Below are 144,179 nucleotides of genomic sequence, written 5' to 3'. Positions count from 1 at the left end.
AGCAGAGGAAATTTTCTGAAAGGGAGGCAGGCACTAGTGAATAATTGAAAGTTTTCACTTAAAATTAGATCCAGGCACCAGAGCTGGGTGGGTAAGGATTTCTAACAGAACATCATCTGAAACATCAGGAATTCCCTCCCAGAATGCAGAAGATAATGTTGCTTTGATGGCAAGTGCTACTGAGGTTGAAGATATTGAGGGGAACTGAGATGATTTGATAAAAAATACTAACACATAGAAAACTCAATAGCTATTCAGCAGGGAGCACAGAGATCTCCTTAGAACAAAGGCATAGAGAATCTGTTGGTACCTGTTTCAGAGGGGAAGACAGGCACCTCATTCTACCATAGCTGTCTACTTCTCAGAACTCAGCATATTTCACATATTCTCATTTAACTAACCCATGTCTCTATATACTAGCAAAAAAACACAGAAAAACAATCTGCCACCCTTACTTTTTTTCAAAATACCCTCAGCTTTTTCAGCATCACTGAGAGCTCTGGCTGCCTCAGAGAACCTAGCTAAGGACTCAAAATTCAGGAACTGGAGCACATTGCCGTGGCATTTGACCTTGTTCTCCTCGCCTGGAGATTGCTTAAAGGAATTCCCCAACCATTTGTCTTACATGCACAGTAATGTTGTTAGAACGGTATTCATAGACTTTGAAGATGATAACTAAATCTAGGTTCCATATGCCAAATATAGCCTGGCACCAGCTGGTTATAAATCTGTTCTCATCTCTCTGAGGAAAATCTTTTTAAAATTCATGACTTAAAAGAATTCCTTGTACAGTGTGCATGTATGTGTATTCATATACAGTTTCAGTGGGGGGGAAAACAGTATTTATCTCCTTCCTCTAAATTACATTCTTTTAAAAACAAATTTTAAGAAAAGTATAAAGATTTACATGCTACACTTGATATCATTAACTTCCATTCTTGAGCTGTCATCGTATTGTTTAAACTCAGATGAAGCTCCAGGAAGAGTTGGACAGGTGGATTATAGAATAAAGTACACTGTGCCTTTTTCTGGAACTGTCCCTCTGCTCTGGTCTAAGCTTGTTTGAGCAATCTTCTTCTAGTTGACCTTCCTTCTAGGAGATTGATTGGGTTATGGACAAAATATGAAGAAAACATTACACCGAAATAAAATCTCTGTTAAATATTCAGACATAACCAAGGCTGCTTTGAAAACCAACCCAGAAGGGAGGAGACATCATTCTGTTTCTCCTTTCAAGACCTTTGAGACTCTGAGACTCCCTCCTATTTTTCTTCTTCTTTTTTTCTTTTTAATCAGAAAGAAAAGGACTACAGAGCATCAGTGATGTGCCCTTAGGATGATGGCACACCCAGTCGCAGCAGCAATTGCATCTGCCTGGAGTGACCGAACACTTACTAGTGGAAAAGAGATCCCAGAGAGTGCAGCTGTCCTGGAAATCAGAGGCAGAGCTTGAAAGAACAGAAACCAAATTCCCCAACATGCGGTTACAGATTTTTGTGAGACAAATATATTTAATGGAAAAAGAAAAGAGAAAATTGCAATGTCCAGGGGTCTTGAATTAATAGGTGGAAGCATAAGTGACAAAACTTTTGGAAAAATAAATTAATCTTCAAAATTCATGAAAAAGCCAAACCTACCTATTAAAATAAGACATAATAAGTAGAGCATAATAATTTATGAATAATTGAAAGTTTTCACTGAAAATTAGATCCAGTTAAGAGTTATTTTACATAGAAGGATCATCTATATCAATTTATATCATATTTTTAAATGTCTTACAAATAAAATTCTTAGTTTAGGTCTCTATGGAAGTCTAATAGAAATAAATACTCATATTTGTAGACTTTTTTTAAAAAAATGCCAATTCTTAAATATAAAAAGGCTTATGGTTTCTGATCTTAACTATACCCTAACCTAGAACAAGTTTTTTCATATATACAGGATTAAATTGCCTTGTTTTGAAATTAGTAGGATATATTTTCTTTTGTCCTAGACACTATCCCACAATATGTAATTCTTAATTATCATTTTTATGTGTTATTAGAGCATTATAGTTATTTACACAGTAATAAGATTCATTTGGAAATCATCATACAAGCATAGAATTTATTTTCTACACTAGTCCCTAGTACTTTGCTCTTCCTCCCAAACCCTATTCTCCTTCTCTACTCTGTCTTCATTCTATTTATATATAGTTTTATATTATAATTAGTACTTTATAGTAATTCCATTTATATATAGTTCTATATTATAATTAGTGCTTTATAGATACATATAAAGGTAAAATTCACTATTGTATGTTCATAAATGTTGATAGCATAATTTGTTCAATTTAATTCCACCATTCTTCTCTTTTCTTATCCCTCCTCATTTCCCCTCAATCCTCTTTTTCTGCTCCACGGATCTCAAGTCCATTTCTATAGGTTTACCTCTCCCCCCTTTCTCCCTTATTTTTCTCTGGCTTCCACATATGAAAGAACAACATTTAATCCTTGACTTTCTGAGTTTAGTTTTTTTCACTTAGCATGATGTTCTCCATTTCCATCCATTTACCAACAAATGCCATAATTTCACTATTTTTTTATGGCTGAGTAAAAGGTCATTGTGTACATACACCATATTTTCCTTATTCATTTATCAGTTTATGGACATCTGGGCCAGTTCTGTTACTTGGCTACTGTGAGTTGTGCTGATGTTTCACTATAATATTCTGATTTTGCTTATTATGAATAAATACTGATAAGGAGGATAGTTGGGTATAGTTGGGTAATTTTTGAGGCATATTCATACTGCTTTCCAGAATGTTTATATTAAATTAAAGTCCCACCAGCAATGTAAAAGTTTACTTTTCACCTACTTCCTTTCTAGCATTTATTTATTGTTCATATTCTTGATGATTGACATTGTGTGTGAAGTGCAATGAAATCCCAATATAGTTTTAATTTGAATTTCCCTGATTACTTGGGATGTTTTAAATTCTTTTAATATATTTTTTGACCATGTATATTTCTTATTTGGAGAAGTGTCTATTTCTTTTGCCCATTTATTAAGTGTATTACTTGGTTTTTTGGCATGTGTATGTGATTATATCTATAGTTTTTATATATGAGGAGCTGCTGGCAAAGATCTTCTCCCATTCTGTAGACTCTCTCTTCATGCTTTTATTTACTTTGCTATGCAGAAGATTTCTAATTTGATGCAATCAAAAGACTTCTAGAGCTAATAAACAAATTTAGCACAGTAACTGAATACAAGATCAACATACATCAATCATTTCATTTCCTATACTGCAGTAATGAATCACTGAGAAATAAATCAGAAAAACTATCTCATTCACAATAGCCTAAAAAATAAGATTAAATACCTGGGAATAAATATACATAAGAGGTAAAAGACCAGTATAATGATAATTATAGAACACAAGAAAGAAATTGACAAAATCTTGAGAAGATGGAAAGACCTCCTCCCATGCTCTTGGATAATAGAATTAATATTGTCAAAATGGTCAAACTATCAAAAGTATTATGCAGATTCAATGAAACACATATGAAAATATCAATGACATTCTTCAAAGAACTGGAAAAAAACAGTTTTAAAATTAATTCAAAGAAGAGACCCAGAATAGTCAAAGCAATCCTAAGCAAGAAGAGTAATGCAGGGGGTTCACGATATGAGACGTCAAATTATACTACAGAACGTTAGTAACAAACAAATCATGGTAATTGCAGTGAAACAGACATGAAAGACTAATTGAATACAATGGAAGATACAGAGACAAATCCACATAGATGAAGCTATCATATACTCAACAAAGGAGCCAAAAAACATACATTAGAGAAAAGATGCCCTTTAAACCAAGTGGAGCTTGGAAAGCTGGATATTCATATACAGAAAAATGAAACTTGATACCTATATTTCACCCTGCATTAAAAACCTAGGAATTAGACCAGAAACAGTGCGATTGCTAGAAGAAAATAGTGTCTACACTCCAACATATTGGTGCCAGGCATAGACATTCATAAGACTCTTAAAGGACAAGAAATAAAACCAAGAATCAATAAATGGGATGGCATTGAATTGAAAGAGTTTTTTTATATTTCATCAGCATGGGACTGCATAAGTCAGTCAGTAAATTGGGTAAAATGACACTAATGAAAACAGTGAAACTTTCAGTAAAATTAAACACTTAAAAGTTTAGAGATGATTTTTTGAACAATAGATGAATTATCAAATTTATAAATACTTTTTAGATTAATAAAATTGGATAATTTATTTCAAATATGATTCTAATCACTTAATTTACTTTAAAACCTCAGCTAAAAATTAGATTTAGTCATGCTATATTTGTACTAATTGTAAAATGAATTTTAACCTATGATTATAGGAGCATAACCACTCCCACATCCCAAGTAAATCCCATAGTGATTTTGAACATGCAGAATCATAACCTTCCTTTTAAAAGATAAAGTCCATGAAAATTTTATAAAGCAAATAAAAATGGATATGTTCTGAAGATGCTAGAAGTATACATTTGTCTAAGCAAAGTCTTGCTCTGTTTCTTCTCTATGCTAAGGAGTGCTGGTTAACTCACATTTATTCTAAAAAAGTTTAAGTACAAACAGTTTTCTTTTTTCCAAAGGTGGGTTATTGATCATGATAACTACATTTTGAAAGGCTGTATCTTATCAGAAACATTCCATGTATAATTTTAAGTCTACAAGGTCATTGTCTGATATTCTTACTACATAGGAGAGTATAATTCAGAGATTCAGAATAAAACTAAAAACATACTAATAATAAAGAAAACAGAACAGTTGTGAAACATGTTTTGCTGGCTATATAAGATATTTCAAAGTCAACACACCCTGAGAACTCTTCCCAAAATGTTCCTTCTGAAAAGAATAAGAGAAACGTTTATTTGTTCCCAAGGAGTTACTTAAGTTTAAGAACTAATATTTACTTATAAGTAATCTCAGACAAACTTTTAATCTGTGTATTGTTTTTCTTCTTTTCCAGCTCATTTCCCTATAGTTGTGAAAATAATGTAACACTAACACATTTAATACATGTTCATTGCTATAGACATGCTAATTTGTTAATGTAAAGCTTATTGGATGAAACCCAAATAAGCCAAAAAAGGATGTCTACAAAGCAAGGAAGAATGGATACAGAGACTGTAAATGTCAACCTCTGGTTTGGGGACTTTCCATTCGTCATCCATTTTCCTTTTCACTCTAGTGTTTTTGATGCCTAATTTATTTTATACTAAATGTTATGCTAGTTTTCTGAGCCTCAATAATTAAAATAACTTGTCCTAAAAAATGTAATTTTTCCATTATAGTCTTAAAAGATGGAAAGGCATTCATGGTTTTTCTTAGAATGTACTTAATAGCAAATATACCATAAATAATCATGTTTTGAATCTGGGGTTATAAGGAGCCATGATACATTATAGTTAAACCATAGGTTTTGAAATAAGTAGAAACAATAGAAACTCTAGCTGTGCTACCTAATGACAGCATGGCTTTCAATAAATTACTTAATCTGCATTTTTATGGGTACATTATATGTGATAAGTCCTGTAAACATTAAATAGATAGAATACATATCAGTACAGAGCTTGGTTATTGTGTGGAAAGGACTAAATAAGTGTTTTTGAAATCATAATTTTTATTTTAAGTTTCTATATAATTAAAATAATATTGAAATATCAATAAGCAATATCCTTGGTGTCTGAGGAAAAAAAAGTCACCTACCATCCTTTATCTCCATTCTTTTTCAAAGATATTTCAAAATTTATCTAAAAGACAGAGAAAGCTTTCAAAGGTTATACATTACTAAAAGCATTTTTTTATAACATCTATTTCTTTTTTGGACTAAACTTCATAATAAATCTTAACTTTCAACTCAGAGCTAAATGGTGTTGGAAAATGCTCACAAAAATTCTAATACAGTAAATGAGCCAGTAGCATAAGACTTATTAATGTAAATGGTGATTGTTTTTGCTAAATTCTTGTATTTGTACTTTAGTACCTAAATTCATTTACTTTTATGAGGAAAATGTCTTAAAACAGCAACTCTTACTTGTGTAAGGCAAATAACATTTAATTTCTTAGAAATTTGTGACTTTACTAAGCAGTGCTTCCTAATCTTGAATATGTTTTGAGGATTGAGAATGACCTCACTCACATGTCCAGCTGTAAACAGACTGCATGCCATTCAGGGCTCTAGGTGGGATGACTCAGGTCTGTATATTTGTATCTCTATATATCTATATACTCAGATCAGTATATCTATAGTATTAATGTGATTTTTATGATTATATATGTAGTCTTCTAAGCTCTAATAAACTAAAATACTTTTTTCCTTATAAGAACAATGCCAGAATTCCAAGTAGCAGAAAGAAAGTAAGTACCAATGCACAAGTGCTTTTCAAGACTGTTTATGTCACAATTACTAAAGTCTCATTGAATGAAGCACCACAAATTGTCCAGATGCAAGGAGTTGAGAAATAGGCTTTTTTGTTGAAGTGATGAATGGCAAAGTGATATTAAAGAGTTGTGCATTCAAGGATGGGAGGATGGTGGTCATTTTTGTTCTGTAGTATGCTGCTTGAGCTTGCTCAAGTTATTTAACAAAATTATGCTTCACAAATTATCTGTTATGAGGTTTGTATTTAAGGACAAATACAGACTTATGCATACCTGAACACAGACTGAAAGGCATATCACAAATAATGGCAAGGTAATTAGAATCTAAGAACAGAAAAAAATGAAGTGTATACTGATGGAAGATAGAATTTGGAAAAACATTAAACGTGATCATTTGATCTCCATTATATCACTGCATCTGTTCCTCAGGCCCACATATGTTGACTCCTTCCTTCACATATTTTTACAGGAATAAATTTGAATAGAAAACTCTTGGTATACTATGGTATTGTGATAAATATTATAGAAATCAGATAATTCCTAATGTGATATACTTCTCCCATGAAAATCTATAATGCACAAAGACTTTCTTTCAGATGGCTTTTTAGATTATAGCCTTGGTAATGAAAAGAGGAAAAAAAAGCATGGCCCATAGACTCAAGGAGCTAAGAGTCATAGGAAAAACAGTTAAGAAATCAAGTAATAGTAATAAAGCCAGGCATGTGTATTCATCTCAATTAAGATTATTTGGTCAACAGGAATGCAGTGCATGTTTGTAGAATTAATGGATGTGGTGTAGATGGAGGGGTATCACTAAGAGAAAATTCATAGACTCTGTATAGCTACTGCAGTGAGAGCACATATAGAGGGTCCCCCATCTGGAGAAGTACCGTTTCTACCAACTATTTCAATAGAAAGGAGCTATGCTTCTAACAAGAGTGCTTTTTGTATCTCAAGGAAGTTATAAAATAAAATAATTACAAAGGAAAAATTATAATGGTAAACACTGACCTGAAATTAAGTGGACTTAATGAAATTTAAGAAAATATGTAAGAATGGACATATTATCAAACTTAGAATCACAAAAAAAACAAGAAATGGAATTACTTGAAAAAAAGATACAGAAGATAGAAAAAGGAGCATAACCAAAGGGAATGATAATCAAGAGCTAAATAATATTTCAATATTTTTGAATGTAAAGTATTAATGTGAATAAGCTATGTTGAGAGCCATAGCTAAGTAAGAATGACACATGGCAATTTCCTTGTCAGCCTACCCCATGTTGCTTAGAGGGAGGACTCTCCATTGTGGAAATGGGCTTGCCTTGCACCCAGGTCATTTGCAGTGACATTGCATAAAAGTTGACCTTGCTCAAGGACCAGGGCGGATCAGGATCAGGGTTTAGGGCGCTCCTTGGGTTTAGGGCGGTTCCAGGTTTAAGGTGGACCCTGCTGGGAATAGGGCGTATCCTGCTTCCTCAGGCGCCCAGCCTCTCCTTGAGTTCTCAATGAGTTCTCGCGGGATTCAGAGAGTATTTTGGGATGCAGAGCCCAGTGGAAGTGTGGATTCTCCCAGAACGTGCGTATAGAGTGCTGGTGGATTTTCCCCAGAACATGCGTGTAGAGTGCCGGTGACAGTTCGAGAATAAAGAATTGCTGTTTGACTCTACAAGGCTGTGAGTGGCTCGTGTTTTTGTGCCCAGCCAGACTGCCGCAAAGCTATAATATAGTCAGTTACATTTCATAATTTCTTCATGATATAGTTAAATGTTTTGTTCACCTGAATTCATTTTTTGTGTTAAATTATATGAATTAACTTTGAAGAAAAGACATTAAGCAGAAGAAGGAATAATATTACAAGTTTGGAAGGAGAAATGTCCCCATCTACCATCTTTACATAATTGTTTGTTTTCTCCCAGTGCTAAGGACAGAACTCAGGGCCTCACACAGGCTAGATACACATTCTACTACTAAGCTAATCCCCAGCCCCAGAGAATTTAATTTCAATGTGAGCAATAAATTAAGATACCCGGTTGTTTGTCATATACCTTTCTTGGTAGTTTCCTGATTTGACGCAATGGAGAGATATTTTTGTTTGGTTTAAATAGACTGCATTATACTGAAAAGGGCATGCAGTGTGGTCAAAGGGGATTGAAAATATATGCAAATTTTTCTAAGCAAATGTTATTCCTTATAGTTGGTGATATATTTGACAACTTTGAAGAGTTTGAGAGCTAATGCTTTTTGTTTTCCTCACAAAATATTGTATAAAATTGCAATTCTCAGTGATCCACAATTTGGTTCTTTGATATATTTGCTCTGTAACTTAGAAAAATACCCTGATATTTGTATTCTGTTTACTGCTGTAGAACTACTGACAAAATTGTTTCCTATGGAATAATTCTGTTTTATTGGTATATTAAACATCTGATGCAGGCCAATGTGGAGAATTTAGTCTGCCACTTTAAATCAGTAGTGATCTACAGAAGTCTGCGAGGTCAAGCACTGCTCAAGCTACCTTCAAAACAAATCAAAATGCCACATTAAGTGCTTGCAAGGTATATTAACCAAAGAAAATCTTACAGAGAAAGGAAAAAATTATTGAAGCAGCCTAAGCTCTACAGACAGATATTCAAAAATATTACACTAGAACCTAGAGGTAATGCAGCAAGAGATGGAATAATAAATGATACTAGGTGGCATTAAATTTCACATTTTTAGAAGACTTTTATTTTTGTAAAGAAAGATGAAAAAATATCCACTTCCTTAACTAGAGAAATTTGAGAATAGATGTGTCTTTTGTTCCTCAGTTAACCATCATAAACACCTCTAGCATTTTATCCTTTCATATTTTTTAAATGTGTGTTTGAAAAAAAAAGAGAGGGTGAGTGTGTGTGTGTGTGCGCATGTGTAGTACAAAATAAGACTGGATTAATTGATAATTCATCAAAATACTCCTTAGAGTTAATGTAATTTGCTGTGTCAGTTATGTATTTAAAGTTATTCATTTATTCATGTATTTCAGCCTGCTGTGAGCCAAGTTCTGTGCTATAAACTTGGGATACAGCCAGATAGAGCTTTTGTCTCTGTCCAGATGAAACATAGTAACAGCTTATACTCTTCTTATGAGGACTTTGAGAGTATACGTGGATGTGAGGAAGCAAGAGTATCTGTTTTGGTGGCAACACAAAGATGGATCCTTAGCAAGAGGATAAAATTAAAACAGCTGTGGTAGTTATAGGAGCTCCTGTGGTCCAATCTTCTTGGTTATGTACTAGAAATTTGTATCCTCTTTTCTCTACTAATGTTCTACCTCCACTACCTCCACTTAGCTCCGTTTCTATTCTCACTAATTCTCCAATTTTTCTTCTGATACCAGAATTCCATCTCTATGTCATATTTTCACATCTATAAAAGATAAGTCTGGGTTAGTTATATTCTATCTGTATCAATCAAGATTCTTTTTAATGATCAACTTTATCTACTTTAATAAATTTAGTTTTAAAAATTATTAGGTTACTCACAGGTTATTCACGAGAGAGCAGAGAATTGGGTGTATTTTGATGGACAAACAATACTCATTTTTTTTTTTCTAAAAAAGAACTACTTAGCATAAGATACCAGTGCCTTATGGATCACTGCACCATCTGGATGATTGAGGATGCTCTTACACAGCCACCTTCATAAGCAAATCTCGATAGAACGGAGTGTCTGCCACACATTCTTGATAATGGAATTCCCTAAGCATAGAAAGATTTTTCAAATAGAATCAGAAGATAAAAATCTACTATAGCATCCACTACAATTTTACATATTGCAGACTCATACTGGGGAGACTTTTGGTGTCAGATAACTTTCAATGTCCCTGGATTCCATAAAATCTGTTTTTTTTTTTTTTGTTAGGTACTGTTGTTTGGAAGAATTATCAATGATAAAAGTAACAGATTCAAAGGAGTCAAGTAAACTTATACATACATTTATCTATGATTATTTTGTAAGAAAAAAATATGCTCTGGATGGTAGAGCATTTGGATTTATACAAAATAAAATGAGCTTAATAATTTCTAGCATTACAATTTGATGTGCCACAATAAGTATAATGCTTATTTTAAACTATACCCTATTATATTCCAAAAGGATTTGTATCTAGTAATAAAATATTCATGTGATAAAATGATAGCAAATTGTGAAAATAAGATAAGCCCCAAGGTGAGATTAATGTAGAAAACAATTATATTGATATCTTGTATATATACTATGCATATCACCAAAATTCTAAAAAGCAGATTATGAGCTTTTGAGAAGACAGTGCAAACAATAAAACTGGCAAAATACATTCCCTGTAATTTTCATTAGATGATGATGATGATGATGATAATAATAATAATATCACTCATTTAAAGTGCCATGGTTACTTTTTAAATCCCAGAGAAATAGTTCAGTAATTGCTCATAAAAGAATTAGTACAGAATAAACAATAGTAAGAACAAATATATGTGTAATTCATGAGTTTCCTACAGGCAATTCTTACAGTATCTTTTTTAGTAAGTTGAAAGGATGTACCAAAGAAAAATTTCATTAAAAAATAAAATCTACCAGACATTTATCATAATCTCCAGAGGATGTGTTGTTTTGGGAAAATATATATTCAATAATTAGATTATTGTAAAAAAAATCTACTAAGTAAATATCGACATATCTTAACTGGTGCAAATTGAAGAATGAATTAGTGCTGTGGCATCCAAGAAGCACTGCTACAGAGGAAGAGACAAACTGCCTCCCATTCAGGTCAGTCTGTAAATCTGAATCCTCACAAACATTTGTAAGTTGTCAATCACAAGTGAATTCTGGATTACATATTTGTACTTGGAGTATAAACTTTTGATGTGGCTAAACACTTTAAACATTCAACTGAGCTTAATACAGGTTTGCAAGTGTAAGTAAAATAGGGCTTCTGAAAGTGCTTTTGTATTTAATACCTCATAACAAAAGAAACTATTTTACCTTATCTAACTCAAAGTTAAGAGTGAATGTCTCTTATCTCAGTTTTAGCTGAAGGATGAACATAGTGTTTCATTATATTTATCATAAAGATGTTTCAAACAGATAACTGAGAAGAAGCTAATTGACTCTTATGTCAACCATGTGGAATGTATAAAATGATCAAGAAAGTGAAGAATCTAGAGGGAAAATTGCTCATAACTGTCCAAGGAAGAGGGAAAGTGGCCCATGTTTATCTTAGCCTCCAGATTAGAACTTAAATCCACTGGAGGAGTTAGGTGAAAGGGTGGATTTGTTTCTCCAATGTGAAAAATTTAAAAAAAAAATTATAATCTAGGTGAGTCAGAGGCAGGCAAACATACAGAAAAATATTTGGGAGATAAATGATATACTAGCACTTCTTGTAAGCTGTATGTGTCCAAAAGTGTGGATCATTCATTTGTAGGGGCACCTTGGTCTTTGACTTGGGTCACCAATGGTCAAATCAGGCTAAAGAGTGAAGCACTGGTACCTCTGGATTTCTGCATTCAGCAAAGGGAGTTGAAAAACAGTAAGGGGAGCAAGGCATACAATATCATCAAGAGTATTTCTGGTGAAAATCCCTGGCAGCAGAATTCAACCATTCTTAAGATACAAAAAAATCAAGAATAGGAGCAATCCCAAAACTAGTTATTAAGAGAATGGTTTCATGCTGTGGGTGCATTGAGTTCTGACTATGGAATGTCTGTAAAAAGAAAGGGAAGAGAAGTTGTAACTGAATTTTTTTCAATTAAGTATTTATTAGATGGGTCTGTATATTTCTAATTTTCAAGTTGGATAGTTTTTTGTGACTTAAAGAATTATCAGTTTTTCAAAGTCATGAGGATGAACAACAAAATCATGTGATCTATAAGAAGTTTCATCTAAGATCAGGGGAAGAAGCAGCCACTGAATAAATACCAAGTGGTAGCTGGAATTAAAATATAGTTTCATGGGCTGGGGATGTGGCTCAAGCGGTAGCACGCTCGCCTGGCATGCGTGCGGCCCGGGTTCGATTCTCAGCACCACATACCAACAAAGATGTTGTGTCCGCCGAGAACTAAAAAATAAATATTAAAAAAAAATTCTCTCTCTCTCTCTCTCTCTCTCTCTCTCTCTCTCTCTCTCTCTCCTCTCTCACTCTCTCTTTAAAAAAAATAAAATAAAAAAAAATAAAATATAGTTTCATTTTGACCATATCCTGCCAATCACACATGTGCACATATGTGGTATGTGTGTATAAGAGACAGCATATAGGGCTTTCTTTAAATCTTAGAATGAAAAAAAATATCTATAGTAACAAAATCATTCAGATATAAAATTATCTCCTCAAGAAATTCTGGAAATTTTCAAATTTATTTATTTTTAAAATAAATTGGCAATTGCTAAGGAATGAGCCCTCTCAGAGGGCACATATTATAACCTGACCAACAGTTAATGCACACAAAGCTGGTGAATTAGACAGGAAGATGCTTTAGGATCTGCTCACCTCCTTACAGTATGACAACAGTTGGCTCTCATGAAATCATGAACATCTGCACTTGTTTTAAAATATCATTCATACAACACACAGATAAGTGTGCTTATATTTTTTAAAGTAGCAAAACTGTTGGTATCACAACTAGGGCCAAATAAGGTATTTCAAAGGTTAAATTCAGAGAGACTAGATATTAAATGATGAAAACATTTTTTCATCTAACACATGTCCCTACACAGCTCTTTTTCTAGATATCATGCCTAAATCCAACATAATATTCATAAATATCTACCTTATCTAAATAGGGCACAATTTACAAACAAAACAGATTTTGTTTTTTCATTCTCTGTCTACATTACTAATAATTTTTTATTACTTATGATGCCTACAGTTCCAATGAAACAAGCTCAGGAATGAAGCTTGTTACAGAGGTAGATTTTGGGGTGCATTAAAAATGATTATGTGTAGACAACATCACATTAAAGTAGGTTTTCTTAGAAACGGATGCCAGCTGGCAGGGAAGAACACTTTATTGAGTTTTGTAACCAAGACAGCTCCTCAAATATGGTGTTACATACAGGACATTTTATTGCCACTATTGCAATGGAAACAATTTAATCTGGCTTATGTAGACATATTTTTCTTTTTGTATTTCAAATTCACGTGTTGAAGGAGTCTGTTTCAGACTTGAAAGTTGCTTATAATAAAATAGCAATAATTAGCTGAACCCAAAATAGATTTTCTTATATTGAAGGAAAGAAGAAGAGAAAATCCAACACTGACTATACAAAAACAGATTTGGATAATACACTCTTAGAGGTGACCAACATCAAAATTGAGATGAATCTCATGTTCAATAATGATTAAGTGCAATTTATTTTCTATATGCTTTAGAAGACTTACATATTGTTAAATAATTTTGTGTTTTGTAAATCCTAGTCCTATTGATAGTCTAAATGACATATTAGGAAAGACATGTAAAAGCAGATGTAGGACAAGATAGCTTTTTATACAACACCTTTCAGAAAGTTTAAAAATGATAGGGCCATTTTAGCTACCCTTTGGAGTTGGTGTTTTACATTCTAACTCTGTCTAATTTCCTTAAGAAACAAAAGTCTAACTTTATTACAGAATGCTGCACAAATCTGTCTGCTTTCCTAGAACAGGGCTTAATTTGTGTGTTGTAGAACACTGGGTTCTTCCTTTTCCTCCTAATCTGTAGTACACAGTCATTAAGATTTTATCAGCAGACATCCATTCTCTCAATAGGGTGCACTAAGTATTCTAAAATGCCTTTCTAACTAAAAAAGAAAAGTAACTACAAGAAAGAAAATTTGCTACCTGAAAATATTGAATAAAATATGTTAAAAGGCATTATAAAGAGGTATCTGTAATTTGCAAGCAAGTAAGTAAAGTCAGCAGGGACCACAATTAAGCAGAAACAGGGCTGCACACAGAAAGTATTGCTAAATTGTGGATGCCCTGAGATACTGGCCAGTATTTGCAACCTTCAATTTCCAACTTTCCATGACTGCAGAGTTGGTACAATAACAGGGATACAGAGTTTCCAACTTGTGGTCCTTGGAAAGCAAGTCCTGAAATTTCTCCACCTCCTCACCAAGCGCTATCCACTCTATAGATGTACTACATCTGTCCTCATATTTCAAAACTGTCTGTTATTACAGGAATTGGAGTTCCACTTGGTTAAGGAATTAATGATCACAGATGTATTCTCAAACACATTAATTTCAGAATCCTGCATTGTATGCCTTCTTTATAAACTTTTAAGGTTCTTTTGGTGGTTGGTCACATCAATGACATTTAAATAGATGAAAGACAAGACTTTTTGTTACTTATATCTCCAAAAGAGAGAGTGCCGTATGGCAGGAGTGCATGGGAAGCTATGACTGGGTACAGAGATATAAGTTAGAATGTTACAGTGGGGTGGAGGGGTGAGCATGATCAGCAGGGTGAGGTTGGTTAGGTTTTATAGTCATGTAGATTGGCTAATTTGAACAGTTTCTTGCCTCTAGTTGTGTGATGTCTGGCCCTTGATTGATCAGGGTAGGTGCATACACACCTGAGGTGTGTGAGCATCTAATAAGTATAATGGATGAAGTCTAGATTTAATCAGCTGGTCAAGGAAGATAATTTGCCAGCTTTTAATCATCCCTCAATCCTATCTTAGGAGAGCATGAAAGAAAAAACACTATTATATTACCTACCATATAATAAACACAAACAGATACAAAAAAAAGTTAGAGGGCATCATGATGAAGTATAAAATAAGGATTGTAACTATTTTTAATCTTTAAAGAAATTGGTTGGGAAAGCATTCTAAAATATTAAAGCCTATATTAAAAACACCATAATATGATGACACAGTTGTTCTTACTTCCACACATTTGAGAGCAGTGGAAGCCACAAGGTTCATTCACAGACATGTAAGTAGACTATTTTGCAGTCACATCTCTGAACTAGCAATTTTGTATGTCTGTCACCCTGCCAGCACCTGATCTTTAACTCTTCCTTTGACTTTTCTTATTATTATTTCTCAAAATCAGTTATAGCAAGTTGGTCTTAGTTTTCACCTGAATCAGCTTTTCTTCTTGTAAATCATAGCATATGTGATCTTTAATTTATGTAATCCCAGGCCTCCATAGAAGTTTTGAATAAATCCTATAATGTACTCAGTAAAAGTTTTAACAGATAGTGCTCAATAACGACAGTGGCATGGTCTGCATTTTTATTATTATTAACTCTTCAATGTTTATTAATATGAAAATTTAGGAACCACAATTTATTGGGCCTGTTCTCAACATGATAATCTATGTTTCTGTTTGGTGATAAGCATATAATCTGATGGAGGCATTAAAAATGATTCAGCAGTATATTACCAAAAGTCTCATTTGAGCTTTGGAAATCTGCTGGATTTGCCCAACTTACACCACTTGTATTATTTTTGAGAAATTATCAACTTATCTCCAAAATCTCAGCTTCAAAGAAAGATAGTGATGTAGATCCTTTGAAAATTGTGTCAACAAAAAATACTTTGCGTCGCTCTTTGTCTTCACATATCTCTTTTAATTCCTGATAGTTTATTCAGACACCTCTCTGCAGAGCATTCTAGCCACCTCAGATCTTAGCATAGCCTTGTTAATGTTTTGAACTTAAAAATATGTTTTCAAAAATGATTGTCTTTATCATATAATGTAGCCTTAATTTTTCTTTTAATAAACTTGATTTTATTTATTTATTTATTTTTTATTTATTTTATGTGGTGCTGAGGATCAAACCCAGGGCTTTGCACTTACGAGGTGAGCGCTCTACTGCTGAGCCATAACCCTAGCTGCTAGCATTAATTTTTCACTGGCTTCTTCTTTGGTCAACTTTCCCAGTCATTTCTTTTGTCCCTGTATATATACTTGTACTTGCATATATTCATGTATGACATTGAAATATATCACACAGATAGCACTGTGTTGTCAAGGGTGTGATCAGGAATGGTGTGTGGTACAACAGGAAGGAATTGAGTTAAATAATCTGGCAGAAAAGATACCACAGGGACTTCAAGTCCCCTTAAGGATATTCAGTTATAGCAAAAGGAAATGTGATGGAACTCATTTTCTCTACCTGCAAGGTAGAGGGCCTAGGTTGTGAGCCCTATGCTCTTAGGTGCTGATCCAGTGTCAAGAGAAGAGCTTCAATACCTGCCTGAAAAGAGAATTTATGCTCTACATTTGTTCCTTAGACTATTCATGGTTTCTACTAACATTTAAATATATATCCTAGCTGTTATGTTTGGCAGTGGACATATTGCAGTAAAGACAAAGTCCCTGAACTCTTATTTTAGTAAGAAATTCAGAAAAAAAGAAAAATGTACATATGTCAGATACAAAGTAAAAATCATGATGGATGAAAAGAAGAGATTAAATATGGTAATATGATCAGGGTGAAGTAAGATGCAAAGTAATTCTTGATATGGTTCAACATAAGCTGATGTCAGAAGAATAAGTAGGAGTCAACAGCATAAATGGCCTAAGAAACAAGACGGGGGCCTTTAGGAAAAGATAGAATCCTGTTCAAATTAAGAATAGGATCCCTATGTAATTTGATGAGAACAAATGAGACGATATTGAATATGTGAATTTGTGTTTATGATAAAATGGAAAGTTTGTAAGTGAGGGACTGACATAACCTCAGTTATGATTTTAAACTACTGCTTTCTTGCTGAATGGAGAGGAACACGAAGGCAGGAGAGAATTACACATGATTCTTGTAGCTGATGCAAGAAGAGATGCAAACCTAGACTTGGAACCTGGTGTATCAGAGTTAGCTAAGAAAAGGGATTTGCTAAATATTTTGGAGAATTTCTTGATAAAACAAGTTATGGTTTATGTGTCAGACAATTCACAGCTCTTTGAAAACTGAGACCATCTATTGATTTGGAAAGATAAAGGAGGAACTGATTTGTGGGGTGTGAAAGAATGGGAATCAAAAGTTGAATTTTGTATATGTTGAAATTGTAATTGTCATGAAAAATTTTAGAATGGTATCAAATAGACAGATATATATATATATATATATATATATATATATATATATATATATATATATATATAAATTCAGGGACAAGGAATTTAAATAGTTACATGAAATTAAAGGCACAATATAAGAGGCAGTTAACATTACAAGGTTGGCATTATCAACTATTGTGAGGATATGAATAAAACCAGGAAAGCAGACCCACACACAAGCAAGTCTGAAAAATTCTAAAATTAAATAAAATGAGGACTTTACCAATACATGCTAAGAATATAGAGCTAAAGATGTAGAAGGAAAACTGTGGTGCTGGGAAACACAAAATGGGCAGACAGTTTTAAGAAAGAGGGATTTGACAACTGCTAATGGTTCTTCAAATCTTATAAAGGTGGGAGCAATAAGGGGCTACTATATTTAACAACATGGAAGTTGTTAGTGGCTGTGGAAGTGACATCAAAACAGAGGAGGCATTAAAGTCAGATTGAATATGATTTAAAAGGGAGTTGGGTGAGTCAGGGAAGTAGTAATGTCAACTCCCTTCCATAGCAACTCCAGCTAGCCATTTCCACAAAACTTTAACTGTGTATGGGCTAAGGGTGATCATTCAGATTTAGAGAAATGACAAGAGAGCCAAGTATTCTAGGAAGCATCATGACAATGACTCATTTTTTAGAAATTTATAACATCATGTGTTAAAAATGGCGTCTTCAAAGAGATTAAAAATAGGAAAAATAAAATTTTTCAACTATTATTAGTAAACCTAGGATTTGCTTTGTGGAAATGAGATGAAAGCAAAAAACAAAGAACCTTCTCAAAAAGTGAAAATTAGCAGCATAAATTCTGTGATCAAAGCCTGTGGCTGGGCATGGTGTTGTATACCTGTAATCCCAGCAGCTTGGGAGGCTGAGGAAGGAGGATCATGATTTCAAATAAGCCTCAGCAATTGAGTGAGGACCTAAGCAACTTAGAAAGATTCTGTCTCAAAGATTAAAAAAAAAGGGGGGGGAGGGGCTGGGAATGTGGCATAGTGGTTAAGTGCCACTGGGTTCAATCTCTGGTACAAAAGGAAAAAGCCTGTAGAGTTCAGTCTAGGCTCTTCTAGTTGTTGTCAGTGGAATAAGATAAATTGCATAACCACTCTTCCATATCATTCCCCTCATCTAATTGTTAATACATTTATTACGCATGTTTCTTGAATCCTTACTGTGTTTCATTCACTGTTTTATAATTTGGGAATATTCATGAATGAAAAAGCAGAAAATAAATTGATTACTTGAAATTTTCATTTTAGAGTATATAATAAAAGAGTTCATCTCATAGGGTATGATAATAATTAAATGTGTTAATATATTTAAAGTACATCTAACAGTGCTTGGCCTACATACAACAAGCATTCCATAATGTCAGTTATTGTTATTACCTAAGGCTACAGTAGAAGGCTTTGGAGGCCTAGAAGTGTCCAAAAGTCTTAATTTACTTGGTGAGGGGAGTGGCAAGAGAACCACTATGTTCTCATACATTAGGAGAAAAATATTTTATTTTACTTATATGCCCTGGGAAAATGCATCATTAATGTTAACTATTGATGGAATGGCAAAGTTAAAAAAATTGGAAAATAGAAGAAAAAGAAATGCATACCAATGTAATCAAATAATCATAGCACTAATAAGAAAATGAAGAAAATATAGCAAAATGAATTATAAACATAAAATTGGATTAAATTGTGTTCATCAGTTGGTTTCATTAACCATAAGTAATCAAATTAAGCCATGTTTACAGGAATGGGAGAGTTGTATACAAACACCTGCACTTTACACTTTCATTTGGGGACTGCTCACAGGGTTGGGCTTTTAATAAGTAAATTTGGATTTTACCTATATGCTAGGCTTATGAAGTTTACCTATATGCTAGGCTTATGAAGTTTCTATATATCCAAGAGGCCTAACTGATGCTTCAACCAAATTGTAAAACAAAATAGTTTTTAAAATACTACAGATCATATGTCTCTATAAAGGTATTATAGATTAGGTTGGGCCCCTAAAATAGGTATATTTAAAATATTCATCTCCAGTAGCACAGAATGTGATCTACTTGAAAATGGTCTTTGAAAATGCAATCAGTTAAGGTAAAATGATGTCATACTGGAGCAGAGTGACACCTTAACCCTATATGACAGATGTCCTTAGAAGAAAGAAGATCATCATGTAACCACACAGAAATAACAAAGAAATGCCAAGCAAAGACAGAGGAATATATAAGATTCAAGTAGTGCTTCCACAAGCCAAGAAATAACCAAGGCTCCCAGAAGCTGTACCAGGAAAGGAAGAACCCTCCTCTGGAGTCCTCAGGAGAAGCAAGTCCTGGTGATGCCATGATTCAGACTTTTGGCCTTCAGATTTGTGATACAATACATTTGTTGTTTTAAGCCATTTGGTGTGTGGTAATTTATTATGAAAGGTTGAGGAGACTCATATGAACAGATTACAGATTTAGGGATATTTGGAAAGTCATGCCCTCCCCATTAGTCATATAGATTTTTCACAGTTCCCTTTGGTCTAAGACCAATCCCTGAATACAAATCTCCAAATGATAGGACGGTCAACACCTGGCCAAGAAGCCTCAGGTATGGGTAGAGAAAAATCAGCATTTTCTGGACTACAGAGCCTGGGGTTTTCCTTTGAAATTCTTTTAAAGAAATCTTCTGAAATCCAATCTGCCAGATGGATAGAAATCCACCTAAAAAACAATCCCCCCTACCCCCAATCTTCCTACCACATTCTTTTGTTCTACCATCTGTTCTAATTTGTGTATCAGAAGTATATACATTTTTGACCTAGCTCTAACCATTCACAACACAATGAGCGTTCTGAAATCTTTCAATGAAAGTGTCAGAAAGGACAGTAGCCTTAAACAAATGTTTTGCTGTTATATCACTGGCCTTTGTATCTAGAAGAAGAAACTTCATGGAGAATGTTATCAGTATAACCTCAGGAGACCCTGTAGTATACAATAATTATGTTTAACAAAAGAAAGAAACATGAAGCACCTGAAATTCAAAAGATTTTTAAATCACTTTATGAAAGCTAGCTGAATTTCCTTGAGCATTGGCTACATATCCGAGAGTTCTAAACATCACACCATATCTGCCAACAGCAACAAATGAGGCTTTTATAGTTTATATCAAAATCATTTTGCAGGTTAGAAAAATGATAATAATGGTAAAACAATTTTCCAAGGTCATGTATCTATGAAAAGCAGAGGTAAAATTTCTCTAGCGTATCATTACAAAGTAAACTCTTAATCTCTGCACATAGAGCTTCCTGTTACATTGTCATATTTTTCAAATTACAGGATGTTTTACTTTTTGTGAAATAAACTATTATCCAATGCTTTTTATCCCATATTTATTGTCAAAGGCATCTTCATTTCAGAGATATGAAAATCTGAAGAAAATAAAACATATGACTTGGAATTAATAAAATATGATAATTGGAACCAAATCCTGTATGTTAAATAATATAAATTTATGGGCTTGGGAGCTGAGGGATTTATTAGATTGCTTTGTTGACAAGGTTAGTGACATACCTGCAGTTGAAACTCTATCTTTTCAACACCAAGACCTATTCACTTGAATGCTCTGCTATTGAGTCTGCAATGATACACCTAAAAATAAGATTTCTAGATATTTAAAAACATTGAGCATAGACCGGACCTTGGAGGATATGATACTGAATCTCCTGTCTCTATTGGCCTGTTGTGGTTTAGATGTGGTGTCCCCTAAAGCTCACTTCTCCTCCACACCAAAGAAGGTTTGGAGGAGAAATGATCACATCCAGCCTTGAATCATTGAAGTTATCAATCCTTAATGGGATTAATTGAGTGGTAACTGGAGGCAGGTGGGAGGTGGCTGGAAGAAGTAAGTGGTTCATTGGAGGAGTGGCTATGGTGTATATATTTTGTATCTGGAGAGTGGAGTCTTGCCCTCTGCTTTCTGGTCACCACGTGAGGTGCTTCTCTGTGCCATAGTCTTCCGCCATGATGTCCTGCCTCACCTTGAGCCTGGAGGAATGGAGCCAGCATCTTATGGACTGAGACCTCTATCTAAAACTGTGAGTCCCTAAATAAACCTTTTTTCTCCTTTACCATTGCTCTGGTCTAGTCCTTTAGTCATAGCAGTAAGAAAAGCTGACTAAAACAGGGACCTAAGCATTCCGTGTGATTTTTAACTTGATTTAGAAAAAAGAGTGATGTGAGCATGACAGCATTGGGAGGAGTATAGAAAAATAACAAAATAACAGTCTAGTTAACTTTGTTTCACAGGCAGAATGAAAAGCTGTGGGAGAAGATAGAGAGAAAGCTCTGTTTAACACAGCCGGTCCTGGCCAGTGTACACAGTTGAATGTGACAGTCATAAAGAAGAGGACAGAAGTAAAGAGGAAAGGAGCAAAGTGAATCCCAGGGAATCTGAATAAGACAAGGAACAACACAATTCAGCCGGGGTCAAAGAATTTAACCCAGCCACTTAATCATAGGAGGTTCATCTGGGTCCTCAGAGAGAATAACTGAGGAAACCAGTTTGGGGCTGTTTTACAGTAAATATGTAAATTCAAAATATAGAACCACATTGTCTACGCATTTCATTTCCTTCCTTTTCTTATTTTATTTATTTGCATCTAAAACAGAGCATACTTGAAAGATGTGAGTCTTTAACTGTTGAAAGGGACTGTCTCTTTATATTACAGACTGTGTATTAGTCTTTGTATTTGTAAAACAAGTCTGTTACACATTACTTAAATAAACAAATATTTATGGATTTAACTAGTAGTCAAAACTATAAAGAAACTAATGGTTCTATGCCTTGTCAAGTGTTAAAATAATGGTTGAAAATATTGTACACTAAATGAAAATATTTTTTTTTAAAATGTGGAATTAAATCCTAAGTTGAAATCAATTAAAAATTTTAGAAACAAATGTATAGCATAAAAAATAAAATGATCCAACATTTAGTTCATTGCAATAACATATGACAGGCACCCAGTTAAATATGATTTAATCTCTGTTTGTATAAAAGATGTATATGAGCTCTTGGGGATGATTTCCCCTATTTTATGATGATCATATGGAAACATCTGGGTATCTGTAGAGTGAGCAGGTTCTGAAGTCAAAATAGAATCTATGATAGCACACAGATGAGGAAATAATAATGATATGAATGTAAAAAAAAATCATAGTTCCAAATAATTCACTCAATTTATTTTGCAATATGTTATGACTGGAAAAAATGTAAATAAATAAGAAATTTGTGACTTGTAAGAAATATTGGTTTATGGACTTGGGAGGTCAACTATATGGAATACCTTTGGTAATCCAGAAAGAAAGTTAATCAAGGGAGTAGAAACCTAATCTAATGCACTCTATGCTTAAAAAAAGTGATCTTTAAGGCTCATTGTTTGCAAATGTATTGTGTTGGGTATGGTAAAATTACAGTTTTCAAGCAACTTTATGATTTAACTGAACTATGTACTTTCAGTTGAAATGACTAGATAAATTATAAGAATCAGTATGTTTTATAAAAGTATTTCAATATTCCTGAAACTTTCATGCATTATTCAAAAAGACATTATTTAAAAATAATATCTATCCAATTACTGTTGGTTCATAGATTAACCAGAAATTTTTAAATCTGTACTTGGAAAATTGATGATGATGATGGAGATGCTAAAATGGCATCCAAAATGATGAAGATGATGGCAGCTAATGTTTATGGTGCTTACTTTGTTCCTCAGCAAGTCTGTGACTTGATGCCAGGATTTTCATACATTTTCAAAGAAGAAAGGAATCTGAAATAAGGTAAATAAAGTACTCAAATTTACAAATGAATTTGTTGATTAGAACTGGTTATATCCATGCAGCTCTTAAACACTCATGGTTATCTAAACTAAGCACAATATCTCTAATAATAATTATGCCCTTTTATTTTCTTGTGATCTTTGAGGAAACTTAAGTCTAACTTTTCTGGTCTGTTTTTCAACATGAACCCAATAGCATTGGAATGCCATGGCGTCTAAGGGTACAGCAAGTTATGTATGAAAACAAAGACTAGATGGACAGCAAAGAAATCTTTAAAAAATATTTTTAGATTAAATATGAGACTTATTATTTAGCTATGGGACAAAATTTGTTTTTATATGAACATTAGTTCAATCTTATTTTACAAATTTTAATTCAGTACACATTTTACATAGGTAATGTGACCCTATATTTTCTATCTACCTATATGACCTGGAACTCCATTAAAGACTATAAAATAATTACCAATAAAATTCAACACATCCATTTTTTTCTAGAAGAGAAAATTGAGACTTTTCAAAAATAATTGTACAAGATCTCCAAACTAGAAAATTTACAGAGGTAGGACTCAAAAATATTTAAGTACTATGTCAATGTTTTTTAACATACATATACTTTTATCATTACCTTCTTTTAACTGTATAATAAGAATCTTGAAAGAAAAAATAATTTCTGATACATCATGCAAAACAATGCCTATCTTAGAAAGTTCAGTACCGGGGATGGGAGTGTGGCTCAATGGTAGAGCGCCCCCCTAGCACAGGTGGGACCCGGGTTTGATCCTCAGCACCACATTAAATAAATAAATAAATAGTGTTGTGTCTATCTACACCTAATAAATAAATAAACATATTTAAAAAAAGAAAGTTTCGTACCACCATAAGACAGAAAAACACAAGCAGATGAGTAGCAGTAAATCCTAAAAGGATACATCAAAATTGGAATAGGTTTTGAGTCTTGCAAAAGTTGTTAACAAATTAACACATTTCTATTCTTTTGAATCAGGATTAGAATAATCATCAAAGAAATATGAAGACAAAGTATGCACATTTCTGTAGAGCTAAAATATACATGTAGAGAATAAAGCTTTAAAATATGAGCTGTGTGACCTGACATATAGTTGTATGACCTTTAGCTGCAGACCCAGACTTCTCATTTTGAGAATGAGGGAGATGATGTTTTCAGATGCTCTCTTAGGTGATGTAGGATAATCATCTAGTTTCTGTATCAGTTCATGGGGTTAGTAAGGGTCAAAAAATGTTCAATCCCAATGTGACAATGAATTCCTTATGATAGGCATCATATCCTTGTCATGTGTTAGAGAGAGTTAACTGCAATAGATAAAAGCCTGAGTTTCCAATCTCAACTTTGTCCTAAATGGTTCCGTGATTTGGAGCAAAGCTGTTAGTATTTCAGAGTTGCAGCTTTCTCAATTGTAAAAATGGAGAGCATAATAACACTAACCTCATAATATGCTCTTCAAACCTTAGTACTCTCTCTGGACAACTGTAGGTACTTGAAAATTTTAGCAACAGTAATGATAATGGTGATAATATGGACAACAGAATTTTCAGCATATATTTCACCAACCAGTATTTTTTCTCTATGGGATAAATATCTTTCTAAAGATTATTATTATTTCAAAGAATACCCCTCACATTCTATTTTCCTCTTGATAGCTCCTTTAATCCTAAACAATATTCCATTTTATCTTTATCCACTCATTATGTTTATGAATTACCATCCTCCAGTGATTGACAAACTTTATGAATTATAACATTTATAGAAACGTCCATAATTATTTAAAATATAATGATTTTTTAAAACATTTAATTTCAAGGAAATCTTTCTTTTTAATTATGATGCTCATTATTTGTAGATACTCTTTCACATAATGTGTAAATTGTGATCCATCTCTCATGATATCACTGTTCATATTCTAGTAGTGCCAATGTTAATGAACATTCACTGAATAATGTCTCATTTATGTTGTTTTAATACAAAATGATAGAGTAGACTTAACACCGAAAGGAAGAATGAGATTTTTGAGTGAGAAGTTGAGAAACAGAATGGTAAAAGTTGCAGAACCTCATGAAATCTGACAGAATAAATCATGTTGGTTAATGGAGTCTATCCTGTCTTACTCCAATGAAAACAAGAGTTTATTTGCTCAGGAAAATCATGAGCAAATCAATTTGAACTAAGTGATATTCACTTCTAACAAGACACACAAAGAGTATCTTTAGTTACATGAAAGTAATTGAGATATTTAAAAACTGAAAATTTGTATTTAAATGACTTTAATGTTTTTAAAAATTGCAAAACATAATTTAATTTTACTTTTAATTCTCATTTGATTTTACCTTCATGAAAGAAAACTTATTTTCAAAAGTGGCATCTTCTTTTCTTGCCATAGTATTTAAAAAAGGGAAATAATATTAAATGTGCTTATAGGAGTATATATATATATATATATATATATATATATATATATATATATATTTTTTTTTTTTTTCCATTTTTTGCACCGGGCTATATTATAAGTCTGTATTTCACTGTTCTACCTACTTGACATAAAACTTTTTGATTTTGTTAATTATGGATTTTTTGGCATTAATTTCAAATTGTATTAAACTGCACATAAAACTACTATATTTCATGATTACTGAATTTTGTGGATACCTACCTAATTTGGGGCCTGAGAGGAGAACCTCATTTATTTAAACCAAATCTTAGACCTCATTCCTGGCCATGCATTTTTAGGAAACCAAGCAGAAATCCAACCTAACAAAGTGGCTGTTGATCAGAGAGCTAACCCTATAGGTATATTGACCAGGATGTTGTCCTTCCAGACAGTGTTCAGTAGTGAACTTTGATATCTAATAGAGAGCTTTGCACATAGTCTACCTACTGGCTTATGTGTTTTTATCTTTATATCTGCTTTACCTAGAACAGTGATTCCAGAATTGTAAGTGATAATCACCTCTGAATCACTTAATGTATTACATGATTGTCACAGCTAGGAGCAGTGCCACATACCTGTAATCCCAGCAGCTAGGGAGGCTGAGTCTGGAGAATTATAAATTCAAAGCCAGCCTCAGCAACTTAATGAGGTAATAAGCAATCTAGTGAGATCCTCTCTCTAATAAAATAGATAAAGAGCTGAGGATGTTACTCCGTGGTCAAATGCCCCTGGGTCCAATCCCCAGTACCAAAAAAAATAAAAAAGACTAACAATTATTGGTAATAATCACTCATTCGGAGCAAAGTTCAAGTAATCTGAAATGGAGAATAGTTTTGATATGTCAAGAACTTTGTAAGGTTTTGAAAACCAATAAAAAGAATAGTTCTGTTTCATAATCCACTTGAATCTAATGTATGAATAGTTTTGATATGTCAAGAGCTTTGTAATGTTTTGAACCACAAATGAAAAAAAAAAAAACAAATAGGAAAAATAAAAAAAAAAGAACTGTATAAATAAATGAACAAGAAATTATACCATTTCTAGATTTAAACATTCAATTTATTGTACGGAGTCTCCTATTTAAACAGCAAAAATATAATCTAACTTGAAGGGGAAAATATGCCTTCTTGAAGAAATCTGATGATTGCTCTTAGTTAATCTCATTTTCTCCTGTTTTTCTATTATTACCCTTGAAATTTAAACAGTAAAAATGTAGTTTTCTAATAATTTATGTAGGATTTTTGTATCTATGTTCAAGAGGGATATTGATCTATAGTTTTATTTCCTTCATATGTCTTTGTCTTGTTTTAGTAACAGAGTGATACCAGCTTCATGGAATGAATTTGGGAGTCTTTCTTCCCTTTCTATTTCATGGAACAATTGGAAAAAAATTAGCTTCTGTTCTTATCATATTGATAGAACTCAGTAGAGTCTCCAACTGGTCTCAGAATTTTCTTTATTGGGAAGCGTTTTATTACTGCTTTTATATCATCTCCTGATGTTGTTATGTTTAGATTTTCTATATCCTCATGATTTAATTATTGTAGATCATATGTGTTTAGAAATTTGACAATAATCTAGATTTTTCTGTTTACTGGAGTAAAAAATTTTAAATAGTTTATAAGGATCCCCTGGATTTCAGAAGTACCTGTGGTGATATCTTCTATTTTTCACTTCTAATTTGTTGATTTGGGTCTTCTCTTCTTTTGGTTAGTTTGGCTACAGGTTTGTTAATCTTTTTTAAAAAATCTTTTCAAAGAACCAATATTTTGATGCAATAGTCCTTTACATAATTTTTTATTCTCAATTTTATCTCTGATCTTAATTATTTCCTGTCTTCTACTGATATTAGAATTAGTTTATTCTTTCTTTTTCTGAGTCTTGAGATAACCTCAGATTATTTATTTGAGATTTTTTTAAAATGTAGGCACTCAATGTTATAAGCTCTTCCTTAGATCTGCCTTCATACTATTCCAGATATTTTTATATATTGTCCATTTGTTCTCATTATTTTCTAAAAAAGTCTGGTTTCTTCTATGATGCATTTCTAAGTCACAAGTGTATTAATCACCAAGAGTTAATGTCATTTCTTTTTTTTAATCTTGCTATTGATTTCCAATTTTATTCTTTTATGATCTGATGGACAACAAGTTTTCTTTTACGTTTTAAGAATTTTTTTTCTGTTTGCTAATACTTGCTTTGTGTCCTAAAATATGGTCTATTTTAGAGAATTTCTATGTGCTGCTGAGAAGGAAATAAATTCAGCTATTGATTGATGGGCTATTGTATAGAAGTCTGTTAGGTGAATTTGATTAACAATATTTTTTAGTTTTGAAGGGTATTTATGTTGGATTACCTATCTATCAGTGACAGAGATGTGTTGAAATTTCCAATATTATTGTATTGGGGTCTATTTTATTCTTTATATTGAATATGGTTTGATTCATGTAAGTTATTTGACATTAATTAGGGGCATAAAAATTATTATATCTTGTTTGATAAGTCCCCTAACAGGTATAAAATAATCTTTGTTTCTTCTGATTAAATTTGGTTTGAAGTACTCTTTTTGTGAAATATTAGAGTATTTACTCCTTTTTGATTTCAGTTTCCAATTGCATTTCTATTTCCATACTTTCACCTTCAGCCTTTTGATGTCTTTGCCTATAAGTTTAGTCTCATGTAAACAACATATTATTAGGTCGTTTTTTTTTTTTTTAAATTCATTCTTCCAGTCTATTTCTTTTTATTGGCTAGTTTGCACCATTTATATTCAGTGTTACTATAAAAAGATGATTTTTATTTCCTGCCATTTTAATTTATTTCTAATATTTAATTCACACTTGATTCTCATTTACTTGGCTATTCTTTTAGTGAAATTTATTCAGAAATTTGTTTTGATTTTTTATTTCTTCTTTATATAATATTTCATTCAATATATTTCATAGTGCTGACTTAGTGTTTGTAAATTCTTATAGTATATGCTTATCATGGAAAGTTTTTATTTCATCTCCAATTCTGAAGAATAGTTTTGCTGGATATAGCAATCTTGCTTGACACCCATTTTCTTTCAGGACTTGGAATATATTATTCTAAGACCTCTGGGCTTTTAGAGTCTGGGTTGAATAATCAATAGAAATTGTGATTGGTTCATGTCTAAATGTGTCCTGCCATTTTTCTCTTGTAACTTTTAGAATTCTATACTTTTTTCTGTATATTAGCATTTCAATTAAAATGTGACTTGGAGAGGATATTTTTTTTATCTAGTTTATTTGGAATTCTAAAGGACTCTTATGTTTAGATTTCCATCTCATTTTTAGATGTTTTTTAGATATTATTTCATTGAAAAGTTTGTACATTACTTTAATGCCTTTGTATATCTCAATGATTATTTATTACTTTACTGCTTTTGTCTATCCCAATGATTATTTATTTTGTCTCTTAAAGCTATCCCAAATTTCTTGGATATTCTTGTAATTGTCTCAACATCTTTATTGTCAACTTTATTTTCAAGATTGTATACTATGTATTTGAGGCCTGAAAATGTGTCTTCATTGTGGCCAAATCTATTAGTGATACTTTCAGCTGAATTTTTAATTTGATTTATTTCTAGGATTTCTGTTTGGTTCTTTTTCAAAATCTTATACTGAAATATTCTTTTGTATTCTGTATATCTCCTTAATTCATTCTTTAGATTTTCTTTTAGTTCATGGAACATTTCAATCATCAAAAATTTATTTATTTATTTTTTTGGCAATTCTTTCACTGTGGTGTCAATGTGATCATCTGTGTTATAAGTGATTTGGGGTGGTTTGTTCCCTTGCTTTTATACTGTTAGTATTTCTATCCATTCTCCTGTGATGATTATCTCTTCCACTTTTATATAAGAGACATTTTATTTAAGGCAGCTTTTCCTTTTACTATGTATCTTGGGTTGAACAGATGTCTTGGTGTGAACATTTTCACTCAATTTGAACACTCTTCTGTGTCTAGTCCCTAAAACCATAACAAGAGGAGATACTAATCCCTAGTAATTATAGTAACTTAAGCAGTTCACTCATCTGAGAGGTAAATTGGATAGATTTTCTTGAATTGGTTGAGAAATTAGATAATAAGAAAATAATAATAAAAAAAGAAAAGTAAAAAATGGTTTTAAACTATATTTGGCTGTTTGATCCACTGTTCTCCCACTGCTTCAGTTCTGTGCTATGGAGGAATTAAGACTTGCTATTTTTCCTTCATCACTTGCTGGGATTCAGTTTATTTATTTACTTTTCTTGGCTAGGTTTTTGAAATGGAGTATTTTCCTTCTGGGGTTTCAGATATTTTGCAGTTTGTTTATTGTCAGCTCTGATCCACAGTGGCCAAATTTTTAGAGGAGTCTCTATACAGAGTTTCTTTCACTACAGGGTTTCATTCTCCTCTTGGCTGGACAGCTCCAATCAACCTCTCTTTGTGAAAGTCTCAGACCAAGTGAAGGGGGTAGGAGAAAAATTCACAGTCTATCGTGCAACCCTTTCTAGACTCGAAAGAGATAACTCAGAGATCACCGGATTGGCTCTAAATTTTTTGTTCTTGATTCCTCAACCCACCCCGGTATCAGCCAGGCTCCTGATCCCAGAACTCAGATAGTGTTTCAAGTGAGTGTTCTTCATTATTCTCAGCATTGGAGACTCAATTTGCTAGGGCTGGATTGCTGTTTTGATTTACCATTGAGGTTGTGCTATGATAGTGTGGCTTCTTCTGAACTACCTTACTCCATTCTCCAAAGGGATCAACTGCATGGATTAAAATAATGTTAAAAATAGTTTATTAAAAGTAAAGTAGTTGGGTGTGAAGAGATAGTAAATGTTGCAAAATTCAAAAGTTGAGAAGGAGAGAAAGTAAGAGTAATATAGTACATGAAGGCCTTAAAGAAGCAAGAAGCAAAGAAGTAGAAGCGAGAAAACATGATAATTTGCTATTAGAGGGAGAGTAAGGAATTACTTGTTAGAGTAATAAAACAACCAAACAAGTCAACAAAAACACCAGCAATGTCTCTAACACCAAACAGAAATTCAAAAAGAAAAATAAACAACAACAACAAAAAGAAAAAAAAAACAAGCAAACAAAAAGCATTACCTCTTAAAAATACAGAATGAAATGTAAGAGATTAATAAAAGGAAAAATGCTAAAATATAAAAAACAGTAACATATGTATATTTATATACATGAACCAATCAACAAATATAGCCAGAAAACTAAGAAATATTAACAATAAAATATAGAAAAATTAAAAGTGAAAAACTCTTAATTAAAAAATACTTGAATTTTTCCATTAAGATAGCTGAGGTTGAGTATTTATATCTAGATTGTCCTTATGTCCCTTACATATTGGGATATGTGCCTTTTAGAGGGAGTCAGAGCTGGGAGATATCAAATCCACATTTTGCCTTCTGAGGTGGTTGGAAGTGCAGCTGGTTGAAGTGGCTCTCAGCTTCTCTGATAGTAAAGGGGAGATGGAATTAGAAGTATCTTCTATTGGGTTGTTGTCTAAAAATCTGAGATCAATGCTTTTCCTGGTTGAGAGTGTTATAGAGATCTATTTGGGAAGTCCTAGCAGATGAAAACATTTTCTCTAGCAGATGGGACCTTTGTTTGAGGTATCCCCTGAAACACTTAAATACTTTCACCCCTAGATTTTAGTGGATGGTGGTCTCAGCTGGGAATCTGACTTTCCAGTATCTCTCCAGAATTTTACCCATAGGACAAGGGGACAGACATCTATGGGTGGGTGATACATGTCAGGATTTCTCTATCCCATCCACCACCAAATATGAATTTCTAAGTCTCCATTCCCAAAAGCAATGATGTCCATCTGATCAATTTCCCCTGATTCCTTTCAGCTGATTGTTCGTACCATGGAGTTGGGGTTGTATTCTGTATCCACCAGGTCTATTTTCCCAATCCTTGTCCACTGGACATTTGTGCCACAGAGCTCAAAGGGAGAGCAGTTAGTACTCTCCTTTGTATCTCTGTATTGAATTCCTCTGGATCCACTCTTATCTATTAATATTTTATGATTGTGATTTGCCAAGTGCACTGTAGGTCATGCAGTAAGCACTAGCTAAGACAGAATGGAAATATTTGCCAAAGTTCCCATAGGAATAACATTCAGCATAAACTCCTCCAGGTGGATCTCCACCTCATTTCTTCATTTAGTAGTCGAAAAACACTGAGCACATTTTGAACCACAGTTTGCTACACAGTCTTAATATCAGCTAGGTACATGTGCCTCTTCACAGGTGTTTGTGTGCTAAATTTTCTGCTGTGTTTCTCTTTCCCTTTGTCCTGCCCTTCCCTTTGCAATGATGCAGCACCTCTGTTGCCAGATTTAGGTGTATTTCCTTAATTTCTCCATTCACTACACCAAAATCTCTTACCTTTTCTGAATCACTGACAGACAAATAGTAATTTGTAATGGTTTCAATCAGGCAACCACCTCATTATGAAACCACATACTTATCTTTTCAATTACAAACAGCAGGGCAAGGGGGATGAACCACCTTCTTCTACTCTGCCATCTTCCGGCACACTTCTTGCTTTTACTCACCCTATTTTAAAGACCCCCCAAATGATCAGTTCTGTTAGTTCTGGTTAAACTATTTATAACTGATTCAATAAATACAATATTATTTATCAGATTTAATTTTCAAATTGTTTCTTTAGAAATCTCTCTCTCTCTCTCCCTCTCCCTCTCCCTCTTCCCCCCCTCTCTCGTCCTCTTCCTCTTCCTCTTTCTCTCTCTCCAATATTAAAATGATTTTTTGAATTATGGTTGAAATTCTTCACCTGTCCACACAATTTCTAATGGACCTATGAAGATTATTTGACACAATCTCTCTTCTTCCACCATCCACAGACTGTCATTTTTGAGGGATCATTTAGTGAGGTTAGATGTAACTCCACAATAGAGAACTGCAACAACATTTGCTAGCACCATAACAAGATTATATTTCAAAACAGAGTTCACTTATTACCTGCAATGGGAGCATTTTATCAACCAAGTATAAGTCTAGACAACATATCTTTTGGTCACTTGCTACACTGTTGTGCTGTGTACATATTGAGAACTGTTCAGAGTAGTACTATGATAAAAACAGAGAAGCTTCCCTAAAATTAAAATTTTGCCCTTTCTTTGTCTATGATTACTCTCATTTGTACTAAATAAGTCTATTTACATATAATATGTGGTGCATGTAGGAATTATCTTTATGCTGAATGAAAACAGCAGTTAAGTTAGTCATCTTTTCATTGCTGTGACAAAATATCTGAGACAATCAGCTTAAAGGACTCAAGATTTATTTTGGCTTATAGTTTTAGATATTTCAGTGCAACTTTTGTTGGACTCATTGTTTTTGGGCATGTGGTGAGGCAGTGTATTATGGAAGAAGTGCACAGCAGAAGAAATCTGTTCACCTTATGATGGTTGAAGCAAATAGAGAGAGAGAGGAGAGAAAAAGGGGCTGTACATCCGAATAAGTATTCAAGGACTTGTCCCCAGTGACCTAACTTGTTTCTTTGAAGCCCCAGTTTCTTAAGGATCCACCATCTCTCAACAGTACCACTGACTGTTGACCATTCAGTATATGAGTCTTTGGGGAACATTTAAGATCCAAACCATAATAGCAGTAAATTAAACCTGGCTATGTTAAATCAATTAAAAATCTTAATTAAACTTTTATATATATATATATATATATATATATATATATATATATATATATATAAATTTATATAAGTTTACCTTTTTCTTTTTAACCAGGTGTTCAACCCAAATGTGCTTAACAACTGAGCAACAATCCCATCCCCTTTTATTTTTATTTTGCAACAGGATCTTGCTAAGTTGCCTAGGGCCTTGCTAGTTGCTGAGTCTAGCTTTGAAGTTGCAATCCTTCTGCATTAGCTTCTGAAACTGCTGGGACTGCAGGCATATGCCAGCACATCTGGCAAATTTTGTTTATTTTTTAACAGACAGAATATCCTGAGTTATAAGACAGATCTGTATATGCATTTAGACTTGGATTCTTAGAGTGTGATTAATCTGTTTATGTGCTTGTGGGGGGAAGTCATTCTTTTATTTATTATTTATTCTTCTATAACCTTTATTTAACTGAACATGTATATTTTATACTATGCTTTTTATATTATGCATAGTATAAAATATTATTGACCTATTTATGAAATCATCCATATCTCCATAGCTAGAATTCATATTCCATTTATCCAAATTGTAATAGCTGAAGTACCAACACAAATACCTTCAATGTTCAACAGAGGATAACATGACTATGAATCCAGAGAGCATCTGTTAGGTGGAATTTCCACCCATGCATCTAAATATGAAAAGTCATGGATGATGGCATTGCTGTTTACATTGGTTTAGTATTAGGACAATTCGTTGAACCATTTATAATAAATAGGCTCTGCTAAATAATTATGTTTGTGTGATTAGGTATTAAATAGAACATTATACTGATGAACTTATAAGGTTACTGAAATTCAGAATTAACTTTCAGGCTTTTATGTTTTACCAAAGCTTGGTGTAGTATAAATATATTAATTGACTAAAACATTAACATAATTATAGTAAGGGGCTCTTCAAATGTTTAAAATAAACTTGTTATATTCAGGTATAATAATAGGAAAAATATGCCTCCTACATTACATGAGGGTAATTCTTTGCATTATTCAAAAAATTTAGCAAAAATGGTTTTAATCAAAGGGCAGAATAAAGACACACACACACACACACACACACACACACATACACACACGGAGAGAGAGAGATTTGAATTTAGACCCAACAAATGAACAGCAAAATAATCCTCGATTATTTCTATTACACCTTATATAGCCTATAATTTTGCTTTCCAGATACAATAAATTGAGTTAAAATACTACTTTGAAAATTGTATCAAAATAAAACTTTGATGGGAAAGGTAATATATTCCGTGTAGCTTTAAAATTCCTTACAGTCTCTATTGTTCATCTTTGCATTGCTCAACAGAGCATGGGACAACCCAGTATGAACCATTAAGTTAAAAATAGCTAAAAATGCACAAGAGAGCACTGTTTGGGAAAAAAAAAAGATTTAGAAGTAGTTAATCATTTCTTTAGATTTATTTGATTTTGGAAATTTCATCTGATTTTCCTAAACCTTAGATTTTAATTTGTAAAAACAGCCATCATAATGTGAGGCTCATGCCTTTGTTCCAAATATGGAGGGAAAAGTGGCACAGAACTATTAATTGAGGCAATATTCTGTCATTAATTTTGCAACATGAATGGAACATCATTAGTAGTATGCCAAGTGACTGGTAACAGAGATAAAATGCATGAGATAAAGCTACACTGAGAGACACCATCCAAACAAAATTTGCCTGCCACATAATAATTCCTAAGTTAATGTAAACTAAGGTGGCATTTAGTACTGTCCCATTCAGTCAAAATTAATATTTAGATGCAGTTTAACCCTTATAAGAACTGGATGAGTTTATCCAGGGTAAGCAGGCAAGGATTTTTTCCAGAGGAATTTACATATTAGTTTACTGATTAAGAAGCAATGAAGAAGCTTCAGCCTAGAATCTCACAATGGTCTTCCTCAGCGTGAAACTGATACATTAGAACAATTACCCTCAATTTTATTGGCCATTGTTCAGGAACCACCTGTCTCTAGAGACTTCCATCTCACATGTGTCAGTTATTTTTTCTTGGTCACTACCAGAATTTTTTGAATTTGAAGACCACCATTAAATTAATCACATTAAGAATGGCTAGTATTTAAAATATCTTATAATTGCAATATGCACATAAAGCTTTATTTGAAGTTTGTTTCTGTCAGGGAAATAAGGTATTTCAAATAAAAATATTTACATTTCAAATAGATGCTCATAATGCTTGAACTACATTTAGTCATTTATAATTTAAACATTTTGATATGAAATGCTGATGATGAAATGCAGAAGGAGAAATTTATCATTCTCTCAGCTTCAAAAATATCTAAATTAAATCTAGCCCTGGTGAGTTATGGATGTACCAACACTCAGAATTCTGCCCGGAATTAAAGAAAAGTTTTTAAAAATGGTTTGAAGCTTAAAACAAAACTCCTTTCCACTAAAACAAAAGGAAACAACCTCACTTCTGAAATATCATGTAGTGGGTTTACAATTAATTCACAGTGAAGATAATGAAGGGTAGGGAGAAAGAGAATGTAAATAATCTGGCCACCATAATGTGTATAGCATAGCATATGAAGAGTGAGGTGGCAGCCACTGTTTGTGCCCTGCAATTAAATACTAAGTTCATTTAGAAGTGTATGCATTATATGTGATGTTCCCATCTTTATATATCATGATATTTAATAGCTCTGTGCTATTTAGTGCTATAATATATGCATATATAAATACATATATATTATATATTATACACACATATAGACACAAGTTTTTTTTTGAAAAAAAAACAGGATTAAATCTTTCTTCTGAACTGAATTAACTCTTTCACTTCTAAGAGTGATTTTTTTCTATTCTCTTCAATTCCTATAATTCATTTGTTTAATAATCACTGTGTATTTCATAAGTATTTATTGAATAAATGCTCCTTACTGTTTTAAGTGGTTCTAAAATAATAGGGCAATTATCTTTTCCGATAGGTGGTGTGGTATTCCTATTCACTGATACTTGTAATTTGGAGTAGATGATAAAAGAAAGAGAAATGGAATGGTGCACAGAGGTAAAAATAACTTGACTGCATTTAAAAAATAAACCAAAAGAACAAATGTAACACTTAGATAATGAACAGCATCTTAAGGCCTTTTTTCTTCATGTTAATCATAAGAAAATAAATAAACAAAAATTTTAAAAAAAAAGAAGAATAAGAAAGTGATATATTTGGGAGAAATCAGGCAGTACAAATTCTGTGAGAAATGTCATCAGTTCTGCAAGATAAAACGAGCCAATAAAACTAATATATGAGGGGCTTTTAGATTTTGATTAGATTGTAGATTGCAAGCATTTTGTGAAGTTTTTGTAAAAAATAGCAATTGATTTCCCCTCTAACCAAGCAATTTAATCTACGATACAAGTCGCAAAGCCAGCTGTGGGATAGTGGGTTTCCCTGTAGGATCAGTGAGCTAGAAGCAGTACAACTGCCTCTAGGCTTCTAAAATAATCATTTGGCAAAGATAATTTTATTGGGCAGAAATAAAGGTTAACAACCTTTGTAAAACTCTTTAGAGCCAGAATGATTCAAGTGGTACATTCATCTCCACATTCCTTCTTCTTTCAGTCTTGTTCCTTTCTGTAGTAAGCAGAAATTGAGACTCGTAGGTTTCAGTTATGCAGTTCAGCATACTGGCAGAAATGGATATATTCATACGAAATATATTAAATGTATGGCATGCTCTGAGCACTATGCAAAATAATGGAAGGTAAATGTGAAAGGAAAGAATTTCTTACTAGAGGCTATGCAAGAATTGAGGGGCAGAAAAACCACACTGAATTTGATTACATGGCTAGACTACCTGAAGGAGCATTGATTTACAGATTTTCCCTTTTCCCTGGGAAAGTGAAAATATTGAATGCTTAGGAAGTACACTGAGCTAGTCTTCAAAGATGTTAATTTTAGTGAGAAATTTTCCTAATCATTACTATGAAGATATTTCCTTCCTAGTACTAGATTCTTGGCAGAGGGACATTTAGTAATAGGTCCTAGAGACTGTTCAGGAGGGAGGAAAAATGGAGTAGGGAAGAATTACTGGTCTAATTATTACAGGAGGAGAAAGATGTGGCATCCAATATGAACAGTTAATAGGACAGTTTGGTCCACAGTAGCCATAACACCCATGGATGACTTCTACCATTGCTTCTTCAGAAGATGTATAAACCCACATTCCTGGATTCTTTCTGGTTACCTGCACCACTTTATGACAAAAAAGGTTCCATGTGGTTCATCCATAGCTACTGGATGAACTACTATTAATGTCATGAGCTTTTTTTTTTTTTTTTTTTTGTAAATTTGGAAATGTAGAATGAATGGAGTATTCCTGCTCAGAATGTTTTATGGATGTTACTTTATGGTGATTACTTTAAAATAATAGAGAAATCAGTATCATTATTATGCAAATATATCCCTTATTGAATACTTAAAATGTTTTAGACATTGTTTTAATCATTTTATCTTAATGTATCATAACCTCAAAAAATTCCTGTATTGCAGAAAATCAAAAAGAAGTCTGTTATGAAAATCAATCAAAATCTCTCTCTCTCCCTCCATCAAGTTTTCTCTATTATTAAACAAAGAAAATACTATAAACTTGAAAAATATAAGTATTAAAAGAAAAGTAGCTCATCTTCCCACCATCCCAACATATTGTTTTATGTTTAGTTAACCAAATATGCACAGCTATTCCAATTCTTTGTGCCCTGAGTTCAGGTAATATATTTGAGAGGTAAATTCAAATATTGAGATATTGTATATTATTCAGATATTGAGTATTTGATATTAGTGAATGAAATAGTAAGAAATTAACATGAATGTTGTCTAAAGTTTTTAGATTCCTAAATTCTGATATGGAGAAGTTGTAGTGTTTGTGTTCTCTTATTTGTACTTCTTTTATTATTTCAAAATATGAACATAAATGTATAAAAATATGATTCTACTATGTAATTATAAATCTACATGCATTATAGTATTTTAAAATATATATTGGTTTCCCACTTTATAAAGTTATTATACAATAATTACATGCCCAACTGAATCATGTAAAAAATTCCATAGCAAATAATTTTTATAGTTTACTTGGATATTTGCTATTGATAATAGTGTTATGATTTCTGCAAAAACTAATCTATAATGTTGCAATAAATATTTGTTTCAGATTTTTGTTTTCTTTATATCTTTTGCATTATTTTAAGAATAGATCCCAGACATGGAACCATAAAATCAAGTAATGCCAACTGTGTTTTATTCCCTTTAAAATTTGCTAAACAGGTTCTTGAATGATGGACTGATTTACATTCACATGTTCAGTTAGGATAGTGATTTCTTTCAGCATAGCCAGGTCTTTGTAATAGTTCAAACTCTCTTTTATAAGGCACACATGCTTCCTTATATTCATTTACTTTGATTTCTGATCAGGTAGGTTTTTACCATCCTCCCACATATACTTGTCAACCATACATTTTTACCTTTTATCTTTTTAAGTGATGTCTGATGTTTTGCTGATATCCAAATTCCCATACTCATTATGATGGCAGTCATCAACTTCAAAGTTGTTTAGCAAGGATTATTAAAAAATTGAAAGTCAGAATCAATGAGCAGAATTCCTTCTGTTCTTGAGTTTTAATGAAGCTTAGATATTTGTCATTGAGTAGTATGGATGATTGTCTTTCTTAAATTATTTACCTAATACCCATGTCTTTTTGCACAACTGAAGATTTTTTTTTTACTTTGTATAACCTTTTATATAACTCGGTGATATAGTATCCTGTACACTCAAATAATTTTAGTGGATCCATTATTTTATAGCTTACATAAAAAGTACAGGGTATAGCAAGACAGAAGAAGTTATTTTGCTGTGTTAAAAAGAGCAATGCCCAGAGTAAATCTCATTTCTTTTATTCATGTGTGTTTATTAATAACATACCTCATTATTTTATGTCTCACTGGAATTTTAAGTATTTTCAAAGATTCTTGATAAAATAAGTTTAGTTTATAGTCTAGTGAAAATACATTTTTAGAACTCTATAAGTTATTTCTTAAAATACCATATGAAATTTCAATATTATGAATTATATAACACTGATTTTAATTACAGATGAATAACCAAAAATAATTTCAGATATTACATTATTATTAAGATAATATATATTATCTTGAGTTTTGCTTTATCATTGAGAGACATTCATTCTCTATAAAATTCTCAGTTATGTTTCTTGAATAAATTACTTTATTAACATTTATATCCCAAAAGTTTAATATTTTATGAAATAGTCCAAGTTTTCCCAAACACACTTAACAAGATATGTTTATTTCCCTGTATTACTCAGATTTGATTTACTTTAATAAAGACCTTGGTGCTTCTTTTAATTATGGCTCAAATTATCACTTGACAATACATCTTTCAAACCATCTTTCCTTGACACTGATTGGTGAACAATGTTGGATTTATAAGCCATTAAGAAGTCATTCCATGACATGCTCTGTAATTAATTAGAAGCCAAGTAAAAATAAAATGCAATTAACTCCATGTCTAAAAGTTTAAAAAAAATTAGTTCATGAAGAAGAAAAAAATGCATATAGTTCAATAGAGAAATAATTTCACTTTAGAAAGGAATGTTACCAAAAAAGCAATTCTCTGCCTCCTTCAGTCCATCAATTCTTATCTTCTTCAGCTATTTTATTTAACATGTTAATAAATTCTGTGATAGATTTAATAGCAAGTGACAATTGCAAAGTGCAGTCTGAAATAAAATCTAACACAGCAAATTTGCTACTTGCAAAAAATATCATTATTGCCTAGTCAACCATAACTTGCTTTTTTCCCTATCCCTCTCTCTTAAGGGAAAAGTTGCTATTTGAAGAAGATTTAAGCTTTAGCCCCCACATATTAAGCAGAATTAATGATCTATTTGCTTAGAAACCATATATTAGCTCCAGTTTATCAATCCACTGGGTAAACGGTAGACATTACTTGGTCACTGTGATAGATTTGAATGCAGGAAAAAGCATCAATCAATGTCAGCAGCTGATTAGTTGTTGGTGTATTTGACAGGCTCTTCCATCTCACTGAATGAAAGCCAGCTGATTGCTTTCACTTCTCTCCACATCCATTGCCCTCCACTGCCACTATATTACATGGCTAATGCTGAGGGTGGAAAATTCTGTGTGTCAGCTAAGAGTGAATTTCTCCCCTTTGCAAATGGTTACATCCATGTTTGTCTTGCCCTTAAAGTTTCATAAAGAAGCTGGTCAACAGTGGGTGGGAATGTGAACCTTTACAAAGCAGTGGATAGAAATAGATGAAAACAGATGTATTTTTATTAATAACATCCATCTCCTCAATGCAGAAAATGCAATATGAAATGTACTTCCTTACATGACACGACAAAAATCAGTTATGTTGAGAATGAAAAGGTTGCTAGTTGAGAATTAAAATATTGTTATAAGAGGAAAACATTACCCTTGAGAGGAATTCAGGTTCTGAAAGTACAATAGTAATTAGCACTAAAACGATCATTAAATTGATGTTCATTTCCTCTTAAAGTTTGCTCAGGCCAATCTTTTATTACAAGGATATATATTCAAACTCCATTATGAGCATCATAGCTTATCTGTGAGCTGTAGAACAGATGGAGTAAATTTACTTACAGAAATATTTAAGCAAGGGAAAAAGATAGGAATATTGACTTTCCTGATACCCAGCAATGCCTGGAATATGTGCACCTGTTTTATTAAACACAGTCAGAAGGAATAGATAATCTGTAAGCAAAATGAAAATTTTCTTAATTTAACTTTTATTTACATTTGGCAGTCAAAGCAATAGTATCAAATGGTAAGAAACCATTTACACATGCTTTAAATGACAATATGTACATTTAATGGCAATGTAATTCCATGTTTTTTAAATTTTCTTCTTTTTTACAGAGCCACCATATTTTTAATGTTCAATGCTTATTAGTTTTCCACAAACATAGATATTTATTCTTATCTAATCAATCTCAATATATGATAATGCACATTCTAAATTTTTCTTAATAACATATAAGTGACAAAAATTTGAGATCAACTATAGAATTAGGAATTTCTAAATTTTATTGAAATTATGTTCCATTTTAAAGATATTACAATTAGAAATACATTTAAATATGAACTATAAATGCAACCACATAACTGCTATTGTTTTTACATTTTGCTTTGAGTTACCTGAGCACATGAGGGAAATTCTCATTTGAGAATTTTTTATTGAGTAAGACTGGGATATTATGCAAAACATAAATATTTTTTCAAAAATGCAAAGGGAGTATCCAAAGTCCATGAAAAGTGTGATACCAAGAGTGGCCTCTGTTTAATTGAAATGATGTCTTTCCAGACTGAGTAATTCACAAAAGATGCATGATGCAGCAAAAGGCTAATGAAAAATAAAGGTCTCATAGATCAGTTAGTAAATAATTTCTTCAAATTAATGAATCTTATGACGAAAAATTGCATATATGATGGAAAATCTTATTTAATTTTATTTGTCTTAATTCAATTTTATTTGTTTTAAATACAGAAGTCAGAAGTGAGAGAGAATGGTTTATTTAAAAAATGCAAAAGTCTAGGGCAAAATGTGTATTGGAATATTTGCTAAGATGCTAAAATATTAAAACAAATTGTGTACATATTTATTGTCCTTAGAGAAAAGAGGGACAGTAAAGCACCATGTTCCTGAATGTCCCCTTTCTTTTCCCAAAATCCCAGCAAAGTTAAGGGAACAATGAAAGCAAGTCTGATCTAGAATGTTTAGATACAATTTATTTGAAGAACACCAGCTTTTTCTTAAGTACAGTGGGAACAAGGGCAAGTTAGCTTTATTTGTAGAAAACTACTTTCTTGCATGTATGCTAGTACAGTTGGTCCTTGGGATGCTGGTCAAATAAGCAAACTAAGCTCCTGCGACATACATAAAACCCCTCTATTAGTGGCAACTGTAGCATAATTGAGGGCACTGTAGAAAGGACACCTGACTCTTTATTACTCAGTGATCACTGGGCAAACCACCATAAGGGAGAAAATGCATTGCTTAGAAAAGCTTTATGAGGGATGAAGTTGTTACTGGTTCAGCATGTTGCCACTGAACTTTTTTTTTTTTTTTGGCTGAGGTGAGTACTGGGTATGGGGATTGAACTCTGGGGCACTCAACCATTGAGCCAGATTGCCCGCCCAATTTTTAAAAATTTAATTCTATTTTATTTAAAGACAGTCTCATTGAACCGCTTAGTGCCTAGCTATTGCTGAGGCTGGCTTTGAACTTGTAATCCTCCCATCCCAGCCTCCCAAACCGCTGGGATTACAGGCATTTGCCATTGCACCCAGCCATTGAACTCTTTTTGGAGCAGTTATTGATCTCATATAGCGTTCCTCAATAAATCATGTTTTGCATGTTTGTCTGTGTGTATTTTCTTTGGTCTCTTAACTATCTATACCATTTCCCTGATGCAACTGTGGATGTGAAAACAAATAAATATTTCATGGAAATGGTTGGTCAAAGAATGACTGGATAAGTAACATCTAAGTTTAACTAGACAAAAAATGGTATAGAAAAGATTTCTCCAAACTGGTCTGTTAACATATTCTCTATTAAATCATGTTAAGAATTAAGTCTTATCCTAAAAGTGAATTTAGCTTACAGCACATAAATTAACCAAAGTCATAATATCACAGAATAAGGAAAGGAATTGTTCATAGAAAAGCATTTCTAAGGTGTTCTTTGAACCATGGCATAAGACCCCTCTGTATTTTTTGGTTGGGAAATACAAAAAATTGCCTGATTTTTAAATATATAAAACCAGATGTGTGAATATGATGATACATCATGTTATTATGGTATGGACATGAGGTGTCCCCCAAAAGCTTATGTGACATTTCAAGAATTTTCAGAGGTGAAATGATTAGATCATGAGATATAACTTAACCAGTGGATTATTCCACTGAAATGGATTAATTGGGTGTTAATTGTTGGCAGGTAGAGTGGCTCAAGGAAATAGGTCACTGGGGCATGACTCTGGGGTATATATTTTGTCCCTGGTGAGTGGAGTTCCTTTCTGCTTCTTGATTACCATGTCCTGAGCTGCTTTCTTCTACCATGCCTTTCCTCCTTGATGTTCTGTCATACCTTGGGCCCAGAGCAATTGAGTCAGTTACCTATGAACTGGGACTTCTGAAACTATGAGCCCCAAATAAACTCCCTCTTCTAAAATTGTTCTTATCCAGAAAGAAGAGCAATTGTTTTGGTCACAACAATGCAAAAGCTGATTACAACATACTAAAACCTAATTTCAGGATTTTCTGCCCAAAGTAATTATTAAAGTCACCATTAATAATTATAATATTAATCTGTGATCGGTTTAGAGTGAAAATCCTGTCTTGTAGTTAAATTAAGTGTATTTCCCAAACAGAAGTGAAGATGTTATACAAGTTGTATCCTGCTCTGTATCCAATAGCAAAGAAAAATAGGATATAGCCTAAATAGAAAACAAGAGAGGAAGTGTATGCAAATAAGTATATGCAAAGTTACACACACTTATCATAGTAGCATCACAATGTTGGCTCAGGCAAACCAGACTTGGAACAATAAACAGGAGGTTCCTTAGAAATAAAACTCATTTTCCCTGTATCTCATACTTTATGCACTTGTGGAGGTATCAGGATTGTTTTTTAGCATGAGATATTTCCCCATCTGAACAGGCAGTATTGCCAAGAGTGTCCACACCAGTTAGGAGGAAATGGGACCCAGAGAAAACCCTCAGAGGAAAGTTAAGAGGAGATTTCATGCCAAACATATTCTTTACTCTTACTAGCATTAACCGTGGTCTAAGGTTGCCATGAGTGACACTGAGTGAATGTGGAAGCCATTGCAGGTGGGAATGTGCTATCTTAGCTCCTGCATTATGTAACCAAATAAGCTCTACATCCTTTGTTATTAAAGAACGATTATGGGCTGGGGCTGTAGCTCAGTGGCAGAGAGTGTTAGCCTGGCACATGTGAGGCACTGGGTTCAATCCTCAGCACGGTGTATAAATGAATAAGGGTCTATTGACAACTAAAAAAAAATATTTAAAAAAAAGAATCATTACAATTCTGTGAGTGATGTCCTTCTGTCAACCACATTGTAATTTTACTTTGACAACAGCACAATGATGATGCCATTAGATAATGTAATTATATACATAAAGTTCCATAATATTAAAAACCTATTCCATAATGCTAAGTAGAAAATGGTAGGATACAAAAGTCAATGTTTGTTAGCTGGGTGCAGTGGTGCATGCTTGTAATCCCAGCAGCTGGGGAGGCTGAGACAGGAGGATTGTGAGTTCAAAGCAAGCCTCAGCCATTGGCAAGGTGCTAAGCAACTCAGTGAGATCGTGACTCTAAATAAAATACAAAATAGGGTTGAGGATGTGACTCAGTGGCCGAGTGCCCCTGAGTTCAATCCTTGGTACCTTCCCCCCCCAAAAAAATTCAATGTGTTATTAAGAAATGGGAGGAATGGGGCTGGAGTTATGGCTCAGCAGGACAGCACTTGCCTAGCATGTGTGAGGCCCTGGGTTTGATCCTCAGCACCACATAAAAATAAATAAAATAAAGGTATGTGTCCAACTACAGCTAAAAAGTAAATATAATTTTTAAAAAGAAAATAAATGGGAGAAATAAATGAACTCTAGATAGGACAGAAGGGTAGGAGGGGAAGGGATGGTCAATGGGTTAGAAATGACAGTGGAATGTGATGGACATTATTATCCAAGTACATGTATGAAAACAAAAATTGGTGTGAATATACTTTGTATACAACCAGAGATATAAAAAATGTGCTCTATATGTGTAATATGAATTGTAATGCAGTCCGCTGGCATATAAATTTAAAAAATAATTTAAAAAAGAAAAAGCTTAAAAAAAAAGAAACTAAGGATCACTTGCTATTGAAAAATAATTGAAAAATGCTTCTTCTATGTGATGACAATCAATGTACAAATAAATACATTTTCCTTCCTCTTATTTGAAATTTATGGTGGATGGAAATACCAAATTTATCCATTTTATAATTGACCTGTCCAATTATCTCCTCCTTATGAATAAAAATTAAAATCTTAACTTTTTTTCTGATAATACTGAAAAAAACAATTAGGGCCATATTAAACACTGATGTATTTAGGTAGAAGATTGAAGATTAATTGCAATATTATGTAACTAGTTCTCCATTTTTCCATCACCTTTAGCCTCTTAAAGACTTTAGTACCCTATCTACAGAGTCAAGACTTCCTTTATCACTCAGCCAATTTTTTTCAAGATCAGAATACACAGAAAGTTTGGAAACAATATAATCTCATAAAGCTTGTGTGTCAGATATAAGTTCTAGATTCTGCATAGTGTCAGATAGAATAAGTGCTTGGGAAAATAAAATAGAGCTGGGGAATATTTGAAGACTATATGTGGAATAATTTTCTATTGAGAAAATATTACCATAATGGTATATATAAAATACAGATAGTACCTATGTCTTCATCTAATTTAAAAAAAAACAACTTTTTTGCCTTTTTATAATTCCAACAAAGAGTATGGGTATCTAAACAGTAAACTAATAAAGAATTATTATTCAGGATATTAAAAAAAAACTATAAATCCATAAAAATAAGCAACAATATAAAGTTAAACAATGGTGAATAACCGATAATTTGCAAAAAAAATCACATAAATCTATGCAATTGCTTTAGAGTGAATTAAATATTATTTTTTTATTGGTTGTTCAAAACATTACAAAGCTCTTGACATATCATATTTCAAACATTAGTTTCAGTGAGTTATGAACTCCCATTTTTACCCCAAATACAGATTGCAGAATCACATCGGTTACACATACACATTTTTACATAATGCCATACTAGTAACTGTTGTATTCTGCTATCTTTCCTATCCTCGACTATCCCTCCTCCCCCCCATCTTCTCTTTCTATCCCATTTACTGTAATTCGTTTCTCTCCTTGTTTTTTTTTTTCCATTATGATACTACTTCTTGCTCATCAAATTACCAAAGATTAAAATCTAACTTACACCCTACAAACCATGTGTGAAATGTCTTATTCTATATTCTGAAGATATGAATTAGACAATCAAAAAAAGTTTTGATAATATTCTCAAAGTTAATTACTACTTTATCATTAATAAAGAACCTAACAATAGCACCATTAGGTATGCACACAATTTCCACGAGGACAATTGGTTAGAGTTTTGTTTATTTGGATTTTTAGGATTAAATACTTATAATTAGCCTATTGTTTCTGAATATAAGAGGATATGTAAAAAATATAGTATAATCATTTGAGAAAGTGTTATGACAGATAAAACAATAAATTAGGCTTATTACTAAATAAATCTCAAAGCATGATCCATTGTATAAGAAGCAGGTTTCTAATTTTAAGTGCAACAAGAGACTGTATGTTACATTTAAAAGCATATACAGGCAAAATGTTTTAAAATGCTGTCTATTTTACTAAACATCTGTGATTCTCTAATGGAAATTATTTTCTGTGCAATTATTAAACAGAATTGTAATATCAATATAATCTTTAAGTCCACTAGTCCATAAAGTTTTTGTCAGCTTATTAATATTTTACACCACCATATAACAGTATTTAAATTCACAGCATAGTAAAATTTAGACAATAGTGATCATGACACAATTACCAATGGCTCTCTGAATTTGGCCTAGGAAGCCCTGTGGATCCTCAGAAATCTTTAAGGGAGTCTGCAGGTGAAGACTGTTTTCATAATAAAATGAAGATTTTACTTAGCTTTTTCATTTTTCTGTTCTCATGAAATACAGAGAAGTTTTTGAGAGGCTCTGTTAAACAACAGATTAAAAAGAGAAATATATAAGATCCAACTAGTTTCTATCAACCTCGACATTAAATACATTTGTTAAAAGATAAAACTCTGTTAGTGTATTGTCTTAAAAATGCTGTTTACATATAAGCTTATATATTTATTTCTTTTTAAAATAAAATTTTGTCATTAAATTTAAATTGTCTCAGTTGTAATTATTTCACAGCAATAAAAGTTCTTGGAATACTCAGTAACTTTAAAGACTGTAAAGGCATTTTGAGAATAACAATTTTGAGAACCACTTTGCTATACTTTTATTGTAATTTACTTGGTTTGTCTTGTAAATGATTGACACTCTCCTCAATATTTTTCTGTTTGTTTATTCTTGTCTCCATAAACTGACATGCTGAATCTCTCCTTGTACCTTTTGCTGTCAACTGATATTATCATTTTAAAGGAAAAAAATAAAGTTTCCAAATGGATTTTCCAAACAATTTAAATCTATTGTTCATTTTTAGGATTTTTATTATTTTTAATTTATTGTTTTAGTCTGCTGATTACAAAGTTGTACAGATTATAAATGGTTCACCACAATCCTGTTTTTCTTATGGTATTTTTATTTTAACTGAGTGATGGGCAGAAGGTAATAATTTTCAAAAACGTTTATATTGTATTTTGGCACATATCCCTGCAGTAAAGTGCTATTTTAAGAAACTTAAGCACATGTGAAAATGTATGATAGTGGTAACATTACATACTGAGAGGCTATGACAGAGATAGATCAAAGTAAATGTCTATTAAAATATGCTTGAAATTAAAATGAGAAACTATTATTAGAAGTATACTGGCTTACCTATAAATGTTCATTTGTTAGTTTTTTTAACTTCTATATTTTCAACTATTTTTCAAAATTAAATTTTAAATAAAAATTTCAAATTCTAATTAGCTTAATAAAACAACCCACTTTAGAAGGAAACAAAAGCATTTCTTTATTCTAAAAAAAATAAAGCAGAGAGTAATTTATACTTTTAATAACTTTTTTTGCTAAATTTAGAGTATTTACTCTGTATTTTGCAACTAGTCATATATTGTCAAGTTTATATATCCATAATTGTTCAGTCTTTCCAGGAAAAATGCAAGGAAATATATTATGGAAATAAATGTTATACTCATCTGGTAGATAAGTTTTATATTTATATACTTGTTCTTTAGTCAAATAGAAGATATTTATATTTTGGCAATATACAGTCTTTGTCACCTTTTTTTTTTTTTTAAAAATACATGTTTAAAATTTAAAAACCATTCTTGGCTTGGCAGTATACAAAAAGGGTTCAAAGATCAGGGTTTGTTTCACAGGTCATTGATGGTATGGAAGTCCCTATTACAAAATGCAGTTTCCCTGTAAAATATCATACAACTCCATAGAAAAGGGGGGAAAATAGACAAATGGAATATGCATTTAAAATACTAACTTGACATTAACATTTTTAAATTAACAGAAGTGAATATAATTCCCACATCCCTCAAAAAACGGTGTTTCATCTAATATTGCTTATATACAATATTAATGTCTGTTTTGTTAATGCTGAAGTTCTAGGCATCTCCTTCTGAGGAATGATCCTTCACAAAATATTAGAAAAATATGTTGATAGAAGAAGATCTTTTAATATTTTACTCCTTAATGTCAAGCATAAATAAATAAATCTATGCTAGGTAAACTGAAATAAAGAGAGAGCAGGGGTTGAAGAGGAAGGGGAAAAACTTGTAGAAGAAGGTAAGGAGATAGAAGGAAGGTATTCAATAAAACTCCAAAATAGTCACAAGTCCACATCCCCAAATATTAAAATTTGATACCAAGTCACATGATATTTTGAACACCTGAAGAAGTCCCCAAAAGAAATAGGCATCTCTTAAGTTACAAATTCTCCACATTAATTTGCATAGTCTCTAATGGTCCAACAAAAATTTCATTGTTTCTATAAGAAGGGTCTAGCTATACAGACTGATCACAAGATCTTATCTGGTGCTACAGAATTGAAGAGATTCAAAAGGAAAAACAATATGAAAGACCATTTGAGCAGAGGTGATATTATGTGGTAAAGAAGACACATGGATAACAACCAGCCATCCAGGTTAAGAACTGTAATTTCAACTGTAACAAAATCAAAGATATATGTATGGCACCCTGGATTCCCTTGTTAGCCAAGTAGGTTTGTTGCTATCAACAAAGAGAGAAATGGGTTATAATGAGATTCTCACTGTTAGTGTGGCAGTATGGAGAGGAGGTCTACACGATGCATATGGCAATGAACTGAGTTGGAGACAGCTGTATTACTAACCTTGACATAAATACAAATGCTTATGTATTGAGATGTTTATAAATATGTGTATCTGCCCAAACTAGCATACATGTGTCAAATTTCTTGCTATATCAACTAAAAGTCTTTAAAAGCATTAACACGCCATAGCAGCTACAAGTATATCTAATACCCAGATATTTGTCTTAGAAGGAAGAAAAGTGAATGGAGAGAAAATGGAAATAGAAACACAAATACAATGGATAGGATAGTTTTTTTTTTTAAAGAGAGAGTGAGGGGGGGAGAGAGAGAGAGAGAGAGAGAGAGAATTTTTAATATTTATTTTTTAGTTCTCGGCGGACACAACATCTTTGTTGGTATGTGGTGCTGAGGATTGAACCTGGGCCACATGCATGCCAGGCGAGCACGCTACCGCTTGAGCCACATCCCCAGCCCTGGATAGGATATTTTAAGGAGATGTAAGAGATCAGCTAGAATAGTACCAGCAGTCAAACTTGGAACAATTTGAGCCACAAAATAAAGAGGTAGTGCATGGTCCCCAAATACAAAATAAATGATCATAGATCAATACTGATATAATTCAAATGTTAAATAAATAAATAAAAATAGAAATCTCCAATACAAAAGGTATCAAATAATTTGTTTATATTCAGTTCTCAAGGAGTTGGGGCATATCTGCCCACTCCTTAAGTCTGGGTACCAATGGTTGCCTCCTTCCAAAAGTACATAGAGTATGAATAGGAGATCAGAGAAAAGCCTAACAGACTGCACTTCAGGCAGGTGATCAAGGTTAGCATAAACAGGGAAGTCATGTTTGTATTACATATGCCTTGTATTATGCAATGACAATGTACCTTACCTCCGGGATCTTGCTCTGAAAATCTCATAACATCAGTCTAATTCTGAGTACATGCAGTAAAATGTGATATCTACATGCTCACAATGTGTAATTATCTGATTTGATCATTAACTTCTTTCCTTTGACTTTTAGTCCTTTCTAAATGTGTTTCTGTATTTTGGTCCAATAGTCAGCTCTTGTATCAAATGATAAACTGTGCCTTTCCTGTTTACACACTTGGAACTAACTTGGAAATAGTTTCTATTTATGTTTGATTATTCTTCTTAATAGAATGTATTCTCTTTTAAATTATAGTGAGACAGCCATTAATTATTTGAGTAATAAATAAATAGCAGGCACATGTGTTGTAGTTACTCTTTGCTAGGAACTACTCTAGCTGCTTTCCATATGCTTTTAATAAATTACTATAGACATTTTGTGGGATATCAATATTTTTCTCATTCTATCAGTGGAAAAAAGTGATTGAATCACTGGGAATTTTAAGAATTCATTTTAATCCAATCAACTGCTTCGAAAATCTTTGCTCTTAGGGCTGGAGATGTGGCTCAAGCAGTAGCATGCTCGCCTGGCATGCACGGGGCACTGGGTTCAATCCTCAGTACCACATAAAAATAAAATAAAGATGTTGTGTCCACCAAAAACTAAAAAATAAACATTAAAAAAATTCTCTCTCTCTCTTTAAAATAAAAAAAATCTTTGCTCTTATATGACACTAACACCACCTTAGACTTGGTGTACTTTTCAAGATTATTTAAACAATAATCTTATTTACTTTTGCCAAGTACAGTGCTAAATGGAATAAGACCATAACTTTCCTGGCTGATTGCCATGAAGTAACACCCTATTCCTCAAAGAAGCTTAAGATGGCTTCTTACTTATCAAAGCAGCAGAAATTGATTCTTTTTGACTTTGTGGTATGAGCATAAAGCTGAACACAGTCACCTCAAATTATTTGAATTATAAATAGAATCATTTCCAGGTTACATTTTTAATAAATGACATGTTTACAGACAACTTTCATGAGAAAAAAAAAGATATTCATAAAATCAATAGACTTGAAAAAAAATTAACCAATCCTATTGGTAAACACAAGTCTAACCTGCAATTTGTAATAATGAATACTGCTTTGGTGTTCACTAAGGTAGTCATACTGTGATGCAGGATAAAATATAGCATGAATACAGCCCAACCATTTAGGGAAGAGATTTGATGTCCTCAGGAAGAAACAGTGGGAATTTCAGGCTCAAGTGCGATCTTAGGAAGAGGAGAGAGAGAGTGTACACAGATCTAACCCCTTGCAATGTGCCGGTCCCCTATGGCTTCAGATCTATTCCACAGCATAGGAAGGCACTGTGATTGTGTGTAACTCACTTCTTGTGGCAGTATCAGGACTCCTTCCTCACATTCCCTTCTGCATGAGAACTCAAATACAGAATGTTGGGAGTCTGCCTGAGGAACAAAGGATTGAACACCAGGTCCAGAACTCGGAAAGCAAATCCCTCTCCAGTGGTGAAGCCTAGCCACTGGAGGTGAGGCCCTTAACCTAAGTAAGGAAACGTTCCAGGCCCAAGATCCATTTTTTTTTATAGCCAAGTTAGAGCCACAGACTGCCCAAACTGCCTTTCTGCACAGCTATGAAGCCAGAAAGTGAACAATTCTAACACAGACTGGCATGAACACTGATACCACAAAGAGGATTTTCATTGCACTTTATCATTTTTGTAACAACCTAATTATTTTCTTCTTACCAAATATACCAAAGAATAAATAAAGCATAATAGCAACAACATAGATTTTAGTAAAATGGAACTGAGTTCACATTTCTATTCTGCCTCTTAATTTATAAAATTATGTGAAATCCTTAATGATTCTGACTCAACTGATTTTTTATAAAAATGAAGATAGTCATATTTATAACCATTAAACTAGTGGAGTTAACTAACATTCTTGTACATGAAAGTACTCAAATGGTAGTAATTATCATTATTCTTATTCCACTCCTTCAGTGAATACACCTATATGCCAGTGTCACATTATCTTGATTAGTAATTATTTCTAAGAAATCATTTGTTATTATTTCTGTTTATAATTCATGTTTCCTGTATACACCACACACCTTTTTGTTCATATCCCTTTGTGTGCTATTCTTCAAACTTGAGATTAACCTTGACCTTTGACTGTTGTAATTACTATCCTCATCAAGTTTTGAAATTTTTCAGCCATGATATTTGCAGTATTTCTGCTTTTCCTATCTTTCTGATGATCTATTTTAAGTATTTTTGGCCAATCAATATTATGTCTGTGGATTAAGTCTATCCTCTGTTCCATCCCTGGGTCTGTTATTAATGCCTTGCTGATTCTTTTTTTTTTTTTGGTTATCATTATATTTTTATGATTTTATGTCTCCTTTCATTCTGGTTTTTTCTTTCCTTTGTTTTGGCACAACTTGTATTTTATTTATTTATTTTTAAAATTTAGCACTCAGTATTATTTGTGTATGTTTGTGCATTTTGTATATTTCTGTACTATTAGAATTTCTTTAGATTACTGTTAAATTACTTGGAAATAGCATGGTCTTTCTGAGCTTGTTTTTAAACATTCATGAGGCAATATTAAGACTTAATTCCAGACCTATTTGACCCCAACTCAGAGGCAGAGTTTGTTTGTATACTTCATCTAATTATCTTTATGTTTCTGTAACATTCCAATCTGGCTCTTGAGAACGTAAATTCCTCATAACCTTTTTTGAGATTTGGGAATTGTTTACCCTACTCATTTACAGTAGATTCTTTTTTTTTTAGTTTTGGTAATTTTCTCATGTATAAGAGCAGATCAGTACTCAGCCATACATGAGAGACTAAATATACCTGTAGATCTTTTTGTGAAGCCTCTTCATTTTCAGCACTCCTGCCGAAAGCTAGTGTTCTGTAAAACTCCAATCTTTATTTCTTCAACTCTGCAAGACCATCAGGCACTGTTTGATGCTCTCCTCCACCTTGAAGGATGGCCTGGAGACTCTCCATTCAGTTGCTGGTGTTTATATAAGCTAACCTAGTTAGTTAGCTTCCTCAGAAATCATTGAGGAGGTCTGCCTATTTTCTGTGGTTTGAAATAAATTTTTTTCATGTGTTTTGGTCTGCATTCTATTAATTTACAACAAAATGGGGAATCTGACCCATGTTATTTTATTTCAGCTTAAAGAAAAGTTACTAAACATAGGGATACATACATATACATACACAAACACACATGTCTATAGAAAACATTTTTATATTTTCATGTCTAAATTTGTGAACATGCATAGACACGAGTTTCTGAAATACAATAAACCGTAGGATTTTATTTTTGCAAAAATATGTGGGTAGTTGAATAAATTTAAGTAAGACTTAAAAAAAGAAAATGAACATATTTTATAGCCAGAATGATTTATCTCTTGAAGAATACTTAGTAAATGGTTTTTAGATAATTGGAAATTCTAAAATTTATTTCTTGCTTTATGGCAAGGTAATTTTAACCCTTTTGATATTAACTTTCTAAAGCCCCTGTTTTATGCATAGAATTTCTTTTCTAACAAAATATGGCACAAGTTTTTTACATTAACAATAGTATAATTGGATATTGTGGTTGATTTTTATGAACAGGAAAAAACTTGTTTTGCAAATAGTTATAAGCTTACCCTTATTATACAAAGTTTACTTTGGAAATGTAATGGACTAATATTAATTTCCTCAATAAGAAAACACTACTTTTGGATTCAGTAATTATCTTGCCAAAACCTGAAATTTTGTCACAGATATATCGTTAGCTTTATATGTAAAATATGTGCACATATACCTTATAGCAAAAACAAAAGAAAATATCTAAATTGTCCTAATTGTCTCTTCATGTTTCAAATAGGACTTATTGTGTTAGGAAATATATTTTTAACTTAACTTTTCTATTTTCTGGTCACATAGGCAAGCAATTTCCTATGTGGCATATCCTAAAGATATTTAACAACATTTCCACATTTTGGGCAATTTTGTAATGCACTATAAATGATGCTGATGTTATTGGATCATAAAATTAGATTTCCTTTGCCCTAAAGAAGAATAATTCCATGTGATACTAAATTTTCATTCAGTAAATATGACTATAGTGTTCATTCTGTCAGAACGAAAATCTGGGGAAGCAGATTCCAAATTTATTTTGTAAGAAACTATTTTAAGGACTCTCTGTAAGTATGAGTCCATGAAAACATTGCAAAATATAATGAGTTTTCCCAAATTAACTGAAATAACTGGCAGCTAATGGGATCTTACTAAATGATTTTTTAATTTAAAATTTAAATATCACCATATTAGTGTGTTGAGAGCCACAGCCAAAGGGGCCCCAGAAAACTTCCAGCTGCCAGCAAACTCCCAGCTGCCGGCTGATGATTGGCTCACAGTGGCCCCAGAAACATCTGTCTGGGCACAATTCAGGAGCCACTTATCAAAAGAAACAAACTTTATTTTTAAAACTACAAACACCAAACAAAACAGCTCCTCAGGAAAACCCTCAGAGCCCAACTGCCACCACCGGCTTCCAGAAGCCTCTCCCCCTACAAACCACACCACCTCCCACAATCCTCCTGCTCTTGAGGCCGATTGGCTGGGTCACGTGGGCGGAGCCAAAGAAGTCCCCCAATGAGCAGTTCCGTAGTCTGAAGGGCAGGGAAACAGCCCAATGAATATCACCGCAGAGGAGCCAATCAGCTAGATGTTGCTGGGGCCGCTGTGAGCCAATCATCAGCTGGCAGTCTGAAGGGCAGGGAAACAGCCCAATGAACATCACCACAGAGGAGCCAATCAGCTAGATGTTGCTGGGGCCACTGTGAGCCAATCATCAGCCGGCAGCTGGGAGTTTGCTGGCAGCTGGAAGTTTTCTGGGGCCCCTTTGGCTGTGGCTCTCAACATCTCCCCCTCTCTGTTTAAACAACAAGCATGTGGCTTACGGACCGTGCCTGCCTTAGGTTGTCCAATACTACATATGGTCCTTACCCGTCTTCGGATGAGCTGACCTCAGGGCGTCAGCCTCCTGTCTTAGGTTGGTACCATTGTAATTGGATCTTTCCCGTCATTGACTACCGGTCCAGTATACAGCCACACCTGTGGAGAGGTACCAGCGGGGGGGTGAGGTTCTTTGCCTCACCTCTGTTGGCCCCCAAATAGCTGAACGATCATGACAAGCAGAAGAGAGGAAGATATACCAAGCCAATTGACAGCTCTTGTTGGAAAAATTGTACCACTGATGACATCATCAGCAAAAATACTCCAACACTACCACAAGTCGCTGCACCAACAGATAGTTCACAATGCATACAAGTGAGTTAAGCGGTTCAGTGATGGCTATTGCAGAGACTATAGATTAGTTTTATCTTTGTCTTCACCGGCACAGGGATGAAGATAGGAATTCTGGCAATAATGGCTAAAGAAAAAATTATATAACATTCTAGAAGGTACTAAAAGAAAACAATTTTCTTAACAATTTACATTGTCTTCACTGGCACTGGGATGAAGATAGAAATTCTGGCAATAATGGCTAAAGAAAACATTGTGTAACATTCCAGAAGGCACTAAAAGAAAACAATTTTCTTAACAATTTACATTATCTCCACCGGCACTGGGATGAAGATAAGAATTTTGTCAATAATGGTTAATATTAATAATTGTGTAACATTCTAGAAGGCACTAAAAGAAAACAATTTTCTTAACAATTTACATTGTCTTGAAAAGAATTATTAAATATAGTAAAAAGGATAGGTGAAAGTAAACAAACAGATCTGTTAACCTTTTTTTGTTTACATATTAAAACAATTCTTAACAGTTATTTACCCAATTTAAATTAAACCATTTAAATCACGTGAATAAAAAAAAATTTTTGGATCCATTTTTTTTTTTTTATGAGCGCTCATCATATATGATATATGGACATATGTACATTCAAACACAAAACACAAGTGTGCACACATAATATAATACATACAACACATAACATAATGGTAAAGGCCTTATAACTTTTTACAGGTGAAATCTCCATTGCAATGTTTAAAAACTCTATAGTAAAAAAAAAAATATATAGAACTGATCAGCAAAACATTAACCTAGGTCTATATGAGCTCAAAAAACAAAATAGAATAAAATAGATATTGAAAAAAGCATCCTGGTTCTGTTGCAGATGTAAGGATAGCCAAATTGGAGTTTTGGATATCAGCTGTTATGGATTTGAGCCAAATCATCTTCTTTTTGGTCTGTAGAAATTGCTTTAGTTAATCTCTCTGGAATCCAAATCGGCTGCTGTTCTCCCTGTAGAAACACAAAAACAGGCCCCCGACTCCAGACAATCACTGGGTCAGGACTTTAGTTAATCTCTCCGGAATCCAAATCGGCTGCTGTTCTTCCTGTGGAAACACACAAACAGACCCCCGACTCCAGACAATTACTGGGTCAGGACCTTTCCACTGTCCTGTTAGAATATCTTTCCAAAGTACCTTGGGCTTATGTACATTTTTTGGACACATATGCCTTTCTGCAGCACTAAGTCCTGATGAATCCAAATTTAAAAAGTTTAGAGTAAAAAGGGTTATTTTAAGTTTATCTTTGGGGAATATATACCCCTTCCCAATTCCGTCTTTTTGCTTTAATAAGTACATTTTAATAGTTTGATGAGCTCTTTCAACTATGCCTTGTCCCTGTGGATTGTATGGGATTCCTGTTATATGAGTAATGCCAAATGATGAACAAAATTGTTTAAAAGAAGTAGACGTATAACCAGGGGCATTATCTGTTTTTAACTGTTTTGGAATGCCCACAGTGGCAAAATTTTGTAAGCAATGAGCTATAACATCTTTAGTTTTTTCTCCGGCATGAAGGGAGCCCATCAAAAATCCAGAAGAAGTATCAACTGTAACATGCAAATATTTTAATTTTCCAAATTCTGGCAAGTGTGTGACGTCCATCTGCCAAATATGGTTAGGTATCAATCCTCTAGGATTGACTCCAAGATTAACTTGTGGTAAAAAGGTCACACAATTTTGACATTGTTTTATTATTTGTCTAGCTTGTTCCTTAGTTATTTTAAAACGCTTTTGTAAAGTATTAGCATTGACATGGAACCTTTTATGAAAATTTATAGCTTCTTCTAGTATAGAGAAAATATGAATGTCATGTGTAGTTTTATCTGCTAAATCATTGCCCAAACTAAGGGCTCCAGGCAATCCTGTATGTGCCCTGATATGTCCTATAAAGAATGGATCTTTTCTGTCCCAGATTAAACTTTGTATAGTGGAAAACAAAGAGAAAACAGTAGAAGAAGGGGAAATCCTACCAGCATCTTCAAGGGATACTATAGCATTAACTATATACTGACTATCAGAAAATAAATTAAATACAGAATCTTTAAACATCACAAAAGTTTGTAAAACTGCATTAAGCTCTACCTTTTGAGCTGATTGTTTGGGTACTAAAAATGTAAAAGTTCGATCAGGGGTAACTATTGCTGCTGTACCATTATTTGATCCATCAGTGAATATATTTGGAGCATTCATGATAGGTGTTTTTCTTGTCATTTTTGGAAAAATTACAGGATGCAATGACCAAAAAGACAATAAAGGATTAGATGGTAAGTGGTTATCAAATGAAACATTAGATTTGCACATAATTATTGCCCAAGTATTTAACTCATTAGCTAATTCATCAATTTGATTCATAGTATATGGAGTAATAATTTTAATAGGAGAAATTCCAAACACTGCCTTTGCTGTTTTTATTCCTTTGAGTATTAATTGTCCTACAGCCTCAGGATACCTAGTAAGAATATTGTTAGGAGAATAAGATAAATGTATCCATAATAATGGACCTTCTTGCCAAAATACTCCTGTAGGAATATTTTTTGTTGATAGTACAATAAATAATAAAGGCAAACTTATATCAATTCTATCCAAATGCATATTTTCCATATATGTTTCAATGATTTTTAATGCCTTTGTTGCTTCAGGCGTTAACATTTGGGGTGAATTTGGATCTGATGGACCTTTTAGGATATCAAATAAAGGTCCCAATTCTCCTGTTGGAATACCTAGATAAGGCCTTATCCAATTTATGTCTCCTAATAACTTTTGAAAGTCATTAAGTGATTTGAGTTGATCTAATCGTATTTGAATTTTTGGTGGACGGACCATGGTTGAGGATAATAGAACTCCCAAATAATTAATTGGAAAATTTAATTGTACTTTATCTATTGCTATCTCTAGATTATAATTTTTTAATAAGTTTGTAAGTGTGGCATAACATTCTAGCAATGTGTTTTTAGCTTTGTGTGCTAATAATATGTCATCCATATAGTGAAATATTTGTAGCTCAGGATTTTGATTTCTAAGTGGCTGGATTACTTTGTTAACATAAATTTGACACATAGTTGGGCTATTAGCCATCCCTTGAGGGAGTACTTTCCATTCATATCTCTGATCAGGACCTTCATGATTCAGTGCAGGGATAGTAAATGCAAAACGTGGACTATCCTCAGGATGAATTGGAATTGAAAAAAAACAATCTTTAATATCTATAACTAAAACATACCAAGTTTTTGGCAAAGCAGACAACTGAGGAATCCCCGATTGAGCAGGTCCCATAATGACCATTTCATTATTAATGGCTCTTAAATCTTGCAATAATCTCCATTTACCAGATTTCTTTTTGATGACAAAAATGGGAGTATTATGGGGAGATACAGAAGGTTGTATATGTCCTTCCACTAATTGTTGTTTGACCAGATCATGGGCTACTTGTATCTTTTCTTTAGTCAAGGGCCACTGAGGGACCCATACTGGTCTTTCTGATTTCCAGGTAATTTTTATTGTCTCAGTGGCCCTTTGTGAAAATCCAACCCATGTCTGTCTGTTCCTTGATTTATTTGTATTGGTGCTGCTATACCTTGTTCTTGTTTTTCTAATCTTTTTCCTTTCCTAAAACCTTGTCTAGCCATAATAGTGGGTGCATTTTGATTGATATTATTTGTTAATGTCAAACCTAATTGATCTAAGACATCTCGTCCCCATAAATTTACAGGAAGATGATCCAATACATATGGCTGTATAGTTCCTTCACATCCTTCAGGATCCTTCCAATCTAATACCATTGCACTTTTATCGGGATTATTCGCCACTCCTAGGCCTCGAAGCGTTTGAGTGGCTTGTTGTAATGGCCAATGTTTTGGCCATTCTTGACGAGAGATAATGCTAAGGTCTGCACCTGTATCCAGTAGCCCATTAAATTCATGTCCTTGAATATTTAGTTTTAGCATGGGGCGAGAATCTAAATTTAAAGAAAGCATAGCCCAATCTACACCTGTGGAGCCTAATCCCTTGGAACCTCTTTCTACAACATGACTGAAAAATTTATCATGTAGGCTTGGTATTATTAGTAATTGTGCTATTCTATCTCCTGGTGAAATTACTGATATACCCTTTGGAGAACTGGCTATAATTTTTATTTCACCTTCATAATCGGGATCAATTACCCCAGGACTTATCAAAAGTCCTTTTAGAGTAGAAGAGCTGCGTCCCAATAATAAGCCTACTGTTCCTTTGGGAAGAGGTCCTTTCACCCCTGTGGGAATGATTTGAACTCCCATCTCTGGAGTTAGTACTGCTCTGGCAGAGGCGCAGATGTCCAACCCTGCGCTCCCTCTGGTTTGTCTGATGAGGGATCTGATGCCCTGGGCACTACCCTGATGGGGTTGCTGGGGTTGCTGGGTTCCTCCAGAGCTCCGTATATTTGTGGTTTGGGGCCCCGGAGCATTGGGGCCCCCTGTCCGTTTTTTGGCAACGGAGCCCGATGCCTTTGTCCACGATATTGTGGATAAAAACCTTGTCCTTGTTCGTTTTTTGATAATGGAGTACCCTCTATGGTGGTTTGAGAACGGCATTCATTAGCCCAATGTCTCCCTCTACGGCATCGTGGGCAAATACCCGGTATTCTATTCCTTTGATACCTAGTATTGTTAAACCCTCCTCCTATGGGGCAATTCCTTTTAAAATGTCCTGCTTGTTGACAATTGTAGCATGTTCTTAGCCCGGCATCTAAAGCCTGTTTTACTGCAGCTGCCACAATTTGCCCTTGTTCATTAATGTCTCTGGCATCTAAAGCCTGTTTTACTGCAGCTGCCACAATTTGCCCTTGTTCATTAATGTCTCTGGCATCTAAAGCCTGTTTTACTGCAGCTGCCATGACTTGCTCTTGTTCATTAATGTCTCTACACAATTTAATATATTTGTTTAAATCTTCCTGTTTCCATGGTCTAATGATATCTCTGCACCAACGATTCGCTTGGTCATAAGCCAGTTGTTTTATTAATGGCATTGCTTGTTCTGTATTCCCAAAAACTCTGGTAGCTGTTTGAATAAGCCTATCTACAAATTCAGCATAAGGTTCATTAGCTCCTTGTATTATCTTAGATAATTGACCTTGTAAACCTCCATGTCCTTGTAAAGTCTTCCATGCCTTAAGTGCATCTATAGCAATTTGTGCGTATACACCAGGATCATATGCAAGTTGTTGCTGCCGATCCTCATAAGGTCCCTTTCCTAACAACATATCTAGATTTCTCTGAGGATAACCAGCTGCTGCATTTCCCATAGCTGTCTCCTTGCAAAATTCCTCATTAGCAACCTTCCATAACAGGTATTGTCCTCCAGTTAGCACAGCTTTACACATATTAGCCCAATCTGCTGGCGTCATGTTTAAGTTGGTAATGGATTCGATCAAGCTTACAGTGAAGGGTGCTTGAGGACCATAGGTTGTTACAGCCTCTTTTAGCTCCTTCACTGTTTTGTAAAATAAACCCTGGTGAATTCGCTGCCCTCCTACCTCAAATACAGGGCATACTTGAGATCCTGTCTCAGGATCCCAACTATCAACTGCGGGGGTTGGGAGCCTCCTAGCAAGTGGAGGTGTTGCTGTTGATTGGACACTTATGCCCTCTGGTGATAGAATGCTGTTAGTAACAGTCTCCTGTAGAGGTGGTGCTGTTGGTTGGAGACTTTCGCTCTCTGATAGAAAGGTGTTATTAGCAGTCTCCTGTTGTAACTTTTCCCCTGAATGCTTTTTCTGCTCTAAACTTCCTTCCTCTGTCTCACTAGCTCGAAAGACCTTCTCTTGTACTTGAATCTTTTCCTCTTTCTGACTAACTTGAGAGACCTCTTTTACTTGAATCAATATGTCTTCTCCTTCCTCTGCCTTTGTCTGAACTGAAGGCTTTGGACTAAGCAAACCAGATACGTTCGCCCACAATGTCAATGTGCCAACTGGCAGAGTCCCTGGGTTGTTCTTTTCTATTCTTTTTAAATCTTCACCATGATGGTTCCATTGTGATATATCTAACAACTCCTCCTTAAAAAGCCATGGGCTATATTTTTGTATTGTATCAACGTATGCCCTGAGTATTCTTGATTTTACTGAGATGCCTCCTTCATTAACAATTTACTTAACACTCTTTTGGTTTGTTTTTTACTAATTGCTGATCCCGTATTTCTACTATAATACAACCCAGCAAGATAACACCAAACCAAACCGAGACAGAATCCAATAAAAATGGAACAACAAAATTTCATTATAGCCTTTCTATCCTCCTGACATGTGCATCCGTCCTTTCTCCCTATCTGTTCCTCAGACGTAAATAGTTTTTCCTCAGATGTGAGCGGTTTTTCTTCCATCTCACTCATCTCCAGGGACTGAAATGTCCATCCGTCCTTTCTCCCTATCTGTTCCTCAAACGCAAATAATTTTTCCTCAAATGTGAGCGGTTTTTCTTCCGTCTCACTCATCTCCAGGGATAGGCAACTTAAAACAAAAATGAAGCAAAACAAAAGAGTAAACTTAGAATGGCTACCCATCCTCTCGCCCTGCCCTCAGGGGCGAGCAGTTTACTTACCCTCAGTCGCTCCCCGTGCGAGCCACCAAATGCCGCAGTCTGACTGGGCACAATTCAGGAGCCACTTATCAAAAGAAACAAACTTTATTTTTAAAACTACAAACACCAAACAAAACAGCTCCTCAGGAAAACCCTCAGAGCCCAACTGCCACCACCGGCTTCCAGAAGCCTCTCCCCCTACAAACCACACCACCTCCCACAATCCTCCTGCTCTTGAGGCCGATTGGCTGGGTCGCGTGGGCGGAGCCAAAGAAGTCCCCCAATGAGCAGTTCCGTAGTCTGAAGGGCAGGGAAACAGCCCAATGAATATCACCGCAGAGGAGCCAATCAGCTAGATGTTGCTGGGGCCGCTGTGAGCCAATCATCAGCTGGCAGTCTGAAGGGCAGGGAAACAGCCCAATGAACATCACCACAGAGGAGCCAATCAGCTAGATGTTGCTGGGGCCACTGTGAGCCAATCATCAGCCGGCAGCTGGGAGTTTGCTGGCAGCTGGAAGTTTTCTGGGGCCCCTTTGGCTGTGGCTCTCAACATTAGTGAACTCTAGCTAAAACATTTTGTGAAAGCTGTCGTGAGAGATTTGTATAATAATAACTAAAAAAAAACAGTCAAAATGGACTGCATTCTTCTGTTGTAACAAATAATCCTCAAAATCTTTGTAGTGCAGGGTGAAAGTTAGTTGTTTTCTCCTAAATATTTCATTAACTTGTCAAGAAATAAAGTGCAAGAGATACAGAATGCTAAATAAATAATTCTTGGAATGCAAGGTCCACAAATGTCAAATAAGTAAATAATTATTGAAGGCCCAATGTTTTTAAAGTAAGATGCCATGTGGTTTTACAGTAAAATGCTGATGTAATATTTAAATGTGTTTCAATTTGAAATATATTACATCCATGCTTAAGAGGTGTATTTCTAAAGAATTCAGAAAAAAATGTGTTGAGAATATTATTATTTAAAAATATATATTACACAATCTTCCTGAGACAAAAATTTATGATATGAATGGAAACCTATAAAAGCTTAACAATATTTCAAAGTGTTTTGTCTGTATTTTTCATAAAAGGGAAAGAAATCCTCAAAATTGAGTACATATACACACAAAATAACGCTAGTGTATATTTTTTGTGGTATTCAAAATAATCAGGAGAAGGAAACATAGAGGTAAGGATATCTCTCTTGGAAGTTAATATGTTATTTGCAGGAAAAAATGATGTAAGCTTGGAAATATTTCCAGAGTTTTTCCATTATAAATGAGGTAACATCACATTTATCCAATGAAGACACAACAAGTACTATTCACTAAGCCAAAAATCAAGTGCTTCTTTCTTAGACTTTATGAGGATAAATACTTCTGTCACAAAATAAATTATTTCTATATGTTTCAATGATGTATTCTTTGTCTTTTGCCTATCAGATATGTTTTTTTTCTTTTTTAAATATTTTTGCTATGTTCACTAGTTATTCCTATTTTTTTTTAATTCAGAGATTCAAAAAGTAAAATATTTTAATATTTAGAAAATGATTTTTGGGAAAACAAGTGTGTTTTATTTATTTCTTTATAGCTAATGGAATGAAAAATAATCCTTGCTATGCTTCAAGTTATTTCATTTGCAACTTGATAAGGAGGTGGTTACATCTTTAATTTCATGCAAAAAATAAAAAGATCCTATTTAGACATTTCTAAGCCATTTCTTCTCCCATGCCTTCAGTTCTTTATTCATAAATGCTTTTTTCTTTATCTGCCTCAAGTTTCTTCCACAGAAAATGATCCACCTGTTCTGGAATGTTGTGAATATAAAATGTGATAGTTATACTAGCCTTCAGTGGTTAAGAACTCTAAACATCAAAGATGTTTTCCATGAGCAAGAAACTTAAGCCCTTAAAATTAGCCCTTTTTTCAACATTCTGTAAGCTGCTGAATTGTGAAAGCTGTAAAGATAGAATCAGGGTAAATTCTACTAGTGAGAAATAGGACCTTACAGAGTGCATGCTATAATTGGATACTGTCACATCCACAGCCCAATTGTTCTAAGACACTGAGGAAGATTGTAGAAATGCCAAAGAAAGTAACCAGAGACAACATGGAAGGTATATGATTTGTTGTGAAAGCTCATGAGAGATCAGTGGCTGATCTAAAAAGAGTTCAGTGGTGGTAGACTAAACAAAGGGCACTCTTGTCCCTCACTGTCCTTTGCCGAGCAGCACCTCCATCTGCCATGATGGTTTTTACAGTGGTGGTCAACTGGACAAATGACATGTATTCTTTCCCAGTGCCATTAGTTTCTGCACCTATTCTTGCTCAGAGAAGGGATTTATGTGTTATACTATAAAAGAGTGACAACATCAGCATTAGCTTGCTTAGTTTGCTCAGATGACCAGCATCCCAAGGTCCAATTTTCTCAGTGTACATAAAAGAAAGTAGTTTTCTACAGATAACATTATATTGCCCTAGTTCTCATTGTACGTTAGAGAAAGTGATTGTCCTTAAAGATAATATACATCTGGTCTGCACTCTCATTATTTAGTTAACTTGGCTAAGTTTTGAGCAGCAGGGGGCAGAGTACTGTCCTCCTGCCTTTTCTTTAGAGGATGATAAAGCCCAACACCCATATGCCTAAATGCCCTTACACATCTTATCATGTATATTACAACCAAATCGCACAACAGACATATGGAGAGCAACAGAATGTAATAAATCCTGTTATAAGAGCAAGCCTACTGCATACAATATTTACCTAAGTAGTAGAAGGAGATTATGACCAAGCAGAAACATGACAATACTGAATTTATTTACAGCAGTAACATGGATTTGACACTTACATAGAGCCTGGAACACATAATCACTATATGCAACATTATGTTTTAATGAGGGTACCTTCCTGTGCTGTAGTTAGTGTATCTAGCACAATTCTACTTCTAAGTTCCACCTTTCACCTTCATTAAGCAGAGGTCCGGTTGTGAGTATTATTTAAGGCAACAACTATGTGTTTAGCTAAAGTATCAACCTGGAACTCAATGATAATGCTCACAACTTGTGGAGAAACGGTAACAAGTTGATAAATTCATCAGGCAGTTATGTTATTCTATGTCTTCCTTTTACCAAGACCCAATTAGCAGCAACTGTAGACAAGTGTGAAGTATGCAGGCTTATACATAAGGTCTTTTCTGAGAGCACCAGTCAATCTAGTTATAAGGCAGGTATTGATACCTCGGGATGCCTTATGCCTGTAACCACTCTTGAGGGGAAGACTAGTTATTATATATGCTGTTCAACTTTGCCATCAAAAACTGCTAGTATATCTATGAGCACAATACCTAACTGACATTGATTTATAGGATCCAAGCCATAGTTATAGATGGTAGAGAGGTATTACTGCCATTGTTTCTCTTCAGAGAGGAGCTTTCCTTCCCATTTCCACCTGTGTTGCACTTATTTACCCCAAGACATCGAACCCCAGCAAAATTTAGCTGTAGTAATTTGTCCATACACCAAATGGAAAACATGATATTTTGTACCCTTATAAGAAACAAATTTACATTGAAGTTCATAGTGCTATTGTCAGCTGTGTCCATGAGTCTAGTTTTATATACAGTTCCATAAAGCCAAAGTAACAAGTTGCAGATGTTATATCTCCTTTGACATCTGGAGGAGAAAAGAGGCACTTTAGCATATCACCTTTATGCCCATTCTGCAAATAGATTAAGGATGAAAGATAACATGTGTTAGCACAGGTAAAATCTAACTCTTCAACAGTGCATAAGCAAACTGATCGTTCTAAGTAAAGATAGTACTGGCCTGTGGCCCATCTCCAGGTTCACAATAGCATGTTTCTTGTCCCATAGTCCCTGAAACTTTTGCAAAGAACAGTACAATGATGGAGAAATTGAGGTTGTTAGAGATAATCAGGAAATGTGCATTCCCCTACAGAAATCAAAAGTCTTATTTTAGTCCCTTTGTCTGTGGACCTAGGGACCAATACCAGTGAGTCCCTACTTGCTATTCCCATCACCAGCAGTCTGTATAGATCCCCTCTGACATGTCCTATGGCAGTGGAAAGAGAAAATTACCTTGTGTTCCCATCCATGGAGTGCACGTGTCTTCATTTGAATACAGATGGTGATGTCTTATGTGAACATCAGGAAAAGCACTGTGACATGTGCTACAGTTATGTTCATTGATGATCCTGATGAACATCCATTGTTGCTTAGTCTACACTGTCAAAAATCAATCTTCCATGTTTAGTTGCTGTTTTAGTATTTGAGCTGCCATTTGCTCACACAATTAATCCTGCTACTGCTACATTTTAAGGTAAATTAACATTTACCTTATAATGAACATTTACTTTATAATGTAAATTACCAAATTCTCAACCTATCCGTACATCATTGGCCAGTAAAGTGTGTTCTACTGGCATTTTCTACATCTGTAGGGATTTCACACACAGTGTTAACTAATTGAAAGCTATGTATGGTGGCTTTTTATGTTGCCCTTCTGCAAGCATGTGCGTGCATCAGTCTAGCTTGTGTGTCCACACATATTATGGCAAATATGCAGACTTTTGATAGAGACAAATTTCTGATGAAGTCAACCTACCAGTGTTGTACAGGTTTCCTTTGTTGAGCTGTCCACCCCATCACATGAGGCATTGGCCAAAGCTGCTTCATGAAACACAGAAGAAGAGACACACAAATAAAATGTTTATGTGAGACACCCCACATTTTGCTATGTGCAATAAAGCTTTCTTTTTGCTGTGACCTATTTTTCTAAACAGCAAAGCAGCCACATCTTTAGATGGCATATCTTCCAACCATCTAACTTAAGTTAAACTGTCTGCTTCCTGATTGCCTGGTAAAGAATAATGGCTATATGCTGCCACATGTTAAACTCTCAATTCCAAATGTGGCAGTCATTTCCAAATGCTATTCCATGTTTTTACCCCTCAATAGCTGTGACCAAGGTTCATATGATAAAGCTGAATAGTGTGTAATGTAGCATAGCCTTCCCTTCAGGGGTGACTACAGACAACCCAAGCTCTGGCAATTTGGAAGAGTTGATAGTTCATTCTTTCAGAGATGTACCACCAGTATTTGAGCTGCCTCTTCTAGGTGGGGAAAAGACTAGGACTTTAAAATCATATAATTAATGTAATTAAACATATATACTGTGTGAGATTTTGTGCACCAGGAAAGTGCTGCCACCACCATCCCATGACATGTGATTAGGCTGTAAAAGTATCCTGAGGAGGAATGCTGAATGTCCATTGTTGCTCTTCCAACATGAAAGCCAATTGCTCCTGGCATTCCTTGTGGGCTCCTTGTGTTTCCTTTGCTCTCTTTTTCTTCTACCTTTACACAGGTTCTCTGTATCCCTTACTTCCTAATCGTTTTAGTTTCCCCATGCCAGCTACAGCCTGGCTCTTTGAGAAAGAGGAGGGCCCACTAAAGGACACATGATTAGTATCAGAGACATCATATTTCCTCAGAGCCCTTTCGGGAATGGTGTCCTTCAATCCTGCTATGTATATTTCATTACCAGGAGTGAAGTCTGCTGCATGATGACCTGCTTCATCCCTCACCCTCTTAGAATACCTTGCATATCTCCTATGGTTCCTCCATGGACTATCACCTCAGAGGCTCAATTGGTAACACCGTCATATCAGGCCAAGTGCTTTTATAGGCAGCTGTGAGTCAGGGCATTAAGAAGATAATATAATCCTCATTAACAGTTGAACATACATGTTGCCACAGAATATGTGGTGTGGTGACTGAGGCAACTTTACTCATTTCACTACTTGATTTTAGTATGCCTTCAGCACTGGTGTCCCCAAATCCCAACAGCCATTCTGCTGCATTTTACCTGGCTTCCTACCTAAATTTGTATCCAAGCCCTACCAATTCAGCTGCAGTATAATCTTCCATTGATACATGCATGTACTTGTCAGGGGGGTCCAGATTCTTAAAATTCGCTCCCACTGGAAGTGGCTGCTACTTCTTTCCTTCTGATTTATGAACAGTCAGGCCCCTGGCACTGGCATCTCAATTGGCTCTTCCCAGTCTTCATCCTCTCTGTTTGGTTCACAGGATCTCACCTATGGGTGTCCAGTAGCTTTGAGTAACTACCATCCTTACTGTAGTTCTTGGTAAATGTGTTTAGCAAACTTTAGTTTAGCAAAGCAGCAGACTACAGTTTCCAAATTTTTATCATCACTCCTCGCACAAGAAAGTAATTTCTCAGTACTCCCTGCTAGAGTTGAACTTTCTTCACTATTCAGCTCTAACTCCTCCTGTCATTGCTTAGCATGGACTTGGGCTTAGAGCTCTGTTTCCATTGCTCCTGCACTGCAATTAGGAAGGGCCACTTCACAGCTGCTGTTATCTTCTGTAGCTTATTCCTTAGGGCATATTGCTTAATTATGATCAAAAGTATGTACTCTGACCCTTGAGGGCACCACCCTCATCCATGATAGCTGTCACTCATCCCCATATGGAAGTGAAAGGCCAACCCAGGGGTTCATATACAAATGCATGCATACACACACAAAATTTCCCTTTCTCAACCTTGTGTCATAATTTCCACATGCATAAGAGTTTCTTTGTCCTCCTCCCTGGCTTACCAGTTGTATCATTCATTGTCCAGTTGTGCTAGAGTAATGGAGTATGTTACAAAGAGATAAAAAAAATTCCAGAGACAACATGGGAGACTTATGATTTATTGAAGGAGAGGTTACAAAAGATCAGTGGCTAATCCAAGAAGAATTCAATAGCCAAAGGTTAAACCAGTAGCACCTTCATTTTTCATGATGTTGTACTAAGCAGCACCTCCACTCCTTATTGGTGTTTTGCCTAGTGGACAAGTGACACAACATATACTTCCCACAGTGTCCTCAGTTCTGCACCTGTCCCCATTCAGAGGAGTGTTTTTTTTGTTTGTTTGTATGTTCTGTTTTAATGTTAGATGGCAGAATCAGTGATATAATCAGCATTAGCTTGCTTTGTTTGCTTGTGTGATCAGCATCCCAAGGAGCAACTGTTCTGGTATACATGAAAGAAAATAGCTTTCTACAGATAACACTATCCTGTCCTAGTTCTTTACATACATAAAAGAAAGCCATTGCCCTTCAAGATAGTGTATATCTGGATTTTCTGGCCCAGATTTGTTCCTTTAACTTAGCCAGGTTTGGAGAAAGAAATTGGGAGCTTTCCCACACATGATGTTTTAGTGACCTCCTTTTTTTTATGGTTGAGACAAATAACAAAGTATTTGCAATTTGAATTGTTGTGGTGAATATGGGAAAATTGTATTTCTAAGAGTAAGAAACCGAGTTCAGTCATTATTTTTATCTGAAAATAAAATTAGTCCATCTCAATATGGAAGTCCTTAACATACAGAAATGATCTCCTAAGTTGCCCAACAGGAGAAAAATTACTCAGGATTTTTTATTACAAGACTAGGCAATGGATTTAAAGTCTATGATCTATATTCATGTGTCCAAGGAATCCCAGATCATGAATTCTCTGAGAAATTAATTCAGATGTTCTATTTCAGGATTACCTACTGCTTTAGCTTCACTGTCCTAATTATATAAACATTTGAATTTACTAGTTCATTGTTAAAAATAAAATACTAAATAAATTAATTAAATGAGATGTGACAACAGATTTTACAATCACAATAATACTTTTCTTAGCCCTTCACTTCATCCAATAAGTTAGATGCTTTTTATTTTGTACTAAGCATTTTCAGAAACTTTTTTTCCCTCAAATACCCCAAATTTACATGCAGTTATAATGGAAGTTGCTGGGTTTGCAAATGTGATCCAACATATACAGCCATAGAATTTGAACTTTATATGGTCTTTGCCCTCAAAAAAATCCAATATTAACTTCTCCTCAACAAATCTTAATCATTTCTATACTTAGTGCACAATAATGTAGAATCAGATACAAAGGAGACAAAAGTAAAACAAATTTAAAAGTGAAACAGGAAACTTTTTGACTGTCCTTAGTTCATAATTGAAATCTGACCTAATCACTACTGTGAAACATGGTCTTTCTTAGAGCAAATGAAATATTTGGGTTTAGACCAAAACCCCTGGTATCTATTACTTGTGCCAAAAAGAGTTACAGTTAAAAATGTTCTTTCACATGCTCAATAATTTAATAAACAATTACAAAATTCTATCATCATAATTGTAATTGGAGTCAAACTGAGAAATGAATTCCAATAGTGATATAGACAAAAATCACACTTTGTAATTAATTACTGAATGAATTCAGGGCTACATGTTTCATTTGTTTATCACACATAATTTTTTAAGTATAATAAATTACTTGGAACATTCTTACTTTTAATAGTATTGCTCTATTTCCTCTTCTAATCATCATAGAGATTCTAGTAGTAGAGTTGCCCTTCTACTGTTAAAAAATTTTAAAAAAACGGTGAAAATAATGTAAAAACCAATTTGAGACAATGAACAGCATGTAGCAAATAACTTTAATCTCCGCAATAACAGGATGACTACAATTGCTTGAGTTTCATCTGGAATCATTTTCTAGAATGTGATCCTGAGAGATGAACTCAATGAGAGAAGATAGTTTTGTTGCATTATCAAAACAAAAGTGGAGCCAAGGCATCTGGAATTAATACTGCATAGTAATGAAATAAATTGAGTTACACAGAAAAAAATATTTCTAGAAATGAACTTGGATTACACAAAAAAATTGGTTACTCAATACTACATTGTTCATAGGGAAAAAATGTGGAAATTTTTTAAGAGGCCAACAAAGAAAAATATTCAAAGAGTTTTAATTATTTTCAGTGCTCAAAAAACCTGAAAGAATATACTTTCAACTACATACTTAGTATTCATGCTAAGGTATAGGTTACTCTAGAACTACCTTAAGAAAACCTTAGAAAAAAGTTATGAAGGGATCAATGTGATCTTCACGTTACTTTACTACTGCTTTAAAAAAATACTGTTGCTCTTTAAAATAATATGACAAAATCTAGAAACTAAAATAATGAAAAATTATTAGTGCCTGCTGTAGTTTGGATATGAGGTTTCCCCCCAAAGCTCCTGTGGTAATACAGAAATGTATGGAGGTGAAATGATTGGCCTGTGAAATCTGTAACATCATAGTTATTACATCCTAGTTTGAATGGACTTTTAACTGATGGTAATTGTAGGCAGGTGGAGCATGGCTAGAGAAGATGGGTCATAGAAGGAGTGTACTGGAAGATGTTCATTTTCTCTGTAGCCCCTTTCTCTTTCTCTCTATGCTTGCTGACAACAATGAAAGGAACAGTGCTTCTCTACCACAGCTTTCTGCCATGATAGCCTATCTCTCCTTGGGCCCAGGACAATGGAGTTGTCTCACCATGGTCTAAAGCTCTGAAGCTGTGAGCTAAAATAGACTTTTACTCATCTAAAAGTTTTCATTGGATATTTTGGTCACAGTAATGAAAAACTAACACAGAAATTAGCAATTAGAAGTGGGGTCATTGCTATGACTAAGATGACCCATGTGGTTCAGAAGCCTTTGGAGATGTTTTGATGCAGAAATTTGGAAAAAAGTTGGAGATGCAAGCTGGAGAAGCTTTAGAATTTTGTAAGCTGAACTTAATGGGTGACGCTGGGGGAATCCTAGAAGACCAGAATGTTAAAAGAATGGCTAATGAAATTTCAGGAGGCTATGAAGAGTCTATTGGAAATCAGAGTAGAGGCCATTCATGTTATATTCTGGCGAATAACTTGGTTGCGTTTTTCCCATTTGCGGAGACTTTGTGGGAAGCTGAATTTAAAAGTGATTGAATAATAAATCTGGTGGAGGAAATTTCAAGGAGCACTGTATACAAGCAGTGCCATGGAATTTTCTGCCCACTTATGGCCAGGTTTTACTATGATAATCAGGAGCAGAAAGCAGAGCTGAAGGATTTAAAAAACTAGCAGATTGGACAGAAAAGTTCTTGTAAAACTGGGGCCAAGAAAATCATAGTTGTTACTAGAAAGAGACCATACCCATTTGAAGAAATTTTTCATATTCTGAACAGACACAGTAGGAAAGATGTTTCAAGGGCATCTCAGACATTTGAAAGACCACACCAACTGCAGGCTCAAGTTTTGTTTTTTTTGTATTTGGAAACCCTGCTCTAGGGATGTATAGGAATTGTTCACTGTGCTCAACTGCCTAGATACTTTGAGGCTGCTGCAAAGGTGATCACAGTGGGCTCAGCTACTGTTCAAGCTGGCCGCAGACCTATCCTCATCCATGTTATGCTGGTTCTGCAGGAATGCAAGATGCTGGCATTAAGAGGTCATTGATGCTTCCATCATTTCAGCGGAAGACCCAGGTAAAGTGTAGCAGGGTCGGAATTCCTGTGGGATGCATGAAATCATATAGGTGAAGCCAAAAATAGAATGGAGATCCTTGAAACTAAGAAATGCCAGAAGTTTGGACTGTCTGCTGAGGAGAGTTGTTGGCTGATGAGAGAGTCAAGCTAAAAGATGTGCTGCAATCAGCAAATTCAGAGGTCCATACTGCTCAAGTCCTTTAGAAAGCACATTTTGACACCATATATCTTAGATGTAGTATGTGGAATTACAGAACCTATTTGCCAAACTGGGATTTAGTCTTGTTTTGGACCCATCCCTTCTTTCTATGCCCCTATGTCTCCCTATTGAAACGGAAATATTTACTCTATATCACCATATATTGGATATGTAACTTTCTTAGATTTTTATAGGGTCTCACAATCAAGAGTTTCTCTTGAGTCTCCAATGAGACTTTGGAATTCTACTCTTGGACATGAACCAAATGCATTTTGCATTGCAAGATGGACATGAGTTTGGGGAAGCCAGGGACAGAATATTATGGTTTGAATATGAGAAATCTCCAAAAACCTCCTGTGTTAATGCAGGAATGTTCAGAGGTGAAATGATTGTATTGTGAAAGCTGTAACAAAATCATTGTCTCCTAATCTGAATGGAATTGTTATTGCTATTTACTGGTGAGAGTCTTTGCTTCCCCTAATGTTAAAGAATAACACCAGAGAAGCACACCTAGGAAAGTGAAGACTGGAAAGCTTCATTAAAGGACAGCATAAAAGACTTCTCACTGGAGGAAGAAGGGGATCCAAAAGGCAGAATCCATGGAAGGGGAGGTCTTCCCTTTTTTATAGCTATGGTCTTCTTTCAGTTTTTCCATGTTCCCGTCCTTTGTTCCCCTTTATCTTGCAGTGATAGAATGCAGGTAGTAAAGCTCAAAGGTGGCAGATAGGTGGGCTGGAGGAGTAATCTGAGGCAGAAGGGGTGGTTTTTGATTACCACTTCCCTGTTTTCTGGGAGCTGCTTCATTAACAGTTCCTTCATTAACAGTTCTGGGCCTTGGGGATATTAACATTTCAATTTCTCCAAGTGCTGTTCTGATTTCCTGGACTCCATTATTGATAATGGCCTCCATTTTCTTTATCATACTCTATATTAGTATATTAGACCTGATTTACCTAAGTACACTAACTACCTACCTTTAAATCTTGCTTCAGAATGACTTACTGGGTGGTAACTGTAAGCAGGAGGGGCATGGATGAACAAGGTAGCCTGTGCCTTTGTAGATTTCCTCTTCCTTGCAATCTCTTCTCCAATCTCTCTCTCTCTCTCTCTCTCTCTCTCTCTCTCTCTCTCTCTCTCTCTCTCTCCTTCTTGGACACCATGAGTAGAGCTGCTGTCTTCTAACAATCAATTCCACTGTGATGTTTTGCTACAACTTGTGCCCAGACCAACTGAGTTGACCCATCATGAACTCTCTGAAACCATGAGCCAAAATGAACTTTTCCTCCTTTAAATTGTTCTTGTTGGGTATTTTGTTTACTTAAGAGAAAAACTGTCTAACACAGTGCCCCCCATCATGTAACAAAATATTACTAGATATGTTCCCTACCTGGGAGAAAAATTAGTCTACAAAAACAGAGAAAGAGAGGGCAAGGTGATGACATGGCACATAAGAAATAAGAATAGCTAGCAAAAATATTCTCAAATAGTTGAAGAAGCCATAAACATAATATAAAAAGAATTGAAATCTGTAAAGTAGCATTAAAATAAGCACTCCTAAAATCTCTTTTAAAAAGAAGCAAAATGGAACTTTAAAAGAAAAATCTGAAAGTTAAATGCACAAAGAAATTTTTCTGATATTTTCACAAAGAAATGTATCAATAAATCTTGGTGAGAATGGTGGAACAACCAGAATTAACATACACTTGTTGAGATTATAACAAAAATTTTTTGGTTTCAGTATCAAAAATAATTTAGAACATTTCTTATAAAATCAAGTACATACTATTCTTTAGCCAGCAATTCCTTGTTAAGGCGTTTATTCAAAATAAACAATATTTTTATTTTATTCAAAATAAAAAATAAAAATTAGAAACGACTTTTACAAGAATGGTCACAGTACCTTAATTTCTAACAATTAGAAACTGGAAATATTTCAGGTGGCCATTAATAAAAATATATTAAAATGGGACCTAATAATAACTTGGAATAGTAGTCAGCAATAATAAAATCTTAGTTATTTTATATGTAATAACTTAGTTCAACACCTAAAATATTAAGCTGTAATAGGATACATACAAAATAGTTGATATAATATGATTGCATTATATTAAGTAAAGAGCAAACTAAACTGTGCCTTAGTGGAAACACATTCAGAACAGCTGCTGCTTGTCTGGTGATGATGATAGTGGGAGCAAGTGTGAAGGGATGTAAGAAAATGTTTGAGTATCCTCAAACATATCATAATGTTTCTTATTTTCATAGTATCTTGGGTTCCGAGTACCATCATTGTACCTGGACAAGCAGGGCCCTGCCTCAGTTTTCAGGCCTTAGCAGTATTCAAATTTTGAGGTATTCTTTTAAAAATTAAGTAATCCTAGGTGTTTGGGCCCCCATGTAGCCAGTAGTACCATCTGGGCAAGAAGACCCATGTCCCATTTTGCATCTGCATGAGCTCTTGTCCCTGTTTCTCCTTTTTTGAAGTTACTCATAATCCACAAACTACATGTAGGGCTGAAAAGATAGGTAAAATGTTCTCTAGAATCATGCCATGTGGTCATCTTGTATCCCTGTGGACCTGCAGCCTAGTAAGTGGCTTGTCCTACTGTAAAGAGATGTATTTCTTTTATGAGATTACATGATATTCAACAGTTGTAATATTTCTAACATGCAAATTTCCAGTGACTCTATTTTTTTTTTTTTGCATAATAAAGTGTCCTACAAAAAGTAAGAACTAGGTTCCATACAGTAAGGATAGCTGTCTGGTTACACAGATGCCTGTATTTGTCAAAACTCAGTGAATGCATCTACAGATTCATGCATTTTTTAGAAATGTTGGCTTTATATAAAAAGGAAAAAAAAAACCTAAAATATATTGCGCTCTTGTTATTGTTATTCCTGCTAATGCACTTAGGGTGTATATACTGAAAACTGAAAATTCCTTAAAAATGCGTCAAAAATAAAGATAACTTTGAGAGTCTACTTAGGAGGATGTTCTTGCTTTTAGGAGATGTAAGTTAATATGTTCAAGGTTGATGGTGCATCATAGCAGCAAATTACTCTTAATTCACTCTGGAAAGAAACTTCTAATTCTACTAGTATTATTCCTGTGAGTTACAGCCTATTTAAACAATTTAAAAAATTATTGTATATTTAAGTGGAATAAAAATGCAAGCCATAGACTACGAAATGATATTAACAATACACCTAAATGCAAGATGACTTTCATTTGGAATGTGTAAAGAACTCATACACAATAAGAATGATAAACCATACAAAATAATAATGACAATCCAATTTTTAAGTTTTTAAACAAATGACAGATAATTTACAAAGTATTTTCAAAGTCAATAACCACATAAAATTATATTAAGCATCATTAGTTATCAAAAAAATGAAAATTTAATGAGCTGCCAATAAACACGGACTATGTACCCACTAATGGCTAATATTTTTTAAATACCTAATAATTCCAAGTATTGGAGTGGGTATTTAGTAACTATAACTCTCAGGCATTGTTGATTTCCTTTTTGGAAAATAGTTTTATGATGGCTTATAAAGTTAAATTTACACTTTTTTAAAAAAAGTAACCCACTAATTCATCCATAGGTATTTACCCAAGAAATTTTTTTTTGTTTGCTTTAGACCCAAATACAAATGATCAGAACAACTATATTCATATTAAACTGGGGAAAGCACAAACATCCATCAACTGTTGAATGGGTAAACAGGTCATGGTATATTTATATGACAGAATGAATCATGAATAAAAAATAACTCATTATTAATTCATATAAATATATTTTTTGAATCTTCAACAAAAGATTTTGTGCTGGTATAGGAAGCTAGATACAAAAGAACTTATATGGTTTATCTCCATTTTTATCAAAGCCTGAAAAAGTTAAAAGGAATCAATAATGGCAGAAAGCAGATCAGTGGATGTGCGGACTGCTGGAGTATAGAATTGACTTCATGGTGGTGTGATAAAACTTTGTATGTATGGACATGTTCTACAGATTGATTGGACCTGTGGCTACCTGAGGGTATACACTTGCAAAAGCTTATCAAGTTGCAGAGGAAAACTGATGTATTTTATTTTATATGTCAATGAAGTAGATATAAAAGTTTAAAAGTGCTAAATATTGAGATATAGATAAGAAATTGATGAAGCTTACTTAGGTCATATAAAGTCAGTCATGGAAGCTCAAATATTATAAACTACATCTATTGTTTAGATTTGTAGTTTCTTGACAAGGGACTAAAAAGATGTCTCAAGTTAAGCTTTGCAGTTATGAATTCCCTGCTGGATGCACAAGACTCATCATCATTCACAGGCCTCATTCTGGGGCTTAATCTTACTCATCAAATGTGATCATCTTTCCATCACTTGACATTAGTGCAAAGCTGCAGAGGAAACCTTTGTGAAAAGTGGATACATTTCCCTGTTAATGCAATGATGCAGCTGATACTCATGGATAATATGATAAAGAAAGCAGATTATTTTTTTTTTCATTAGTACTTTGAGGCTTTCTCATAATCTGGTCAGAGATTCTGCTAGTAATGAAAAACCTCTGGCAACAAAATTTACAGAAGGAGTATTTACATTTCCAGATAACTAGCCTAAGAGCATTTAGATAAAATTAATTTCCATCACTGTGCATGCCAGAGCATTTATCCTCCTTAAATGAAAGTGAAAATGTGTCAAGGTCTATTGGAAATTTGCTTTGTAGGGCTAGAAAAGCCAATGTAGAAAAGATAATGAGTCATATTAGAAATGAAAACTGGATAGCTAAGGATTTGCTAGAACTTGGGTTGGGAGGTGAGAAAGAGATGTATTTATTAGAAGTTTTATTATTTTATTTGCTATCTTTTTTATGACATAAAGAAATAAGATGCAGAAATATTATTAGATATTTCTGGAATTTTTGACATATGTATTTTATTATTATATTTTCACTTAACAAAATTAGTCAGTTTCAAAACATATTATGACCCTCTATGGTATCTTTAAAAGTAACTTTTATTGCTCAACAATTCTTTTTTATATAGCAACTGATACTTGTATTATTGTTTCTCCTTTCTAAGCCCTCAAAGCAATTTCACTTATTTCCTATATTTTTTTTTCCTCAAAACGATGATTCCCTCTCGGTGTCTCAAAGTGAGATAGCTACAGGCTGCTTTCACAGCAGCAGCTACCTTTGGTCTGCTTGGTTGAGCAGCAGAGATTGGAATTGAAAGCAGCTATCTTCGTTTCCCTTTTTGGTACTCTGCCTACAACTGCTGTCTTATCAGAGTGTAATCATCACCTTCTCTGTCCTCACACATACACCTCCTCCATTCTTTTACATCACTACCGTATTTCAGACAGTGTAACAATGAAGATAATAGTAAAACTTATAAACCAAATACTGAGATCAATGGGATGCAAATGTACTCTAAAAAGAGAAAAAGACTTGAAAATTCAAAAAAGAAAAAAAATCTTATTTGCTGTCTTGAAAATTTTCATTCCTAGGTAGATAACTGGTTCTCATTACTTTATATTATTATCTGTCTCCTGGTGGGGAAAGGGATGCATGGAAGCGGGTAAAGAATCCAGTTGAATAATGTAGCTCAATCACTGAGGACAATACTACCCAAAGCAACACATTTAATTGACTTTTAATAGATTTGGAAGATTTTCTTTGAATAGCATGGTATTTTGAAAGATAGGTAGATATTATCACAGTTGCTTCAAAAAAAGGAAATCTTATTTTTCTTATATATTGAATATTACAAGAGCCTAATTTGAATTAATTATGTATTTACTTAGCAAATATGAACAAGCAAACCATGTGATGTGGATATACAGTGACTGTGAAAACCATTAGGGAATGCATCTGGATGCCAATTCAAAAGGTTTTGGATGTATATTTTCTTTTCAGTGGGGAAATCCATCTCAAGCTGGACAGAAGAAAAAAACATAAGTTGCTCCTTTGCTTCATCATAAGAATGCACATGGAGAAAACAACGACCCTAAAGTGCACACACAAAGTGCTTAGTTTATCCACACCAGTTCTGTCTGGTGGACTTAGAGTAAAACAAACAAAAAGAACGCATTTCCTAACAATAGATTAATGTAAGATGATATTCTATAAAACCTAACAGAGAGGAAACACGTAAATTCCACTTCAATTCAAACCACAGAGGCAGAAGTTACATCTGTTGCAAGAAAGGATCCTTTCAGGAGCCTCACAAGATGGAGCAGAGTCTCAAGAATGCAGAAAAATAAAGAAGAGGAATCCAAACCATATGGAACAATTTCTGCTATCTTACTTGAATATCTAGAAATGTGCATGATTGGTTCTTTTGTGAATATGAGCTGAGTCATGTGAATATGAGCAAAATGTTATTAAATGTGTTTCTCTCATATTTCTGACAGCTTTTGCTTTCTGCCAGGTGCTACTCTGTCTTCAGGATGAAATCATGAACAAGACAGGTGAAATTCTTTTCTACAAGGAGATTGGTCTTACTAATAATATAAAGGAGTAAAGAGACTGAGTTCCTCTCATTTGGATGGTTTTAGCTGGGCTTCTACTTTAAGGCTCTGAACTTCTTTTCCTGAGAGCCTACAGTAGGAAAGAATTTGTGGAATCTTGGAGATATAATTTTTTAAAAAAAATCTTCTTGTCATTTTTCGACCCACAACTCTTTCTCAATGTTAAATTAACATGTTAAATTAATGCATTCCATTTTAAATGTTATCAGCAAGAAATTCATGTCCTCAGTCTTGCCTCAGAAAAGGCAGAAACCCAACATAACTGAGCTTCTGGAACCATGTTTGAAACCTACCTTTTGCTATAGAAACAATGAAGCCAATTAATTAGCAAACATACAAATCCAAAGACCTCCTTATTGTCACAGGGAGATACCAGAAGGTAAGGGAGAGAGATGGACTAATTCTTCCTCATGGTCCTTAGAAGGAACAAGTGGTGTGGATAAACTAAACTTCTTGTGCACTCGGTCATCATTGCTTCCTCCACTGTACATTACTCTTACTATGAAGTGAAGGAGGAATTTCTGTTCTGTTTCCTTAAGATCTCAGCTGGAAGTAACTTTTTCCCCACTCAAAATAAAATACACAACAAGAACTTTTTGTTTTAAGATCTAGATATACTCCTTGTTAGTGTTTCTTTCAGTTTTCCTTCTAACATCTTTATTTCAGATTTCTGCTCCAGAATTGAGATAAAAATTATCTGTTGTTTAAGCCTCCTAGTTTGTGATAGTTTGTCACCACAGCAAGCAAACTATTGCAACTAAATGGGATTTTGTGATGAAAAAATGAGTATAATAGTATGGGAAGTATACACCAATAGTTTTGTTTGTGAAGTTATGAGCAAGATGCTTGGCCTGATTTACCTATGTTAGTCTTTGTTGAGGACTTTTTAATGGATGAATCTGTGAATAAAAATTAAGCAATAGTTTTTCAGAGAGAAAGAATAATCATTATTTTTTTTTTAAATACGAGAAAGACCTAGGTGAAACAAGTTAAATTAATGTTAGGCAATTACAAGTTCTTCACAGATTCTCTATTTACAGTGTAATTTGTTTCTCAAATTTTGAAAATTTTAGCTATGGGTTAATGATGATCTCACTTGTGTTTTAAAACAATTATTTCAGCTATGTGTTTAAAGGTCTTTAAAATTTTTGCATTAATATTGGTAAGTTGAATACTCAAAATACTGCCCATTAAAATATTCACAGTTTGAGAGGAGACACATTAACACAGAAAATTAATTCAAACCTCAAGATTGACTTCAAAGTTTTCTAATGTTAAAGAACCAAATGTATTTCTCTTAGTCTTTACTTATGTTCTTCAACTACATTATTACATTCAAGGCATTTTCTATTGCCCTGCAATTAACATGACTTAAAAAACAACTGTAGGGCTAGGGATATAGCTCAGTTGGTAGAGAGTGCTTGCCTCACATGCACAAATGCACAAGGCCCTGGGTTCAATCCTTGGCACCACACACCCACCCAAAAAAATGTAGAAATGAATTAATTCTTACTTGCTCAAATAATAAGTTACATACTATAGAAATGATCCCTGAAAGGAGGGGTAAGACAAGATAATTCAAATGGAAGAAGTGATTTACAGTAGAAGGGGTAGAGAGAGAAAAGGGGAGGGGAGGGGAGGGGAGGGGGGATAGTAGAGAATAATACAGATAGCAGAATACATCAGACACTAGAAAGGCAATATGTCAATCAATGGAAGGGTAACTGATGTGATACAGCAATCTGTATACGGGATAAAATTGGGAGTTCATAACTCATTTGAATCAAACTGTGAAATATGATGTATGAGGAACTATGTAATGTTTTGAACGACCAACAATAAAAAAAAAGATAAAAAAATAATAAGTTACAGGTATATTCGAGTTATATTGAAGAAGAATGTCACAGCATCAGAAAAAATGACCTTAAACATGAAAACAATGGTGAATATTTACAAAACAATATTTGGCAAAACTGAAATAAAATTAAGGAAAGAGAAGGCACAGATTTTGCTTAATATCTGGAATAAAATACTTAACCTCACCTTGCATAAATCTGAGGAAGTACTTTGGCCTCTGTGGGAAAAGAATTTATTAGTCATAATTTTATCAGTCAATGGTCCTTGGCTCCTTTTACCTCTTTCACTATAACTCTTAGCTGATGACAATCACAGAAAGTTAATTAAAATCATTCTGAACTTTGGGCTTCAGAAAAAGAGAAAACAAAGTAGAAAGAGAAAAGCTTTGACATAATTATGTTAAGTTCAATTAAGCAAGCTTTCAGTGAATACCCTATTAGAATATACATAGTGAAAGAATCACTTTCAGTAAATATATAAGGAAGTTAAAAGAAAACATAATTAATTTTTTATTTTGCAAAGGGTGAGACATCTGCACATTGTTATAAAAAGGGATGCATTTAAATCAACTTATTTGATTTATAAACCGAATGTGTTCAGAAAGAATATATTAAAGTTGAATAGAGTGCACAAAAGAATTACTTGATATTTAAGTACAAGCAATATAATGATCCATTTGCTATGGTCAGTGAAACAGAGCATAGTGCGCAATATGTAAAATTACAAACTTCCTGGTTAGAAGTAATACACTCATATCATGCTACTTCAGAAAACCAGATTTTATTCATTCCTGGAAGCAAATTAAAATCAATAATAAGGCGAACATTCATCAGGCAACACTAACAGTAAACTTCACAATAGTGAAAAAATGATTCAAAGATTGAACTGTAATAACATTGATAACATTGATGGCATGTTTCATGGTAATTTATATTACTGAAAAATTTTTATTTATATTTTATTTATGTTTAAAAGTAAAAATGGAATGCAAAAGAGTTATATATTTTGTCTATATTCTGTTGACTACATTGGAACATTGATATAACATACTAAATGATGTGCTATATAATGTAATATCTCACAGATGTATTAATTATTTATAAAATCAAATTCCAATGTGAGAATATTTTGTTAACTATCACTTACTCTTTATTTAAATATGAAACAAAATATAGTTGACTTCCATCCCATTCAAAAATAGAATTTTGATACCTTTTAAATATTTTAAGTGCTTTTATTACTCTACAGAATTATAATATTTGCTGTTTATTTTACTGCTATAAGCAGATGCATGGACCATATTGTGAAATTGACTCTAAGGTTCTCAAAAAATTGGTTATAGATTAAGAGATTAATATTTATTTTCCTTCCAGAGATTCCTGGTGTTATATTGTTTTATTATTGTAGTATTCCAACAGCAGATCAATGTCATGCACTTCATCATCTGTATCTACTTCTAGGCTTGCTAAAAAAAGAGAAGACCTTTTTAAAGAAAAGACCTTTAATCTTCAACTTTTAAAATATATAAATTATTCTTTAGACATATGTAACATAGAACACATAAAGAGTCTTCTCACTTTGGAGATTAATTTTGCATTTTATTATAATTTTGTGTTAATGATATTTATCTATTAATTTATTAATATACCTATTTAATTTTTCTTGAATTTATGGCAGATATATCTGTAGAACATTTCAAGGTATGGATAACTTAAAATGGTAGATAGGCTGGGTGTGGTGGTGCACGTCTGTAATCCCAGCCACTCCAGAGGCTGAGGAAGAAGGATCCAAAGTTCAAAAGTGAGGTGCTAAACAACTTAGTAAGACCCTGTCTCTAAATAAAATACAAAATGGGGCTGGGAATGTGGATCAATGGCCAAGTGCCCCTGAGTTCAATCCTTGGTACCCAAAACAAAAAACAAAAAACAAAAAACAAACAAACAAACAAAAAAAAAAAACAACAAAAAAACCCTGGTATATAGGCTAATTAATTATTATTATTATTATTATTATTATTATTATTATTATTATTATTTAAATTTTCAAATAATATACTTCAAAAAAGTAACTCCAAAATAAATATTTGAATCACTTTTAGTTGTTTCTTAGGGTCATGTATTAAAATGAAAGAAAGTAAAGAGGGCTTATTTTCATAGTTTGGAATCAAATATTACCACAATAATTATTGCATGGTTTGAAACTGATGTTGATTACTAATGTCATATAGACCACAGAAATAAAATGTTTTTATTTTGAAAGAAAGAATGTGTTAAAGAGGCTATGACTGAATGTATTCACTTTCATTGGATATCAATGTGAAAATACAAATGTATGATTTTAAAAATTATATTTTCTTAATTACTATAGTGAATTCCTACAAAGTTCAGCATTCTAAATAATACATCCAGGTCCAAATTCAAAAGGTGAATGTTTAAATCCTGTGATACTGAAAGGTACAGAGGTGTACAGTTCTAAATTACTCTTTATCGTATCTTTGGTCTACCATTTGATATAACCATGTAACCTTATCTTATTGTTTAGAAGAAATTTAAAAAAATATTCATGTCTGTTTGGCCTTGTATCTGTGTTTTAACTCAGCAAAATTGGTTATTGTATAAGAACTAAACTTTGTTTTTGAGTCTCTGGAAATCCAAGTAAATTTCATGACAACATAATTGCTGTGGGTATTAGGAATGCATTATTCATTGCAAAAGATAAGTATTAGGTCATGTGTTTTCCTTTCCTCAGTATTGTTTGGTCAGAATTGTTCCAAGAAAATACACCAAAGCCCATGATGTTTAAACACTTTTTATTTCTTTATCCAGAGAGGAATTCCCTATCAGAATATTCAAGCTTTTAATTATTTAAATAAGTCACCCCATTCTCCCCAGCATATAGGCACTATGCAGAAATGAATCAGGCTTTACTTAATGAAATTTGCTGTCACAGCTTGGATCTCCCAAATAGCCTTGTGATAAAAGCTTGGACCCAGCATGGTATTTTTGGAAGGTTGTGGAAACCTAAAGAACTAGGGCCTAGTGGGAAGTCTTGAGGTCATTGACAGCATGGATTTCAAAGAGGATTGTAAAACCCTGTCCCCTCCTGCCTTTTACTTTCCATGATGTAAACAGTTTTTCTTTGTCGCATGCTTGCTACAGGTGCAAAAGCAACAGGGAAAACTGATCATGGACAGGAATCTTCAAAACTAAAATTCAAGGTATAGCTTTGCTCTTTATAAGTTTATTTTCTCAGGCATATTGTTATAGTAATAGATAGCTGACTAACATGCCTGTCAATATTGAAGTGTCACTTGCCAATGTGAGCACTCTTTCTAGCTGTATAGTTTATGAACTGTACCTCTTCAGAGGATAACATTTAAATAGACTATGATGGGGGTGTCACCCACTGTAGTTTTTTAGTGCAGAGGCCTTATATTTTCCATGTGAATCTACTTAATAAAGATTTTATGATGATAGTCACTAAATTTGAGGTAAAAATTCAGAGTAAAATGTTGCTACCACTTTTATTATGAGACAAGAACAAAAATTTAGGGGAAAAAGAGGAAATTGAAGATAAAATAAAACTTGAACTAAATTCTAGAAAATGGCATAGAGAAAAGAGATCTATGGTTAATTTCATTTATGGTCATGTTAAAATAATGAGAAACTCAACATAAATGAAAGAAGGAGAAAGCAACCAATTTGAAAGAGTTCCCCAACCTCAGTGCAGACAGGACTCAAATAAAGTGGAAGGTAGAACCCTCTAAATTGTGGAATGAGAAGTAGAAAGACATTATAACACCACAAGAAACATGGTCTTCCCAAAATGGAGGCAGATGGCTTTGCTGAGTTCAAGGTAGTTGCCCCTTGAATTCTGGAGGATGGTAGGAAATATGGTGAATATCACCCCAATAGTTATAAAGAGATTTCTTTGATTAAAAGGCAATGACTATTGCTTACTTTTGAACCAGGCTTTTAGTTTTGAGAGTACTCTGTATATTCTAAATACTAATCCATAAGAGATATGTGGTTTATAAACTCTTTCTCTCATTCTATGAGAGAATTTTCAAGTCTAATTCATTTATTTTATTTATTTATTTATTTATTTATTTATTTATTATTTGTTCTCATATTCACAAACCACTGCTAAATCCAATGTCATAAAGAATTACCCTATGATTTCTTCTCAGGGTTTTGTAGTTTTAGATCTTACATTTGGGACTTTAATCCATTTGGGGTTGATTTTTGTCTCTGATATTAAATTAAGATTGAATGTCATTATTTTCATGTGGATATTCGGTTTTCTTTGCACCATTTGTTGAAAAGACTGTCCTCTTCCTATTGAATGGTCTTAACCCTCTTGTCAAAAATTATTTGACTACACATGTAAGGGCTTATTTTTAGTATTTCTTTTTTTTAACTTTTTCAATTGATCTACCTGTCTGTCTTTATAGCAGGACTACACTATTATGATTACTATAACTTGGTTGTAAGTTTAGAAATCAGGAAGTATGAGTCCTCCAGCTTTGTTCTTTCCCAAGATTGTTTTGTTTATTTGGGATTTCCTGAGTGTCTATATAAATTTTATAAAGAGTTTTTCTATATCTGTAAAATAAATATCTGTTTGGTTATTATAGGTATTGAATTGAATTGATAAATTACTTTGGATACTATGAATATCTTAACAATATTATGTCTTCCATCCTAAGAACATGTAATGTGTTTCTACTATTTATATTTTCTTTTATTTCTTTCAACAATATGTTATAGTTTTTTTTACAAGTTTTCACCTCAATAGTGAAATTAATTTCCATGTATATCTAAAAGGGTTAACTTTGTATCTTGCTATTTTATCAAGAAATGAATGGGTAAGCAAAACCTAAGATGCATGTATATTGCATATATACATCTTATGTGTAATATTGTGTATTTTGTATTATGTGTATAGGTGTGTATGTATATAATATTGTTCACCCTTAAGGGTGACAATTCTGATATATACTGCAACATGGATTTACTGTGGTGAAATTCAGTGAAATAAGCTAGTCACACAATGATAAATACTCAATAGTTTCACATACATGAGGTAGTGAGAGTGAACAAAATCATAGAGATAGAAAAAAAATAGTGGTTTCCAAGGACTGGAGCAGGTGAGGGTAATATTGATTCACTATGTAATAAGTATGGAGTTTCAGTTTTGTAAGATAAAGATAACTATGGAGAATGTTGATGGTAATCCGTCATACACTATTATGACAATTTAATACCTGTATTTCTCAGGGTTATCTAAAAGAAAAGAAGCTATGTGTGTGTATGATTACAAGAGTGGGTTTAATATATTGGCTTACAATTTCAGAGACATAATAATACCAGAATGGCTATCTGCAATCTGCAGAGTTAAGGAACCAGTAGGTAACTGTTTAGTCTAAGAGTCTTGAAGCCTTAGAATAAGAGGGGCCAATGATGTAGTCACTGTTCTGGGCTAAAGATCTGGAAGTTCCCTGGAGAGCCCACTTTTTCAGGTTTGCATTCAAAGACGGAAGAAGCTAGAGTCTGTCTGATGTTTGTGGCTAATGGCAGTGGCTAAAATACATACCCACTCAAGAAAAAAAAAGATGCTCATGAACATATTCAGTTTCCTCTTCCATTTTTGGTTCCATATAAGCCCCCAGCCTATTGGAAGGCATTGCCCACATTTAGAGCACGTCTTCTCCCCTCACTTTGCTCACTTATCTGCCAATCACCTCTGGAAAGCTCCTCACAGACACACCCAAAATTGTGCTTTACCTATTTTCAAGAGATTTCTCACTCCAATCAAATTGTAAACCAAGTATAAACATCACAGTAACACTAATTTATATACACTTAAAAGGATTTTAAAGATGAAATTCATGTTATATGTATTTTACTAAAACAAAAATAATTAAGTATAATGAAATAAAAAGTAAGTAATTAAACTTGAAACAGGTTAGAATATAATGTGTAGACCTTAGATCACACTTGGAAAAACCAATTGGAAAGAAAAAAATTAATTTGAGATGATCAGGGAAATTTGTACAATATTGATCGTGTTTTTGAAAATTCAAAAAAATCCTGATATTTTGTAAAATTGTGGTATTTCAGGGTTATTATATTAAAACAAAAACAAAAACAAACAAAAACAAACAAAAAACATAAAACCCTAAGTATTTAGGCATAAAATTTTATGCTACCTGGAATTTGCTTTAAATCAGTGCAGGAAGGGTAGATAAATAAGTTTATAAGTGAAATGAGAATGGCCATGTGTTGATAATGATGTATGTGTGAGTATCCATTATACCATCCTCTATACTTTTTACCTTTTTGAAATTTTCTACAATACAATTTTGTGGCCGAATAATACTCACAGTTCATATGTACCACAGTTTTTTCATCCATTCATCAGCTGATGGACACTTGGTTTTATTCCACATTTCAGTTATTGGGCACAGTGCTACAATAAACATAGGAGTGCAGCTATCTCTTCAACAAGCTGATTTCATTTCCTTTTGCATAAATACAGAGGAGTAGAATTATTCAGCCTTAAAAAAACCAAAGAAATTCTTTAATTTGTGGCAGAATGGATGGAACTACAGGATATTGTATTATGTTAGGTAAGCCAGATACAAAGAGAAACACTATGTTCTCATTCAAAGTGGAGGTTAAAAATGTGTATAACAAAGAATAAGAGAGTGGAAATTGATTGGTAGAGGTTAGGAAGGGAAGTGGTAAAGGAAACAGAAGGAGGGTGTGGACAATGGGTGTCCAATAAATCCAGGAGGGTGTTATAGTTTAGTATGAGATATCCCCAAAATCTCATGTGTGAAACAATGTAATACAGCTTAAAGGTGAAATAATTAGGTTATGAAAGCCTTAACCTAATCAGTAAATTAATACCTTGATACAGATTAAATGAGTGATAACTGTAGGCAGATAGTGGGTAACTGGAGGAGGTGCATCCCAGAGGGCATGCCTTTGGGGTATATATTTTGTGAGCTTTGGTTCATTGTGTGATATCTTGAGCCAATTTTCTCCACAAGACTCTTCTGTCATGATGTTATGCCTCACCTTGAGCCCCAAGGAATGGAGTTGGTCATCTGTGAATTGAGACTTCTGAAACCATGATCCCAAAATAATATTTTCCTTGTCTAATTGTTCTTATCAGGACTTTTGGTCAATGCAACATTAATTTCTATAATTTCTTTTTGAAGACTGCAAACACAAAGAAACTACAAGGAAATAAAAATTTGAGTTACCTAATTTGATCATTATATGTTGCATATACTTATTAAATTATCATATTGTGCAAGTGTGAGATCACACATATATGGGAAATCTTTCTATTTCTGCCTCCTAATTTTTCTCTGCATCTAAACTGAAAACCTTTGCCATACAAAATGGGGAGGAAGGGGGTGGTGGTTGTAGAAAGATATTTCATGGTTCAAGAGCTTGTGGGTGGATAGTAAAGTCAAAGGATATCTCTGGGACCTTTCTCTTTCTAGATCCAAAGATATATTTGAGGCATAGTTGTGTTCTATCCTCTAAAAACAATTAATATTTTGGTGAACTAGATATTAAGCAACTAAAACCAAATGTCACATTCTCACTTAGAGATTTGTTTGATTCAGATTCCCATATTAGTGGCCTGGCACAATAAAGAACATGATATTTCCTGAGAACAGCCATTTTTAAATTTAGTTTCTTCTGTTCTTTTCAACACAATATTCAATGCTTAATTCTAAAAATGTATGAGAAAATTGTAGATGCTTGCTTATGTATGGCTAATAGTCAAGGAAAGAACACAGAATGGAAATTGACTAAAATGGGATCCATATATCAGATCCATTACTAAAAAAAAACATTTAAAATAACCATAAAAATAGGTGACTGAAGTATCTAGTAGGAAAAAAAAATGATACTATACATAAAGAAATGGGGAATCTCTGCAGAGAAATTGAAATTATGATTAATCAAATAAAAATGTCATAAATTAAAGTATCGATGGATGCATTTGATAGCAGACTTGACCAAGAAAATGTATTGAAAAGTTTATGACTATTTACCAGATATTGTCTAAGTTGTAACACAAAGAAAAATCAGACTGGAATAAATAAACTACAGTGTTCAACATCTTAGGAAAAGTATCAACCAATTTCATATAAGTGTGGTGGGGTACCAAAAAGGAAGAGAAAGAAATAAATGGGGCACTAGAAATATTCAGAGAGATAATTTTCAAGATTGTACCAGAAGTAATATTAACCATTAAACATGATATCCAAGAAGGACTGCAAACTTAGGTGGGATAAATACAAAGTGGAACCATATCACTAAGTGCTGCCAAAAAAGTCATTGTGTAATTCTAAACTAAATAACAACAAAATCATTCAAAATTGAAATAAAATTAAGATAACATCAAACAGTTAAACCTAAGAAACTGAGAGACTTCATATGTAAGGAATTTACATTTAATGAATTTCTTCCAGAAGGGGTAAATGATACCAGATACAGATGCAAATCTTTATAAAATAATAATGAAAATGAAAAGGAGTATATATGTGTGTATAGGTATATATATATATATATATATATATATATATATATATATGACATATGTGTGCATATGTAATGCATGCACTGAATACTATATGAATATACACATTACAATACACATATAGCATTAAACATGCATGTACATTGATATGTATAATGTATATCTTACAACTATATCTACACATACAATACTAAACATATACAGAGATAGGTACGAATATTTGTGGTATGAATATCTACTGATTACTTAGAAAAATAATGCCAATATAACAAATTACTACAAAAAGTAAAGTAAAATATATCATAGCAGATCAAATTCATGGGGTCTATATGATATCTACTGTGTGAAATTTTTACTTTTTTATAAAGTAATAAACAATAATTTGAATGTAATATAAACTATGATAAGTAAGAGTTATATAGGGCAAAAAACAAAATAACAAACACTAAAAAGTAAAAACAATTTAAACAATAAAATCAGAAATAAATACATGCCAAAAATGCATTTGAGAAAAGATCTACACCTATTTAAGAGAAAATGTTTTACCAAATTTGGAATAGAATCAATATTTTCTCAATTTTTTAAAAGAAGCCTTAAGTGACATCATATTTAGTACAGCAATATTGAAAGGTTTCTTTAAAGAATTCAAGCCACACAAGATGATCTTATTGTCTTTCATATTCAATACTGTCCTGAAGTTCTAGGCATTGAATTAAGGCAAAACATAAAATACTCGGTATATATTGAGAAAGAGAATTGAGGAATAATTGAAACTATAATGATTAGAAAGGTATGCATTTGGCACTGTCCTTTGAGCCTAATAGAGTCAAAGTTCAATTTTCCATTCAAAGCAGGTGCAGATTTTGAAATTGATGATGTCACACATGTATCATAGATTGACATACATATGCTAGGGATATAGCTCAGTTGGTAGAGTGCTTGCCTTGCATGCACAAGGCCCTGGGTTCAATCCTCAGAACCAAAAAAAAAAAAAAAGATTGACATACCTATGAATTATTTATTAATTATATAATGAATAAGTAAAATAATTAATCATATCGTGAATTATACTAGAGAGAACAAAGAAGACTCCACAACAGGTGCTTAAAAATCTTGAAAGATCAGAGAAGAGACTGACCTTTGGTTTTTATTATGAATTTGTAAGGGGACAGGACAAGTTTAGGATTTCTAAACTCTGGCAAGGGCTTGAATGCCTTCAACTCTCAGGAACACTGAGGGAACATCCATGGGTTTTCCTTATTAGCTTTCCAGACAGGGAGACGAGAAAAGGAACATGAGAGGCTTAAAAGCTGTCAGCAAACAAATAATTGAAGATATATTTTTATTACAGTTACATTGAAAACTTTTGGTATCTACATGGAATACAATAAACTGTAAATTTAATAATCTCTGTTAAGTATCAAGTCATATAAAAGAGTCCATTTTCTCAAATACCTGTGATGAGTATTTGAAAAACATGATATACAAATATTTACAATGTTATTTTAAAATTCTTTGAAATAATATCAGAGAAGGTTCATATAAGAAAGCACATTGATGCTAAATAACAAATCCTGCTAAGAAGACATTAAATTTGTGAGACACATTGTATGAATCAATGAGAAAATTAAATATCATTAAATTGTTTATTACCCCAAATTTAATTGACATATTCATAAAATAACAATCAAAATGTCTAGATAGTTTTGTGAAGGAAAATAGCTAGTTGATTCCAAAATTTTTTTGTAAAACATGAAATTCAAAATAGTCAAAAGCATTCTTGAAAGAGTTGATAACTTATCATATTGATTTTAAGATTGTAAACTCACAGTAATCAGCACAATGTCTTGCTGTCATCAACACAGATAATCAGACCTTCAGAGACAAATACAGATCCTAGAAACAGACCAACAATCTATTGATTCTATTTTTTAAAAGACAGGTCAATTCAATTCAATGCAAGGAATATTTCTATTTTTTAATAAATGATGTGAGAACTTAGTGTCCTTATGCAAATAAATCTTCACCTGTAACTCAGTCTACATGCAAAAATTAATTGGATATTGACTCTAGGCATAATGAGAACAGACAGGATCATTAGGATTTGAAAAGGAAATCTGGATTGCCTTCCTAATCTTGGGGTAGAGAAAGATTTCTTATTGTGATACAGAAAAAAATAACCATAAATAGGGTTGCTAAAATAAACTTAAAATGGACAATTTCTTCTTATTGAAAAAATTTCATTATGATGATGATGCAAGAACAATTCAGGACAAAATATTCAGAATACATGTGTATCTCTCAAAGGATATATTTAACACAGAAAAATCCTATGAATCAGTAGCAAAAAGTAATTAAATGAATGCACAAAATACTAGTAAAATGAATGTGCATAAAGTATTTATGGTCTGAATGTACATGAAACCCCAAAGGTCATGTGTAAAAACATAATCCCTTTTATCCTACTCTTTATAATACTGTTCTTTATACTGCTCTTTAGAAACTCTGGGAAGAGATTAAGTCCTGAGGTTGAAGCCCTCAGGAGTGGGATGATGCCCTTATAAAAGAGACCTGAAGGAATTTATTAGCCTCCTTGTGCTCTTCTGCAATGTGAAGCATACTTAATATGAATGGTTTATTGAGCTTAGAAAATGAAGTTAGTTAATAATAAAATATTCCTGTACCTCTTTTTTACTCACTAGTCTATAATTACTAATATTATTCTATTTTAAAATTTATGTAATCAATAATTAAACATACTGCTTATTCTCTTTCATTATTACCAAAGGAAGAATGTTTATTCTAAAACTGAATTCTGAAAGTAAATTTTCAGACATTTATCAAGATAGTGGTGTAGAGGATATTATGCTGTATTTTCAGAATCTATGCACAGGAAAATTGCATGTGAGGCTTCCCCATATTCATTAATCTATGAAGCAACTATTTCTGGAACACCTACTGAGAGGAAATACATTTCTTGATGTGAATTTTTCACAGAAAAGAGATTATTACCATAAGGCTGCCTCACCAGTCATAAAATAAAAGTCATGAAATATTATGATCATCCCCAAACAATTGCTCAGTGACTGAACATTACATCTGGATGTATTCTAACTATTTACTTTTATTTGAATAGATAATGAAATTTCCTCTGAACAAGATCTTTTGATATATAGAAGTGATCAGGAAATATATGTTGGATTGCAATGAAAACATGACACTGAGGAAAGATTTGTAAAATTGCAGCAGGGGGCTAGCCAAGATCAGGCTCATGTAGGTCAATTCAGGCCTACTTGCTCTGATATGAGAAATATTGAAAATATTTTCCACAGAGTCCAAAAGTCCATCATTAAAAATTCTTGTTTTAAATTTTTAGAAGTTTGACTTTCCATATTTTTCTATTAAAACATAGTATTCCTTATAGAATCAATACATTGTTTTTAGATTGGTTTTCTATTTTAAAAACTCCTCTATATGTATATCTATATAACTTCAATTTTTTTCTAGTAAAATTTGAGTATAAAAGATTTTAACTTCATGTATATAGAGAAAACTATGAAGAGGGAAAATATCTATAGTTCCTCTATTATTAGCTTTATGTTTTTAGTATCTATAACTAGATTTTTAAAGTTTATTTTTTGTTGAAAGATAATAATTATATAAAATTGTAATGCATAATTATATAAATATATATATTTAATCATTACACAACATATACATGTATCAAAACATCACACTCTATACCTTGAATATGTGTGCATTATTTATAGTAAAAATGATGTATAATTAAATAATAATTGTATATTATACCTTAATAATATATAATTATTATCATATAATTATTATATTATATATTTCATTTTAATTTTATATATTATAAATCAAATATATATTTTTGTGATTAAATATATATATTCATGGCATAGAATGTGTTTTTATAAAGTATAGGCTGTGTAATGATTAAATTAGACTATTTAGCATATCCATTATCTTCTTTTCAGGGAATGACTCATCATTATCATAGTTTCTTTTTTCAGGAAGCAGACTTCTTCATAACAAGGAAGCAGACTTCTTCATTACTTCTTCTTCAGTAAATTTAAGTTAACCTAAAACATCTAACAGTAATATATTAATTCCAAGATAAATATATTAATCTAAAGTTCTCTATTGGTTATTTTGACAATGCTATAAGCATATAATTTTAGTGCTCTTGTTACAAAACAGAAACATGAATAACATTATGTTCTCTTAACTTATAATGTATGATATTATGTGGCATATGCTGAAGTTCAAATGTGAAAAATTTTAAAAATGAAAATAAAAACTATGACTACAATGTTCAGCTAAAATCTATTGTTTCTTACCAAACAAAAGTAATATATACACATCTTTTAAAATCCAAAGCAAAATAAATAAACATACACAAAACTAAAGAGAAAAAAAATTCTCTCTCTAATCCCAGGGCTTTTTCCTCAAGGGTAAATTTAAGTTTTTTGTCTTTGTCCTTTAAAAATGTGTTCATGCTGATATCAACACTGTCAATTATGTAATAGTATTACTTTCCATATCAAAATAACTATGTCATTTACCTTGTGGTTTTAAAATAACTCCATTCTATTAGATAGTATGCATATATCTTAATTTTTTAGTCACCTCACTATAAAGTCAGGTTATTTTTATTATGATTTTATACTTAAAACATTGATCATGTTTTTAACTTTCAATACAGGAATCCATCCACAATGATAATCATACATTTTTGATCTTTAGATTATTTTGTAATTAAATAAGTAATAAGATTTGCAAGGGGAGCAGTAAGCCAATAACGTTATATAAAAGTATCAAACAATATTTTATTCAATTTTCTTTTACCCTGAAAGTTATAATTACAAAATCTGATAGATTATAAACCCAGATAAACAAAATGTCTCATTCAATATTTGAGTGATACATCTAACCATGAAGCAAGATGGACATCTCTTTTGAGAGACTCTCCAGTTACACATTTGAGGGTCTTGGTATCCTGCCACTCAAGGGAACCAACCTGAGAGGTTATGACAGTAGTTCACCTTGAATAACAACTTAACTATCAATTTCCAAAAACAAAACTCTGGACATTTGTCACAGGCTGGCAAAAATATGTCCCATATTCAAATTTAAATGTGCATACAAGGCATGTGAGAATTGCTGATACTCAATAAATAGATATTCTGGGGATAAAAATTATGAATATTAGTATCAGAAGAGGAGTTATTCATTTAGCAAAGAATTTGAGACATCAGTGATCCATATGACAGAGATGGGATATCAATGCACTCATTTTCAGAATTATAATTTTGATAAATTGCTTCAGCTTAATATTGTGCAGCAACATTTTAAAACTGCTGTTTCTTTTGAAACCAAGGATAAAATTAACAAACATAAAAATTTAAAATTAAAGCAAGCTACATCAAAAAATAATTTGATTCACAAATGCATATTTTCCTATGATGGAAAATTGTAATGTAGTCACTGAGTGTTGAAGTAGATGAACGGGGACAGAAGTTATAAAATTGATATCAATATAACTGGAATTAAATTTATGGAGGAAGTAAACTCAGAAATCAGAACATAAGCACACCATTCCAGGAGTCTCTTTTCCAAATATCTGTAAGAGTATAAATAACATCTGCTCATTTTCTTCACTGGTAAAACAGTAATGTTTATTTTTTTTGGCAAACATTTTTTTTGCAATTGTAATTTACAGGTATTTATATTAATATTAATATATTAACAAAAGTGAAAAAGTAATGAAGACATACCAAAATGTTTCTTTAATCTTAGAATTTATAATAAGGAGCAAAAGTCTTTGTTTTTTCTTTTATATTCGCCTAAAATGATCAATCCCAAATATTTATCATTGATGTATTTTGTAATACATTACTTCTGGCTATCAAATTTTACCAGCCACTTATAAAATTTTTTATACTTATAATATGTGGTATACATTTAGAAACATCAAAGTTTTTATTAATATTTTTTAAGTGGACTGGTCACAATAAATAATGCAAAGGCATTAACTGCTGTCATTTTTGCAAACTTTTAAATTGATATTTAGTTTAAAAAGTGTGCTAATTTTTAGTTTTTGGAAAGTGGATAATTTATATAACAGTTCAAATGTTTGTTTTTTTTTTTCTAAAATCTGCAAAACTAGTTCCCCAAACCTACTGCATATCCTGTTGTAATAGAAAATCTTTCTTAAAAGTTACTTAGACATGGAGTACAAGGAAAGCTGCATTTACTGTACAATAATATTCTTTGGGGCTAATTATATTTTGCCACCAAATTAAACATTTTTATTTCTAGATATTCTTAATACTAAATCATAGGCAAACCTAAGCATTTGGTAAAATTGATGTGATTAGAGCCAAATTTCTCTTGTTCATATTTTAATTATGTCTTGTACAAGAAAGGTTAAAATATTTAAGTCCAATTTCAATCCAACTGTATGATATAGGGAAATGGGAGCCGGAGCATCATCAGCTAATTGAGAAAGCTTGCAGCCGTATATGCTCAGCTATGTTTAAGTAAACCAATTATAGCCTGAAAGCATTTTAAATATGATGTATGGCACAATTTAAAAAGACTACATACAGAAGTAAGATTCATATTAAAACCTGGGATTTATTCAGCATTCAAACTTAATTGATTGTAGAACTGCAAGGTAAAAAGAAAAGCTGAACTTTCAACAAATTTGCTTATATCAAATTTATCTTCTTGTTTCATTTTTTGCATTTATCCTCATAACTAGAGCATGAACAGTAAATTCTAAATTTCTCCAGCTGAATCAAAGAAACAATGTTTTAAAAATGTATTATTTTTCCTCTTCAGTTAGTGGTTAACTCTATTTAGAATTTTTATAGGTTAATTTCTACTACTCTCACAACAAAAGTTTCATTTCTTTCTTTTTTTTTGTTTCTTTCTCTTTTTTTAATTTTTTGGTACTGGACATTGAACCAGGGGTGTTTTACTATCACGCTAAATCTCTAGTCCTTTATCATTATTATTATCATTTTTATTATATATTTTTATTTGAGACAGGGTCTCTCTAAGTTGCTTACATATTCACTAAATTGCTAAGGCTGCCCTTGACCTTGTGGTCCTGTTTATTTAGCTTCCCAAGTCACTAGGGTTACAATTGTGCCCCTGGACCAGGTATCCAAAGGGTCATGTTTTTTCTACCCCAAATGCAACTGCATTGAATAATAATAAGCCTGTTCAACCAATTTAATAGAATAGATCCCTTAATTAAGCTTAATACATAGGTTAAATATTGTGGGTTTTTCTTCCAAGTGAAAGGAGAGGTTTAATACAAGTAAACCTACAATCTATGTTTTTTATTAAAATAGTGGCAAAGATTTAATTTTATATTCAGTGTGTTAGCATTTTTTTATGTTTCACTTTGGTAAAATTGTTTGCCTTCAAACATAATTAAAAAAAAATCTTTCTCTAATGTTGGGTCAAAATTACTTTGCTTTTCCACCATATATATATTTGAACTGGGGCTTGAGCCCAGGGGTACTTAACTACTGAGCAACATCTCCAGCCCTTTTTAAATTTTTTTCAGAGACAGGATTTTGCCTAGTTGGTAAGGCTGACTTTGAACTTGTGGTCTTCCTGCCTCATCTTCCTCAGCAGCTGGGATTACCAGTGTAAAGCACTGCATCTGGCCATTTCCAAGTTTTTTTTTTTTTTTTTTGTACAGAGAATGGATCTCATGGCCTCTACATGCTCAACCTCTGCTCTACCATTGGCCTTTTATTCTCTCTCCATATGTATTCATCATCTTTTTATCACCTTGACCAAAACAACTGATAAGAACAATTTAAGAGGTGAAAAAGTTGATTTTGGCTTATAATATTTGAGATCTCAGTCCATGGTGGGTCAACTCCATTGCTCTGAGCCTGAGGTGAGGCAAAACATCATGGCATAAGGGCATGCTAGAGGGAAACTGCTCAGCACATGGCAACCAGGAAGCAGAGAAAGAAAGTGAGAAAACAAGTACATGATGTAGTCCCCAAGGCACATCCCAGTGACCTACTTCTTCCAGTTGTTCTTTATACACTATTTAAAAAATATTCTTATTTTTTTTATTTTAGAGTAGAATGCATTTTGACATATAGTACACAAATGGAGCATGACATTTTTTTATACAATGTCATCCCTAGTTTCACCTAACAGTTATCATTGTTGTTACCTTACTCCCCTTGCACTGTGCAGGTTTTTGAAAAGGCTTTTATTTCTCGAATTCTATTTATACCCTACTCAGATTCTTTACCTAACTCTTTCTCATTGCTAAAGTCCTCCCTGATATTTTTAATGCCTCTTATATAATTTAACTTATCTTATTTTTTTATATGCTACTATTCCTTACACTGTATGTTTTCCATAATATTTCTCATGTTTTAATGTCTTGGATGTACTACAAAATTTATTTGTAGATTTGAGATACAAATAAATTTATTCAGAATTTTTTAGAAAGCAAAGAGAGGTCAATTTAATAGATAATTTTAGGAGATTTCTAGTATGTGGCCTAAATTATTTTATAAGAAAAAAATGTTCATAACATGCTCTGACATATTGTGTAACATTTATTAAACCAGCATTTATATTGACAATTCCATATGTGGGCAATATCATGAATAATAAAATAGTCTGAAAAAAGTATAGAAAAGTAGAGTTATTTAGAAAGTACTTAGGCCAGAAAAATCATTAAATATTATTATATACCTAAGTTCAGTGTAGTTTCTTAGCATATAGAAATTAAATATGGTTTTAAACCAAGAAATAGAGAATGTAAGTTTCCAGGCTGTAGGAGAATAGAAAAGATGTGAATGAGAGCTCCAGTGTAGTTCTCCAGGAAACTAAATATATTCCATTCATCTACAGAGAAATTGATCCTTCTGTGTGTCTTTCTCTATGCATCTACACATACATGCAAATAAATATATGTATATGTATAATAGAAGATAAAATCTAATATCTAATCAAAATACATGTAATACATATAACATCTTAAAAACATGGGTGTAATGTGTCTGATGCATTCCAATATTTTTTGAGTGATAACTCTTAGGGAGCAAATTAGGGAGTGGAATAAATGCATAATGCATACTTGCATTTTATCTTATGACCTTAAATTTATAGTGGATTAATAAATAAATATGAATTGTTAATGCAATTCTTATAAATATGCATATTTAATTGCAAAATATTTTTGAATGAATTTGAGAATAGTCAAATAATGATCACTAAATGAAATGTTGATCTTTACATTTATTGTGATGATTATGTAGACTGTATGTGTTTGTGAAAGTTTATATGCTTAAAATTATTGAACCAATATATAAATTATGCCTCAAGAAGAGTAACATAATAATGTTAATGTGACAATAGCATTGGGTAATTTTGAATGTTGCAGCCGCCTTTATTTGTAGCATACCTTCAAGATCATATGGAACAGAGGAATCTGACATAAATAATATTTATGTCCAGATAGAAACACACTTCTTTTTTGGTCAGGACATTACTATGAAATTTGAGTCCACTTACATTGTACTTTTGCTGGGTTTGAATATTCTTATTATTATAATTATCTATAATGCACAATAGGCTTCAAATTCTTATAGTGGTTGATTACTACAGTCTGGTGCTTGTTTGAAGACTAGAGTCCCAGATGGTTTATTTCAATATACTGCTCCCCAGATTTCAGCAAACTTGAATCACAGCACTCACTCTGCATTCTTGCCCCTCCACTAAAATAAATTATAATTGCTTTTCACTTTCTTCAAGGCTTGAGGAGAAATTGGGCATTGTGAATCTTTGGCTTTCTTTTCAGTCTTAAACTATGTATACCATGCGTAAAGATGGGACCGCTACCTTGTAAGGTACTAAATGTTCCAGACATCTTTTGGTTCTCCTGTAGTGCCACACAATCGAAGCAGGATCTGCACACTTGTGTTATAGGGGACAGACAAGCTATCAGTCTCAAGTCCTACACTTACTGTTTTTCATGAGCACTATTTGAAAGATTTGGAAAAAAATAATGAAAAAAATGCAGACTTGTTTGTATTCAGGGATTCCACTGCTCCTAAAATGTCTAGCTATTTCACTCTAGGGTTAAAAATAAGAGAAGATTCTTCTTATTGTTTAATGTTTTGGCAAAGGTAAAAATTTGTGTATCTCCAGAGGAGAGCCACATCTATTTTTGGACTTCTGTATATGTGATTATTTTGTCACTTCATATGTCTGTTGGACTTATAATTTAGAACTTTATAAGTTTATCTAGTTTCTCATCACTTAAATGAAATAAATTCTATTGGGCTTTTTATACTTGAGAGGAACAGATATTCTTGATTATATATTTAATTCATACATTTTCCCCACATTTTCACTTGATATTTTCCTTGTTTTTGTACACAATCTTTTCCAAAAACAGTGCATTGCATGAACTTCTGTGATCATTTTTACCACCCTTACTACACATACTAATTAGAAAATATACTCCTGGGACCTCTACCAGTGATCCTCAGTTACTTATAGAATGATGACTTTAGTGTCAGTTTTTCAGTCCCTTCAAAATGCTTTTATGCTACTCCTCCCATAGCAGATTAAGGATACTAATGTATTTGTTACAGACTTTTTCCCCCTGAATTCTGATTTTGTCTCAGGCATTGAGATAAATAAAACCTATTTACATTTAAGAAATCAGCATAAAATATTTTTCTTAAGGGAATCTCAGATAAGGATGGTACATAGAGAAAAAACTGTTTCAAAGTAATTTAAAACAATCTTGTGGAAAGTAGTGGCAGGAGCCCTACTTCTGTTTGAGGGCATAAGCAAACTCCACACAGCAGGATTCTGCCTGATCTCCACTATGGTAACTCTCTCGTAGGTTAGTTTGTTAGGCCTTTTAAAGTTTAAATTTATCAATGTCTAAAACTACATTTGTTTTTGTATTGGCAAGAGTTATTTAACCTTTATTAAAAACAACATCTTACATCTAAAAATGCATATTATCCTAACTGGACATAATTACCGATACGTATTGTGATAATCACCTTTTCAACAACCTGGGAAACATGTTATAAAGTCATAAAGCAGCATTGAAAACAATGTCTGTGAATTATTTGAAATTAATAATAAGCAGTCATTTGTTATAAGGCATTTTAGCTACAAATTAATCAGTCATAGGATATGCTGTACCATTCTCTCAGCAATTTCTATCTTTGACCCATGGCCATGGTTTAATTCAAACTTCTCTGTCCTGGAATATTATGTAATTCGCTACAGTGGTGACAACTGTTATTTTTCACTTTATTGGGAGATAAAACAATCATTTTGAACCAGACAGGATGTCATTTTTCATTATTCTAGGTTATCATGATATTCCATACAAAATTAACCACCATGTTATAGGAGTCACAATGATCATGAGTGACTTCATGGTGATAATCAATATAAATCTGGCATTTGACTTTTGAATCAATTACTGCAAAAGACATTGTAGGTCCAGTCTTCAAGTTAGAGAAACTATTGAGCTATACAGCAAGCTAATGTAAATAAAGAGTGATAAGTCAAAGTCTGGAGATGTCATATAATCCTATGGTTATGTGCCTTAGAGTTTAAATCAATATGACGTTAAAGGAGTAGAAATATCAGGAATATTCAAATTTAACCATGAATGATGGAAATGTGTTTGTAGTAACAACTGAGGAAAGTAAAATACTCCTTATTTGGGAGAAATATAAATAGTGGAATAGGGTTTAAGTAAGGCTTTTGTTGAGAGTGTGTATATGTTTGTATGGTCATGTTTTGTGTTTGTCTGCTTGGAAGAGTGGTTTCCAAAATACTTAAAAAGAAAAGGCAACAGAGCATATGGTTCACAATAATATCATAGTACTATCTTATAAGTAAATAGTTAGTAGAAATTTTGCAGACTGATTATTTAAACTTTTATTTTGAGATAAAAATCTAAAAAACAACATTGAGAATTTCTGTGTATATTTGAGTCATCTTTCACTAAGAATATCTTATAAATACAAGACACTAATCAAAACTAGGAAATTAGTATTGATATAATATTATTTTAAAAACCTTGTACATTACTCACATTACTTGAGTTTTGTAATATACTCCTTCAAAAACAACAAAAAACTTCAGCTAACAATGATACGAAATTATATCACAGTTGACCACCACAACAATTAGGATGCAGGATTGTTTTGTCACCAAGGAGAAAATTTCTCATATTATTACTTTGTAGTCATATACTCCCCTCAACTCCACCCCTTGGCAAACACTGATCTGTTAATCATTAGCATAATTTTGTCATTTAACAATGTTATATAAATAGAATAATCCAGTATACAAACTTTTGAGATTAGTTTGTTTTGTTTTTGCTCAGTGTAATGCAATTAAAATCCATCCAAATTCTTGAGTGTATAATATTGTTTTTTATTTTCTCTTTTTAGTTCTGAATAATATTCTATTGTGCATGTGCACTCCATTTGTTTGTTTTTTTTTTCCCATTTGTTACAACAAAAATATGGCTATTATGAGCATTTTTTATACCTTTTTCTCCGAACATTTCAAAAATTTATTTTTCAAGCAAAAATATGGATGAAAATGTTTACTAAATCATATGGCTAATTTATTCTGTGTAAGAAAATACCAAACTGATTTTCATAGTCCCTATATGCTTTCACATTTATAGCAGGAATATATGAGAAATTTATTTGTTCCGTATTATCTTTGGGACATGATAACATCAGTATTTTTTTTTGTTAGACCATTCTACTAGATACATACCAGTGTTTCATTGTGCCTCTGTTGCACTTCTCTAACAGTAATGCTAACCATCTTTTTATGTACTTCTTTGAGCTCTGTATGTTCTTTTTGTTGAAGTGTGTATTTAAGTCTTTTTCTCATTATATTTGACCATTTATTTGGCTTAGTTTCTTTCTTTGTGGGCTTTGAGAGATTTTTTATACTAAAATAAAAGTCTTTTATCACAAATGTATTTTGCTTTGCAGTTATTTTTCCTAAATCTGTCCTAGTAGACTAATCAATAATGCTCCTCAAACAGAAAAATTTAATTTTGATAAAGTATGGATATTAGGTTAATATTTTAAGATTTTCCACTAAATTTTTCAACATTTATACATCCATTGTTTCATTTATGTCTATAGTGCATATTGATTTATATTTTTATGTGGCTTGAAGCATTGATCAAAAGTGACAGATAGATAGATAGATAGCTTTGCTAGATTTTTTCTGGCACCACTTTTAGTTTTAAGAACACTGTGTCAAAAATTAACAAAAAGATATGTGACTCTTTCTGGACTCCATATTTCTTTATATAGAGGTACTTGCCTATTTAGATACCAATGTCATATTATCTTGATTGTAGTAGCTTAATAATATCATGTAAGATTATCAACTAATATAAACTTAGCAAATTTGTTTTCCTTTTAAAGTTGATTTGGGTAATCTATACACACATACATATGTACATGAATTTTAGAATCCAACTGGTAAACTTCTAAAAATAAAGTTAATTATGATTGCATTGAGTCTGTACAAAAATTTGCAGACCACTTATGTTAACAATACTGCAACATTTTGTTATTTTCAGTAAACTCATCTTATATATCTAAGGTTAAATTTATCTTTAAGTATTTAATTTTACTATCATTTAAAAGGTATATTCATTTCAACTTCTAATCTTTGTTTTTAGCATATCAAAAAATAACTGACCTTTGTATGTTCATGGTCTCATTCTGCCAACTTTCTAAATTTCTTTATTATTTCTAGAAGCATATTTGAAAAATCCATTGTATATTCTATACAGATTTTTTTTTATTTTGGTTGTTTTTGTTATCTGTGAATAACAACACTTTTGTCTCTTTCTTTCTAATTTGGTTGGCTTTTTACTTATTTTTCCTGTTCCATTGCAAGGAATAGAACCTCTAAGACAATATTGAAGAGACATGATGAATGCATATTCATCATGTTACACTTGTCTTGTATCTGCTCTCAGGGGAAAAGCCTTCAATATTTTATCATTAGATATTATGCTAACTGCAAGTATTTTTATAAGTTTACTTTTTATAAAATTGATAGGATTTCCTTTTCAGTCCCAGTATTTGTAGATTTTATCAGAAATCAATGATTAATTTTACACAGCACAATTTTTGCAGATTTGAGATGGTTACATGCTATTATGATGAAATATTTTGATTGATGCTGGAAAGGCAATTTAATCTTAAATTACCAAGATAAACAAATATTCACAATGTATTTTTGAATTCAATTTTTTAATTTTTTAAAAAGTCTACTTATATGTTCATGTGGTATATGCTTTGTAGTTTTCTTCATTCCAATATCTTTCTCTGCTGTTGGTATAAAAGTAACGTGAAGATCCTAGGAAGATTAGCAAAGTATTTCCTAATTCTGGGAGATACTATATCAGTGATTTTTCCCTGAATATTTGATAGAATTTTCCAGTGAAGCCATATGCACCAAAATTTCTTTTGTTGATTTTTTAAATTCAGTGTTTTTAGTATTGTTGGCAATTTCTATTTCTTCTTGGATTACCTTTGGGCTTTATGTCTTTCAAAGATTTCTTCTAAACTGTCAAAGTAATTTGTACATAGTGTGTATAAAATCCCATGCTTATATCTTTGGTATCTGTAGATTCTGTAATGTTGCACCTTCTCTCACTCCTGGTACTCTAATAAATGTCCTATCTCCCTTTTTAGGTTTTTGATTTGAATGCCCTGCAGAAAGTACCAGTCTTTGTTATTATTAATAGTATCTAGTTTTTTTTCTGATTTTTTTCTTCAGTTTTCACTCTGATTCTTAATTTTTTTTTCTTTTCACTTTGTTTCATTTTGTTTTCTTTATTTAATTTCTCAAGGTAAAAACTAATGTCATCTTTTGAAATTTTTATTTTTAACATAGGGCATTACAACAAACTTTGCTTTAAAGACTGCCTTAGCAAATATATATAAACCTTAATTGATTGTGTGTTTAGTTTTATTCAGGTTAAAATAGTTATTATTTCCTTTAATTTCTTTCTGATTCAGATGTTACTTATAATTATGGTATATAGTTTCATTATATTTGTATGTTTTCCAAAACTTTTTATTTGTTTATTTAAATATAATTTTTATTTTTGAAAAATAATATTTGTATGATTTTAATTCTTGTGTATTCATTGAGATTTCTTTTTCTTGTTAATTTTGGGTTTAAGATGGAGTGTTTACTAAATATCAATTGCATAAAGTTGGTTCAGATATTTTTCAAGTCTTTTGTATTCTTACAGATATTTCCTAATTTTGGATTTATATGTCCCCTTGATGAATTGTCTTCTGTGTAAATATGAGCATACTTCTTTATCCTTGGTAATATTATAGGCTCCGAAACTTATTTTCTGTATTATGAACATAGTCATTACAGAGTTTAATTTAGTTTTAGGAACAAAATATCTTCCATTTTTAAAAATTTAAATCTACTTTTTCATTTATATTTATATGGGTTTCTATTAAAAAGTATGGATTTGGTCTTTCATATATATTCATTATCAAAGTCTATACTTCTTAAATGGAAAGTTTTACCCTTTTATATTTATTGCCATCATTAAAATAAATGGATTTTAAATATATGTTTGTATTACTTGTATTGTATGAAGTGTCTAATATTTATATCTTTATTTGTTTTCCTGTTTTGATTTATTAGTTTATATCTACAACATTTTTATTGATCAATACATTATATATTTTCCACTTAACACAATCTGCCTTCACATGATACCATCTTATGTGTATCAGACTCACATAATATACTCCTTCCTATCTTTCTACTATTTTAAACATTCTTACACTTCTCTCTATATGATAAACCATGCAATGCTTTGTATTTTTTTCCTCTAAATTGTTACCTTTTAAAGAAGTATAAGTGATATGCAAATAATCTTTACATTCACCAACATAGTTACCACTTGTGATATTCTTTGCATATTTAGGAAACCAATTTCTAGTTGGTATAATTTTTCTTCTAATAAAGTCATTCTTTATCATTTCTTTTAATGCAATATAGCAGAAGATTGATACTTTCTGTGTTTGTGTATCTAAAAGCTATTTTTTCATCCTTCTATATTTTCAAAAGGTAATTTTTGCTTGACAAATATTTTTAGGTTGACATCTTTTCAGTGTTTGAAGTACTGATTTTTCTCTAATTATTAGCTAACCCAACCTGAATAATTCAACCAATGTTAATGAATTATAAGGCTTCCTACAATGGATAGTGGTAATAGTCATCAGTTTTACCTTTGGTAAGATCCTGGAAATTTTTCTCCAGAACTCTTGAGACTACTAAACAAGCCCTGACTCTTGTCACCCCTATGGGGTTAAAACAATACCAGAAATTTGGGAATTAGAAAGAAAACTAGTCTTCAAGGCTGATAGAATTAAGAAACCTGGTGATGAAAGTTTTGGAAGTCAGCTCAGCCTTCAAAGACTATGTAGTTAGCAAATATACAAAGAAGCTGGAGTCAAGAAAAACAGGAACATCAAAAAATCAAACCAAACAGGACAGGACAGAAGTCTTCCCTGTTCTGAAAGTAGTATCAGTGATTCTTTCAGACGATAAAGGCAAAATCCAGATGATAAGAGAAAAGCACATATATACAGTAGTCACTGAAATAACTTATAATTAACCCTTATTAGCTGAGTAAAAATTACAGTCTCTGGTTGGAGATTTAAGGTGATAATGAGACAAGTGTCACAGCAAGATGATGATGAAGAACAGTGCAGGAACAAGTAAAATTTCACCTCAAGTAAAATCCCATCTCTCCATGTGATGACATCAAGAAGCCAGGTCCCATAGCCACCATAAAGCCTGAACACTTTTGTCCATTCTTTGAGTTATCTTGGAATTTCTGTTCCCTATATGCTGCCTGTTTTGTGCTTGAACATAAAAATAAAAGGCCTTTTCCTTGCCAATGGGCCTTCATCTGACTCTTCTGATAGAAAGCACAGAAATCAAGGAGTTGGTAACATTTTTTTGTTTTATTTTCCTCAGTCTTATGTATTTGCCTGATATAAATACTCTGGAGGAATTTCTGAAATTTTTTCAAGTTCTCTCACAGACAGAGGAGCTTGGCCTGTGTTATACTACCTGTACAATTATCAGAAAAGTCAGAAGGCAGCAAGCTCCAAATATTTTTGGCCTTATCTCCTTTGTTTTTCACTTCTCAAAGATCACCATCCTTTCCCATCAGATTTTAAAATTATTGAGATTCTTTATCACATATATTTTATTTATCTTTCTTAAGCTGAAGTGTACTGTTACTGCTGAGGCTCAGATTGTCTTGGTCTGATCAGATCTCCTACTTTATTTACCCTCTTCCTTGCCTCCAAACTGACCCATCACCCACCTATATTGACAACATACACTTGGGCTGTATTATATAATGTTTTTCTTGCATTGCCCAAATAAATATGAGCTTTGTGATTTTTTTTCATAATTTTATAAGGTAGGCAAACCTATCATGTTGCCTATTCAGAGCTGAAAACACCAAAGATGGAGTAATTCAGCTGCTGAACAACTTATATGGATTTTTCAATTATTAAACAAAAATCTTCAGATAGATTAAAGTTAGCAGGATAGATAGCAGTTAGCAGACTTTGAGCAAATACTGATTCATGAATTGGGAATCATTGAGTATCAAGAGTGGTTCAGAGAGCTACACCCAAGAATGTGTAAAGAAAGTAAATATAAAGACAGAAAAAAGAAGTGATATACTGAAACAACTTCGTAGGTTACAGTTTGGCATTTTCTGTCTGTAGTTCGTCAGCTCTGATCAGATCTGATTGGTTGGCAGACTATGGTTGACTGAAGTTTGGATGTTAAAATTGGCTGAGACTCAACTACTCATTACAATAATATATTCTTAAATTAGGGTGGATTTTGTTTACATTAAAAATTAGGTTATAATTCATTGGGCTGTTGACTCAGAGTACAAAAACATTCTCAGTATGGGTTACCAAATTTTTTCTGCTAAGTGCTAGAAAGTAAATATTTCAGGCTCCAGTTTTAGTATATTTTATTCAATAAAAGCTCTATAGAGAAAATTCAACCCTCCCAACATAGAACAAAAGCATCCACAAGTGACAGATAAAATTGTGCACGGTGTTTACTTTGCTGTGAAGAAGATTTTTTTTTAGTTTGATACCATCCAATTTGTTGATTCTTGATTTTACTTCTTGTGCTTTAGGAGTCTTGATAAAGAAGTTGGTTCCTCAGCTGACATAATGTAGATTCTGGCTTACTTTTTGTTTTATTAGTTTCATGGTCTCTGGTCTAATGCCTTAATCCTTGATCCACTTTGAGTTGAGTTCTGTACAGGGTGAGAGATAGGGATTTCATTTCATTTTTCTAAATATGGATTTCTAGTTTTCCCAGTACGATTTGTTGAAGAGGCTATTTTTTCTCCAATGTATGTTTTTGGCACCTTTGTCTAGTGTGAGATAACTGTATTTATGTGGGTTTTTCTCTCTGTCTTCTATTCTGTACCCTTGGTCTAAATGTCTGTTTTGGTGCCAATACCATGTTTTTGTTTGTTTGTTTGTTTTGTTTTGTTTTGTTAGTATAGCTCTGTAATATAATTTAAAGTTTGGTATTGTGATGCCTCTTGCTTCACTTTTTTTTTTTTTTTGCTGGGTCTCTTATTTTTCCAATTAAATTTCATGACTGCTTTTTCAATTTCTATGAAGACCATCATTGGAATTTTAATAGGAATTGTGTTAAATCTGTATAGTGCTTTTGGTAGTATGGCCATTTTGACAATGTTGATTCTGCCTATCCAAGAACATGGGGGATCTATTCATCTTCTAGTGTCTTTTTCAATTTCATTTTTTAGTGTTCTGTAGTTTTCACTGTAGAGTCTTTCATCTCTTTTGTGAGAATGCTTCCTAGATATTTTATTTTTGGAGGCTATAGTGAATGGGATAGTTTTCATAATTTCTCTTTCAGTTGATTCACTGCTCCCATACCTCAGATAAAGCATTAATCTCCAGGACATATAAAGAACTCAAAAAACTTAACACAAAACAAACCCCACCAGAAACAAAACAACAACAACAACAAAAACAAAACAAAACAAAACAACCCTAGTCAATAAATGGACATAGGAACTGAACAGGCACTTCACAGAAGAAAACAAAAACATAAAAAATGTTCAACATTTAGAGCAGTTAGAGAAATGCAAATTAAAACTACACTGTGATTTCATCTAACTCCAGTCAGAATGGCAATGATCAAGAGTACAAATAATAAATGATGGTGAGGATGTGGGGAAAACGGTACTCTTATACATTGCTGGTGGGAATGTAAATTGGTGCAACCATTATGGAAAGCAGTATGGAGATTCCTCGGAACACTTGGAATGGAATCACCATTTGACCCAGTTATTTCACTCCTCAATCTATACACAAAGGACTTAAAATCAGCATGCTATAGTGATGCTGCCACATCAATGTTTACAGCAGCTCAATTCACAATAGGAATAATATGGAACCAGCTTAGATGCCCTTCAAAGATGAATGGATAAAGAAAATGGACTATTACTCAACCATAAACAGAAATGAAATGATGGCATTTCCAGGTGGAACTGGAGAATATGATTCTAAGTGAAATAAGCCAATTGAAAAAAAAGAGACAAATGTTCTCTCTGATATACAGATGCTCACAATAAGGAGGGTGGGTATGGAAGAATAAGAGTATGTTGGATTAGACAAAGGGGCATGAAGAGAAGGGAGAGGAAAGATAATGGAATGAATTTGTAGTTACTTTCCTATGTTCATATATGAATACATGACCAGGGTAATTCCACATATATACAGCCAGAAGAATAGGAAGTTGTATTCCACATATGTATAATATGTTAAAATACAAACAGTTACGTATAATTAAAAAGAGCAAATTAAAAAAAAAGAAAAGAAATCAGCACAATTGTGGTTCATTACAACAAGTGATGAACCATATTTGACCTATAGGTTATAGTTTGTGGACAACTGAGTTAGAGAATGTCTTAAATGTTTATAGTGGACAAACCAAGTTTTATTGTGTCTATAGATCTTAAATGTTTTGGAAATTTAAATGAATATAGGAACAAGTTTTCTTAAAATATTGTTCAAAATAATGGTATTTTCTACAGTGAAAGCAGGAAAAGTGTCATATTTGGAGTTATATTAATACCATATATGAGACCTTGGTAAAATTACAAGTAAATTTGTTATTTTCTTTTTTTATTCTTTTTTATTGGTTGTTCAAAACATTACAAAGCTCTTGTTTTATCATATTTCATACAGTAGAATCAAGTGGGTTATGAACTCCCATTTTTACCCCAAATACAGATTGCAGAATCGCATCTTCACACATCCACATTTTTACAGGAAAGGTAGCAGAATACAACAGTTACTAATATGGCAATATGTAAAAATTTGTTATTTTCTAAAACAAAAGCCACTCAACAATTTGAAATTAGTTTGGGGGAAATTTCTTGCTTGATCTTGTGTAATGTTCTCCTTAAACACTGCCTTATCTTTTTCTTTCCTTATGTGTTCTCCTTTAACTATATTTTCTTGGCACATAGAGATAAGGCTTAGAAGATCTCTTAAGTAATTTTTAAGGGTAATTATACTTGTAAATGTATTGCAACTCTTTTGGAACTTCTTGGATGTTTTCCTTAAATATCTGGAGTCAAGATTAAAATCTTATGTGTATTAATTATGAAAATATCAGAAAAAAATGTCTGAAAGAACAAAATAAAATTGATGTGGTATTCAATTTTTATTAATAATTTTATTGACCTGTTATCAGTTCACCAGGACAGCAACTTTCTTTCTTCTATCCAATGTGGTAAAATTTTGTTTAGGAGAATCAGTTATGGTAAGACAGACACTGACATGCATGTTATAAAATTCCTGAGGAAAATGGACTGGCCTTTTTCCCTAAGTCCATTTTGTAAACATGCCATAATCCCAGGTTCATATCACTGTTACCCTCTGCTGGAGCTCATTTTCCCTAGAAAAGAGAAAGAGATGTTGGATGATTTAAAAAACCAGAAAAGAACACAAAGATTAATAAATTAAAATTGACATATGCCATGAAGAATGCAAGAAAGTGTAACATATAATGATTACCCTCCAAGATTTTATATTAAAACTGATGATTTGAATTCTATATTACTTTCCACATATCTTATTTTATCTCTTACTTCCTTATGTTGCATCAGACACTAGGCTTGGCAACAAGAACACAGAGACAATTATAGTTCCTGATGAATGAACTGATGATTAAAATATGAACTATTGTTGTATAATAGAGAAATGATCAGACCACTATGAAAGCATAGAAATGAGACAAGAAAATTAGTCTGAAAGATCAGAGAAACTTGTGTAGTGGTCTTGAGTAGTTTTGAAAAATCAAACAAACAAACAAACAAAAAACCAAAAAAACAACACCACCACTGTGGTATACAAACCACAGTAAAATAGAGGCAGGATAGAGAGTACTTCATGCCAAAAGTTCCAAATATGACAATGACCATAATCCATCAGGTGCACTAAAACTGACTCAGTATGATTGTATCATAGAATTGAGTAGGCATGATGATCAGAGGGTAAGGCTGGAAAAGTAGAACATTGTGACTGCATTATTCAGGAGTTTAATAAAAGTGTTCCTTAAAGATAATGCAGAATGATGAATGGTTTTAAATACAGGAGTGTTATAGCCAATCTTGTTTTGAAAAGAATATTTTAATTGAAATTTCAAAAACGGAAGTAGAAAGTTCAGGAACCTAATGAGAAGGCTATTTCAGCAATACATGCAAGAAATTTTAAGGTCTTGGACTAGAGCAATCTTGGGAAGATAAAATAAGATAGTCTTTAAAATATCCAAGAGGAAAAATAAATAGTAAAACAAAAATTACTTTAAAATACTCTTAACAAAAATAGTAGCATATATAAGTACTTTCTTCACGTTCCATGATAATTATTTAGTTTAACCTTCATAAAATTACAATACTATGAATCAGGAATTATAGAATCATACTTATTACTTGTAAAGCTAGAACTCAAATCTAGTGTGGCAGACATTTAAAAACTTTATTACGTAAAATTTAAGTTTTATTTGGTAGATATTTATTTACTATGGCCAAGGGTCACTTATGAGTGCTATTCAAATATTAACTCACTTTTAAATATGTTGTTCTATATGCATATGAGATGATGATGTTTAAGATTTAAGAGGATGTGTGTTCGTATTTGAATGTATAAATTTAATAATTATCTGGAGCTTTTACATAAATCTTTTAGGAAGAGCAAGGAAATGTAGAGAAATCACAATTTGTACTCCTCTGGATAAATTTTCTGCTGAATAAGAGATGCAAAAGAAGACAAAGAAGTATACACCAAAATTTAATTTGTTGAAAACCACATAAGAACGAGTAGCAAACCACAGGGTATAATGGTCTGGTATCAAGAATTCATGCCATGTCTTTTCCAGTGGGCTTAGCAAATAAGCTCATGAATGTCATTGGTGGAATGGTGGGAAGAGAAGCCCATTTACAGAGGTTTGGGGGTAGGAAGCAGAGTGTAGAAGAAGTGTATTGAATTTTTTACAATATGTTTTACACTCTTCAAAGAGTGGCATGACATAAGAAAAAGAAGAAATAAGGTGCTGAATTAAGTGGATTAGAATGTGAAGAAAAGTGACTGGAGAACAGGAAAGTAGACATAAGAAGATTCTCAAAGCTAAGTGCAGTGGTGCAAAGCTGCAATCCCAGCCGCTTCCGAGGCTGAGGTAGGAGGATCCTGAGTTCAAAGCCAGCCTCAGTAACAATGAGGCACTAAGCATCTCAGAGAGACTATAAAATAGGGCTGGGGATGTGACGCAATGATTGAATGCCCCTGAGTTCAATCCTCCCCGAGAAAGAAGATTCTCAAAACACATAAGCCAGGCTCACAGACAGAAAGCTTTTACTTAAATTAAGGATATAGGATTTAGTGTGCCAAATGGAAAATAAAATTATGTGTACTCTCCCCAACCAGCAGTATTACATGTAATTGGTTACTTTGGGAAGTACATGTAATAAATTGTTCTGGATGTCCTTGAAATGGGACAAATGAGTCTCATGAATCAAGCATGGTGGGATTTGCTTGTGTCTGAAGGAGGGTCACTTTGACTTTCCTAGAATTTTATTACTTGAAATATTTAATTTTTTTTTTTGTAAAGGGAGGGATGTAAATATTTCTGATTTTAAATTTTCTATGGGTGTTTAGTGAGGTGGAGAGTTGTATTGAATTTTTTACATATTAAACATTTCCTGATATATGAATATGGAAGTAACATTTACATAAAATATCTATAGGTGCAGACAATACTAGCACTTTCTTTCATCAATCAATGTGTTTCCTGCACTTGAGTACAGCTCACACCATTTCATAATTACTCTCATGTCCCTAGTGTAGGTTATCCCTAAGCAAGAAGCAAAAACTATAGGTTTTCTTTTCTATGTTTTTATATAATAGGCTTAAGGGGAAGAAAGACCAATAAATCACTAGAACCTGTATATCCTCTCTCTCTCTCTCTCTCTCTCTCTCTCTCTATATATATATATATATATATATATATATATATATATATATATATATATTCAGCCAGCTGTCAGAGCCGATATAGCCAAGCACATCAAATAAGCTGACCTACTTCTAGTTTGGTTCAGTGTTTCCTTTTCCATCTCAATTAATTATACCTTTAGAGATGACTCATATTTATTTGTATAAAAAAAAGAAAGAAGAAAGAAAACCTTCCTGTTTTCTGAGTAATTTTGATGACCTTATAGTCCTGTGATTCTTCGTGATTTTTAATGTAAAACTATTTTTTGCTTTGAAGAAGTATTCTTTTAAGCTTGTTTTTCATTTATAACTACTTCATTTTCTGTGTCAAAATGGAAAGTCTTTCAAATTGGGGAAGTGGCAGTCAAGTCTCTGCCAGGTTTATCAATGTCATTTTTCTCTCCGGAGATATGATTCTCTTATTTCCCAAATGTCAAATGTATACCAGAGAAAAAGCATAAACAAGTCGACAAATAGAAGGTTTGTGAGAGTCAGAAAAGGGGAATTAGGCTCTTCTCTATAATTGTTGATCTAGTCTTAATCTCTATGTGCTTTTGCAGAACTACCTATGAAGTAGGCATTATGATCATGCCATTCTCCCATTTGTACTAAAGGGATTAACAAAACATTTCTTCTGAAATTGTTGGAGTTCCCACAATAAGTGTTTTAGCTAATAATGTGCATTAAATATATTACACCATGAACAAAGTCTTATTGGTCTAAAGTCTTATCGTTTAATTTTACATAGAGGCCACTTTATTTTTTCAATATTTTTTAGTTGTAAATACACACAATATATTTTTATGTATTTATTTTTATGTGGAGCTGAGGACTGAATTCAGTGCCTCTCACGTGTGAGGCACGCACTTTACCACCAAGCCCCCAGCCCCAGCCCATAGAGGCCACTTTCTAATATGGCATATATGTGCTTAGCACTTGATATATGCAGAATAAATACTACAGAAAAAAGTAGGAGTCTTGTGAAATTATAAGTGTTATGTGTGTATTTGCTGATGTCAATTAAATTTTTTCCTGTGCTAATTAATACATTAAAATAACATTTCTTCAGTAGACAATAAGGTATAAACTACATTTGCAGTCTGAAACAAATCCCTAAGGTCTTATAATTTAGCAATATAAGTTTTGGTTATTCCTTTGTTAAAAGTCAAATGAAGGTTAAACAGCCTCTTCCCTTTTGAAATTGCCCTATTTTGAGCAAATGGGTCTGTAACTTGTCATGAAAGGTTGAAAAATATGGAAAAATCACTTTGGTTTACTAAATGCAGTTCAGACAAAACATTGTGTCTTGTCAACCTTCCAGTCTTGAAAATAAATTAAAGACAGCCCAATGAGATTCAGAAGTCCAAAATAGAGATATGCCTAAGCAAATGAAGTCATTTGATAAATTCATAGCATGGTTCATGTCACAATTCCTCTGAGAAGCATAGGACTAAAAAAAAAAATGGTTCACAAGCAAAGGTTACTTAAGACAGATTGGGCAACACCACACACACACACACACACACACAGAGAGAGAGAGAGAGAAATATATATTAGTATTTTAATAATTTAAGATTCAATATCCATTTTGCAACTAAAACTTTTTCCATTGCAAACACAACTGAAATAAATAGTCTAAACATTTAATAAAAGAGTCAACTCATACCACCCATTAGAAATTTAAATTTAATTCAACTTCTAGGAATATGCTTTTTATACTAAGCAGGATATATCCCTATACCTTTTTTTCTTTCTGGTTTTTTTAAAAAGTGTTGAAATCTTAGGAGCTACATTTTCCAGAGTCACATTCATCTGGAATTCTATATGTGATTTATATTTTGTCTTAGAGAAGCACTAGTTACAGGTTTGGAAGGCATGAAATAATTTTTATCTTTGTCTGTCAGTATAGATGGCAGACAAGGGTTTTTCTTAGTATCAGATTTTACTATAGCCTTTGTCCCTTTCCCACGTACTCACATTTGAGGGAAAGACACTATTTGAAGTATGTAGAAGTTCCCTGAATGTGCCTGATTTATTCTCAGTAAAAACTCTTACAGATATGTGGTAGGCAGAATAGTTTTCAACCCCTCAAATTCAAAATAATGTCTGCATCTAATCCCTATAAACTGTGGATAAGTAATCTCACATGTTAAAAGATATTCTGCAGATGCATTTAAGATAAAGGAGACTGAGATGGGAGGAAATCTTGGATTACCCAAGTGAGCTAAATCTAAATCACACTAAACTTTAAAAATTAGTGTGGCTAATGGGGAATGTGACTATGGAAGAAAAGTGAGAGAGGTACAACATTTGAAGACAGAAGAAGAAGGGCATCATGAGTTTTTATGCACCTTCTAGAGGATCAAACAGACTAGGAAATTCATTCTTCTCTATATCTCCAGAAAGAAACACAGTCCTGCTGATGATATCTGAGCTAGGCAAGACAGTCTGGGTTTTTGACAAAAAGAACTTAAAAAAAATTTGCATTTTAAGCCACTAATTCATGTTAACTTGTTATAACCACAGTAGGATGCTAATAGAAGTCATTTTTTTTTTACATACTAGGTAGAAAATGATATTATCGATTTAGCTTTTAGGAATCAGAGAATGGCATATTCTTATTTGAATTTCACTGTATTTATATATAAATTAAGGCTGCATTTATATTTTAGTGAGTATTCTGCTATTTGGAAGATTTTCTGATTTGATATTTACCATATTTGTCAATGGACTCAAATATGTGAGTGAGTAATGGGAGCAAGTGGTAGGAAGGGTGGTCTTCATGAAAGAAAAATCTAGGTGAAAATGGCAAAGTGTTTTCATCCTGTTCTACCAGAATCAAGTGATTTCCATTATCTATTATAGATATATGTCCTTTTCTGTATTAATAAAGTATGTGGATCCTTATTTTCCCAAATATTTAAAGCTAAAGTAGTCTCTAGTATTCTCCATTCAGTTATAGTAGTTGAACATGAGGATGATTCTGTAAATTTAGCAGCAGAACATTAAATTTTTTCCATTAAATGGGACTCACCTATTTCATATAAAATTTAATAAATTTCAGTCAACCAATTAGCATTTATCCACAGCTGACTTGTTCCTGAACATCCTTTTATTACCAAGTCACTTGAAAAGACAAGATGCTTTTGTTAGTTAATGCCCAGTGTAATTAGTTCACATTGAAATATTGATTTTAGATTAAGGAAGATAAATGTTGAAGTATTGGCAACTGAATGTTGTTTTTATAAAGACTGACATTTTCCAGATAAAAAGACATTGCTCTGCCACTGCCCTGTCACTGTTGTGCAATTACAATATGTATATTACTTTGTAGATATAGCAGCTCCTCATGCAGTGTGTCTGGACTTTAATGTCCTCATTGAAGAGGACAGGACAAAAACTTTATATCTGCATTAAATGAACATGTAACTCTACCAACTTATACATAAGGACATATCACATTCCCACCTTCCTTTTTCTTTTTTTCTCTTAAGAGAGTCTACCTTTGGGAAATTTACATGACTTTTTAATGGCAATAGCACCAACTTTCCTTAAACTTTTGAATTATCTCTGGAACTACAAATATATTGTATATCTAGGCTTCACTACTAAGTCATATGAGGATATTTTAAAAGCAAAAGATCATTAAGTCAATGACTTTCATAATTTCCATTATGTTCTTTCCCATCTCTCTGTGTGCTTATGTGCGTATAGATATGTGTGTGTTTTCTTCTGTTGTGAAATTGTGGAGAATGAAAATTTTAAGTTCCTTTACTGATGTTAGATTATTTTGTGTTCTTTTACTGAACACAAAAAACCTCCCTAAAGCAACAATTTGCAATCAACATAGGTACTAATTATTTGTAATTTGTGTTTGTTGAAAAATGTGATATGAAGATATGAAGAATAAAAACTTGAGTGCTCATAATGCTGTATCAAGTCACTGTTTTTTTCTTTTTTCCCCATTAGAGAGAGAGAGAGAGAGAGAGAGAGAGAGAGAGAGAGAAACCTTCAATACTTACTTTTTAGTTGTCGGTGGACACAACATCTTCACTCTACCTTTATGTGGTGCTGAGGATCCAACCCAGCGCCCCGCACACGCCAGGTGAGCGCGCCACCGCTTGAGCCACATCCCCAGCCCTCAAGTCACTTTTAAATTAGTGTTTTATAATAATGTGATAATAAGGATTTTTCCATATCTAATTTGTCTAGAGTTACAAGATACTCTTCACAAATGATACCTCCAGAGTCTTCACTGATATTTCATTCTATATATCAACCTACTAGTCCATTAGACATCTATTCCAAGCTGAAGAAGTACTCTATTTTTACCTAAGTTCATCATCTATTTACCTATTCCAAAATACTTATTTTCAGTTGTGTTCTGCATCATTTTGAAGAACATCATCAAAAAGTGTCAGCAATTTAACACTGCAGTACCTCACCATTGCCCATTCTGGACATGTTCCTTGAAAATCCAGAAACCTCTCTGGTGCTTATAATTCTACTTTTCTTAATGAAGTGACCAGTGATTATCTAAGAGATCTGTCAAAACTTCTTAGGGTTTTGACTTGAAGGCAGTGATACCAGAACTAATGTTTGTTCTCCATTAGCATAAACCATGCTGATACAGTGAAATTAAATTTTCTTTTTTAAAGTGTGCTATGCATAGAGAAGCGTATCATTCAAAACTTTCATTTTCTTTCTTCCATTAATTATCTAGATCCTTTTTCCCCCTTAAAGCAGGACTTCATTCGTTTTTCTAATCTGTATCTTTCCTGAGAACTTCCAGAGTATTCAATCTTCAAGAATACATTGCTTTAGATCTGATCTACAGTGAGTAAGACCTCTCATTAACACGTGGATTTACAATACAACTGTCTTATTCCTTTAATAAAGAGGAAATCTCATACTCCTTGTACCTGGGCTGCCCTTGTGAATTACTCTGAACATTACAATATGGTATAATTGATATTTCCAAGTCAAGGAAACAAAGGGATTTCCAGAGTCTGCTCTGACCATCTTGGAACTCAGCTGCCATGAGACAGGTTGATTTATCCATGGAGAAAGGACATGGAGATCACCCATGTGCTTGAGCCAACAGCAACACACAATTAATGGTCAGGCTTTAGAAGCAGAAGATAGGAGATCAGCCATTACCCCCATCAATGCACCAAATACATGAGCAAGCCCTGCTGCCCTCAACTAGAGCAGAGAATAGCCACCTTAGGTGAGAACTGCCCAAAGTACCAATTTGAACAAATAAAGATTAAATTTAGGGTAGTCTGTTTAAAACATAGATTATTGCTACAATGTTAGGTATGTTTTACACATTAACTAAGAATGAATAAGCTAGAAGATAATTAATATTAGGTCAGAATGTGCTATGTCATCTGTATTAACTGCTAGAACATACTATCTCATTTAATTCTCACCTAATTTTTATGAGGTAGTATTTATAGGGAAACTCAAAAAAGAAAAATTAATTTAGCAAGGATTAAGAATAATGAATAAAAAAACACTATATAGCTACCAAAAATAGAGAATAAGTCAAGAGAAGATTTTCTATTAAGACCAAATCTTTAATTTTTCAAATATTAGAATGTACTATTTTGTTGTGCTTTGCTTCTAGTTAAAATGCAATATACATCTATTATAGTGGAGTTGAAAATTATAAAACTATAAAGAAGTACATAATTCCTATTATTATAAAAAGCAGAGATTCCACCTTCTAATATTTGCAATATAAATGTATAATTATTTAAATTTAATATAATCATCCTTTAATTATTATGGCATAAAACAATAGCAAACATTTACATAATTTTAAATTCATAATTGCTGTGTTATAATAACACTGTTGACTGTTGATCTGTTTTAAGTTATTACCAAGCAAATAAAACGTGATTCATTAAATTTTATATGTTATGAATATTCTATTACATATAATACATCTTTTTTCCTGATGTATATACTAAGAGTGGCCCATATGAATTTTTCCTTTTGGTGTAATTATATTTTTTCTGCTATGCATTTCATTTTTTTTTGATATACAGATTTTTGTGTATTTTAATAGTCATTTCATCAATATTTAATTTATAACTTTTGTATTTTCTTTACTTCCTAAAGACATCAGCACTATATAAGTAGCTTAACATTCGTGAATATTTGCTTCAAATAATTTGTTTTAAATTTATATAGTTATATATTTACCTAGCTAAATATAATGTTAATATAGAGTGTACAAGGTCTGAAAATTACCTATTATTTTCCTCCAAATGTTAACTGGATTTCTCAGTAGTTTTGTTGAATAACTTATCACTTTTCCCCACTAATTTTAAAATCTATTTTTGTAATTTGGAAAATAATTTGTTTCTAGTTTCCAATTTTTATTTTTATCCACTTGACTTTATTTGTATAAATACTAGGCTTTAATAATCATAGTAGCTTTATGCTATATTTAAATAATTAACAGGTCATAATTCTCTTCTTGTTCAGAATACATCTAGATATTATTGACTTTTTTTTCAGAAAATCATTTACATTTTGAAATTTCTTCCATGTTACCAGCACCTCCCACTGGCTTGCCAGAAAATATAAGAGAAATTCTGTTAAACATATAAATTAATTAAATGAGGAATAGATTTTAAAAATAAAATCAGAACAATATAAATTTTACTTAAATTTACATTCTCTGTTGTGTAGTAAAATTTTATCACAATGTCCATATTTCTTGTATTATACTTACATGAATATTTACATTACATAAAGTGTATATTTATATCACATGACATATATATGATAAATTAGATAACTTTAACTTGCAATTTATTTCCTTTAAATAGTAACTTTATAACAATTATCTGCCATGCAAATTCATTAATTTAATCATATTCTACCATTAATTCTCTTTGCATCATGGGAAGAACACTGTACTGGGGCAAATATTTTTCTGTACCAAAATTTTTACATAACATTTTCTTTAAAAATAGTGGCTAAATACATCATTCCGGAAAATACACTCACATAAAACAAACTAACACTATATTAGCAGTTGACTCAAATGTATGATCTTAGGAGAAAAGAGATGATTTGCACTGAGATGAAATCAAGAGGCAAATACTAAAAGCCATATTTTGCATTTAAACACAGATTGAGTTGTAAATTAGTGGACTAATGAATTAAATTTTATACTACATAATTCTCTTCTGCATCATCTGCTTATCTCCATTCAACAAAGCTAAAATTGCTAATCTTGAATAATGGTTACCCCCTTTACTTTGTAGTTTCAGTTAATAAGCTTTCTATGTTTATTGGAGTGAAGTATTTTATATATGTACACATATGTGTTATTATAATAACATATGGATATAGAAACATTCATGTATTCTTTGATAACATTGCATGATGATTAAAAAGCTCAGTTTAAGTTGATTCTGTCACTCAACTTGCTCTGACATTGAGTAACAGTTGGTTCTTACATCAGCATTTTCCTGTTATGAGAATGAAGATGTCAATATCAAGTATGCTGAGTTACTTATAAGGCTAAAACAATAATAATTACAGAAACATAACTGAGATTGTACTGTAGTAACTAAGATAAAATAAACATGAAATTAATAGAAATAATGCCTATTATTCTCAATAAAAACATAATTTCCAGCATCCTTTTTTTGTTATTAATTTTTAAGAGCAGTAAAATGCATACAAAATAGTATAATATTGTTAAGCAAGTACCGAACTATGTATTTGAATATATTTAAAGTCATAGCAATAAAATGTATTACCAATTTAGTACTTTTATATTATAAAATCCTATCATGAATATTAAATATATTACCAAAATGTCAGCAAGTGTATACATTTTATACTTAGAAAAATTTTGTCTTTTATTATCTGACAGTGGTCAGGTGTTCTTTGCAAGAATAGTGTGTGTACTAAAGAAAAGTTGACAGCAACTGTTCTGAAGCATATCCTATTATGGAATATTTGAAAAAAAAAAACATTATATTTGGAATTGGAAAGGCTAACTATAAATCCTCTCTCAGCTATTGTTGGTTTGGTGACTTTAAAAAAAACAGTTTTGCCTTGTTAAACCTCTCCTATATCATTTTTACCTCACAGGACTGTATAGTTACCAAATTGATTATGAAAATGTAAGTTGCACTTTGATACAAATGCTGTTATTTTTTACAATCATTTAAGTGTACTTAAATGAACAATAAATTGTGCCAAGACAGGCTCTAGGCCTAATCTTGACTATAGTCATTTACCTGCTACATCAACATGGGCAAGTTATTGTATCTATTGATTGAATCTTTATACTATGTTTAATATTATATTCTTACAGGGCTTCTGAAGAGATTGCATAAGATGACTAATACATAACGTATATCTACCTCTCGGCAAATACAGATATCTTTGCTATCATCATTGTTTGTAATTGTGGTTACAAATATGATTATTACCCACAAAATCTTGTGTTGTGACTTAATTTTTGAAAGATACGTGCTGAGTTTGAAATTTGGTTAAGAATGTCTGTTCTCTGATATGTTCTTGGGAAAGTAGATAATAGCTAGGCATGTCCACTGTATACTGCTTTACTAATATAAAAAAGAAAGCTCACATTGGTTTAGTGTATTTAAGTGCAAAATAATTTTGTGTTATCACCTTAAAGTCATTCCATTCTCACTGATCCATTCTACTTATATTAACTAATGGTGGTAATAACCTTTATGGAATTTATAAGATGTGGCTCTGGTTCATTATTTCTAGTCTTAACAACATGCAGCTCTTGGAAGCTAATATGAAACGTTCATTATTATCTCCACTAGCGTTGTTTTCTCTTGGATATTCTTTAATTGGGATCCTGAATAGAGATAATAATAGCTTTCTACTTGAGGTTGAAATGACTCCCTTTTCAGCCTTTTGTATGAGCTTTCTGCTTCTTGACTCAAACTGCAATAATGTATTTATGAAATCCATATCATCTTTTGAAAAGTTAAACTTAGCAAAAGCATTGTAGGTGTATCTGGAGACTCCCTCTTCATCCTGTGTGGCAATGTTAAGGTTTAGGATAAACAATTATTGCTCTCTCAGGGAAAGCAAAAATGCTGAAGAGTCCTTAAAATCTTAGCAGGAGTGATTTCACTTATAATGAAGGAAATTGCATCCATTATGGATATCACTTGCCTTGCTACAATTGTGAAGAAATACGGAATGTAGAAAGAGGGACTTGATTAAAAAGAAACATTCTAAAAACCTGGAAACACTAGCATCCTAGTTATTTTTCTAACAATTAAAATGAAAGTTATGTTTTTTTAATGCACCATTCAGGGAGGTTTTCATGTGAATACATTGAAAATTATGAAACACATTGTCAACCAGCACTAGGGTTCCTTCTGCTCTGCCAGTGGTATTTGATAGTCATCGTGCAGCAATCGGCTTCCATATACAACACAGTTAAAAGAGTTTAGATTAATTCTTTAATTGCTAAGTGTCCTGGTAGAAAAATAATAAATGTTCTTTCTTTGTAATATCAATCCTCAATGATTGTGTGATTAGAGCTTTCTGAAGAGAAAGTTTACCATGCTCGTAGATGTATTGCTAAGTTTTTAATTTAGTAGGCAGACATCTGAAATTGCTGTATTCTATACAGGTCATAGATGACTTGGTCAGGAAAAAAGGAGACATTTAAGTAATGAAGATCTATAATAAAAGTACTTAGGTAATGTTACACTAAACTAATGGTCATCTTAGGGAGCTGGGAGAAATTTAAACTGGAGTGAGACTCTTAATAGATTTCAGAAGTCAGTAACTTAGCTGCACCCTGATTCTAAGAAAAGATGTTCCTGTTGAAATACTATGCCATTTCTAAGGTTTGTGGCATTTATGGTGCCCATAAAACTGTAGAACCATAAAATATCAAAGAAGTTTTACAAAATCAGCCTCAAGGAGCAATTTAAAATCAGCTGGTTAAATGAAACTGCCTTGGCAATTTTTTTAAAGACATGTGAGAGCCAGAAAGGAGGTTAAATGGAGGTTCACTCTTGCTCCTAACTCCCAAAATGTCGTGAATTCATAAGTCATTCCTCCCTATCTGTCTGCAGGTTTTATTCTTCTCTGTATCACTCTTTGAAAGGAAGTAATTTATTTGAATAATACATTTTAAAAGTGACATTTTTTGCCTAAATCCTTTATAGCTGATGCTCTGTAGGTAGTCATGCGGACTTTATTCCATTCAGCTAGACTGGAAAGCTGAAAAGTAGAGGTAAGGCATTAGGTAAGGCATTATGGAAAAATTAACCCTCTTTTGTAGCTTTGAAGACATTTGAAATTCACACAATTCAGGATTGCTTTTTACTTTTGCTGTTGTTGTGAGCATTTGCTGTGGAAGACATAATATACTTCCAATTGTCATCTGCATTACTGAAAAAAATATTTATCTGAAAATACAAATTTGATAACATGTAATGTTCATTATATAATAAAGCAAAAGAAGATATTTCAAGTTGAACCTACATAGTAGTAGTGTTATGTATGAAAGAAATACTTAAAATATATTAAATATCATAATAAATTAATAATTAAGTCAATTGGAATATTCAAATACTGAACTACAGACTTCAATTTAAAAAACATAATTTGGGAAAAAACACAAAACTAAATGAAAGATATAGTTCTTGTTGTAGTCCTTTGGGGCTGCTGTAATGAAATACCATAACCAGATAGTTTATAGAAAAAACATGTTTCTCACAAATCTGGAGGCTAAGAAGTCCAAGATCAATGTCTCAAACCTTCAGCGTTTCCTATGCATACAACTCCTTCTTCCTGTGCCCTCACTTGGTGGGAGGGAAAAGCCAGCTTTGTGGGATCTCTCCTGAAAGAGCACAATTCCTATCAACTCTCCTGATAACCCAATCCCTACCCAAATTCTTCACTTCTTTGTTGCTCAGGTGTTAGTATGTGAATTTTCAGGAGCTCCAGGCATTGAGACCAGAGTAATAGCACATTCTTTTACCATAGTTTAAGTGAGTTATCCCCAGATGTATGGAAGTATAATTTACCAAAAAAAATAATATTCATTTAAAGTTTAGAACATGATCATTTGAAATTCATATAAAAGGAGAAACTATTATCACAATCTAAGTAGCATATTCATTACCTCATATATTTACCTAGTTTGTGTATGTGATGAGAATACCTAAGCTTTACTTTCTTAGCAAATTGCAATATACAATACATTAACTATAATCATGGTTGGTACATTGATTCTCCAGACATAATTTTTCCTCCTTTTTCTTATATTTTTAAAGAAAATGTTATTTAGCTCTTAATTTTGAAAGCCAAAATTCAATTTCTGGTGAACCCATTTTTTCAGGTTCCTGTGAGGCCTCAATGCAGATGACATCACTATATGGGAAGTGAAGGCCTGGGTCATTATAACATGGCAAGACAGAAAACCTGAAAGTCAAAAATTATGAAGGAGCTGGTTTTATCCTTTCCTTTCCTTTTTTTTAACCTTTTGGAAGCGTTTTTATTTCTATAATTATTAACACATATTAATTATACAAATAAATAATATTCACTGTAATATTTCTATATATCCATTTATTGTGCATTAATCATGCCCATCTATCCTTCTTCTACCTTCTTCCCACTCTTCTCCTTGGTATTCCCTAATAGTCCTTCTATTTTTAAGTCACCTTCTTTAAAAAAAAAAAAGTTTTATTTAGTTTTCACATATAAGAGAAAATATGCAATTCTTGTCACTTTGTGTCTGGCTAATTTCACTTAAGATGATAACGACCTCCATTTCCACCCATTTTTTTCTGAAAACAACAGGGCTACATTCTTTATGGCTAATATTCAACTGTGTATAAGTACCATCTTATCTTCATCCATTCATCTGTTGATGGGTGCCTAGGCTAATTCCATATCTTAACTACTGTGAATAGGGCTACAATAAACATGGTTAGGCAGGTGTTTTTTTTTTTTTTTTTTTTTTGGTGCATGTGTGTGCTTACTTCATTTGCTTTAGATATAACCAAAGAATGAGATACCTGTATTGAATAGTTCTATTTTTATATTTTGAGGAATCTCCATGCTATTCCCTTGACTGACTGTCCTAATTTATACTCCCATAAAGAATCTGAATGTTTTCCATGTTCTCAACAACATTTGTGGCCTTTTAAAAAATAATATCCCATTTTAATTGGGGAAACATAACAAATACATTGTAGTCTTGATTTTGCTTTTTTATGATGTCTAAATACATTGAACATTATCTAAGGTATTTATTGATTATTTACATTTCTTCTTTTGAGACGTGTCTATTCAGATCATTGGCAAATTTTTAATTGGATTACTGTTCTTTCTAAATTATTTTGAGTTCTTTATATATTCTGAATATTTTTACTTACACATAATAATTTTTAGACTAGTAAGCTTCATTATGGATATTTACACTGTATATGACATAATTTAATTAATTTCAATCCCTAGTATCTCTCCTTGCCCTCCTCTTCTACCTGGCTTCCATCTCTTTCCTCTCCTTTACTGGTCTTTCTTCTATTTTCATGATATTAATTTTTCTCTCTAATCTCTCTATATAAAGATAAAACACACAACTCTTGGCTTTCTGAGTTTAGTATATTTTGCTTAAGATGATACTCTCAATTTCCATCCATTTTTCCTCAAATTATATAATTTCACTCTTCCTTTTGGCTGAATTAAAATGTGTGTGTGTATGTGTGTGTGTGTGTATTTATATACCACATTTTCTTTATCCATTTATCTCCCGAGTGACATTAAGTCTGGTTCTATTACTCTGCCATTGTGAATTATGCTTCTTTAAACATGGTTTGTTAGAGTCTGTAAACAAGTCAGGATGGCACCTGGCATTTTGCAGAGGGAGTGAGTTTTGTGAAGTAACGCCAGCAAGCCATTATGTGTGAAGATTCCTTATTGGTTGACCGCTGTATCTAGTTTATGTTAATTAAGATAAGCTGTGTGGAATATATATATATATATATATATATATATATATATATATATATATATATACCCCTCCTGTCCTACAATAAACGGCTCCCACTCCTGCTGTATCAATGTACACAAGTTGCTCGTCACACCCCAGTTATTTTGCTGCAGCTGGACTGCAGCAATGGTTATGCATAAATCTCAATAGAATGTTGACTTTAATTATTTTGGATAAATGCCTTGGGTGGTATATTTGGGTCATATGATGGTTCCATTCCAAGTGTTTTTAGGAACCTCTTTACTGATACTGATTTCCATAGTGGGTATGTTAATTTACATTTCACCAATAGCACATGAGACTTCTTTTTCCCCTGTATCCTCTCCAGGATTTATTTTTTATTTGTATTATTGATCATTGCCTACTAACTGCAGTGAGATTGTTATGGTTTGGATATGAGGTATACCTCAAAAAGCTCATGAGATAATCATAAGAAATATCCACAGGTGACAGAATGAAATTAAAAGAGCTGAGTTAATATCTACTATGTATCAGATCATATTTTCTATTTCTTCATCATTCAGATAGTAGGTCCTACACTTTTAGGAATTTACTCTTTTGCTCTGTGTCATCCAATTTGTTGCTATATAATTGTTCAAACTCTTTAAATCCTTTATATTTCTCTGGTATCATTTTTAAGGTCTTTTGGTCATAAGGTCTTTTCTGATTTTATTTACCAGAGTCTTCACTATTTTTATCTTCCCCTTACTAAAGGTTTAGCAATTGTATTTAACTTTGCAAAAACCAAACTTTAATATTATTCATCTTTTCTATTGTTTTTCTAGTCTCTATTGCTGTGATATTTGATATGTCCTTCCTTCTACTAAGGTTGGGCTTAATTTATTCTTGTTTTTCCATTTCCTTGAGATATGAAGTTAGGTTGATAATTTGAGTTATTTTTTCTTCATGTAGGAATCCATCACCATAAATTTCTCTGAGACACATTTATTGCATGCCATAGATTTTTCTATTTTCTGTTTCATTTTCACCTTCCTTAAAATAATTTGTTTTCCCTTTTGGTTTCTTCTTTGATGTATTGGTTGCTCATTAGTATGTTGTATAATTTTCACATATTTGTGAATCTTCCCATTTTCTTTCCATTCATGATTTCTGGTATTATAGCATTATTGTCATAAAATGTTTAAAATTCATTAAATCTTCTCAACATTTTTGTGTCAACATATCCATCTTTTATATTATGCATCTATTAACAAATTATTTTAGATATAATTATTTTAATACTTTGACTTTTAATCTTTATACTAAGGTTATAAGTGATTTTGAATTGGACATTATTCTTTTACCAGTATATTTTATACTTTTATATGAATTAATATTAGTAGGAGACATCCTTTTGTTTCAGCAGGAAGAACATTGCCGTTCTTTTTATTTAAAATTTTATATTTGCTCTTTTTAGTTATACATGACAGTAGAATGTATTTTGACAAATTATACATACATAGACTATGACTGGTTTTATTTAGGATACCACTCCTGTGGTTGTATAAGATGAGGAGTTACCCTGTTCATCTATTCAAATACAAGGCCAGGAAAGTTATGTTTGATTAATTCTACTGTTTTTCTTATTCTCTTCCGGTTTCCCGTCCCTCTGTTTCCCTTTGTCTAATCCAATGGATTTCTATTATTCTCCACCCCAAACTCCCTTGTTTGGTGTTAGCATCCACAAATCAGAGAGAACATTCGGTCTTTGCTTTTTGGGGGATTGGCTTATTTCACTTAGCATGATAGTCTCTTGTTCCATCCATTTCCCAGCAAATGCCATAATTTATTCTTCTTTATGTTTGAGTAATATTGCATTATGTATATGTATCACATTTTTTAACCATTTTTCCATTGAAGGACACTTGGGTTGTTTCCATAGCTTCACTACTTGAGTTAAGCTCAAGATGGATGTGGCTGCATCTAATATGCTGATTTTAAGTCCTTTAGGTATAGACCAAGGAATGGGATAGCTGGGTCAAATATTGCTTTCATTCCAAGTTTTCTAAGGAATCTCCATACTGCTTTCCACAATGGTTGTGCTATTTGCAGTCCCACCAACAATGTTTAAAGAGTACCTTTTCCCCCACCTCTTTGCCAGCATTTATTGTTACTTATATTCTTAGCATTCTTTAACATGTTAATGTTAAAAATGAAGTCCCTCCGCATTTGTTTGTCTGGAAAAGTCTTTAATTTCTCCATTTCTGAAGCTTTTAGGATAAAATATTCTCAGTTATCAGGTTTTTATCTACAGCATATTGAGTATATTTTTCTACTTTCTTCTTATTTGAAGATTTCTGCCCTTAAGGGTGTTGGTAGATTTGTATGAGATGAATTTTTTTTCTTTTGTCTTCAAAATTATCTCTGTCTTTGATTTTTGACAGTTTAATGTCTTGGTGACATTTTCTTTAGCTTAAATTCATGAAATATTTGAACTTAATGTACCTGGAGTTCCATAATTCTCAACACACTGGGAAAATTTTCAGCCATTATTTCTTAAAATGAGCTTTTGTCTCTCTGTTTCTGTGTCTTATCCATCTATAACACCCATAATATGATATTTAGTTCTTTTGATTGTGTACCATAAATCTTGTGGTTTTCCTCATTATTTTTCATTCTTTTTTCCTCATATGACTTATGACTCAATATTTATAAATGTCATTTCTTTAATTTCAAATATTATTATTTTGGTAGATAACACCTGCTGTTGACATTTTTTATTTCATTTGTCATATTTTTCAATTCCTTGGAATTATGTTTGATTCTTTTTCATTTCTTTCTTTTTTTTTTCTTTTCTTTTGGTACAAGGTATTCAACTCAGGCACACTTGACCACTGAGCATCACATCCCCAGCCCTTTTTGGAATTTATTTTGAGACAGGGTCTCACTGTGCCTTATTCTTACTGAGGTTAGCTTTGCACTCATGATAATCCTGCCTCAGCCTCCCAAATGGCTGGGAGAGATTACAGGCATGTGCCACCACATCTGACTTTTCGTTTCTTTCTATTGAAATTTTCATTTTATATTTGTGGGTTTTTTTCCAAATTTTGAGTTGTGTGTCTCCATTTTCTGGTTAACTATTGAGCTTCCCTAGTTTGAATTCTTTTATAAACAACTATAAATTTGTATTTCCTTGGATTGGCTACTGTATTTATTAGCATGTTATTTCAGTGGCAATATGTTGCCAAGATTCTTCCTATCTTTTTATGTATTTTGTTGTCTTCATATTTGAAAAAAAACATTCACCTTCTCCAGTGTTTACTGACTGGATTTAAGAGATAAGTGACTTTACCTATCAGCTTGGTTCAAGATTCCAAGGTTATCTCACACTGATCTTATGGATGTGATGCTCAAAACCTCTTGAGTGAATTGTTAAGATTTCATGTTTTTTCTTCATCTAAAAAAGACAGAGAAGGAAGAGAGAGTCATCCATTTGTTTTCCCTAGGTTAGTGTACTGAAAGCTCACCTTTGTGAATCTTTTCCTTGTCCTGGAGGAGCTGAATCACTTGTCAAGATGCTTGTATTCAGAATAGCAAGGGCATGCTTGTAGAACCAGTCTGAGGAAAAGAGATAAGAGATGTGTTAAGAATTTGTAGTATCTGTGGACCAGCTGGGGAGGATGCAATTCATGTGATACATCCTGTGTTGCTCATGGGCAGGGTTCTGATAAAAGTGAAAAAAAAGTAGTCAGTGGACTACCCCAGCTTCTCTTCCCTGTTCACAGTTTTTGAAATCACTCAGCTCTGCCAATTACCTCAATATCCTTGTTGGGCAAGACAGAAATGCACCTAGTGCATAGTGATTTGAGGGGCTGTGGTTCTGGGTGCTCACTTACTATGCTCTCATTTTTCCCTGGGAGAAATTGCTAGAATACATTGTCTCTCTCTGCACTCAGTTGTGCTGCCTTGGATGAAGGGTGACATGGATAAGAATAAACTGTTCCTCTTAATCTCTGTAATGTACCTTTTATTAGATTTTTGGAACTTTTATGCTGACTCTTAATCTTCCCCAGAGGTACTCTTGTCCAAGGATAGCTATCTTAATTGGTGGTTATGTGGGGGAAATGATGATAGAAATATCCTGTCCTGCATTTTTCTGATGCCACTTGTTTCAATGTGTCTAAGAGTATTTATATGTGATATTATTAATTTATTCTGGTTTGTAAAATGAATCTTATTTATTTTGTTTCTAACAATTTTCTAATATTGTACATTGGCAGAAATACTTCTAAAATACAAATAGTTGTTAATGGGATGATAACTTAGAAACTATTGACAATAAAAATGTCCTGTTATCTTTGACTCATTCAAATGTTATAATTGCCTATCAACTGGAATTTAACTGCATTAGAAATTTGTGAGGTAGTTTTCTATAATTTTACTTTAAATTGTCTTTAATGCTGTTGCATTGTTAGAGACATTGTACAAGTGTTATAGATTAAATTTAGTTGCAATAAAATTTCTACTATTCACTGAAACAGTCATTTCTACATTACAGTTTTGGTTTTACACACACACACACACACACACACACACTTATCTAATAGAAAAATCCAATATATTTTCATATATATATTGTACATAGCTTATGTTCAGAAAATGTTGCTTCAAAGTAATGATATTGCAGGTTATGTAACTTTGAATCTACTGTAGAACTAATGCATGGTTTATAAAAATGCCTTGCTTTTTCTCTTGGAAGTGGCTGTTTTGCCAGTAGATTGGAATTTGAATTTGTCATGAAAATTGTACTTTGAAAGGAAATTCCAACACCTAGAAAATGACTCACTCCACATGAGATGTTTATGATTTGGAACCTACTGTTTTTCGATCCAGGATTAGATAGTGATTGAAAAATATTTTTTTTCAGATAAATAGTTGTTCAGGCAAGAAAGACAGGGCAAGCTTCACCAATGAATTTTTTCAAATGATCAAGATACTAGAGGGCTGGAATGAAAGAAAATGAAATGCTAAAGCAAAACGATTCATGTTTATGCTAAGGAATATTTATAAAAAATTTTACAACTCTTTCAAGAATATATATTCTAATCAAGATTCATTTCCCATTTTATGAACTTTCATGGTGCTTAAGCCATTATGAATAGATACAAATCATGTATATTTTACTCATTTGAGGTAACTTTTCAAAAATTCTCTGTTGCGATATCACAAAGTAAATCTGAAATTAAAAACATATTTCATGGCATTTTGAAAGTTATACTGCTTTCTGCTTTGTCTTGAGCATGTTGTATTTAAGTTCCAAAGCAACCATTTCATGTTTCAGACCCAGTATTATTTTCAACATTTCTCCAATGAAGAAACCAGTAGGCATAGAGAGGTAGACACATGGCCATTGCATACCATACTTAGAGCTTAAAACTATGACTTGTGGCTTCAAAAGAATTGTGTTTTGCCTCTTATATTACTAACAATGTTTACATTGTCATATGTCTGCGGCTTACATATGTGAGAAGAAATCCAGTTTGTTCCTTCACCTGTAGGAAATACTGCACACACATCATTTTTAACACAACACATGCATCATTTTACTCCTAGCACAATAACCAGTACAAAAAGTAGAACTAATGTCTGTTGAAAAATGGACGAAAACCTGAAAAATTTATGAATGAAATAATCAATGAATTTAATGGAATAGCCTGATGTCCCATGAATTGGAATAGGAAATGGATTTACTTCAAAATTCCCATTTTCTGGTATTCTTATCCTTTCAGCTGGAGATCAGGTTTAAGTTATTCTTTATAAAGTTAACCAAGCTGCCCTGTGTAACAACTATGACTGCCACAAAGGCTAGGAATTTGTTATGTAATCATTAGCCTGTAGGGATCAAGCTGGATTTGGGGAAAGCTTTCCAGCTCAGAAAATGTTTTAACCTTCTTCTGAGGTTGAATTTTGATGGGTATAGCATAAAATTGTGCTTATGTTCTTTGAGATTTTTGGGGTTCCTAAACTTAAATTTATTTTTTTATTTTACGAGAAGAAAAGAACACCACAATACAGAGGCAGTATTATTTTTTCCTTTTTCTTTTTAGAATTTTGGGTAAATTATTTCATAGGGCAATATTTACAAAACTGAATTTAATGAAGGCTGTGTTTTCTGTAACATTAATAAAAGGTGAGAGTTTCTGGCCAAACAAGTTTACTGAATAATGTCTACAAGTGTTTTCATCATGCACATTTTCCAAGCTTGTAAAATTATATGAAAATGAACCCCACTATTATGTATAACTATAATGTACTAATAAATAAAAAAAGACCAAGAAGTTATTCCTCAAAGAAATCAGTTAAACCTAAATTTAAACCAATCACATTCATTGATCTTGAATATTCAACTACTTTAAAAAAATAGAGTTTTTCTTAGCTCTAGACACTGCTGCTGTTTGGAATGGTTGGTGGAATGCTTCTCTAGTACTGTGGTATGAAAAATTCTGCATGTGCGACCAGAAACCTGGGGCTGAGTCCTAACCCTGTCACTCAATCTGTTCTATAGATTTAAACAAGACATGACTCTGCGTATGAATTGAACACGTTCATGCCCAGAGAATAAATTCTTACTGTGAAGGTAAGGAAGGGCTTTTTTATATTATTTGTGAAAATATGAAAATAATAATTTCTTTGGAAAGTTCTTTGGCAACATCTACTAAAATTAAACTCTTTGTACTCTATGGTTGATCAATATTGCACCTAAGACCTTTTTCATATAAATAAAAGTATCAGTAATTAAAAATGTGTATTCAAAACAATGTCCAAAATGAGAAAAATTTAGAGTGATTTCTCATTAATTGATATTCTACCAGCTCAGTGTAAAGTTGTGTAATTAAAATTATATTAGTTGTGTTGGAGGGATTTCCATTAGGTATTTCTGATTGAGAAAAACAAGTATTGTAGAAAATTCAACTAAAAGATCTTGTTTCATGATTCAAGAAACCCCAGTTTCCTATTTTATAAATGTTAGTATGATTGTGTGATTATATGATTATTGAGAAAAGTAAGGAATATATAGATAAACCAGCTTGTTAATTGAATTACTTAGGTAGGAGGAATAATAGAAATTTATATAAATTAATTAATAAAATGCTAGTTTCAGATCTTTAAATTAGGGATATATTTGTCTTATTATATAAAATAAGTAAATTTATAGAGTACTGATGATACTGTGATTATACATACTTTGGTAAAGACAAAAAAGCAACTTTCTTTCTTTGGAGTTCACTTAAACATATCTGTATATTTTATACACCATTAGTTAAATCAGAGTGGTGGAATGGAGAGTGAGGGCTGTCATGGCAGATGATGAGCTTTTTACTTAATGCATTGCCACATCGTTTCACCTTTTGCAACCATCATGCAGGAATTTGTATTACAAAACACATTTGTAAAATACAGATTCTGTATTATAAAATATCTCCAGAGTAACAGTCTATTGTTATATGATGTAAAACGCATTAGAATAATCTCACCAAATGGATAAGAGCTTATGTAGAAAACATAGTTTGTTTTAAACTTGTGTTTAATCACTTGTTGATCATGATCTCTTGACAGGGAGTCAAATAATGTATATAAATACACATTTAGTTGATTCTGTAATATTCTACTTGTGGTGTAGTTCCTGTCAATCCAAAATGCAGACACATCAGTACTCACAGCAAGGATACTAAAAATGTGGCGGTGTGAGGACAGAATGTCCAGAGAATCATTGGAACTCTGGTCATGCCATGAAGATGTTACCATGAATGACTTGACAAGCAAGTGCTGAGAGAAAACAGGGATTTCTGTTAAGCAACAGCACTAAAATATAAGTCATAATAATTCATGTATAGTCATTAAGGAACTACTGTCATTTTGAATAAAATTAATAGGACTTGTAACCTTTGACTATGGCAAACTTATATGATTAACTAGATATGAAAACCTTCTCTTCACATAGACTTTGTAAGATTTCCTAGTAATATAATTAAAGCAATCTAATCTATGACTATTAGAGTCTGGATATTATTAATAATAGTAGACAAGTGTGATCTTTTAAGCAAATATTATCAGCAAATTACAATAAAATTATGAACATTATTTTTCAATAATGCAATTTGCTTTAAGTGGTTTCTGCTCATGAGTAAGTGGTGAAAGACAAGATAGATGGCTATGATTTTAGTGGCAAGGGGACTTTAGCTTAAATTTTATCTAACTGAAAAGGATGGGGTGTACATCTACACTTAGAATGAGTTTGGACATATAGTACATTTATAAATTAAGTGAACATTCATCCCATATGTCTTCTACCACAAGTATTCAAATATATTATCCTTATATAGTTTTGTGGGATGAATATAAATAATTGTCTTCCCTGTAGAATTTGAGCTTCTTGAGGAGCATGACCATAAATTGCCCATCTCTACATCTCTAAAATCAAAAAGAGGTTAAGTATCCATTCCATGAAACCCTGCTTAGTAAACTGGATAAATAATAATAGCTTTGTGTGTTTACTTATTTCAACATCCCAGAATGTAACTTTTTTTAAAAAAAAAGGAGACTTAAATTTTATTTCAACTATTGTGAGCCACAGTTTAATTATCTTTAAAATGAAGCTGTAGAAATTGAGGTTGCCAAAGACCCCATCCAGTTATCTTGTGTAACTACTTTCATAAGGAGAGCAGCAATATCCTCCCCAAACTAAATGACTCTCCCTGACCAAACTGTCTTAGTAACTTATAATTGTTAAAGCTCATCCATATTCATTGCCTCATTTAATCCCTACATCAAACCTTTGAGATAAATTTTAGTATTTACACTTAACTTGTGAATGAGAGATTGAAAGACACTTGGCTTGACCAAGGTCACCCACCAAATAAGTAAAAGATAATTAAGTTGAATCCTGTTTTCTTAATTTCTTAATTCCACTTCTCATGTTATTGTACTAATTGCTTTCTTTGTTTTATTTTCTAGTTTTGAGTTACATTTATGTACACTTTTTTTCTACTATTTGGTATTTTTCTATATTCACTGTTTGTTTTATGTGCACACAACTCATTTCCTCAACCACCATTAACTACCTCTAATTTCTCTTATTTGTGTTTTTTTCATATGCATGTATATTTCTCTTATGCTTTTCTGCATACAGTATGTCTATAATATAAGCTTGCTAGATTAATGTCTGATGAAAGTGCTACTCTTATATATCAATTTTATGTGTTCAAACGCTTTTACTTGGAACATTTTCATGACATTAAGGAGGTCAAAACACTTAAATATATGAAGGAATAATTTCTCTTAAAAATATGGTGTGGCCTACTAGGTTGTTAAATTAATTTTGATTCAGCTCTGGTAGGGTATGCATTTTTGAGTTAGTTGAGCTATTTTGCTTGCTTCCACTGCCTGGAATTTGATAGGACCTTTTAGTCTTCTCAGGGCTTTAATGATATTCATGGAAAAGCAGGCTGCATTTTTTAAATCTAATGAGATGTCAGCTTCCTTAGTGACTCATTTTCTCTTTTGTCCTTCACTATTTTCCATTTTCTGCCTCTGAAACAAGATAGACTAACCAAAACATAAAGGACTATTATCAAGAAAGCATTTGGGAACTTAAACCACTTGCTAAAAATCAGAGCCAAGACTCAACATTAATTTTAACAACTACTTAATATTTCCCTCAATTTCTAATCTAGTTTGCAAAATTTACATCACAGAAAGAGTGCATATTTATACCAGCATTCATCAGAAGATTTCAGTTCCTTCAACATTTTACCATCTAAACTCTTCTAAAGCTCCTGTGAGATAGATTTTAAGGAGTAGACATGGTGAATAGGTAGATTCAGCCTTTGCCCATTTGAAGTTTTCCCTAAAATCTATTTATAAGAAATGTATTATTTCTTTGGCCAAATCTGTCTGTATTTGTTTTTTTTTTTGGATTTTGTATCAATTTGTTGCAGAAAGTTCTATATTAAAAATGCAAATATATTGACTTAAAAGTAATACATTAACCCATTTGTATATTATCACATATACTTATCAATAACAAACAGGGAAAAGAAATAACAAACAGGGTCCTGAGAAATGACTACCTATGTTTATTCACATTGTGCACAATTTTCTTGCAAGGTCCATGGGGGGGGGGGCACAGCTTAGGCAGCAGAAATGAGGTGGCCATGGGGTTAGGCATCCCATAAGTCATACTTTGGACCTCTCACCAACAGCTTGCTCAGGTGCAAATACCTTGACAGTCACTAGATATCAGGAAATTAAGAATTTAACAGTCTTGGTTTTGACTCTTTGCTAGCAATTACAAAAGCTTATAACATACAGAAATCTGTAGATCTTCGGAGGAATTATTTTAAATGACAGATTTTAAGATTAGTGAGTATATGTGAAACTCCTGAGAGAGAAAGTGGTTGCTTGTCAAGAAAGGAAGTCTCTCCTATCATCACAAATCTAACTTCTTTCCAGTTACTTTATAATTTCCATTTAAATTATATGTTGGTTCCAATTTCAACTTCTTGTATTTCTTAATTTTTCCAGTACTAAATATATTAGTTGGTCAATATATTATGTGTTTGTAATCTTAGGTGATTATGATTAAAGAATATGGCTTATATTAAACTTAAATGTTTTGTATCTCTGTCTCCCTCTTTCTCCTCCTTTACACACACACACACACACACACACACACATACATCCCATAATCAATACAATGCAGTTATATATAGTGTAATGACTTTATTTATTTATTTATTTTGATACTGGAGATTAACCCAGGGCCTCTTTACCACTGAGCCACATCTGTAGAACTTCCTTAAGTTATAATGAAGCTAAAAATTTCCTATCACCTACTGATGTCATACTTTAATTGTTACTAAATCTTTCTCCAATTTTATCCTCAGTTGGTTTTGTTCTGCTTTGTGTATTAGCTGTAGTTCTTTATTACTGCCCTTACTTTGTTTCTCTCACAGATTAGAGGTGAAGCTTTAATGACTATACCATGCCTTTGTTAACACACTACTCCTGCTAACAGTTGACACAGAGTTAACAAAGAGCAACGTATTGCGCAGAAAATAATGCAGTTGCTCCTTGAGTTGCCTGGTGGGTAGAAACTGGCAGCCTGTGCTTAGTTGCCTAAAAGAACAACTTCTTCTGTTCCTTGACTCTTCTGATATTTTCTGAGCTTCAGGAACAGGACTTGGAAAATGGTATCATTTCTTTCATATGTATGTGGACAGGGATAACAGACATATTTATGCAAAATTGATAAAGTTACCCTTGGAAGTCCCCCACCCCACCAAATTGATGGTCTTTTCTATATAGAATTATCTCATTCTTACACTTTAGGGCTCTGTCTTGTTGTTCTGATGCTGACACCAACTCAGCAGTGAAAGCAAAACATGAGGTCTTCCACTGGATCTCCTTCAGAGCTGAGGCCTCACTGGTGGTAGCTGGCATAAGCCCAAGCAGCAGTTTTGTTCAGGGGTGAAGGTGAATTGGAGCTGGGAAGAGCTTATCAGGGTAGACCTTATTCTGGTCTTTGAAGTCACAGCAGTGAATAAGGAAGCTATAGGATTTTCTTTATGACACTTGCATTCTAATTAGAAGATAAAAAAATTAAACTCATATTAGAAAACAACTTAATTAATCTGAGATACTGGTGTGCTCTGAAGGCAGTCAAACAAGGATACGTGATAGAAGATGACTGGGAAATTTCAGAGCTATGCATGATCAGATGGCTAGGGAATTGATCTGAAATATTTAACAAGCTGAGATCTGACTCTGAAAGAATAAATCTTACAGAATTCCTGGGGTTAAATATTCAAGGCCTAGGAACAACATGGAAAGCAGCTCAATATTAATATTAGTACCCAAGGTTTGGATCACTGTGGTCTGAGCATGTTGACTGTTCCAGCTAAATGCAATAATATTTCAGTGGGATCAAAACTTCCTTTGTGTGTCTGAAAGTGTCATGAAAATAAAGCCAGTTGCAAGTATTGGCATTCATATTAAATAAAATCAAATTTTCTTAAAATGAAAGAAAACATTTAGTCAAACATTGAACATTAAGAAATTCACCATGTAAATATTAAAATGCTTTAAAATATAAAAGGTAAGTTTTGAAGTTATTTTCCATCAGTTTTTCAGCCCTTTGACAAAAAACAAATTATCTGTTGGTGAAAATATATGCTATAATTATATTGGCATATCTGTAAATTTTTTTATGAATACAGTTTGTCAATCATTAAGGACCTATCATATTTTTAGTATCATCTTCAAAGAGGAGTTTCACATATCATATCTTGTTACCATGCTACAACTTTTAATTGAGAAGCATTTCAGTTTTCATCTTCCTCAAGAATCACCCACAGATCAAGTGTAATGTTCATACAGCTTGTTCTCCAACATGATTTCAGCACACCATTCTTCTAATCCACTGACACCTCATGCAACCATCTGATAGCATCTGAGACTTAACTGAGCTTAACCTCTTTCCTCCATTGCATGAGTGTTCCTATATACCTTCATTCATTTTTCTATACTTAAATCATTATACAGTAACTGGCAAATACTATATGTTCAATAAATATTGCTGATTATTATCTTGGTACATTTTCTGACGCTATAGTAAAATATCATCCTGGATACTTTATAAAGAAAAAAGGTTTACTTAGCTCATATATCTAGAGGGTCAAAAACATGGCACTAATATCTGTTTAGCTAGCTTCTTTTGAGAGCTAATTATTGTACAATGCATGGCAGAAAAGGTGGAAGTTCAAGTTAGAGTACAGAAGGGCAAGTTAGCGTACAGAAGACATCACATGGAAAAATAGAGAACAGAGGTACTAGGGTACAAAACATCAATTTTCTTGGATTCTACAGTAATGACTTCATGAGAGTGAAGTCTCCCTGAAGTCATTAGTTCTTAAAGGTCCCATGACCACTCAATCCTGCCACACTCGTAACCAAGCCTTAGCATGAGTTTTAGTAGAGATGAATCATATTCAAACCAAGGCAATAATACATGAAGGAGAAAGAATCCAACAGATCCATGGAAATGATAAAATAAAATAAAGTTAAATGTAGGAAAAATAAATGCATTTAGGTTATATTGAGTCTTTAAAGGAGATGTAATGAAGATCCTGAAACAAATTTTATAATTGCAGCTTAGAGGTTGACTCTTGTACATCTGTTAGAAACTTTTTTTGTGCACATGTTAATTGTTTAATTTATATATAATCTCATAGACTTATGAACATCATCATTTAGTCTAAAACAAGAGACTAATGTCTATAAGTATTGATCAAGCTACAGAAAGTATCAAAAGAGATATTTGATTAAACAGGATTTCATTTTGTCAATAAATCATTTTGTAAAGGAATCACATTTTTCCTATTTTCACCACTGTCTAATGAATAAATAGGCCATATACAATGATTTACCACTTAAGATTGTGGTACTCAGAAGAAGTAGCTTTTGTTGAGATACTATTGACTCCAAAGACTATTAAAATGCATGTCTGCTAGGTTGGACTCAAGGGAAACTCTAAATTCTGTGATAGTATAGTGTAGTATATAGCAGTTCTTCTAAGAACAAAGAAGGAACACTTAGCAATGTAAGAGGTGCAACTTTAGATGTGTAAGCAAATTGAAGTTTTGAGAAACTAATATAGGAGACAAAGAGTACCATAAAGAAATCACAATCAGATATAGATCTAAATGAAATGTGGTTGTGCTTTTATTATGATAGAGTAAAAAAGCCTAGTGGGGCATATGGTGCATGCTTGTAATTCTAGCTATTCAGGAAGTTGAGGCTAGAATAACACATGTTGGAGGATAGCCTCAGCAACTTAGCAACACTATGTCTCAAAAGTAAAATAAAAAGGGCTAAGTGTGGGTTTCAGTTATAAAGGGGCTCTGAGTTCAGTTCCCAATACTACAAAAATAAATTTTAAAAAAAGAAACCTGAAGACAGTATATTATTACTATGCCAAAGACCAGAAAATTAACTTCCCATAAGAACAATATGGAGAGAATCTGGGTTTTTTTGTGTCAGTGATATTGTGGTTTTTAATGTTTAACTTTATTTGATGATAACCCCACTTGAATTATCATAGAATATTCATAAAAATCTACTTCAATACTTCACTGAGTTTTAGTTGGTAAGTGAATATAAAAATTTCTTCAAATATGGCTAAGATTCATAATAGAATTAAAGTCTGAAACAGTATTTTAGCATTGGAGTTTAGAATCTCTTCATCATTATACTTAGGCTACACTTATGATTAGTTTGAACAAAAATTAGAAATTCTTTAAACCTCAAAATGCTTTGTGAAAGTGGATAATGCTTTGCACAATACATTATTTCTAGCAGATTAAATCATGTCTGGCACAGGGACTGACACATATGAATATTTAAACAAAAGCTACAGTAGATACTTTATTTTGACTGATTGGAAAATATTTCCCAACCAACTTTTCCCTTATGTGACTCTAAAAGACTCCATATGGTGTAAATAGTATGTCTTACCTTATAGTAGCAGGAAGTAGATATTTGGTAATGTTCTGGGGTAACATTGTATAGGAAAGGTTGGGGGTGGGGAAAACATAAAGAATTAGAGAAAATTACTGATAAAAAGAGTCATAAATATTTGTTTCCATTGCACATACACTTATTTACATTCTTGTTGTCTTGAACCATGCCTTAATTTTCGTCTGGTAAAATTCTACTGATAAAATTCGAATGGACAATGTCATCAGAGAGATTCCAATCCATGTATCAGTGAATCTTTTGCAATTGAATAATTGTGTAAAAGTATAAACACATTCTATTTTAAACTACTCTAGCATTTTGTGTTACATACATCTAAATTTAAGCCCAATTGTTATAAATATTAATATTTATATCCTAGATTAATTAAAACCTTTCTCTGGAGCAGTAACATCTTCACCTTTCCAATTAACACGAATTGCATCCCAAGACTTATCAGTGACAGTTATATGACTGTATTGACACATTAACTAAAAATGTAAATAATGTCAGGGAATCACATGTGTTAATATGAAATACTAGAAAAGTGTGAACTAAAGATTAGATTCACATCATATATTTCTTAATTGTTTTATCCATAATTCAGAAATAGAAACATGCATTTCTAGTTTTGCATACTATTAAAGTTAATTAATAATTCTTAATATTTTATTTACCACAACTATAACCATATATTCAAAACATTTACATACTAGTCATATTATTTTATTCATGATCATATCAGAAACCTATAACAAAATATTCTCATTGGATAGAATCAGCTAGATGCTGCTGTAAAGTCAAATAGTTCAGTGGCATAACAAAATATAAATGTTTTTCAACCATATAAAATCTACTCTGGGTTGAGGAAATTCTTGTAAGGCAATTATCATTGGGCATACTCAGTGACTTACGATGGTTCAAGATTTGACTTCTTTCTCATTCAAGGATATAATCACAATTTTCATGACAAAAATGATAGAGTTGGAGGATCTCACACTGAAAATTCTGTTCTTTGAATAAGATGTGACACAATTTACATCAATTTGTCATACTGGTTATAACTAGTTACCAGTCTATGTGAAACCACAAGTGTTCAAGGAAGTGTGTTCTTGTGTTGATTGAAAGCAGAAGAGGATCAAATGTATGTGAATTAGCATCACACACCTAAAGGCCTGAACATTATTAATACCTAACCTCACTAAATGAGCTACTAATGCTTTTATAAGAAGTCTTTAATAATTTATTTTAATACTTGTTTTAAAAATTGTTTTCCCAGGAGTAACCATTAAAGTAAGAACAAATTGTCACTAGCCAAATCTCCAATATCCCATCAAACACTTTTCTAAATTAGTATATATCTTATTTTGAAGGATGCTATTTAGTCAAACGAATTCAAATAAATGTTAGGTAAGACCTGATTGTGTTCAAATTCATTCCCTTACTATTCTCATATTTACCTGCCAATTTAGAGAGTGCAGCCTAAGCAATTGTCCACTATAAAATTGTCCTCCCAATGGAGCAGCATAATTAACTCAATCTGTTGTTGATTATGACTATTAATATGCCTTCTAAACATCCTTCATTTCTACTGTATTCTAAAAACACATTTGTTCTCTCATTTAACAATAACAACACTCTTGTCTAATATTAAGTATCATTTTTCTCTCCTGTAGATAAATGTTTGTGTATTCATAAATACATGTATATCTTTGTATATGTATTTATATATCTTTTTATATATTCATGAATGGAAGCAGAGGAGGCACACAGTTTATATATATGTGTGTATTATATGTATATATATATATATATATATATATATATATATATGTATGTATATAAAATTTATCACATAGATTTTACAGCATTAATAATATTTCACTTAATTCACAGAATTTAAAATGCCCAAATGAGTGTTTTTATGCTATATCCTTATACATTTTTAGGTGTTAAAACAATATGAATGAAAATTATGCCTTATTATAAGATTTAATAATAAGGAGAGCATTTACCCTATGGCTGAAACAACTAAAACAATAAACTATATATATATAATCTATATATTTTTATATATGTATACTTTATATATTTACAAAGTACATATATAAACAATATACAGGGGCTGTGGATGTGGCTCAAGTGGTAGCGCGCTCGCCTTGCATGCGTGCGGCCCGGGTTCAATCCTCAGCAGCACCACATACCAACAAAGATGTTGTGTCCGCCCAGAACTAAGAAAAAATGAATAAATGTTAAAATTCTCTCTCTCTCTCTCTCTCTCTCTCTCTCTCTCTCTCTCTGTCTCCTGTCCTTTAAAAAAAACAATATACAAATAACACACTTAAGCTATAAATATATAAACTATATATAATTTATAATATATATTATACATATTATATTTATATATATATATGTATGTATATAAAGACTTTAATGATATTGGACATGAGATAATAAACATAGTGATCCTTGAGAGATGCGGAATAGGACTAAGGAGCTCTATGACTGTTTCTTGAGTGAGTTTCCTCTCTCAAGCACAGAGAGAGAAAACCAAGGCGGATCTGGAAAGAATAGTCTGAAATAACCAAATGGTATTCAGGATCTAAAGAGAAAAAGATGGATAGAGCCCACAGTAAGAATACTTAAAAAAGAACTGATGATAAACAAATTCAGTAAAGTAGCAGGATACAAAATAAACATACAAAAATCAATAACTTTTTGGAAAACCAATAAAGAATTCACTGCTTAAAAAATCACGAAAAGATTTCTACTCCTAATAGCTTCAAAAAACAAAATATTTAGATATAAATCTAATCAAACAAGTGACAGACTTCTAAAAGAAGAATTAGAACACTAAAAGAGCAATCAAG

This window comes from Urocitellus parryii, chromosome Y (assembly GCF_045843805.1).
Source record: "Urocitellus parryii isolate mUroPar1 chromosome Y, mUroPar1.hap1, whole genome shotgun sequence".
In the NCBI taxonomy this organism is placed as follows: Eukaryota; Metazoa; Chordata; class Mammalia; order Rodentia; family Sciuridae; genus Urocitellus; species Urocitellus parryii.
Note: the sequence above shows the minus strand (reverse complement) of the source record.